Source organism: Leptidea sinapis, chromosome 14 (genome assembly GCF_905404315.1).
Source record: "Leptidea sinapis chromosome 14, ilLepSina1.1, whole genome shotgun sequence".
NCBI classification, from domain to species: domain Eukaryota; kingdom Metazoa; phylum Arthropoda; class Insecta; order Lepidoptera; family Pieridae; genus Leptidea; species Leptidea sinapis.
In genome coordinates this window covers 637,295-768,841 of record NC_066278.1, presented here as the reverse complement: position 1 = coordinate 768,841, position 131,547 = coordinate 637,295, and the positions used below count along the sequence as shown (strand labels likewise).

Genomic DNA, 131,547 nt, shown 5'->3' with positions numbered 1-131,547 from the left:
CATAAACTGAGGCCGTATAGTACTGTAAGCCTTCTTGAGATCTCTCTTTTAAGTACAATATAATGATCCTGTGCTATTCTTTGGATGTTCACCCCGTTCGCAAATAAGGTATATATACAAATGGATTTGATTTATTTTACGAATACATCGACAAGTCTGATGAACTATAGTATTTATTCAATAAAATACATAAATTAAAATAACGACTAAATAATTACATTTCTAGAAACTAGATTGAAGACAGATTGGACAACATCCAAAATTTTATAAATATAACATGTAAGTAATTAAAAATTCATAAATATTTTACATATTTAAAATATTTGAATTAGTTATATTATGTTGTTTATATATAATGGTTTTAATGTTCTTTAGTAAGTTTTACGTGAAGATGGTGTTCGGTATATTTAACTGCCTATTAAGCATTCTGATTATCCGTTATTCCTATTTTCAATAATATTACTGAAATTAGAATTTAATGATTAATCGATTCATGCACATCCCTAGCTTTCATGTTTCATTGTCGACAGTGGAAATTTCCATCCAAAAGTATGTAACTGTTCTCTCAACTACTCTTACCCATTGTTCGACAGTATCTGCATCTCCCTCCCACTTAACCAACGCAGACGCTCTGACCTAACCTGTTTAGACTGCTCACACTTGTAGACCGTCGTATATGTATGTCTCTCTCACTCCCCGCTTAGCAACGTTCTATTTTACGAATAGCTCTCAGCTATGTATACTTCTCGTTCATCAGGCAAATAATTTTTGTTAGCTGTCTTTCTCTAGAGCTTGAATGAAGTAAATTTTGTTTTCTTGGTTCAGAGCTACAGCTTCAAATCTAACAAAATACGATACATTACTACAAGCACGTGCTCGAAAGGTCAATGGCTGATAAAAATGACAACAATTAATGTAAATATAGGATATTATGAATCGATTTGTCGATGTTAATTGTATATTTATTGCTAACTATGTTTGCTAATGATAATTTTCATAAATTAATTCTACCGTGGAATTGCATTGGTCACATTGTATTAATAGCCTTTCTTGTCTGGTCGATATACAAAAAACTATTTAGGGACCTACACACTTACAAGCTACGCTCAAGATTAATGTTTTTTATCCGGCAATTACAGTTTTTGTATAAAATAAAATAGAATGGATTTCTCTATGTAGTTTTTAGTTTTAGGACTACCTCCATTGGGTTCTTATATCGTCGTATTATAGGTACGTATTAGTAATATCATTGTTAATGTCCTTGAAAACTACATATTCAGGCACTTAACATAGCTGCTTAATTTGTAAATTTTACACACAACGAATTCTTATGAAAGTTCGTTTCATGTCCGAATTAATTAATTAATTAATAATAAACATTCATATTTTAAACAATTATGATGAAAAAATTTTTTGCATGCACCCTCGGGACTCGAACCTAATCTAAATCATGGTATGTAGGTAGGTATGTACCGAATGAATTGTATCTACGACATACGGTCCTCGTTTATTATTATGTCGCGTCATTCAATTGGTAAGTTGTGAAACGAATCTAAATTGATAAAATTGCGTTCGTCGAATCCTCCCAGAACTGACAGCCAAGAACGAGTTGGGTAAATATTTTCAGCAGTGTTTATAAACTTGACGTAGGTCTATCTGTCTGATCGCCTTTCTTCTGTTATTCGTCGTTTTTATAACAATATTCAATAAATACTTCTACATTTATTCACAGATTAGCTTACAAAACTATTCTTAGTATCATAAGATTTAAAAAATCAAATCTTTTAAATTTGGTGGCATTATATCCAGCCCGTACAAACACGTTGTTGACTAAAGCTTTTTTTTACAAAATAAATCTCCTGTTCACCCCCTGAAAACATGATCCTACAAAAGGTACGAAACGTCGGATTAAAAAATATTAAAAATAAAACTTTTTCGCTACAACATTTAGTAATGTGTAAAATAATATACCTACGTTTAATAAACATTTTATTTCAATAAATATTACAATTTTGTAACAAAACTATGTCAAATTATTTATTCATCATTCATGTAGAAATATATAGTTTATCTATTAATTAAAAACTAGATAATATTATATAAATAGATAAAACCAATAATAATATAGGGAATGTTAAGTAGGTATTTATTAATTATTGATAAGTGAACTTGTATTTTAGTATAATTATCTCTTAATTATTATTTCTTCTGAGTTTGCAATACAAAAATTCAGTACAGTTTCAGTATTTATTATGCAATAATACCTATATAATATTAAATACACACGTTATCTGCAAGTAATCAAATATAAACTATAACATAGAGAACCTAAGCACTCACCTACTAGATAAGTTAACGAAAAATTATCATGCAAGTCTGAATGTATTCTGGGTTTTTTCCGTCAAGCTAAGTACGTGCTGTTCGAAATATGAGCCGGCTGTTGGTACTGTAATAGTTAATGGAATGGAAAAGTTCCAGCCTGCCTTTTCTCCTTACAATGATGTTATTGTATTATAAGTTTGAGTCCAAGGATATCATACATTTGTATTTTGAAGCAATGTTGTAAAAATTTTGCCTACCAGCGATATAGTGCTTTTTTGTAAGTACCTACCTAGGTACCTATATTTGTTAAAGTGATTAAAATTATTAAAGGAATCTGCTTGCTAGATAGTTTTTACCAAGATCCTAGCAGAGGTAGAACCCGCGACTGCTTTATAAACAGATATTTAAATAATTGTAAATTTAAAGTTGAAAAGTTTTAAAAACAAATAACAGACACTTCACTAAGTATTGGTTATCCTGCGTATTATGGTGTTATAGTAAAAATATGACTTAAATAATAATTATGTTAAAATATATTAATAATCTTTTTTTTTCCTATACAAAAAAATTAATTTTTGTCTCTGTTTTAGAGAACAGTTACCATAGTAATTGTATTTTCTTTAATATTCAGAAACATTATGGGTGAAAACTATAATGTCTGAAGTATTTGTCAATATGATCAAAAATCAAAATAGTGGGCGACAAAAAGGCAATTAGTATATAAAAGAAAAACTATTTTTATTACTTATAGGTAGTAAGTAAGGTAGTTAAAGCGTATATTTTCTTATGTAGATTAATACTTTACAAAGAAGATGATTTAAATTCAATATTGGATTCAACCTTATACCGCACGTTATTCTTTGGGTAAGACTTTAGTTCGAGCTATTTCAGTCCCTTTTTAAATTAAGGACACGACATACGATTGAATAAACACAGTTGACAATGTCGTATTGTGGCCAAACGGCGTCGTCGTGTGTCGGAGCGTCAACCAACCTCTTGGCGCTTTATATTTATACAGGAATTTATTGACGACCCAGAATTTGTTTCCATAATAATATGGTATCAGATAAAATATATTATAACATATATTCTGCAATTATTTAGGTAACTAAGATACTTTCACTTTGAATATATTAATTATTTTACATAATTACCAGTCGTATATGTACTTACATAAATAATATATCTTATCAGCATTTGGGTCAAGGATTCGATTAACTAGTAGGTAATCCTAGTTTTACTTTTACAACAAACTTCACTTAAGCACCATAGTCTTACACAGGCCATAGGTACTTCAAATTCAGTACATTATAATATACAATAATAATTGTATTTCATACAAATTCCAACGAAATCTTATATTTTATTCAAACATGGGAGTGGTTATAAAATGGAAACGTGTAATTTTATGAAAATAGTACCGCGTGACGTCAAAACGTGCTGTAATTGCAAAAACTTGGCATTTGGCACGGATTGTGTTTATCCCGAATCTCCCGGCCATGAATCTTGGCATGCTTCATGAAGTTCACAGTCATGTTTATTTATTTACTTCGAAGCTATTTATTAACTATCCTCACTTTCATAAGAATAATTACCTAACTCTCATTACCACATGGAATGTGTATGAATAGTTTTGAAGTTAGTGAAATATTTTACTAAGAGTTCAGAGGAAAATTTATGAAATACACATCCAATGTACAGTGCACTTATTAATCACTATTAATGCAGTGGCAGTGCTTGCAATTGCTATTGCAAAAACATGTTATATATATATTGACGGCTAACGCCATCTTGTATCGAATAGAAGCGAAAATCGTTGAAGGTTGAAAGATATGATTTGCACTATAGTGAACACACTATATTTTATAGTGCTGTTGCTTAGTCGGGATAGATGGCGCTGTTAAAGCCATTTTTAAACTAGATTCAAGAAATACGCTATATTTTTTGCAGATGGCGTTCGTAAACTAATTCTAGAAGTTGTTATCCTTAATAATTAAAAAAATATTACTACTTCGTCCCAGAATTTCAGCAAATGTCACAACAATATTATGTTGAAATAATATTATAGTTAAAAAAAACTAATAAATATTAATATTAGTATCGTAATAATAATAAGATTTATATCGTATTTGTGTAAATAGCTCTTACATTACCACTTTATAATTGCCAATTTTTTGAAGGATTAAAATGGATATAGAATGTTATCCTTAAGAGATAGACATATGCCTTTGGGGACTTTTCTGTAGACCTATATAAGATACACAATCCCACCGTACAATTATTTTGTTATCTCAAAGGGCTTAGACAGCGTTTTTGTTGAAAGCTCTTTCTATTATTTTCCGACACTTCCAACAAATATCGTTAATGTATACACAGCTGTAGATAAAAACTTAACAAATAATATACTTACATCTTCCTCGAGAACCACGCTATTCATTGGTGACCATAAAAATGGATGCAGTAGTTTTTGAGTTTGTCTTAATAGTGATATAGTATCGCCACAACGCCATCCTCAGGACCTTGGAAATTAGCGCTGACAAACGGGAAAGGGGAAGGCGAACATTTTTAAGGTTGGGGGAGATTGATCGAGCCAAACCTTACCCAATCCCATACGAAGGAGAGTGGACCTCGGCAAATATCACGCAATTTTTTCCGCAATGAAAGAGTCCGCTGAGAAGAAGAAAAAACTGAGTTAAATATGAACATTGCATTTTTTCTGACACGTGAAGAACTCTGTTAAACTTCTTTGGCAATATTGATTAGGAAAAGTATTCTTCCTGGCCATTTTATGCCACCGCCATACCCTGAAGGTGAAGAGTATGACTGAAGATCATTTACTCATCAAGTGTACATGACGTGATACAGGGGTGTGAGTACAGGTGATCTGGAATACAGATGCTGCAGTACCTGCGGTATATTTCCATCTATCTAGCAAGCATGGAAGTGATTTGCTCAGCCAAACATAGGCAAATAACTAAATTGTAATTCTAGATAGTAAAATAAAATTGTATTAATGTTGTGCTGGGTTTTTCTTTGCAGTTCTTTTCCTAGTATACATTAAGTTTTGCCATGAACTGCAATAGGTAATCTCATTAGATATAAGTTTCGATTTTTGTTTGTTATTGAAGATCCCCAGTGGCATATTGTGTCCTACGAGTAAAATAAATATCTTTTTTTTTTTTCGAGTGGAGTAAAATACTTTTACGTATTGAAGACCCCGAAACGGGGCCCATATGTCGGGCTCGGGTGTAAACACCCTCTACCGACTAAAAACCTCCTCTGTGCTGATAGCCCTGAAGGCTTTTACAGCGAAGCCGGGCGGGGGCCTTGGAGGCCGAAAATGTAGCTCACAGGCGCGGGGCGTCTCGGAAGGAGACTCGAACCTCGGACCGCCTGCTCACTAGGCTGGATGGAGAGAAGATCACTAACGATCTAATATATCTGTTAGTCCAGTGGACTCTAGGTTTGAAGAGATTTCGCACTCGCCGGCGAGTGCGGTGATATATCTATGTAAGTATGTGTGAGTGTATGTAAGTGTGTGACTATTTGTGTGTAGTGTTATTGTAGGTGTGTGATTTGTGATGTGAGTGTGAGTGGTGTTAAACGATTACAGGATGAGGACTATCTCGTCGGGCTTCTATCAAAGTGTGTGAATCGTATTATATTAGGTTGTGGCCGCTGGAAATCGTCAAAGTGACTAGTGGCAGCGGTTTGATGTACACGGCCGCGCCTACGTCTTCGAGGGCGGTGTGGTTGGTTTGGTGTCGGTGTTGGTGATGGTGTTGGTGTCGCGTTCGCGATCGTAATATAGTCGTCCGGGTCGACTAGTACGTGTCGAGGTCGCCTCTGTTTGTTCAGGCTGTGGTCTATAGGGGTGTAAGCACATGCCTCCCTCACCAAGATATTAGGGTGCTCGGCCACCTTATCAAAGTAGCGTCGCGATATCTCCTTGAAATGTTGAGCGATGGTCGGCAGCTCAAGATCGCGATGGAGATCTACGTTACGAACGAACCACGGCGCTCCGGTGGCCGTGTGCGTGAATCTATTCTGAACCACTTGCAAACGTCGCAAGTGGCTCGGCGGCGCGTGGGCAAACACGATGCTTGCGTACGACATAATGGGACGTACGATGGTCTTGTACAATGTCACCTTGTGTCTGAGCGGTAGTTTGCTTCGCTTGCACACAAGTGGATACAGGCGGCTAAGGACAAACCGAGCTCTATTGCAAACCGTGCTGATATGTTTTGCGAAGTTCATGTTACTGTTAAACGTAACACCTAAATATTTATAATGTTGGGCCCACGGAATAGGGGTCCCATATAATTTAACAATAGGTATAGGGGCCAAAGATTTTATTTTATTTGTATTACCAAAGAGTACCGCTGCCCTCTTTGAGGGATTGACTTCAATCCGCCATTTTCTGAACCAGTCTCCTAGTTCATTAACGGCGGCCTGAAGGACTCTTATATGAGTCGCGAGGCGCCCCCGAGTGGCGCCATAATAAAGAGCCGTGTCGTCCGCATATTGTGCAATTTGCACTTTCTGAGGCTTCGGGAGGTCACTCGTGAAGAGTGAGAAGAGGGTCGGGGACAGAACTGAGCCCTGAGGCACTCCCGACCTGATGGGTCGGGGCGTGGATAACGTGCCTTCTACTCGATAGCGGAAGCTTCGATCAGTAAGGTAGGCTCGTATGATGCGCACGAGCCTGTCTGGCATACTCAGTTCATACAGCTTAAAGATTAAGCCGTTATGCCATACCTTGTCGAAAGCTTTCGCGACATCGAGAAATACGGCCGCTGTAACTGTACGGTATTGGATTCGTTTGAGAATATACTCAGTGAGTCGGTGGGCTTGTTGGGGACACGAGTGAGCAGTCCTGAAACCAAACTGATGGTCGGGTATCATGTTCTGCTCCGCGATATAATATTTGAGGCGCGCGAGAATCAGACGTTCGTATAGTTTACCTAAAGAGTTAATTAAACTAATGGGTCTATAACTACTGGGACAAGTTTTACGTTTACCAGGCTTGGGAATACCGATAACAATGGATTCCTTCCATTGTTCGGGGAACGCTCAATGTAATAGCAGTATATTAAAAACGGTTACTAATAAATTAATGAGTGTGGGAGGCAGGATTTTAAGAACCCTGTTGTTTATAGAGTCGGGCCCCGGGGCCTTTTTGGAGTGAAGCTCCTTAATAATTCCTTTCACCTCTAAACTAGAGGTGGGTTGTATTGGCTCGCCTGATGGGCTAAGAGAGATGCGACGTTCAACTTCACAGTTTACTTCATTAACATGGGCTGGGTCGGTAGCTGCGTTCGGGGTGCACTGACTCTCGAGACTGTCGGCAAGGCACTCCGCCTTGTCCTCGTCATCGAGGGCCGGCAGCAGTCCCGGTCTGTCCAAAGGAGGCATTTCTGCAGGCGGTTCCTGTTTGAACGCGCGAGGCAGCTTCCCGAACGCCACGTGCGTCGGCTTCAGGTCGCTGAGCAAGCGCTCCCAACGATCGCCGCGGAGTTCCGCAATCCGTTCCTTTACCACTCGCTGTAGATAGCGGAGGTGACGCCTATTCTCGAGTGTTGGATACCTATCATATGCTCTAGTGGCTCTGCGCTTCTCAGTGAGCAGCTCTCTGACTTCTGGTGGCAGTATTAGCCGATGCGGTTGCATTGTAGGCACCTGCTTGGTGCAGGCATCCATGTTGTTGTGGATGTGGGATGTCACACAGGAGATAGCACTCTGGGCTACGTTAACCGAGTCAATGACGTCAGGTATTGAATCCAGGTGCTCGGACGTTGTGGTCTCGAGTTCCTTCTCCAACCGTTGCCAGTCGATCACTGTGTTAGTGGGTGGCTGGTAGTTAACGGGCAGGCCTAGGTTTACAATGACCGGCCGGTGGTCTGAGTCTAGATCGTCAACTACTTGTATTGAATTTACATTAAGTGTTACATTTTTAAATAAAGCAACATCAAGTATGTCGGGTCTGTGTTCTACGTTATGTGGGTATCGAGTTGGCTCGGAGGGAGCCATTACCGAGAAGTGTAGTGTGTCTGTCAGTGAGTCTAGCAGTCTGCCGTTTCTGTTAGGGAATCTGCTGTTCCAGCTGCCGTGTTTGGCGTTAAGATCGCCACCTACAATAACAGCAGCCCCGTGGCTGAGTAGAAAATTGATATCTGATTCTAGAATTAATTTACTAGGTGGTAAGTAAGCTGATATCACAGTGATCGGCTGGTAATTCGCCATACTGACTCGGATGGTGGACGCCTCAATGTTGGTGAGCGCTGGAGGGTCAATAGGAATACAGTGAAGGGTAAGGGTATGTGAAGTATATGAGGGTGCCACCACCGCGCTGCGTGGCACGATCATTCCTAACTAGTGTAATTTGCGATTCGCGGATCGCGAACGTTCGGTTTCAGGAGCGTCTCCTGAATCAAGAAAAGGTCTAACTGATGTTCGATAACGAAATCCCTGACCAAGTCTAGTTGCGGTTTGAGTCCGTAAGCATTAAAGTACGCTATACGGAGCGTGTGAGGTTTAAGCCGTCCGCTGTAATAAATATCTTTGAATCTCTCTATCATAAAAGCTGCAAAGTAAATGACCAGGACCAAATAATATATAATTGTGCAGAGACGCACGGACAAGGATAAGGGTAGATTAAGTAGATGCAACAACATATCAGATTGTTAAGATGTAAATCTTATGTTAACTATAGTAATTAGTCCGTAACTAACTACATTCTAGCTACCACTTCCCCTAAAAGGGGTCTGGCGCACCCCAGTATTGGCTCTATCCAATTGACCGCGCAGCAACGCAGAGCAGATCGAATTGTCGGGGACCCAGTCCTCTTTTTTTTTTTTTATGGAATAGGAGGACAAACGAGCGTACGGGTCTCTTGCAACACCAGAGGAATCACAGGAGCGTTGCCGGCCTTTAAGGAAGGTTTTTTGAAGGTACCCATGTCGTATCGTCCCGGAAACACCGCACAAAAAAGTTCATTCCACAGCTTAGTAGTATTCCTCTGTGAACGGCTGGATCACGTGGCGTTGTGTAACGATTTTATTGTGTGTCTTCTACCACATTTATCACCAGTGTGTTCCGAAGAGCTGTTTCACCTAATTCCTGCCGCTGAATTCCCCTTTCGCACGACAAGCCACAAATTAGGATATCATCCCCACCATCTGGATGTGTGGCGGTCCTCCACAGTGCGCTTTTCAAGGAGCTTTCTTCCACGTACTAAAAAGCTGTGGAATGAGCTTCTTTGTGCGGTGTTTCCGGGACGATACGACACGGGTACCTTCAAAAAAAGTACGCCTTCCTTAAAGGCCGCCAACGCTCCTGTGATTCCTCTGGTGTTGCAGGCGCTGTTACGTACTCTACTATTGCATCGTTGCCGCTCCTCGCTTTTACAAAATATACTTTGAAAATTTCACTTTTTAATTTACGGTTTTAAATTAAATAATTGTTATACTGTACGTCTGTGGATAAGTATTGCTTGTATTTTTATTAGTTGAATATAATAGAATTACGGTATATTTTTGTCTATGAAATTCAAGTAGGGGTATATTTTTTTTCTATAAATACGAAATGGCAATACAAAATCCCACGAATTCTCACCAAGCGAAAAAATTAAAATTGAACATTAATACTTATTTAATTGAAATCACCAGGCGATGTAATAATTTCCGCACTTCACACCAAATAAAATTACAATTATCACCACAGTAATATGCACCCCCTCAATGCTATCAGATACGCCACTTACATGCAATGTAAATTTCCCCAGACATCAATTTGAAGGCAATCTGTTATCGGCACACGTGACTAGTCTTACGCTGACAGTAACGCAGCTGTTAATTCTTGTTCAGGAGTTCTATAAGTAACTACTAATTAATATTATTATCTTTACGTGACTCTTCAAATTCGTGGAAATGAAACAACGCTATTTGTCTCGTAACTAGGAGAAAAAGATGAAGCCTTAAAATGTTTATAAATTAATATTCCGGTGTAAAACTAGTTACTATTAACTTTTTATATAATATATAGGTACTTAGATTAAGGATTGGTCTCAGCTGCGCTCCAACTAGATACCGCAGGTGTAGTTGCAAAGTTCGGCAACAAATACTACGCCCAACCGGGCGTACTCGAACAATGTGTGACGTCGACGTGCCACATGTTCTGTTAAACGTTGCTAATAATTGAAACTAACCGGGTTGCGTAGTAAAACTTTGTAAATATAATACTACAAGAAATAAGTAAGACACTGGGATCACATATCATTAGTATTTTGTATTTTATTAATTTCAATGGAAGCGTATGCTAGAAAATTTGAAAGAAGCCATTGAGTGTCAAGATGCCACGCACACAAGCATCTAATGCCCTAATAAAAAAGCTATTGTTCTTAGGAAGTGCGGTATCTAGTTGGAGCGCAGCAGAGACCAATCCTTTATCTAAGATTATATATATTATATTTAGATAATATTATATGCCGTAAATATTGCAACAACATAAAACCTTTAAAATTTTTTCGAATTCAAATTTCTATACCACATCTAATTCCTTAATAATTCTCATTTTATATTAAACGTGTATAGTTTTCGTGATCTTATGTTACGCAGTAACCTTATAGTATATAACGGTAAACTCTTTGAATTGCGTAGATGTGAGTAGGTTGTTAAGTTGCCTATTTTGCTGTTATACATTGCGCAAGTTAATTGCACGTCAAGGAATAACTCTAATATATATTCCAGAAAGTTCTACACTATCTAATCTATTATAGGCTATCAAAATCACCCATAAATCGCTCTATACGCTCATTCCTGGAAATCCGTCTGAGATATATATATATACTAGCTGACCCAGCAAACGTTATATTGCTGATATTAAAATTGCGATACAAAAGTAACTGTTGATCGTAGATGGGTGAAAATTTGAAGTTGTATGTATTTTTAATGCTGACTCATAATCAAACAAATTTAAAAAAAAAATTCGTGGGACCACCCTGAACATTTAGGGGCATGAAAAATAGTTGTTGTCCGATTCTCAGACCTACCCAATATGCACTCAAAATTTCATGAGAATCGGTCAGGCCGTTTCGGAGGAGTTCAAAGTTTAACACCATGACACGAGAATTTTATATATTAGATCATATACATAGTATATATATAATATATGAAATTATTAAGGTAGGTACATTAGCAATGATTGCGACTTGAAATCATTATCGAATTCAATCTACAACATCTCCAATTATCAAACCCCAAGACAATGATGTAATATTGTAACACGCCACTATATTAAGTCCACGCTTACGAAGTAGCGGGCACAACTAGTATTTACTAATGCGGTCTGGTTAACATTACAGTGTCCATTTATCTACAGTTAATCACGGTTTTATCATAATTTCACATTGATTTTGATAAAATACTTTGTAATATCGGCACCTGCACTGAATAACTTTTAATATCTTATCACACGAATTCTATTTTAGAGTTATTTGTAATTGTATAATGAATTAGTTACCATCCGTCCGAATACAAAAGTGACGTCTCTTATAATGAGACAAATATTCCAGTGAATTTTATTAGTTATTATTTAAATATTTGTTATAATGAAGCTTTTACTGATATCAGTGATCTGCTTGTGGCTGCTATGTGCTGTGAAAGCAAAGTGCTTATTTCGGGGCACTTGTGCTGTTGTAAATGGACATCCAAAACCATGCCCCGTCAATGAAGATCCAACGCCGATATTTGAAAATTTGTCAGAAGATGAGTATGAAGAAATATTTGGGCATGTATATCGTAGATGTCCTCATTTATTATTTGATGAAAATGGAGAAAGAATACCTGATAGTAATATTCTAACATGTTGCGACCCAGACCAAATTATATCATTTTCTGAAACTTTAAATATGGCCGACGGGGTTCTAGGACGCTGCCCAGTTTGTATAAGAAACTTCGCTCGACAGATTTGTGAGATGAATTGCTCACCTGAACAAAGCCGTTTCACAAATGTAACTATAGACGAAACTCCGGATGGAACAAACTACGTTAATGAAATCAATTACAGGCTAACTAATAATTTTATGGACTCTGCTTTTAAGTCTTGTTCTGAAGTTAAAGTGCCCCAAACTGGATTACCCGCCGTTAATTTGATGTGTGGCAATGCGGCAGTTTGTGACGCGGATGCATGGTTTGGATTTACAGGGGACATGTCTAATAATCCTATTGCGCCAGTGCAGGTTAATTTTATTCGGTCAAACACTGAAGAGGATTCAATGAATCCACCGTCTAATTTATGTCATGAAACGTTTGAGAACGATATACCATGCAGTTGTCTCGATTGCTCAGAAAATTGTCCATTTAGTGAAGTTCCTGTCGTTCCTCCTATATGTACAGTGCTATCAGTAAATTGTTATGGATTTTCTGTTGGAATAGTTTTCTTTGTCTTAAGTGTTACATTGTTCATAATTATTGCATTATTTGAATACAGACGCCAAAGAAGTCCTCCACAAGTTAGTAATCAAGAGACAACAGACAATACCAACAAGATTACTAAATTGTTTCAATGTGTTTTTGAAAAGATTGGAATATTTAGTGCTAGTAATCCTATTTTAATGATTATGTTAACTACTTGGGTTATTTTTGCAATGTCATTTGGAGCATTAAATGTTAATTTGACATCAAACCCGTTGGAGTTGTGGTCATCCCCAGATTCGAGGTCACGTCAAGAATTGAACTACTTTAATTCTAGATTTGAACCGTTTTATCGGGCTGCTCAGATTTTTTTGACAATGAAAGGATTGGATTCTTTTAATGTTGACAACATTACATATGGTCCTGCTTTTAGAATAGAAGCCTTTCATGAATTAATAAAGCTGGAAGATGCAATAATAAATATTAATCAGGAGGGCGATTCAGTTAAATTACAAGATGTCTGTTTTGCACCTCTTCGACTTCCTGACAGCGAGAAAAAATTGGATCAGTGCGTAATAATGTCCGCTTCTGCTTACCTTCCAAATAGAAACGATATAGATAACAGCACATATTTAGGTAGCATACAAAACTGTCTGAACAATTACTTATCTTTAACATGTCAACAATCATGGGGTGGAGGCTCCGATCCTGAAATAACATTTGGAGGATACGAAGGTGACAATATTTTGGGTGCTGATACACTTCTCATTAATTTTCCAATAACAAATTATTTAAACGATGATGATCTGGTACCAGTTTTGGAATGGGAACAAAAATTCATCGACTTGATGCATGATTACCAACAAAATTGGAAGGCAGATTTTGTTGATGTTTCATTTGGGTCAGAAAGATCTATCCAAGATGAATTGGAAAGAGTATCTAGAGCAGAAGTGTTTCCTATAGCAATAAGTTACTTGTTAATGTTTGTATATGTAATCCTTGCTCTGGGTCATATAAGGAAACTCAAAACATTTTTTGTTGATAGTAAAATAATGGTTGCATTGGGTAGTATTTTTGTTGTGCTCGCAGCTATTGTTTGCTCATTAGGAGCCTTAGGTTTTTTAAATGTTACGGTCACACTTTTAGCAATTAACGTTATTCCATTTTTTGTTTTGTCTATCGGAATTGACAACGTTTTTTTGATGGTAAACTCCATACGTCAAATACAATCTAATCTAAAGACCGACCTTGATTTTAAAGAGGGATGGAGCTTTGAAAAGAAAAAGCAATATGTATTTGGTAAAATGATGCGAATCGAGGGACCCTCAATGTTTATATCATCTGCTACACAAGTTACGTGTTTTGCAATTGGCAGCATAACCAACATTCCAGCTGTTAAAACTTTTGCCATATTCGCTTCATTTGCGTTAGGGATTCTTTTCGTATTTCAAATAACTACTGTTGTTGCTATTTTGTCTCTTGACTATAAAAGGTCTTCTCAAAACCGTTTGGACATTTTCTGTTGTGTTAGAAAGAAAATATTAAGCGATGAGGAACCTTTGCACGCTGAGGTGCCTTATGAGAGTGTTATTGAGAAACTAATGACACCTTATTCAAACGCTCTCTTGAACTGGCGTGTTAAAATCGTTGTAATGATATTATTCTTTGGCTTTGTGTCAATTAGTGCAATATTAATACCTCAACTTGATATAGGCTTAGAACAAAATCTGGCTCTACCACCAGATTCGTATGTTTATAAATACTTAAACGCTGTTAACGATCTTATGAAACTTGGTCCCCCTGTATATTTTGTTCTTAAAGGTGGATTGAATTTTTCCAATGTTGAGCATCAAAACGTAGTGTGTGGTGGACAATTATGTAGTAACACCTCATTAACTATGCAATTGTTTTTAGCTTCGCAACATAGTAACGTTACTTACATAGCGAGAATGTCTAATTCATGGATAGATGATTTTTTCGATTGGTCTGGATTAACAGGTGTCTGCTGTAGGTATAATATTACAGATGGAAGTTTCTGTCCAAGTTTATCTACTGACCCAATGTGTCAATCATGTAGTGTTCCAAGAAGTGATTTTGCAAATGGCCTAAGACCAGCCAGAGAGGCATTCGAAACATATATACCATTTTTTTTGCAAGATACTCCTACAGAAACCTGTAACAAAGGAGGACTCGCTAGTTATTTTTCTAATGTGAACTATATCCTCGATTCAGAAGGTCGGGCTATAGTTGGTGACTCTAATTTTATGACATACCATAGCACACTAAGTACTTCAAAAGATTATATAACAGCAGTAAAATATGGTTATGAAATCAGTGAAAACATCACTACTGCTATTCAGGCTGCTACAGGCTTAGATGTTGAAGTATTTCCTTATTCAGTTTTTTATGTATTTTACGAACAATATTTAACTACGTGGAGAGATACATTTGTATCGCTCAGTTTATGTGTCGTAGGAGCATTCGTAACTAATTTAATTGTAACAGGGTTTAATTTTGTGACTACCTGTGCTATGACGTTGACTATTCTGATGGTGTTGGTAGACATGATGGGAATAATGTATATTTCGAATATACAGTTGAATGCAGTCTCCTGCATAAATCTCGTAGTATCAATTGGAATCACTGTGGAATTCTGCACCCATATAGCATATTCCTATGCCATAAGTACTCGACCTCCAAATGACAGAGTTCAAGATGCAATAAGAAAAGTTGGTGCGACTATCATAACAGGAATAACATTTACAAATATCCCAATAGTAGTGTTAGCGTTTTCTTACACAGAAATCATTGAAATATTCTTTTTTAGAATGTTGTTAAGCTTGGTTATATTAGGTTTCTTGCATGGAATGATTTTCTTCCCCGTATTACTTAGCTATCTTAATAACATAATACACAAAGTCTAAATTGTCGATGTAAATTTTACTCCCTTCATGTTTTATATATAAAGTCTTGCATTCAAATTTGTGTGTACATTTTACTCAGATTGCGCTGCTTCAAAGTCCTGAATTCACATTGTATATTGTATTTACGTTTTCTGTATTTTTGAGATTCAAATGTAAATAAAAGGGCTTGCTTTAATTTATGATCTGAAACAGTTTAGATAAGTGTTTAAAAGTTGTATTCAAAATTTTTCTTTATCGCACAAATTCACGACGTTTGTATGTATTTCGATTAAGTGTTGCATTATTTTTTATTAATCATTTCTTCTATTTATTTCGGATAAATTTTCGTTGCGACTTTGTTTCGTTTCTGTTTATTTAGAAGCAATTATATTAATTAAAATATCATTCAGTTCCATATTTTTGTACTCTAGTTAAAAATTCATCACCATTTTGTTTTTCTTGTATATTACTTACAAGTAAGTATTGTATATAAATAAGTACATAATATTAATGTTAGCAATAATTATAATAATTATTAGGCAGACGTTATTGTTAAGTCTACTAATATATTGTATTTGTGCTAATTAAACAATAATATGACCAATTATGGTATTTTCCTAATTATTTTTGATAGCTTTTTAGATGCTGTGTAAAAGTAGAATCTTGGTGACTGGTAACACAGGTATTTTATTATCTACTGCAGGTACCAGCGATCCACAACCCTAACTTTTAAATGTCCCCAGTTTTTAATCTTACATTGTATGTAATTTTGGTTGTCGGGGAGAAATAAAGATATTATTAAATTTATTCTGTGCCTGCTCATCGCATCCTTATCCATCAAAGCCAGTAATAATATAATATATATATATATAATATAACCCATCCATAAGGCAAAAAACGTAAGAATCACGAAGAGGACACGTTTTTCCAATGATAAATTGATAAGATTATAAACATTTTTCATTGATAAAGAGTGTTAATTATTTAGACAGATATATAACTACGTTGTTAATATGTTTTTGCTACTTGATACTTTATCATTATTTTTAATGGTTAAAAAGGTATTTATTTATTACGACTTACTTTCAGAAGATATTTTTTTTGCTTTAAATTCAAACTAAATCAAGATCGTACAATAATTATTGTAAATGATTTCTTATCTATATAAATTTTAAACAAACATTACCTATGTTTGTGAGGTTGTAGGGGGTAATCTCTGGATCTACTAAACCGATTTTGAAAGTTCTGTTACTAATAGAATGTCCCATTATTTGTGAGTGTCATACAGAGCTATAATATTTATTAACCCCAAAAATGAGAAGACTTTTTCATGGTAGTCGGATTTGCAAAGTACGGCCTGGTATCCACAAATGTGGAAAGGAGAGGAGATATATTTTGATAACCAATCAGATTTCGTTATTTCCACATCTCCTCTCCGATTAGCTTCGGTGGAAATGGATCAAGCTGAGAGGAGAGGAGATATCTCATTTTTCTATAGAATTTTGTGCCGGGTCGAGCGATTTAGCGGCGCGACAGAGCGGAGATGCGTGTAGGCGGGCCTTTCATAGATATCACTTGACTGATTTCGAGCTCTTACAGCCCACGTCTCCGCTATACACTATTGGTGGAAATAACCTGACAGCTCCGCAGTTTATCTCCTCTCCGCTTTGGTGGATACCGGGCCTCGGTCAGAGAAAACAGTGGAAGGAAAACGGTTCTTACGAACGCTACCTAAACGATGTGTGATCTATGATTGTTTAGATATATTCATGTGGCATCATTGAAACAACAACTTATATGGTTAATCTTGTAAATGTGGGCGAAATTGCGGGTAACAGATAGATATTTGGTGCAATTGCCGTATGCGCTTGACAATTTTTTTAATTTCAACTATAACCTCCGTACCATAAAACAAATGCAGATTGCGATAGTTATGTGAGAGAATCTGTACATTATTTTAAAAGCATTGCTTATTGGTAGGCTTACCATTATATATTTCAAGGTAGTTATTATTTATTATTAGGGTCTGAAAGAGCCTCTTAAAAAGAAAAGGTTTTGATAAACAAGCAAATACAGTCAACAAAAAATAAGTTCCAGCTGTAGTATATTTTTAATAAATAACATTGACACTAAATATAAATGTTAAAACATAATTAACATTAAAAAATACTTAATTTATGACTAGAAAACTGTATTTACAATAGTAGTAATGAAACATAACATATATAACATTTGTGGTTTTGATTTTCTGGGGTTTTCGACTTGGTGGTATAACATCAGTAGGTAAGTACTATAGATACTTAATTATATGTAATTTAATATTATAAAGAAGAAAGATTTTATTATTTGTTTGTTTGCATTGAATAGTTTCCGAAACTACTGAACCGAATCGAATAATTATTTTACTGTTGGGAAGCTACACTATCTCCGGGTGACGTTTCCTATATTATATTTTCGAAAAATTAAGAATCCTTACTAAAACTCCAATAATGTAACCCAAGGTGTAAAAAATTACCTTAAATATTCTTTAAATCGCATGCGCGGCGAAAAGTATTGGTGGTAGAATAAAATAATGTACTACGACTTTGCGGAACACATCATTATTAACTAAATGTGTTACCATATCATAGTTCTTTTACTTTTAAAAAAAATATTGAAATATAGATACCACGTGCTCAGTCGTGTGTGTAGTGGTTCACCTGATTAGTAAGTAATTACCTCAGCCCATATTTTACTCGTGTATCAACAGAGGTATGACAAGCACTTTCAGATCTTTTGGAACGTTGTCTGCGCACGTCGATGACTGACTCAATCGTAAATTTTTATAAATAAGTATATATAAGCAACTAGGTGACCCAGTTAACGTTGTATTGCCATATAACGTAATTAAAAAAATTAATAATATAAAAATAAAAAATGTATTAAAAATAAATAAATAAATATTTAGGGGTAGGGGTAACCCTTATCGAATAATATGCAAAATAGATGTTAGCCGATTTTCAGACCTACCCGATATCCACACAAAATTTCATACAAATCGGTGTAGCAGTTTCGGAGGAGTTTGGTAACAAACACCGCGACACGAGAACTTTATATGTAAGAGATAAATACAGAAAATTCATTAAATTAATTAAGCGTAATTTTACGGAAACCCATAATAGTCCAAATATGAGTTTTCTTGAGTGCTAATTCTGGTTAGATTTGTCTTTAACCTCATTCTCGTTCAGAATTCACCGAATTCTCGTGCCAGAATTTGGCGAGTCAACACCCCCTGAGGATGCCTCGTACAGAGAATTGGTGAGGAAAATTCTTAGCGTAATTAGTACTCAGGAAAACTCATAATATTTTTATAATTTGAATAGAATAATAAGAAATTACAACAAATGAGAGAAGTTGTTAATTCTAATAATTTAAGTTATGAATTAACTTAGGCGTCAAGCACATGGTTCAAGTAAGCAATATAACAGATGGCCAATCGTAGAATTTCTATCTTGGATAACTTCTTATCAGGTGGAAGTGTTGGGAGTAACCTTCGTAGAGACCCGAAGGCTGCGTTAAAGGCTTCCACGCGGATTCTCTCCCTGGTGGCGTGCGCTGTTCTGTATTTAAGAGTAGCTCGTCTTCTTCTGCGACGTTCTTCTCTAGAGAGACCAGCGTATGGTGATCCATCTCCGCTTGAAAGGTATGCTTCTTCAGACATTGCGCAGGGCTCTAGAGATCTATCCCTGGTGAACAAATGTTTGTTGGTAAAATATACAAAATTTATCAACATTATCAAAATATACAAGAAAACCTAGTCTAGACATAGTTGTATAACAAATAAACTATATTTATTTTTATGTTAATATTTATATACATTCATTTTGAAATCTCAGCTAAAAAAATAGAAATATTTGTATTCGTAATGACTTCGTTCATAAAATGAAGCAATCTTAAAAAAATCTTTTCTTTCAGCGCTATATGTATATCTAAGTCGAGGCATAAAGAAAATATATTCTTCCATCTACACAGACAACCCCTTAAAAGAGGCGATAAGAAAAGAGTCTAAAAGACATAAAAAGAAATTAAAAAAGTAAAGGAAAATCTAAACAATTTTGAGGGTAAACAGAAGAAAATTAAGCGTAATTGTACAAAAAACACACACAAAATGTTAAAGAAGAAGACGACGAAGTAAACAAGAAGAATACTTTTGCATAGTATGTACAGTCTTACAGTACCAGTAGACCAAAAAGGTAACAAATTCAGTGCACTGAAGAACGCACAGAACAAGAGAGATCTGCATATTATGTAATTGCGAATTTGGCTGATATTTTGGACTGTACAATTTTATTGCAAAGTTTCAATTAAATATCATTCGTGCTATTTGCCTGAGCACGGCGTATAAGGCAAAAGGATAGTGTGTGGGATGTTGACCGTAATCATAATTATGGTAATACTTCGTTGTCCAGAAGCCTACGCAGGATCTATTTTTTTATCGTATAATATGGTACTTTAAGATAATCCTAAAATATGTTGACAATTCATAATAAAGATTAGGATCAGTTTTGAACGTAGAGTTTTTCAAGAATGCAACACAAACAGTGTTTCTTCAGTAATATAACAATTACACAAATATTAAATACTAGCTGACCCGACAGACGTTGTTCTGAATATAATAAATAAAATAATGTTTTTATATGATTTTGTCAATAATATATCATAACATCAAAAATTACTTCGTAAAACATGCACCCTGCTGTCATAATGAAATTGTTTCACAGCAGAACTGTCAAACTGTGCGTCAATAAATTCTCTCATATAAATTATGTATGGACACATCAAAGGAAGAACAATTTTTTTGTTTTTATTTAATTTAGCATCATTTTCCTATTTATTCACCTTTTAAACCTTCTCTGGACCTCCAAAAATAATTCAAGACCAAAATTAGCCAAGTCGGTCCAGCCGTTCTCGAGTTTTAGCGAGACTAACGAACAGCAATTCATTTTTATATAAATAGATTATTAATTTTTAAATATTTCTCTCAGTGTACATCTTTGTGAGGCGCGGAGAATGTACAAAGTACTATCTTCGCGCCTCAATAAGGCTATTCGAAACCCAAGCGCTGGCAGCTATTTCGGTCAACTGATCTGCCTATCTATCCAACGTGGAATTGCTTCCAGTATCCTTGTTACGATTCCCCGTAATAATAGTTTTAATTTTATGTAATCATAGTATTGTAAATATAGTTATTAGATTTGTTTTGTTTGAGTAAGTTATATACCGTTTTATATTTCAGAATTATGTTTTTTGTTGGATTTTTCCGAAAAAATGAACTGTTAACATTATGTATTAATTTTGTTAATAATTTACACAATATTCTAGGAGTGCCTTATAAAGTGTGGCTTTTGTTAAAGAAAAAAACAGTTTTATCATTATTCACCGTTTTATTTTGAATTCAATATGTGTTACAAATGAACCTCTGTTGGGGTCAATAAATGTAAAACTGTTCAGTGTTCACTTTAATATTAAAATTTATCATGTTTTAGTACATATTGATTTATTGATATCTATCAAAGACTGTAGGACAAATAAAATCGATAGAAGGGTTACGAACTCCTGGAAAAGATATTGGTCGCTCAGCGAACTGATGAAGAACAAGCATATTCTCATTAAGGACAAAAGAAAGGTTTTTAATGCTTGAATACTACCATGTTTAACTTATGGATCACAAACATGGGCCCTAACCGAGAAAAATCTCACAACTCTAAGAACTTGGGAGTGGGAGTGCTTACCAGTGGGAGGTTCCTTTGCACAGGATGCCGGCTAGATTATGGGTACCACAACGGCGCCTATTTCTGCCGTGAAGCAGTAATGTGTAAGCATTACTGTGTTTCGGTCTAAAGGGCGCCGTAGCTAGTGAAATTGCTGGGCAAATGAGACTGAACATCTTATGTCTCAAGGTGACGAGCGCAATTGTAGTGCCGCTCAGAATTTTTGAGTTTTTCAAGAATCCTGAGCGGCACTGTAATGGGCAGGGCGTATCATTTAGCATCAGCTGAACGTCCTGTTCGTCTCGTCCCTTATTATCATAAAAAAAAATAGCAAAATCATTAAACAGCAAAAATGGCGATGGACAGGCCATATGTTCAGAGACAATTCTGGAAAATGGACGAAAAAAGTGACGGAGTGGTACCCCAGAAACGGAAAAAGAAAAAGAGGCAGGCAATCCAAATGATGGGAGGACGACATCCGAAACTTGGTCGGAAGCATCTGGACTCGTCTAGCCAGTGATAGAACGACTTGGAAAAATTTAGAGGAGACCTATGTCGGGGGACACGCAGCAAGAAAAGTTTTTTAATAATTAAGTTATGCAATATATTTAAATGTAATGTAACTGCTGCAATAAAGGCTATTTTTATTTATTTATTTAGTACATATTGACACCTAAATCCTATAGATAAGGAAATTAAGTTTCTTAAATTGTGACCTCCTAATCAAAGTTTAATTAAAATTATTACTATTGTCCGCCATCTACCCTACTATGATTGAATACCCAAAAATCTTAAAATAATTATACAGATTGCTTAAAATACTGATTTAAGTATTAACCTTTTCCTTGGCGCCAAATTTTCTTGTCCAGTAATTGGAAGTAGCGCTTCTCTGGGTTCAGTCAGTAGGCTGCACGAGAATGATCCATCTTCAGAACCGCTAGCTTCAAGCCAGCTCTTCATACTGTAACCCTAAATTCAAATACATATTACTCTCCTATCATGTTTAATGTAAAAATAACAATAAGTAATTACATACATTTCAAAAATCATCATTTTGATGCCTCGAGGAAACTGTTTTACAATACTTCACACAAGCTAAATACTGCTTCTATTCGAAGCCACTCTTATAAGGAGCATTAAAAGTCATTAATACTTCAATGTTTTTCAAAAAAAGTAGAGCTCGTGACAAGAACATACAAGAAACTCAACGGGCGCTCTTTTCAATCAATAGTATTTTACAATGGCTGTAATAAACAAAACAAATTAGTTTATAAGATGCTGCATCCAAAATGTGAATCATGTTCAAAGTTAAAAGCGTTTTAAATATCAAATATTTCATCAAAACTAATAATTTACAGCAGATGAAAGAAGGAGAAAAATTTGGAAGGATTTTTTCCTAAAAGGCAAACACAATTTTGTTTTCGTTCACAACTTGCCACAGAAGTCTTGTATCAATACGTAAACCAAATTACCGAACATCACAAGAAACCCTTTGCCTCAAGCATGTTTTGATTTCCGATCAAATAGAGTTTGCAGACCGCAGGGGTGAGAGTACTTCGTATAAATAATACATTGCGCGTTCGCACCTAGCGCTAAGCGAGCTCTTTAGGGGATAATAAATCCGTATTTATTCTTTTTATATTATCGTCGTGCAACCCTCTGGTAATCGAATCATGCTCGCTAACCGTATCCAATCGATCGCTTCGGAGCAACTCTGTGTAGATATTTCTCGGGTTAAGACATTGGTACGAGTAGACATGAACAGAATCACAAAATTTCTTAACCTGACTCAAAACAATGCATATGATTATATGCACTGTTTTGAGTTTGCCTCTTCTGTCAATAGAAAAAACAATATGATGTAAGTAGGTACCTATTCGGGAATAATTTTTGAATGATCATACCCTTCGGTTGAAGGGTGGGAGGAATGGTGGTTACCATTCCTTGTTTGATTCATATTATATTTTTTCAAATTTGTATAACAGCTTTTATATTACATGAGTTTTGATGTCAAACTCAAATTCAAATAAAGGCCCGGTATCCACCAAAGCGGAGAGGAGAGGAGTTATCTTTCTATAGAATTTTATGCAGCGCCCAGCGATCAAGCAGCGTGCCAGAGCGGAGATGTGTGTAGGTGGGCGAGATGACGGCTTCCTTTCGTAGACATCACTTAACCGATTTCGAGCTCTCACAGTTCACATCTCCTCTCCGCTTTGGTAGAAATAACCTGACAGCTTTGCGGCTTATCTCCATTCGTCTCCTCTCCTCTCCGCTTTAGTGTATACCGGGCCTTAAATGCCAACAACGCTACTGTGATTCCACTGGTGTTACAAGAGATATTGGGCGGCGGTAATTATTTAACACCAGGTGTTACGCGCGCTTGTTTATTCTCCTTTTTCCATAAAAAAAATCTATTTCACATGTACACGGCCTACGAACAGTCACCCGGCGGCGGCGAGGGATGGTCGCAGTATTATCGAGGTACTAGCCTGAATACTGAGTTGTTTTGCGCCCATTTTCATATGAACGAGGCTATACAAGTCAATACATTACTGCATACATGGTTGCTGCGTCAAATCCGTGTTTATTACGTGATTAGCACGGGCAACACACGGTCACAGCACGGTCATGGCACGCTTGCCGCGCCATGTGGAAGCTGTCATTGTAGCTCATACATTTCTACTCAGCACGGCACGTTCCGTATCCGCATGTGTAACACACTGAGACATACAAAATATTGTATTGATAGTGTTTATATCAAAATAGTTGAATGTATTAATTATTCATATTCTTGGCCCGTGGGGCCCAGAGGCGCGGAGAATGTACAAAGTACTATCTTCGCGCCTCAATAAGGCTATAACTGGAAACCCAAGCGCTGGCAGTTATTTCGGTCGACGGATCAGCCTACCTATTATGTATTCATTCATTCTATTAAACATTATCAATATATTAATATGATAAATGAATTTGGATGCTACTATAAGAATACCTATGTGTTTAAAATGATTTCTAAGGGATTCTTTAGCATTCAGATTATAGATGGCATTCGCTCAAAGATCACTTCGATCTGGTCGATCTGTTACGGATAAAATAGACGCCATTTTGAAAAATGTGGGGCAATTAGTAAAGACATAGCTGAAGAACTGGGAATCCACCAGAGAATAGTTTTGACCCATTTGAAAAAGTTAAGTACACATACTATATTTGTGCCACATCAGCTCATTGAAATAAACCTAATGAATCGTGTACTCATTTGCAATTCTTTGAATTGATTGAGACGTATTGAAACCGAATGTTCTTCTCACGAGCTCAAATTTTACGAACATATGGTTAATTCAGTAATTTCGAAGAAACAGTGATTATTTTAAGCCTGGTTGAATAAAGTTTGGTTGGATTGAAAGGTATTGTTCATTATGAGCTTTTACCATCGGATAGAACCATCGATTTGGATCTGTAATTTTTTTTTATTGAAAAGGAGGACAAACGAGCTAATGGGTCAACTGGTGTTAAGTGATCATCGCCACTTACATTGTCTTGCAACACCAGAGGAATCACAAGAGCGTTGCCGGCATTTAAGGAAGGTGTACGTGTTTTTTTGATTTAACAGCTTTGCAGTACGGTGAAAAAAGCTCCTTGAAAAACTGCACTGTGGAGGATCGGCACACATCCATATCAATGGTGGGGATGATATCCTAATTTGTGGCGTGTCGAGCAAAGGTGGAATTGGGTGGCAGGAATCAGTTGAAACGGCTCTTCGGAATACTCCCCGTGATAAATACGGTAGAAGACACACAATGAAGCGACGTCTCTAATAATCGTCATTTTCATATAAAATGCGAAGAAACTTTTTCCCCAAACTATTATATGAGATAACAGATGTACCTATTCAGTAATCTGTTAAATACAATTTGGAATATCCAATTTGTCTCCAGATCGGATTACAATTAAATTACAAGAAACAGTTTCTAGTTGACCATTACAGGGGGAAGAGTCGTAAGGGAGAGCTATCCTCTTCATAAAATATCGTAATGTATTCAATTTAATGACGATTAACAAATGAAAAAAAGTTAAAGTTATAAAATAACAAATGGTTGGGTATCGGATCTCCTAATACTATGTACTATAGAAGTCTCTAACGTGTGTCAGCTGTCTGTAATTTTATTCTTTTTTAATTTTGTGATAAATATACGTTTTATGACTGACTGACACATATTCTACGATTTGTGTGTCTGCGTGTTTATAGTTCGGGAATGTCACGCAGAATCTTAATGAAAGTTGGTGTTTAATAAGGTCGTGTGATTGGTTAGTGGATAGTATAAGTATAATAAAATGACTATATTCTGTCCGCAAATTTTTCCGGATTTTTCTTGTTTATAATTTTGAAAATGTTAAAATTTGAGGTACTATTTTATTTATGGAAGAGAGCAGACAAGCGTATGGGTCACCTGATGTTAAGTCATCACCGCCGCCCACATTCTCTTGCAACACCAGAGGAGTTACAGAAGCGATATCTGCCTTTTAGAAAGGTGTACGCGTTTTTTTGAAGGTACCAATGTCGTAACGAACTGGAATAACGCACAGAAAAGCTAATTCCACAGCTTGGTTGTAATTGGAAAAAAGTGCCTTAAAACCGCACTGTGGAGGACCGCCATTTGTGGCATGTCGTGCGAAGGAGCGAAGGTGAACCGGCTCCTCGGAATACTTCCTGCGATATATGCAACGTCAAGTGATCTAGCCTTTTACAAGGCACTTGGTACCTGACAATTCGAGCAGCTCTGCGTTGCACGCGGTGAGTTGGTTCGAGCTGATACGTGCGCCAGACCAGGGAAGACAACAATACTCCGTATGTGGCGGGAACTGCGCTTTGTAGAGCTCAAGAATGTGGGCCGGCTTGAAGTATTGCCGTACTCAATTTATTACACCCAGCAAATTTGGTTTTGCCTTCCAGACGACCGCGGAATTGGCAATCGCTCGAGATTTTGAGACGCAGTATTCCGGTACTAGGCGAGGCAATAAGGGAATTAATGGTTCTCGAAGAGCAGTGACATGACAAATGGGTTTATTTTTGTGGACAACACTTGTGTCTTCTGAGGGTTAAATTCGACAAGGTTCATTTTACCTCATTCCGCGACCTTCTCGAGAGAGGACTCGATAGAAGACACAAGTTTCTTCCAGCACTGTTCAACGATTGCCCGAGAAAGACCTGCATGAACCTTGTATACGGCATCACCAGTACTGTCGTCTGCGTAGCAATGCATGTTGGAGGCGTACAACATATCATTGATATGCATAAGAAACAGTGTGGGAGATAGCAAACAGCCTTGGGGAACTCCAGCGTTCACGGGCTTCGGGTTCGAGCAATAACCGACGACAACGATCTATAAGCTGCATTAAGTGGGGAAGCTGGTGGTCCACTTACATAAACTCAAATAAAGTAGAAACATAAACTCATAACTCTTCGGGAAGTTTGGGCTTTGATGGAAGTTTTGAGAGAAGGGCCTTGTGCCATACACGTCAAAAATCTTCGCTATATCCAGGCTAACTGCCAGGAGCAAGCATGGGAGAAGATCCCTTGCTTTCGGTAGCCGCCGCCCATCTATGTGTTAGGTATACCAGAAGATCACCCACCGACCTACCATGGCAAAAGCCGTACTGCCGGTCTTTTTCAAATAAGATCAATATCATCATTGTCTGGTTTGCTTTTTTTGTTTTTGTCTAGATCGGAGTCTTATCGCACTAATTTTCGACACGTCCGCTTTAGCTCGAGAGAAAATTTATTTAGTATCTGAGAAAGGCCTTATTATTTTATTTTATTTTATTAAGACTAATGTTACCTTTTAACATTGCATTGTACAGGAACACATCCACATAATGTGGATGATATAAATGTTTGTGCGATGGTTTATTTCTTCACATAAAAATGTCACAGAAATACGTCGTCGCTCCGCAACACCAATCGAGCAGTTCAGAGAATATTGAAAATTTCAAGACAAATATTGCAATACTACGCTATAATAGAGCAGTGAACAAATGGGGTTTTCTCAATAGACAGGGAGCATTATTGAGTCTGATGGGGATTTGAAGGTTTGTTTTATATCATTCCACCACCGTAGCTAAACAGAAAAAGCAAGTATTTCCCGGCACTGATCGCTAAATTTCATTTGAAAAACTGGCACGCACCCTAATTATGGGGATGATATTTAAGTAAGAAAGATGATTTTTTTTATGAAAATAAGGGACGAGACGAGTTGAACGTTCTGCTGATGGTAATTGATACCCCCTACCATACAATGCAGTGCCGCTCAGGATTCTTGATAAACCAAAAATTCTGAGAATCTGGCACTACAATTGCGCTCGTCACCTTGAGATATAAGATGTTAAGTCTCATTTGCACAGTAATTTCACTAGCTACGGCGCCCTTCAGACCGAAACACAGTAATGTTTATACATTACTCCTTCTCGGCAGAAATAGGCGCCGTTGTGGTACCCATAAACTAGCCGGCATCCTGTGCAAAGGAGCCAAGGAATCAGGTCAAACAGCTCTTGACAAATAACGAAGCGACGTCGCCACAGCGCTAAATGAATACTGGTTCTGACAACTCGAGCAGCTCTGTGTTACACGCAGTCAAATGGTTCGAGCTGATCCTGGGGTGAACCGGACCCGAGATGAGAACCAAACTCCATGTCAGGCCGGACTTGTTCTTTGTAGAGCGCTAGAATGTGGGCCGGCTTGTAGTATTGTGGCCCTCTAATGATTTCTCTCAGAAGCCTTTTAGCCTTCGCCTTCCACACTCCCGCGGAGTTGGCAATCGAGTTATATACGCTCTGTCAAAATTTCATGTGTCTTACTATTGTAGTTTATGACTGATGGACAGAGAAAAGGCATAGATCTTATAAAGCGTACTTAGACGTTGCTCAGACTTTACTTAGATGACTTAAAGCTTAGCATAATCTTTGATTGCGATTTTATAGCCATTTGACAGCTGAAAATAATCTAAAGTCATGTAAAAGTCAAGTTCGCGATTTATCACACTCAGCTAAGTTTTACTTAAGGTCTCAGCCAAGTATAGATCTCACCCTCATTTACAGGATTCCCATTGTTTTAGTAATTAATTAGAATTTTAACTTACTTTTTTCGATGATTAACCCCAATTGAACATATTCACTACAGCCTATCCTTCACAACTTAAACTGATACACAAAGAGGTCTTAACGAGTACTGGTCCAGAACGCAGCATCCCTCTCCTTATATGACCTCCGATACAGGGGTTGTCCTCTCACCCTTCAGAGGGCGGTGCTAATATTTTGGATTCCGCATGTTATGTTCAAAGGTTCCGCATATATCTAAAGCGCTGAAGAAATTTAGAGAGTGATGAATGATGATACAAGTGTTGGAGAATGTAGACAGAGGCGGTCCACGTTCAGGTAAGGGTTCATTCTCATTGAAGATGATGTCACGCTATTGAACCGACTTCGAATAAGGACGATGTAACCCGATGACTGCGCCAGTTACGAATCAAATCTAATAAGATTCATAAAGTATATTGTAAGGGTGGCGTTAATAAATTTGATTTGAGACAAGGATCAAAAAAGGGGATTTTTATATATTTCGGTAATTTGTCCAGTTTTGAACGTAGTTATGTTACCTTATCAAAAATATATTAACAACAAAACAATGCTTATAAATGAATACAATTAATTGTATCCCACTATCACTACGTAGAAGCGTACCAAGAATACTGGCAGCATTTCCGCGTTGGATAGCTAGGCTGATCCGTTGAAGTTTTTTTCTTTGAAAAAATGTGATTTGATGTTATTTAATTATAATATATCCCCTCTAATATAAGAGAGAGAGCGAAAATAATAAATGTTACTCAAATCTATACTATAAGTAAAACTTGAATTCCGCTGGAGTTGGACGGGGCACTTCCTGGTACGACTTCGAATTCGACCAAATCAGTCCCAGAAACCTAAAAAGTCAACAAGGAGGAGTTTACAAATGATGGTCAGAAGAAATTAAAACGATAGCAGGCAAGACATGCTATAGAATAGCTTAAGGTAGAAAAGAGTGGAAGATATTGGGAGAGGCCCTGATCAATTGACAAACAGATAGAGTGGTAGATATTTAGATAATATTATTAATTTTATATATAATCTGAAGAAGGGCTTACATTATTTCTAATTATTTGTTGAATTTCTATTTACAAAAACAATATCAACAATATTGAATTAGCCATGAAGGCAATGAAAAGATCATCTTTAATAGGTACCTCTATTCAGTAGACTGCTGGGAAATCTAATATTATGCGATTTTTCTCTGAAATTTACCCAACTTTACTCCAACTTATGTCTTAAATTTTATCATGTCCGATCATATAGTACTAATGTTAGCCCCGATATAATATAAAATCATGTTCGTGATTATTACTTACTTAGATAAAATTAAATCATTGAATTAGAAATTTCCGAATTCCACCTTCGCACGACACGCCAGAAGTTAGGATATCATCCTCACCATCTGGATGTGTGGCGGTCCTCCACAGTGCGGTTTTCAAGGAGCTTTCTTCCACGTACTAGAAACCTCTGGAATGAGCTTCCTTGTGCGGTGTTTCCGGGACGATACGACATGGGTACCTTCAAAAAAAGCGCGTACACCTTCCGTAAAGGCCGGCAACGCTCCTGTGATTCCTCTGGTATTGCGGGAGATTGTGGGCGGCAGTGATCACTTAACAACAGGTGACCCGTACGCTCGTTTGTCCTCCTATTCCATAAAAAAAAAAACTGGAATATACAATATTCAATGATATTCTTGTTTAAATAAAACATATGTGAAAAGTAATAAAGCATTGATATTAGATTAGCTATTGTAGCAAAATTATTAAAATAATTTTAATACGTATTCTGTTCTGGTGCGAAAAAATAGATATCTTTATCATATACAGAGAGTTTGCAACAAAGAATCTGTTGAGAGCACAGCTGCTGTCTCCATCAGAGAGTCCCCGCCCAGTGGTGAGTTCTCCAATCCCATGCGACCCCGCCTATCGATTCCGGTCACAGGTGCCTTAAGATAATTTACATCAGCCTTTAACTAAATACAGCCTCGAACGATCAATACATTTACGAATTTACCACCACCTCTATCTACATCGTATTTCTTGTGGATTTTTTTACTAAAACGCTATTCTTGTTGAAACGTTTGTTAAGGACATAATAATACTATGATGTTTCAAATATATTTACTAAAATTGGATTTTAGAATCACCTTCCAAAATACCAGCCATTTGGAGAAGAAATAACTTAGGACTGTCAAGGACGAGCGCAAGAAACACAGCAGAACTTTCAATTGATTCACGATATACTTATAAGAAAATAAAGCAATATCGTGGATATGATATTGGTTTATTTTCATTAGTGAAAATGCGCTCGCACGGAACGCGAGAGGCCGCGGTTCCAGTTTCGTATCGTTCATAAATTTTGTTTTCAAATTTAATCTGTGTAATTTATTCCAGAAGTGAGGGTTATCACATTTAAAACAACAAATTATCTACTGGTGAGCAAATAAAGAAATAATTATACTCATACAATATTTTCATTAATCATACATGCAAAATTTTAGTAGTTAACCATCCATCGCAGTTTCTATTTCCAGAGTTCTCAATTATCATGTCGTCAATTGTCATTCCGATACCGGCCCGTGACGGTCTCCGTTTAATTTCATTCGTGTTCCAGCATTAACATTAGCAAGCATAAGGGAGCTCTCACACTTGTCAGCGATCACCAACAGTCGAAATTTGCAAAATTATCTACAAATTAATTTATTACCAAAGGTATTATTAAAATGGATACAATTACTGTTATATTATAAAATCAACGCAACCGAAGCATATAAAATTACAAATGGGCAATGAATGACATTAAAGTTAAAGTCAAAGTTAAATATTTTTATTCAAAACGGTTGTTAAGATTAAACGTCGGTTTTAAGAAAAATGGATAAATGTAAAACAATTTATTTATTTAAGAATCGGCAGGAAACTGAATTCCTAAATCATATTCGTTGTATATAATACAAATACTATTATTATCAATAATAATCACGTTTACATAAAGTAAAGGTATAAAACAATAAACAACGAAATAACTGCTCAGAATATACTAATTAAAGCCATGTATTAAATAATAAAAAAGCATGGAAAATGAGCTATTATTAGGTATTTCCCAGTTTCAACATGACGTGAACTCATTTACAGAATCACAATTAATATGCTTTTTCAGTACAATTCTCTTGATATCTGGTACTATAAAACTTACTTTCGGAAAACAGGACAAAGTCTATTTCGTTTGATATGGTAGCCTAAGGCTAGGGTTACTATGGATGCGATTTCTGACGAAAATTTGTTCTGACGAGTTCTGACGGATTCGTCAGAAGAAACAAACGCCTGGTATCCAATGACAGTGTTTACACTAGCAATGACGAACGCGTCAGAACATGCACGACGTCGTCAGAACCACTCGAGCGTTCAAACGAGTTTGATTTTTTCGCACGACCTGCGTCTGCGAATTTCCAGTGATTTGGTTTCCACCATGGATTGGAAATTGATCAGTCTCATAGATCAATCGTGTACGAGAACAGGTGTTTGTGGGATATGAGAGACTAAAATTATCACAACAGATATATTTCTCGGCAAAAGTGGGAGAAAGTTGCTACAGAACTCAACACTCTACATTTGGAACTCTCCTTTGTCGTATCTTATAGAAAATAACTCGTTGACATGTTCTGTCTTTCCACCATTTAACAATAATAATTTAAATAATGGACTTTCAAGAAAATCAGATTCATCAAATTCGTCCATATTCGCTGGACGGCAGAAACGAACTGACTATCAGAATAACAGAAAACGCGCACAGTGTAAACGCCTTGTTCTGACGAGGATTACGGACGTACTCGTCACAACAAATTTTCGTCAGAAAACGCGTCCATAGTAACCCTAGCCTTAATATCTTAAGGCATACTACGGGCTACTTACGGCATAATCAGGGTATCCCCCGATTATGCCGTCAGTCAGATTTTTTAATGAAACACAGCCCTTATATTTATAAAGTGATTTAAGCATAAGGTCATGGTAACGTTAATTTAAGTTATTGTGACATAGCTGCTTAACACGCAATGTCGGCTAGAAACAAGATACCTTTATCTTTTACATTTGTTGGGACATAGATTATTATTGCTTGAAACTTTGGAGGTTAATCGCTAATTATTATTTTATTATAAGATTACTGTTTTAAGATAAAGAAAAATGTATTTCTTCAAAAAATACTTGGTATATAAAAGTCTAATTTAGGTATTCAAAATCTATTGTTTTATATTTAAACAGCCCAATGTAAGTATAAATTGTCATACGAGTAAATAGACTAAATCAATGCATGTACATACCTTTCTACTAATGATGCTGATAGACTTTGTTGACATATTTTAGTTTAAATTTAAATTCTTGTATCTTATGATTGGATTTATTCAGAAAGTTGCCGAGCTGCAAGAGACCGCAGAAGCGTATTTGACGTGATTCCAATATTATCAAAAAAAAGGTGTCTGTATCCGAACACATGACAGTTGATTTAAACTGAAATATCTATATCAGGGAGTCGCTTCTAGTGTAAAATATTGCAAACATATAGATTACTAGCTGACCCGACAGACGTTGTTCAGTATTTATTAAATAAAATACAATTTTTATGAATTTGTCAATAATATTTCCTAATATCAAGAATTATTTCGTAAAATATGCTGCCTGTTGTTATAATGAAATTGTTTCACAACAGAACTGTCAATGCGTACGTCAATAAATTCTTTCATAGAAAGTATGTCCATACAAAACAAATATTGGATATAAAAATATTTATGGGTCCCGAAATCGAAATAAAAACTATCCTATTGCTCAAGTTGGACTTCACACCATGAAGTAATCCCCATTAAAATAAAATGTGATAACCACTGCTAACTATACTCACTGCAAAGATTGATTCTTTTCATGAATTTTATTATATCTTTTTCATTGAGCTGACGTATCTCAAGTGGTGAAGAATTGGACTTCCCAAAGACATGTTACGTTTAAACGTAATGCTTAAGCATTAGAGGACCTCATTCAGAGAGACAAATGTAACGGGGTTTCATTTGCACTATTGTAGAATCTACACGCTCTGCAATCTCTTAGGCCTAGGATTGAGAGGTGTTTGTTTAATCTTCAGTGCCCCGTTAGAGTCCTGGTTAGAGTGTGTAATTTTTCCCTACTTAAGTAGGGAAAAAGGGTTAACCCTAGAGTGCCTCATGCGCTGCCTTATTCATGGGTTTCGGAATGGGTTAAAAAGCCCTCGAGTGTTGCTCCAGAGTTTATTACAATCTTATGAAATGGGTTGATTTAACAAGACTCCTTGGGTAACCATAGCAGAGTCAAGGCCCATTTTAGTGCTTTTAGCACCAATTCTTGCAAGTTCGTCGGCGCATTCATAGCCTTCAATGCCTGTATGTCCTGGAACCCAAGGAAGTGTAACTCTGTTTATTTCTCCCAGAGTATTAAATATAGTCCGGCTGCTGTATACAAGTTGGTACTCACCTAGCCTACCAATGGTTTTCATTTGTCATTTCCACTGTTATAAATAAATACAGCAGCCGTAGAAGAGTTAGATTCGCCAGCTTTAAGACGCTTCTGAAAACGCAACACTCATTCCGCATTTGTCGTTAGTTTTTGGGGCACCAATGATTGGTCCGGATACATTGAAACCACAGGCATCTGAAGAGGATGTGGTGCGACTCTGGCGGTATCAGAACTATTGAAAAGTCAACAGTTTTGCCGGTGGCTCAAGAAGCACGGCCCCGCTGACTGGGTGCGGTAGCCGTAGAGAACTCCGGTTTATCTGATGCAAAATAAAGCCCAGTGCATAAAAGGGTAATGAAGCTGCTCATTTAATGATGCGTTCTCCAAAACTCTCCGTGATTTAGAATGTCCGATTCCTTGATTTATATTTTGATTGGGTTCACTATCCGAGAACCGAGAACTTGAATATTCTGAAATTATATAAAAGAGAATGTATGTGTGTATACATGTTCTACTTAAACTCGAGAACCGTTAGCCCAATGAAATTAAACTATACACACGTATAAAGGATGATATTATGATATAGTTACGTTAGTGTCGGATAAGTGGCGTGGTGGCAGTGATTTTATCTTTTAAACCAAAAATTTTGTATGTTATAAAGCATTTTTTCAGAAGAATCGAAGCGCACCGCGCACCAACAAGTTTTTAATATGTTCCCAGTTAACTTATAATATAATTTAATAGGTAAATAAATTTGATAAGCACACAATACAATCATCACACTGTCATAATGGCATACAATGCAGGGAGAGCGCCGATTTCAGTCCTTCGGTGCAGTGCCATTCCACTGCCACCAACCCCAGTCCTGCCGTAAAGTTAAGTTCAAAACTTTGCCAATAATTATAACCTAATATAAGACACTAGCCCCCTTATTCATAATGGTCCGCTAATTTTAAACAGCCGCTAAGAAGTCTTTTTTCTCATTCTGACTTAGGTCAACAGAAGAAGACAGAGTGCGAATTAGCAATGCTTTAAGTTAGCAGACTATTATGAATACGGGGGTAGATATTTATGTTGCTCAGTTTCATTGTTTTGTAATTATAAAGGTAAAGATGTACATTCTTTTATTAGGCTCCACATGTGTCGTTGTCATTTTAAAACGTTTCACGTGAAAAATTTTTTGACAGACAGACAAACGAAATAAAAGTGAGCGGAGCCTTAATAAAAAGTAAAAATGTTTGAAACCATAACCATGAGTTCTTATTTGGTCAACTTGAAGCGCACTGTCTAGTTTATTAGCTTCACCTGTGTGTATGTTTGTTTGTAACCGACTCATTTGGGCGCGATTTTGACCCACTCTAAACGGCCAGATTTCGTTTATACGTCTAGATTACTATATTTATCGAGGACCGATGACAATACAAAAATTTTATAAAATTATTCCATTTTTCAAATTGCAACATAAGATTTTTGTTAATTTATATATTTTTCATCTATCGTCTATAAGGCAAGGAATTGATGTTTATTTTTAATTTCAACCATTAACTGATTAATCTAATATTAGGAAATTTTCGAACTCCAAAGAGAATTTTTAATTTAATAAGTAATGCAAATAATAATTTTAAAAGATTAAAAAAAACACGCTTTTATAAATGAATCAAACTAAAAAGTAGGAAATATTTTCTAATTTTTCGTTCGGTTTTCCATAAAAAATGTTTTTTTTTTTTAACTTCTATTTATATAAAAAATAGACCTACAGCAAACCTACACGATGTCAAATAACTTCCTCAAAAGACTTTCTTATACTGGGCGCGTGTGCAAAGAAAATAGTTCCCATGACAACAGCGTCGTTAGGCCGATAAGGCTTTTCCTCGGAAAATGTCTTAAAATATAGCGAACTGGCTTGAGTATTAAATATAATAACAATGACACTTTTTGACAAATAATTTACAAAAAATTTTGACGTTTTTCGGTGATACAGATGTTGTGATAATTTTTTTTATATTTCAAGTTATATCAAGAACCAAGACTGAGTATGGCTTTTAACTTCGATAGCGGACAGGTATGTTATTTTGTTTTAAATATAGTTTAATTAATTAACATAGCATTATTATTTTCAAGTTCCTGCCGCTAAATGTCAACAATTGCGCCACATAGCACTGTGTTGATCCTCTACTGAGCAGATGCTCCTGGTACCATCGCGTATTGAATGAACCTTCTTTCGCGGTGTTTCTAGGACGATACGTCGTACTTTCAGCAAACAAACAAAAAAAGGTACAAATAAATACCTACTTAAGAAAATGGCAACGCTTGTGATTTTTTGTAAATGAAAATACGGGACGAGACGAGCAGGACGTTCAGCTTATGGTAATTGATGCCCTGCCCATTACAATGCATTGCCGTTCAGGATTCTTGAAAAGCCCAAAAATTCTGAACGACACTACAATTGCGCTCGTCACCTTGTGACATAAGATGTTAAGTCCTTCAGACCGAATCACAATAATATAACTGCTTCACGGCAGAAATAGGCGCCGTTGTGGTTACCATAATCTAGCCGGCATCCTGTGCAAAGGAGCCTCCCATTGGTAATTCCTCTAGCGCTTCAGTTCGTTAGCTTCAAATAATAAAAGAAAGTCATTTCATACCAAACTTACCAACAAAACCGTGACGCTAGCCCATAAAGATTCTAACTTTGTATTAATTATGAGAACATATTTATTCATTCCTATTATTATTCTATGGGTGAAAGTTGGTAAAACGAACAGATGGTCTTTTACCTTAGTGGTACAGGTATCAGTAAGATGTGAGATGTAATCATATCACCAAGCAACGCGAAGTGGTGCGTGGTTTATACCTATCACGTCACACTGAAACTTCGAAATGGAATATCTCCTGATTATAATCATCCCAAGTATTCCCCTTAAAAAAAACATCGGTAGGTACAGTTTTACTTACAGATTATTTACGACAGTAATGTCAGTAGGTATGAGCTGAACGAATACTGCATATTACAGCTAGTTTTAAGCCGTGGTCGGTCGGCAGGCAATCTTCTTGTTTATTGATTGTTTTCTTTTCTTTTAACGAGTTCTATATTAACGATAAAAAGACTGTCTTAACAAGAGCACGTAAGGACATGATGTATTACTCTATCAAGTCTGATATCTCCTCCACTCTAGGATCTGGTCAAATCACAGGACCACAAACAACAAAGAGTAATACGAGTAGGCTCTGTGGTCGGCAGTATCTAAATCTTATATCAAACATTAGAGGGTGACATAACGTATGTGTTAGAGCACTTTCGCAATACGTCCGATACGTATCCGTGAAAACACGGTCCGGTATAGTCGTAGAACTATTTCTATGGTAGTTTACGAACTAGGTTCGGCTTCCGTCATCCGATTTCTTTCCGTCAACAGTTAGAAATAGTTCTACGACCACACCAGATCGTGTTTTCACGGACACGGATCGGATCCGGAGCGGACGTGGTGCGAAAGCGCTCTTAGTAATTACCTTCTTGCATTTTGGGTTATCATGTATTCTATAATTAGGTACTTACATCTTTGGAGTCGATTTTTCGTTTTCCACAGGTCTTTTTACTTTATATATTTTTTTTCCAAGAGAACTTATTGCTGCTTTGCAATCGAGCATTCTTCTTAGGGAATCATCACCATTTGTAACGTTTCAATATGAATTAATTCATTTTAACTCACCAATATCAGGTTCCTTACGGAAAAATCCACCATTGTACCACACACGAAAAGCCTTAAAACCATCCCAATACCACAGATGTGTCATGTGTGGCGTTTCTCCCCATGCGGTTTTTCGAGGAACTTCCGTCTACCTAAATCGACACATAAATGTGAAAGTATGTTTGTTTGTTACGCTTTTACGCCGGAGCTCCGGCCGAATTCGATGAAATTTGGTACAGCGATAGACATTTTATCCTGGAAAAATCTATAGTTCCCGCGGGATTTGTGAAAAATTGAAATTCACATCGATGAACTATAACTATAATAACAGTAGGTTAAGTTTGCCATAGCAATCTTCCTCGAAATAAGATTCATATAATATGTTTGAACGGGAGCGAAAACGGAAACCGGAACTGGATTAGGACATGAGATAATCTTCAATTTCAAACTTGCTTATTATTTAAAAAAACTTTTTATCTACGCGGACGAAGTCGCGGACATCAGCCAGTAATGTATAAATTACTGTTTTCTGAGGGAGCATTCTCATCTATCCGGATATCTTCAACAGATTACTACCATTTTTATGTTTTATTTTTAATTAATTCAATTACTTAACTCACCATTATAATATCATTACCAGTGGGAGGCTCCTTTGCACAGGACGCCGGCTAGATTATGGGTACCACAATGGCGCCTATTTCTGCCGTGAAGCAGTAATGTGTAAACATTACTGTGTTTCGGTCTGCGCCGTAGCTAGTGAAGTTCCTGGGCAATTTAGACTTAACATCTTATGTCTCAATGTGACGAGCGCAATTGTAGGCCGCTCAGAATTTTTGGGCTTTTTACGAATCCTGAGCGGCACTGCATTGTAATGGACAGGGCGTATCAATTACCATCATCTGAACGTCCTGCTCGTCTCGTCTCGTATTTTCATAAAAAAAATCATCTTCGAGTTTTGATATATATTTGTGGACCTGAACGCACGAAGACTATAATAATATTCTTTTTATAAAATCAATTAACTAAACACCACTGACAGATCAACTAGGGATTAGCATCGCACACAAACCGTGAAATATTATCATTCAACTGCAAATAGAATCACTCCCTTTCAATGACCGAATGTATCTTAACGGTCTATCAACAAAAGTAGACTTAGCGTCTATACATTTAAGGTAGATTATTGCATATTCAACAGATAAAAAGTTGTTTACTATGTAATTGGATGTATCTAACTTGGATTAGCGGCATTACAATTTGTTGGCAAATAAAAAATGATCGCAAAAAACGTGAAGGGGAGTATAATGGCCGATGCAGGTGCAGTAGTGTTAAAATATAGATGGGATTAGTATACTTGGATTAACTAGGTTGAATGTTTTGAGGATAGCACTACGATCTCTAATGTTTTACATACATTCTTACATACAGAACTGAGCTTTGGACCACATTTAGAACCGCGTGTTGCCCACAGAAACATCCCATTTAAAGTCATCCTCATCTCAAAGATTTGTTAATAATATCTGGACGACCGAGCCTTGATCGGATTTTTAAGAATGTACAAAACTTGAAAAAAACTAGTAGGACATCTCGATTCGAACCGCGGTCTTCTGCTTCCCGGATCACCCAATGTTCCATCTGAGCTATTATAGTCTTATATATAGTGGCAAATTTACTATTGTATTCTAATGTTATTGTAGCTTTTTCTCAATAAAACATGGATAAAACTATTTTTTTTAAATTGAAACCTTCAACCTTGAAATCGATTTGTCGCCCCCGAAACTACCTGTATACTAAATTTCATTAACATCGTTGGAGCCGTTCGAGCCGAGGTTCAGTTTATATATATACAAGAATTGCTCGTTTAAAAGATATATAAGATTTTATAGAACTACAGAAAGTCGTAACATACCATAAGTACTTATAATGTAAAACAAAATATCCACTTGCCTTGAACTACATTCATTCGTTCTTGCCATTATATTTCACTGGCTTGCGTGATTTAAATTCAGGAAGCAATGTCATGACAATCATAACGTGACTCGAGGAAGTAGATACGTATTATCTATGTTATAAACCTTCCTGAAAGTTATGTTACTCAAAGAGAATAGCATTTTGAAAAGCTAATACTGTGCAATTAATTAGTCGAAACATGATTGGATGTACATGCTGAAGTTTAGTCATGCCAAGGAAACTGTTTAAAATAGATAATCGAAGGCCATAAGGCTTAGGCCGCAGCTAAGCTAATTGGTTTTGACTGTGTGTTTTGGGAGTCAACGAAACTAATACAAGCTGCCACACTTGGGGAATTTTCCTGCGACTGATTTAACACCAAGAAGTGTTACAGGCCAAAATCTGTAGCCCATTAAACAGTCTGCGCGCTCGCATTAGGCTTTTTATTTCAAATTTATTTATTCAAAAAGTCTGGCGAACGAAAGCTAGTGAAAGGTTTCCTTTCTTTTCCATTCCTTAGCTTTCTTGGTCTTTCTTTCTCTTTCGTTCGTTAACTTTCATAGTCTTCGTTTCTCTTTCCTTCGTTAGCTACGTTAGTCTACCTTTCTCATTCGCTCGTTAGGGTTCATAGTGTCCCTTCCTCTTTCATTCGTTAGCTTTCTTAGTCTCCCTTGCTCTTTCGCCGTTGTACGTGGACCTAGCGTTACGTCTAATCTGCTGGCGATTTTTCTCAGGAGGTTTTGTAAAACTTTCCTTAAGCCTTTAAGGATATTTCTTATAAAAGATACCTAAGATCGTCTCGTGAGGGTGCACCCAATATTTGTGATTTCGAAACGATACTTATTATTGTTTTCTTTAATTCTATTTTCACTATGAAAATGCGGATTTTTTGTGGTTTTTAATCGAAGTGTGCGTAATAACAAATACATTTGTGTAAATCATGTTAGATTAATTGATTGAATTTGTGCATTAATATTTTTGTCTATTCCACGGCCTCAATATAAACGGCTAAGCTGTGAGTTACATGCTGGGAATATCGCATAATTTTTCCACGAAGGCTATATATGTTATTGGAGTATTGGTCTCAAGTGTAAGACAACTGTGAAATTCAGATTGCCTATTTCTTTTGTGAATCGTTGCGATAAAGATAAAGAAATTTAGTCTCCAGAACAGAATTCCCAAGTCAGCTTCATGCTAGACTTACTTACTAAAGAAATGGACGGAGAAACTTTTTACTAAGAAACTTGCTATCTACGAAGTGAGGGCTTTTTCATAGTTTTGTAATTGTCAAGAGGGTTGGACAGAATGATGCTAAATTATGGCTTGTATTTAAATGTAGGCAAATAGGCGTGTGACGTGTTAGGGGTAAATATTGTTTGGGTGCCAGAACCCTTTGTTAGAAGGGGGATGATTATTATGACTTCAGAGAAGAGCGCATAACACCTGCTCAGTGGGATTAATAAATAATAAATTATTTAGGCTGAGAATAATGCAACGTTTAGCTGAGTATTATTTTTTCTTTAATATAAAAAACGAGAACATAACCTGAATTTCTTATGACAAACTTGATAGAATATTTGTCATTTTGGGTTATGTTATGGTTAAAACGGATTTCAAAAAGGCTCGCTATTGTTAGTTTCTATAAATTTTTAAAAGAGTTTGAACGTTCACCAGATCACCAGCTCTTCTCAATCACAACACAGTTTTAAACACGGGTAACTTATTAATAAAATTCACAAGCAATAGTACAATATGTTCTGAGAATATTTGACAACATCCTAATTGAGTAGCAATAATATGAGTCATTTACTTCACCCAACAGTGTATGTTTCAGATCTCAGAGACGAGTGCACATCAGCAGTTACTAAAAAACGATCGCCAAAATCTATTTCAACCGTCCTCGTACTAAACAATAACAATATGTCCAAATAAGAAATAGAAATACATATTATTAAAACTTGTCACACGCGTGTTATTTATACACTCTGTTATTATTTTGTGTTTTATTGGTTTATTTAAAATTCATACATTCGCGGTTGCTTGGTGTGATTAAACTTTAATTTGACGACATCCGGGCACGTGGCCTGCACAGTGATGGAGTCACCCTTCGTCACGTTACAAGATATTATTGTATTGCTATGCTCTTTATCTCCGTCTAGGGTTGCACACATTGTATGAAACCTATGAATAGAAATTCGGCTACTAATAAAATTCTACTATCAGTTAATATTACAATACAGTTTTCTGTGGTTAATACTTAATATAGATCTAAATTAACGATTCTTCTTAAAAAGAAAACAAATCTTTTAACTATATATACAATACTATGATTACATTAAATTAAAACTATCATTACGGTGAAGCGTACCAAGAATACTGGCAGCATTTCCGCGTTGCATAGCTAGGCAGATCCATTGATCGAAATACCTGCCAGCCCTTGGGTTTCCAGTAGCCCTATTGAGGTGCGTAGACAGTACTTTGAACACCAAACGGCACAAAGGACTGTAGGACTCACTGAGACCGACATATTTGCGACTTTTTCTGTCTTAGGCATTCGAAGCAGCCCCAGCACCAACTGACGAAACTTGGACATGAGAAGGAGCCAGAGTGTCGACGCTAGTCGCGTCCCACACTAGCGCCCTAAATATACAATTCTCATTTAATTAGATTTTAATATAGATTTAGTAATTAAATAGTTTTTAATAGATGACGTGACGCGGCTAGTAGGTAATATCAACAGGTAAAGGCATTCACAACAAATAGGTAATATCAATCATCCTGTCAACAAAGCTAATCTTTCGATTCATAACATATTCCCGTAATTTGCTCCAAAGTCGTAAGCAAGATCGTCCAAGTATTAAGCGCCCTTTACCTTATAACAAAGAGAAAAGTATACGAAGTTGTTTTTTTAAATTCGAAATTTCGTACGTAGGCAAATTAAAAAGTTTGCAATTTTATGCCTGATTGTAAATTAAGGTCAAAATTCACAAGTTCTATTCATAGCAAAAGTGCTTGATGACAACCCTGTTTACGGCACCTATATTATTTACATGAAGATTTTACGGTTGCAATTCACAAAATATAATGTTTTACGCCTTTCTGTCGACATTCGTATGTATTGTTGAGAAGTTAACGTTTTATTTTTATTCAATAGATATACACAATTACACATCTATAGTTACTACACTGGCCTTCAAAAGTAAGTATCACACTTTTAAAATTGGGATAACGTTTTAAGTTCACAAGATATACTTTGGAAATAAAAAGGACTCCAAAGAGAATTTAATTTTGTACATAAAAGTCGTCGTACTTTATAGTCGGTAACCTTCTTTTAAGAATTGGCTGAAAAAAAACTTCAAAAACAAAACCAATCCTTTTTCAAAGTGGACGTTTCCGAATTACAATTTTACCATTCACATTTTTCTTTCTATTATAAATTTTTTTCAAGATCGATGGGTCTTGTTTTAAAAATTTATGCTAAAAAGCACATAACATTTATTTATCTTGCCTCTTTCAGTTGAAGAATGTGCTAGGATCATGGCTTTTCTGGAACTAGGCATCAGTATGCGTCGCACTGCAAGAATGGTGGGTGTGACGGTACGAACGGTCCAGAAGGTAAAGCGAAGGTACGAAGAGACTGGACACCATCTGAGGAGACCTTGTAATGGTAGACCCAGGTGTACCAGTGCCCGAGAAGATCGTTGTATTATTTCCACTGTGTTAAGAAATCGCCACCAAAATGCAGTTGAAGTCCAGCAACAGCTACTTCAGACCCGGACGGACTACATTAGTGACAGTACAGTGAGAAGAAGACTTCCTGAAGCAAATTTGAAACCCCGAAGACCAGCGAGTGGCCCAAAACTCGAGAGACAGCATCGAGTAGCGAGACTGCGATACACCCGTGAACACATGCAGTGGGATGAAGAAGAATGGTCAAGAATTTTGTTTGCAGATGAGTCTCGATTCTCCCCTTACACTTCTGATGGAAGCCGAAGTGTTTACAGGCGACCTGGTGAGCGATACCTTCAAGCCTGCATCTCAGAAAGAGTCCAATACGGTGGAGGCAGTGTACATGTATGGGCTGGCATATCTTCAGAAGGTCGCACATAGCTAGTAGCCATAGAAAATGGCACCCTCACTGGGCAAAGATATGCTCAAGAGATTTTCAATGAGTATACAGGGCCGTATTTAGCAAATATGGGTGATGGATCGATGCTGATGCATGATAATGCCCGGCCGCACACGGCTCATATCGTACAAGAGTAAATTCAGGAGGTCGGTATCAGCGTGATGGCTTGGCCATCAAGAAGTCCTGATCTCAACCCGATTGAACACGCCTGGAATGAGCTTGGGAGGCTAGTCAGAAATCGTAGACCACTACCTACTACCCTCAGGGCACTAAAGCAGGCCCTGGTAGAAGAATGGGAGAATATTCCCCAACATCGGCTCCAAAACCTAGTGTTCAGTATGCCAAACCGGCTCGAAGCTGTAATTAGAGCTCGAGGAGGCAATACCAGTTATTAAAAATTAAATAACATGTAATACATTTTAGTTGAATTTTTTTACACTAAATCAAAAAGTCTATTTTCATTGTTCTATCTTTTTTAAGTTAAAAATGTTACTAATGTATAATTTTAGTTTCTAAGAATTAAAACCTATAAATTTTGCAACAAAACGTTTTTAATCTTAAGTCTCTACCTTCTATAGTTAAGAAAAAAATATAATTTGAAAAGTGTGATACTTACTTCTGCAGGCCAGTGTATATAAATGTGTAGCATCTGTCTGCAATTATATTTTTAGTGAAATATTTTGATAACGTTTTATAACTGACTGACACCAATTCTACCATTTTTGTTCGTTTGTACTATGTATAACTTGAGAGTTTTACCAGTGGGAGGCTCCTTTGCACAGGAAGCCGGCTAGATTATGGGTACCACAACGGCGCCTATTTCTGCCATGGAGCAGTAATGTGTAAACATTACTGTGTTTAGGTCTGAAAGGCGCCGTAGCTAGTGAAATTACTGGGCAAATGATACTTAACATATTTTGTTTAAAAGTGACGAGCGCAATTGTAGTGCCGCTCAGAATATTACGGTTTTCCAAGAATTCTGAGCGGTACTGCATTGTAATGGTAGGGCGTATCGATTTCTGTCAGCTGAACGTCCTGCTCGTCTCATCCCTTATTTTCATAAAAAAAAAGAGAACGGCTTGCACGATCCTAATGAAAATTGGTGTGTAGTTAGATCAAGTGGCGACTATTTTCTGCCCTAAGATTTGTCCACTTATATTCGTATTGGGGCATCTTCGGGAAATTTCAAATATTACGGGATTTATTAATTATAATAAAATTAATTATAATTAATTTTTTTCATTGAACAGATTAATTTCTTGCTCTAACCAAAGAATATATATAAGTATAAGTACCTCCAACCTCTTCGTGCTTTGTATTAATAAAAAAATTGCAGTTCAACAGAGAATCAACGCCAAAGCGCCTGGGCAACTGGCAGGTGCCGCGCTATTCCCCAACAAAGGCTCGGCCCCTCGAAATGCGCCCGAATCCAAAACCAATTTGCGACATAAATGGGCACTTCTTGCCCGGCGCTCCCCGGGGAACATCTAGGTGTTTTGGCCATTTCACTGGCACCTGGGACTTGCCAAGGAAAATTACGAGAAAAGTGGGTGAGTTTACTACTTTTTTTATAAGTGTTATCGTTGGTATCTATCATAGTCTTGACTTCACTTACTTCACAGATTAGCTGTGAATGTTTAGAAGTTGCATAAGATGAGGATAACTAGAAGGCTTGATTAAATGTGGTGACGTGATCGATTTAGCCGCCCGTGTTCACGCTGATGTGAAAATCAATAATAACGTTTTAATGTTCTAGTAATGGGGAATACCAAAAGTAATCGTAAAATCTATCCAACTACCACCGTTCTATGCGAAATTTATCCTAGATGGTTCTTGGCTACTTATTTTATGGCTCAAATTCCAATGAAGGATCATTATTTTATTTCATTTTAAAATTCGCCCAGCAGAGCGGGCGGGTTCGTCTAGTTTTATTATGTACCTACCCACAAAGCCTTACCTTAGTGGTAAAACCAGAATGTCACAGTGACGCAGGGACACCTAACTTCTACCTTCTTCCAACTTATCCGTAGGTAGTAACCATAGATTATAACCACTATGATATAACCAGGCCAGTACTAAGTCGTTTCAATGTTCATTTTATCGAATTAATGTTAAAATCCGATTGGTACACTTGTTTTAATCGTTAAAATTTCTTTTTTCTAATTTATTTATAAATTACATTTTTTTTAAAGTTATGAATGACTCGAAACCGCAAAGTTGAGAAAATAGATCAATTTCAGCAAAAATACAACGATCGTTTCGATTCACGCATCGTTCATATATTTTGATATCAATAAATATCTTTTATTTAGTAGATAGTTCTAGAACTATACATACAAACCTTGATTTTACACTACTGGTAGTGAAGGAAATCACTTAAAAAATAATTTCGAGCATCTCAAGTAATTTTCCTATTATGCAAAAATAGGGAAGGGACAGTGGAATTCAAATATAATAAAGCCTATATAATCTACGGAAAATTCCACATCGCATGGCTATAGTCTCTTTTCATAGTTTTCTTTCATCTAGAAACACATGAATTAATTATTAATTACGTGCAATACGACATGGAAATATTACCAACAAATGACCTATGGAATAATATGGTATCTATAAATACACTGCAGAAGTACAATTTCAATTGATTTTATGTCATGTCACCGCGTAGTTTGCGTTTCGTGTTTATATTTGGCGATACGACAATAACGGAACCAATGTTTGATTCATGCACGCAAAACATTTAAAGTTGCGATCTGATTTTTATTAGCCGAGGAACTTGCTCAAGAACCGCCAGCGGGAAGGTTTTCTGACTGGATACACCTGAGGGTTCAGAGGCCTAAGATCGTGCCGCCGCGCCTGCGTGCCAAACTAGGCAAGACGAAGGAGGCAGAGGTAGCGACGAGTGAAGATGTGCAGTCTTTCAAAGTAAGTTCGTGCTGGCAGTTGCCGGCTTTGATAGTGAATTCATTTATCCTTTACTTTTTTAAAGTTGTTGACTTACGGCCGTTAGGTTCTCCGTATCTACAGATAAATAAATTACTACCGTCTACTGTCAGTAATTAGCTGTCAATAATCTGACGCTGTCCCAATATACCCGATAAGTCATTCTTATCGCCTTATACAAACTTCTATAGTGACAGCCAGTGTGTACGGATAAGGTAAGTTACCGTCCATAAGTTTATTGGAACAGAGAAGTCAACGATAGTTACCATTTTTATCTCAAGTAGGCCACAACCGGAGATAGACTGAATATTGGGAACGGCCGTAAGCCATCCCGTAAATACAAGTAAACTTCTTTTTTTAACCGACTTAAGAAAAGTAGACGTTTCTCAATTTGTCTGCTACTCAAGTTTTTGGCCAATAATTTTGAATAGATTTATGTCCTAAGGTACTTTTACTTACGGTTTTAATGCAATATAATTATTTAATTAAATACATTAAAAATTAATAAAATTCAGGTAGACCATACTAGCCAAGTAACAGTAAATTGTATAAATTTAGCAAAAAAAGTTCTGAATTTTCCAAACATGTTTAAAATCAGAAATTCGTTATTGTCCAGGAATAGCTCACGTCGCGGTAGAGACACGTATCATTTTGAAATTTTTCTCATTCAAACATGGTTTCCTTAACAAGAGTCTGTGTTATAAATGCATCTTCAATGATGTTCGTTTGAAGTTTGTTTTTAGAGGCTTAGATATTTATCAAAAAATAAGTGTAAAACCGGTTCAAAATACAACTGTGAGAGACTGAGAGTGCGTATGGCGAGACAACTGAAAGATAACATTAATTCGCCATTGTTCTTGCTATGTGGAAAAGGCCTAAGGCGTTTAAAGGCCGCAACGCAGCTGTGATTCCGAGTTGCAAGAGAACATGGGCGATGGAAATCATTAAACAACAGGTTTTTTATGGAAGAGGAGGACAAACGGGCGTACGGGTGTCCTGATGTTAAGTGATCACCGCGGCCCACATTCTATTGCAACACCAGAGGAATCACATGAGCGTTGCTAGCCTCTTAGGAAAGTGTAGGTATGCTCTCTTGGAAACCGCGTAAGCAATCTCATTCCGCAGCTAGGTTGTACGTGGAAGAACAGATTTCCTTGAACAGAGCACTAGACCCCCGATAATTCGAGGAGCTCTGCGTTGCACGCTGTCAAATGGCTCTAGCGGATACTGGGGTGCGCCAGACCGGAGATGACAGCAATACTTTAATGTAGGCTTGAAGTATTGCCGTGCTATTTTATGGACGCTTAGCTTGTTTGTAGCAAATTTGGCTTTGCTTATTGGCAATCGCTCAAGATTTCGAGACAAATTATTCCGAGTTGACCCGCATGTGCGTTCATAATCCCCATTCCATAAAAATTAAAATATATAATGCTCTGAGATAGTAGATAGATACATTTATAGCTAATAATACTGAAATTACTTATTCATAAGACTCACTGCTCACACCTGCAGAAGTTACGAAATCCTTAAATGTTGATAAGATGTCGCCGATTTTATCTGTAATTTGTTACGACTTACGAGTATTATGTATTTTTATTTTATCAATATCCTTCCCAACTGTATGGTCATTAAATCTAATTATTATTATACTTCGAGTCGAGAATTAGCAAAAGTATCTATAAAATCTGAGTCTATGGATAACTACAATGCGAATAAATTAAATAGTCTTTAGTGTCCATCATGGTTTTTCACGGTAATCCAAGTTTCAAATCTGTTTCCATTTAATTCTTAGTCTAGGGATATCACTAAAATTAGAATAAATTTAGAAGAGTCTTCACAGTAGACATATGTTTCAGTATGGAAACTTAGCCTAGTTCATAAAATACTTACCTACATGTGCGTACACTCCATTGAAGCAACAGGGTTGTCAGGTCTAACCGACTTTAAAAAAGGAGAGAGTTTTGGAACGAAGTTCCTTATGGGGCGTTGCGGAGAGCAAAATAGTAAAAAGCGTAAGATTTTTATGTATAGTGCATGTATGATAGCTATACAGTGTATAATGTAATATGATGTTGACTATATATATGTTATGTAATATTTTTAAACAACATTTTATTGAATGTTTTTCTTGGAAATAATTTTTTTGAATATTTTTTTTAATTTATATTGAAATATTTTATTTGAAATATTGACGGGAAACTTTAAAATATGTATTTTTAAACTATGACCGTTGAAGTTTCAATTCTACCACAGCCTTAAGAAACTCTTCCCTGCAGTCATCCCACGAACATGTCTAGACGGGGCAATCATTGTTTTCGTGAGTGTGAATTAAGAACAATTAACATCTATTTAGAGATACAAATTGGTGGATATGACTTTTTTAATAAAATCAATATAGGTATTATTTTCGAGCTTTTCGGGAATGTCAATAACGAATATGACATCTATTTTGAGATCCAAGATGGCTGATGTGACTTACAATAAAAACAAATTGGGTATTTTTTTTCGAGATTTAGGGGAGTGTCAATTACAAATATGTAATCCAAGTTTCAAATCTGCTTCCATTTAATTCAAAGTCTAGGGATATCACTAAAATGAGAATAAATTAAGAATAGTCTTTAGTTTTCATCATGTTTTTCCACGGTAATCTAAGTTACAAATAATACAATTTATGAAAGGGCTCTTATCCAAACAAAGAAACTACGGCTACTACTACTATTATAACTATGAATTTGAATGTGAGGATGGTGTTCCTTGCATTGCATAATTAATACTTACTTTAAATACCTTACTTATTTTTTCTTTTTCCAGCGAAAAGAGTGCCCGTTTCACCGCCAGCATTTCACTAAACAAGCACACCACAAATGATTTGGATGTATGGGTTTGTAACAATTGTATCTCAATCTAAACTGGATAAATTTTTTACATGTCTGTACTAAGGATGGGGAAATTCCCTTAGACAACCCGGTAAATGGTAAGCCTAAAGAAATCGAGGATTCACACCGTTCAAGGGATATATTGGCCTTAAATGTAGATCTCGTAAACGATAAATTTAAAGAAAGTGATAATTTGCAGCATATAAAGGATCCTTTAGGGTTATATAAAGAAAAGCAACCCGTTGATGATGATGGTAATGGTCCATATGTACCAGGTTCAGCAACGGAATCAGACAAACGACATGATAGCTATGACTTATTAGTCAAAGGTGCTGTCGAACAATTGCATGGTCCACAAGAAAATCTGACTGATAAGTTTTGGAGAAAAGTTGCTGAAAATGCAAAAGAAGATAAACAAGAGGTCGATATGAAATTGATTAAAAATAGCAAAACACCAAAATTACCCGTCGTGACTGTATCACAGAACTTTCATTTCGCTAAGAATATGCATGCAGGAAACTTAGAACACCAGCCTCTTCCAGATACATTGGGATATCGTCATTTAACTAAAGTTGGGGAGCATAGGGATTCTGATATTGTAGTCAAACCTTATGCTATTGGTTGGAAAGGTTACGGTGCATCCGGACCTACTTGTTGCACAAAAATGCGTGTCCATCGACCAAAAACTAGTGATCCTAAGAAAACTGAAATCCAGCATGGCGATCGTAAACAGCGCCCATCTACCTCCGCTGGTGATTTAGGCGGGCAGTATAAAAAGCCTTTATCGCTTATGGACTTAGCAATTTGTTGGGACTTCCAATCTGATAACCCGCAAAAGGAACCTAAGCCCCCGAAACACATTAATGGGTCTAATGGATCTTTAGCTCCAGCTGTGTTCACGATGGTTCGGACACCCAAAGAAGAGGTGCAAGATAATATCGCAACTAGCCACTCACAGTCCATTTTTAATCAAAATCGTGATGTACAAAATGTTGGTCGTCACACTGTACCATATTTTGAAAAGGATATGTCAAAAGAGAGAAGGAATGATGCGTGTGATGTTCAATACTGTCCACAACATACGGGAAAGAATGAAGGTGCAAATACATCGAACCATTCAAGTAGAAAAAATTCTAGTCGCTCCTCCAAAAATTTATGCGATGGTATTAATGGTTGTGGTACTCCCGTGGAATCAAAATATGAAACAAGACATGGGAATTGTGTGAAAGACAAACAAATTAATAGCAGGCGCCATGATAGTTTGGAGTCGTATAGTAAAACTCTACTAGCTCAAGGGCAATTACATCAAAGTACCCCAGACCAATCAGAAACATCTCGATCGCCCAAAAATAGTGGGACTTCAAATAACAACAACAAACACAAAAATTGTTTCTCATGCAGCGGAAAAAAGCTTCCTTCAGAGAAGAAAGAAAAAGAGGACTATAAATTTGCATTCAAAGCGGGTAATCCTAATTCTGTCCAAAGCGTCAGTTCTAATGACTCTAAAGGTGTTAAGATACCAAAAATGCGCCACCCGTATACCAAGAAGTCATATACAATACCTACTTTAGCTCCACCGTTCAGTATATGGCGAGACGCTAACGCAACAGGCTACCCAGAACATTGGAGATTGGCCAGTGTTTATCAACACGCGTATAAACCTCCAGAGCAAAGGCGTAAGCCGCTCATTAGCAGCGTATATCAATAACTTTTATGAATATTATTTATTAACAGAACGTTGTTATTTAAAAAAGTATTCCCGAGCTTTCAATCTAGTAGGAATCACTTTAATTATTAGTCCGGTCAATTTAGACATACGAAGTTACATAAAGTCCCAACAAGCTGAAAATCACTGAAATTGTTCAAAACATAATTATAAACAATGTTTAAAAGTTCCCCATCATTCCCGTGTATGGATTTTTTTTTATTCAAGGTCAAAGATCCGAAAAAGGGGTTTTTCACTATTTCGCGAAAAACGCATGCAATATGCGCACGTTTCCACGCCACCTATGATACAACTACGATAACAAATTTTATTACTTTTTGAATCGTTATATCTCAGAAACGGTGGCTCGTAAGAAAAAAAGTATGGATACATTTTTTATAGATAATTTTATGATCTACAATTTTTGTCTTTGATACTTTAATGGTAAACTTATCGTTTTGCTGAAAATCGCGAAAAACCTCATTTTTTTTTAACTTTGACCTTGAATTAAAAAATTTCCATACACGGGACTGATGGGGAACTTTTTAAACATTGTTTATACTTATGTTTTGAACAATTTCACTGATTTTCAGCTTGTTGGGACTTTATGTAACTTCACTCTCATTTTTTGGTCTAAATTGACCGGACTATATCGCTTATTTTTAAATACTTTTCGATTTTTCTTGCATTTGTCTTTTTGCTCAATTTTATGTGAACGTTGTATAAGAGGAAATTAAAATTGTTTTCATGGACCCAATAAAATATTACTATAATCTTGCTAAGTACCTTAGTTGAGTAAAGAGCTGAGAGTATAGTATTTTGCTCACGTCCAGCGTTGGATAGTTACTTCAACATCTATTGGAGGTCGCGAATAATTTTAATTCGTATCCTATTTGGCGATATCCTTAGATAGTTTATACGTCTTGATAGTCTCTTGCTATTAGATAAGTTTAGTGTGCATGACAAGCTATGTCTAACACTCGCGATTTGTATGACACTTTGTGTTAGTGTGCGTGAATTGCTCAAAATAGACGTAAGCTCTAAGCTCAATATAATTTTGATGTTTTCACAGCTTTCATAGTCTATCTAGCCGTATAAAATGGTCTAAGGGCATATCCAAAGATGTGTGAATGACATAAGCCGTCAAAATTCAGGTTCACATGTCGCTGTCAACTGTCAGTGTCATAGACAAAGGCTATATCATTATGTATAACACTTTTTGAAATTGTCGTATTTAGTAATTACTTCTGTGAAAAAAATCTTGATCTAAGGTTGAATTTCAACATTTCACTTTATACAGCTATATTGTACCTACTTACGATTTCAGACATACTCTGCACATAAAAATATATTTCGTGCTCAAAACTTGACTCAATTTATTATAGCTAAACTTGACATTGGTGTTATTTGTCAGGATTTGTAATAAAAACAACACTCCATGGCATAGAATTTTTATTTATCTTAATCCTATCCATATCTACATACATTGTTGTTATCACGGCAAAAACCTTTCGTATTCCAAGAAGAATGTACACTTTCTGATGGTCTCCCAAGCTTTATTACAAAAGTGGTACCAGCCTCTCTCAGATAGGTTTGGAACATTGGTTATTTGATGTCTGTTTACCCCCATCAGCATCCACCTTAAGCGCTTTGCTAACTCTTCGAACGATGGATGTCCACGGTATATTTCTTTGTTATCTAAAACATTACATAGGTAACTATAATTTTTAAGGTATCTAAGCACACGAAGTGAGGGAGATCATTAAAATATAACATTTCTTAAGGTACAAGTACTCCAATTTGGGCCGTAAGCCTCATTTTCCGACTATAAAAGCCATAAAAGGCATTTATTTTCTGAAAATTGATTCCTTTAGAATTCTTTTTGATGTCATTTCTTATATACTAGACACTACTACTGCTTCGGAAACTAATGGCGCTCTGAGAGAGAAGAAGCGGCGCAAAAAACACTCCCAGCGTTCTTTATTTTGCGCACTTTTTAATGAAATATACAATTATTGTACTGTCATTGCTATAAAATAATAATCTAGTCCCAGACTGTCGGATGTACGACAGAGCCATTTTTTAATAAAGCATTTAAATTTATTTATGTAAACATAATATATAAATAAATTTGAATGCTGATAATATATAGATAATGCCTGAACAGTGGCTGGGACTTTATTATAGAAGTGCATACATTTACCCTTAAAGCTATTATTATGTATCTTTTGAAGCCTACTAGAATTAGTTACAAGCAATCCTTTATTTCTAGTGTTATAATAATGAAAATCACTAAATACAAAGTCAATTAATCGCCCTATAGTATCTATTGAAATAATACTACGTAAGTGTAGCATAGTTTATAATGTTTTTGAAGAGGTTAATTAAATTAACTTAAAAATTAAAATAAAATTAATCGTATGACAACATTCTACTTTTGGAACGAAGTTCCTTATCGCGCGTTGCAAAAGGGGGCTAGACGGAAAAAATTAAGACCAAAAGTTGTAACGACACTTTTTGCTATAGTTGTAAGCCGTGCGGCGTGCGCGTGGTTTTCAGTCTCTCTCTCTCTCTCATAGAAAGCAAGCCAGTTATTATTTATTTAGAGGATTGGTAACAAGGCCAAACCAATCCAAAATACAATAAACGAATATTTATATCATACATCCCACATATTTACAAAGATAAATTTCTTTGACTATTACATTGACTAGTCCATTATTATGACAGGCAAAGGGTTCAAGTCAATACAGCCGTATTCGTTAATATTCAATAATTTATTTCACGGTTTTTTCAATATTGTTATTTCTACAAACGTAGAATAGCACGACTGTGCATACATAAGTATACACACACTTTTTTTTTAGATCGTGGAATTCCCATTTTTTTTAGTAAATCTAAAAAATCAATATTTTTATTATAAGGTACTTCGTTCCTATCCGGTGTTCCACGACATCACACGGTTTTTTTTCAGTGATGTGTAATTCACAATCTGACTGAATTATAATTTTTGAAAATGTTTATAAAAATATCTGTTCAAATGAAATAAATATAACACAAATCGGATCTACACTAAAAGAATCGTTGGGCCAAATGATCTTGAGTCTTTATTAAAGAAATAATAAAAATCCTTGCGTAAATGACGCAATTGTATTCTGTAGGTATAAAAAGTATAATAAATTCTACCACACCTATCACGGGGAGTGTTCCGAAGAGCTGTTTGACCTGATTCCTGCCGCCGAATTCCACCTTCGCACGACATGCCACAAATTAGGATATCATCCCCACCATCTGGATGTGTGGCGGTCCTCCACAGTTCAAGCAGCTTTCTTCCACGTACTATAAGGCTGTGGAATGAGCTTCCTCGTGCGGTGTTTCCAGGACGATACTATATGGGTACCTTCAAAAAAAGCGCATACACCTTCTTTAAAGGCCGGAGACGCTACTGTGATTCCTCTGGTGTTGGAAGAGAATGTGAATGGCGGTGATCACTTAACACCTGGTGTACGCCCGTTTGTCCTTTTTCCATTAAAAAAAAAAATATAAATAATATGATATCATCCCCACCAATTGGATGTGTGGCGGTCCTCCACAGTGCGGTTTTCAAGGAGCTTTCTTCCTCGTACCACGAAGCTGTGGAATGAGCTTCCTTGTGCGGTGTTTCCGGGACGATACGACATGGGTACCTTCAAGAAAAGCGTGTACACCTTCCTTAAAGACCGGCAACGCTCTTGTGATTCCTCTGGTGTTGCAGGAGAGTGTGGGCGGCGGTGATCACTTAACACCAGGTGACCCGTACGCTCGTTTGTCCTCCTATTCTATAAAAAAAAAAAAAAATATAAATAAATAATAAATTTTTAATTACAATTCTACTGTAGGTACTTTAAGTGACACATGCTATTTTATGTTCATGCCACGGACGACTTATAAATAACCTAATATATAATTACCTGGTTTTTAAAATTATAAGTACACTCATTCGTTTAGCACATGCTTAGACACCACATCGAAATTATATTTTACCAGTGGGAGGTTCCTTTGCACAGGATGCCGGCTAGATTATGGGTACCACAACGGCACCTATCTCTGCCGTGAAGCAGTTATGTCTAAGCATTTCCGTGTTTCGGTCAGCAAATGAGATTTAACATCTTATGTCTCAAGGTGACGAGCGCAATTGTAGTGCCACTCAGAATTTTTGCGTCTGTCAAGAATCCTGATCGGCACTGCATTGTATTGGTCAGAGCGTATCAATTACCATCAGCTGAACGTCCTACTCGTCTAGACCCTTATTTTCATAAAAAAAATATTGTGAAGTGATATCTGTCGAGCTGTCAGAATTTATTAAATATTCCTACCATCTGGACGCCATATTTGTGAACGGAAGTGGTTCGCCAACCCGTCAGAATTAATTAATATATGATATTTATTAACATAAATTTATCATCCGATCATCGGACTTATAATAAAATAAAATTAGTTAATCGTATATATGTTGGGCCGAATGATTTTGGGTCCTAATCAAAGAAATAACCTCCTTACCTAACACAATTTTATTCTGTGGGTGTGGTGATATAAAAAAAACTATAATAAATAACAATTTACAAGTAAGATAATATGATTTTTAATTAGAATTCTTATTTATTCCAAAGTTTACGGACGAATGATAAATTACCTATGTTATTTATATATACATTATTCGAAATTTATATTTATTGTAAACTTACCATAATCACTGTAGATCTCCGGTAATAAAAACAAATTGATTGGAGACCCGCATTTGCCTATATCATATGATTTACAAACACTATCGACGTTCAATCCATTTTTGTTCGAATCACTGTACAAATACATTCCGGACTTCAACTGCAAGTTAGATCTCTGGAAAGATTTTCTGTTGGAATAAATAGATACCAATTAACTTTTTTTTCGCACCTGGATGAAAAGGTCCAAAGCCGTCTTGCCCGGAGAGAATCGGCCACTTTTGTCCCTCGTACCGGGGACTAAAAATCGTATATGCACCACGTGAGATAAGTAGGGCATTTCCAACCGCGATTGTCAATATTCCGCGAGTGGGAATGACCTACTTTTCTCCCTAGTTGCGTAATATACAATTTTGTTACTTAGATTCTTAGATAATTTATACGTCTAGATGGACTATGACAGCTGTGAAAACGTCGAAATTAATAGCGGTGAACTGTTAGCCTCTGTTTCCAGCAACACACGCACACTAAATCAAAGTGACTAACATATCGCGAGTGTAAGGCGTAGCTGTCATAGACATTAAAATAATAAACCCGGACTGTTGTCATGCATTGCCTAACAACAAGAGGTATAAATTTAGACCGTGTATAAATTATCTAATTAACATCTAAAGTCTCATCTCTCTAGAATTTTCGGGGTTTTTCAAGAATCGTGAGCGGCACTGCATTGTAAATAAATAGCGGCGAACAGTTAGCCTTTATTTCCAGCAACACACGCACACTAACACAGCATATTGAGCAGCAGTTGTCATGCATTGCCATCTAGTCGTAGAAATTACTCAAGTTTAGAATACCATGAAATGCATTTTCTGCTTTTGTGGTAGATGGTCACTATCAACGAATATGTACGCTTGTACCAAAGAAAACATTAATTGGTTTGCATTTGGTGGTGCGCTGCAGTGAACTGATTAAAACAGGGATTTCAACAAGATGAACGGAACATCTGACTAGGATGGATGAGAGCAGCGCTTGACCGATGCAGATGGTTGTGGAGATCTTTGGGTAAGGGAAGTCCAGCAGTGGACGTCTTTCGGGTAATATTATGATGATGAAAAGGGATTTCCAAAGTAGTCGATATCGGTTGCCCTGGGGTCGACATAAACGAAATTTGACATTGTGGATCGACTAGGGTTAAAAATCGACGAATACTAATGTTGAGTAAAATAAGTCCATAAAAATAATTATCGTCTTTTTATGTAATTTGTATTAATAATTATTAATTGTACTTGATATTAACTGAATTTTATATCTATTTAATTAATACTAATGAGAGAATATCATGATTATATGAACGGGAAGAAACCAGAGATAGGGTATTTTAAATGTAATTTTATTATGGGGGTCTGAGGTTAGTTCATTTTGGGAAAGGGGTCTCTTAAAAATTTTGGGAATACCTGATTTAAAACAATGTAGACTGAAGTACTCATCACAGAATATTTACAAAGACAATGGTGAGAACTCCCATTACTTAACAAGACACATTATAGATGTCAAGTCTCAGCCAGGTTGTATCAGCCAGTCAGTTGTAGCCATCTGGTATAATCCCCCAGTCAGCCCATTCGTTAAATGCCACAATTAATTGCCATTTCGGTCGTTATTGGAACGTTTAGCTAGATAGTTAAGAGCCGTTTAGCTATTTCGTTACAGTCAGTTGGTCGAATTTGGTTAAGTTGGGTTAATATACATTTTTCAAATATATTTTAGTGCCACAATTATTTACATTTTGGTTATTGGAACGTTTAGCTAGATGTTTAAGAGCCGTTTAGCTATTTCGTTACAGTCAGTTGGTCGAATTTGGTTAAGTAGGGTTAATATACATTTTTCAAATATATTTTAGTGCCACAATTATTTACATTTTGGTTATTGGAACGTTTAGCTAGATGGTTAAGAGCCGTTTAGCTATTTCGTTACAGTCAGTTGGTCGAATTTGGTTAAGTTGGGTTAATATACATTTTTCAAATATATTTTAGTGCCACAATTATTTACATTTTGGTTATTGGAACGTTTAGCTAGATGGTTAAGAGCCGTTTAGCTATTTCGTTACAGTCAGTTGGTCGATTTGGTTAAGTTGGGGTTAACATACATTTTTCAAATGTATTTTAGTGCCACAATTATTAACATTTTGATTATTGGAACGTTTAGCTAGATGGTTAAGAGCCGTTTAGCTATTTCGTTACAGTCAGTTGGTAGAATTTGGTTAAGTTGGGGTTAATATACATTTTTCAAATATATTTTAGTGCCACAATTATTAACATTTTGGTTATTGGAACGTTTAGCTAGATGTTTAAGAGCCGTTTAGCTATTTCGTTACAGTCAGTTGATCGAATTTGGTTAAGTTGGGGTTAACATACATTTTTCAAATGTATTTTAGTGCCACAATTATTAACATTTTGGTTATTGGAACGTTTAGCTAGATGGTTAAGAGCCGTTTAGCTATTTCGTTACAGTCAGTTTGTCGAATTTGGTTAAGTTGGGGTTAATTTACATTTTTCAAATGTATTTTAGTGCCACAATTATTAACATTTTGGTTATTGGAACGTTTAGCTAGATGTTTAAGAGCCGTTTAGCTATTTCGTTACAGTCAGTTGGTCGAATTTGGTTAAGTTGGGGTTAACATACATTTTTCAAATGTATTTTAGTGCCACAATTATTAACATTTTGGTTATTGGAACGTTTAGCTAGATGGTTAAGAGCCGTTTAGCTATTTCGTTACAGTCAGTTTGTCGAATTTGGTTAAGTTGGGGTTAATATACATTTTTCAAATGTATTTTAGTGCCACAATTATTTACATTTTTACTCATAAATGTCAGTTCAGTTCCAAACATCACACAATGGGGTCACTGAAAATCAGTGTTGCGCTCATTAAAGTATGGACACAATAGTAATTGAGTAGAATCCAGTTTTGGAAGACCAGGGCCACATAGATCAATAAGTATTGTTTTTTTTTTTATTTGAGATTATATTGCTAATATTTGTTTTCATTACTAACTTATTTTGTTTCAAAGTCTGGAAATGTTTTTCTTCTGAAATTGATTTGCATTTCAAATGCCGGCCATTTTATCAACGGGGCTCACATTAGGGCTTCCTATCTCGGTATTGCGGGAACCCGCGTCATTTTCAAGTCCCACGTAATACGGTATTACGAGTCCGGGATCCCGCGGGATTTGCGGGATTACAGAGAAGCAGAAGAAGTAGTTTGGCGAACGAAACCCTGGACATTTTATTTTTTCAACGTAAACATTTTCAGTTACATGTTGGTCATGAAACTGATTGTTTTAATTCCACTTTTTGTTGTCTTACATTAATTTAATTTGATCTCTAAGTAACTGGATCTCGTAATAACTTTACAATTTTCATAAAAGTTTTTCATTACTTTTTTTTGTTATATTTACGTTCGAATTCATTACAGGGGAATGCAGAGACTACCATATCTCACCTAAAAATGCCTTAGATAAGATTATATTGGTTATTAATTGCGGGATCCCGCGAATTCCGAGTAAACGCGGGATCGACAATTTTCACTCCCGCAAATACCGATATTGGAAATAGGCTGTGGGATTGGGAGCCTTAGTTCTCATCCAATTGGCTGGCTGCTTCAACCAGATGGCTGCGACTTAACGTCGTTTAGCAAAAATACTAGATTATAAATTAACCTGATTCCTGCCGCCGAATTCCACCTTCGCACGACACGCCACAAGTTAGGTTATCATCCTCACCATCTGGATGTGTGGCGGTCCTCCACAGTGCGGTATTCAAGGAGTTTTCTTCCACGTACTACAAAGCTGTGGAATGAACTTCCTTGTGCGGTGTTTCCGGGACGAAACGACATGGGTCACACACACGTACACCTTCCTTAAAGGCCGGTCGCAACGCTCCTGTGATTCCTCTGGTGTTGCAAGAGATTGTGGGCGGCGGTGATCACTTAACAACAGGCGACCCGTACGCTCGTTTGTCCTCCTATTCCATAAAAAAAGTATACATAAGCTAATTGGCTGTGCCATAGTGTATTTTGTTATAACTATACCTATAAAGATCCTGCATATTCCTGACGGAACTAGGTGTGAAATCTTCCAGTTGGCATCTATTGTGAAGGAGCAGTAGATGTGGATGAGATTCTCCAACAGATGTGGTCTCGGATGCTTCCTGACTCACACTGGATGAAGTGGATGCTGATAGGGACGGCTTCAACATCTCTGCGGTTTGAATATATCTACAAAATAATGCTGTATTGGAATATTTATTATCAGATATAAATATATATATATATATATATATATATATATATATAATAATATGGGTCTTAAATTAATTGTGGAAGTCCAGGGAAGGTTTAAAAGGTGAATAAATATGAAAATGCTCGGAATTAAATAAAAACAACGATTTCGATTTTTATTTGATGTGTCCCAGAAATCAAATAAAAATAATAGTTTAAAATGAATAACTAATTATAATTTTTATATCTTTCTAACTTTATCATGAGGTAAAAATAAACCTAATTTTATGTAACTATAGTTGGTTCACAAACTTTCTTTTATTTATTTTTTTCTTCTCATAACTATGCATGTATCTTACTTTTTGTTTGAAATAAAATGCTTATTATTATTATAGTTGGTAGATTACTTACAATTATTGACTATCTATCAAATTATTTTTATGTAAATTGATAAAATATGGCGATGTCTTCATTTAATATATAGTTAATAAAGTTTTATGAAATAAATATATTTATAAGTACTACGTGCTTATTCATGTGTGTACGCGGATGAAGTTGCGGGTATCAGCTAGTTATCAGATATATATTTAATTTGAATCCAAAAAGTAACCATTGTGAATTATTTAAATAAAATTGTAGCCTATTATAAATTACACATACATTGCACCTTAATTTTGCAGCCCAATCCATACATTTAACCAGTGGGAGGCTATATTATTACCACAACGGCACCTATTTCTGCCGTGAAGCAGTAATGTGTAAACATTATTGTGTATCGGTCTGAAGCGCGCCGTAGCTAGTGAAATTACTGGGCAAATGAGACTTAACATCTTATGTCTCAAGGTGACGAGCGCAATTGTAGTAACGCTCAGAATTTTTGCGGTTTTTCAAGAATCCTGAGCGGCACTGCATTGTAATGGGCAGGGCTTAACAATTATTAGCTGAACCACCTGCTCGTCTCGTCCCTTATTTTCATTAAAAAAAAAAACATTGAAGTCCAGGTTACTGTCATCTCTGTATCTATCACCTCTGCCTAGGATGATTAATAGTCAAGTTACTTACGTACATAATCTCACTCTCTATCTCTCTTGTATTTTTGATACACATTGAACTGTGGGTGTTAGGCAGGGCGGACTGACTTCTCCGATCCTATTCAATCTGTATGTCGACACACTGATCGAGGAGCTGAGTTCAGCCCATGTCGGATGCCATATTGGTGGATTTAATGTCAAAATAGCATAAGTTACGCGGATACCATGTCCTCCTTAGCCCCTCGTTCAAGGGTCTCACAGGACTGGTAAATATCTTTCAAAATTTAAATAAAACACTTTTAAAGGATTAAAACGCGTGTAATTGTAACGGTTTTACATTAGATGTTTGCGTAAAAAGTTACATTTTTATTTTAGTTAACAATTTGCAGATGAATTCATCTGCAGTCCCCCTGAAAACGAGATCTGGAAAGGTCTTGAAACGTCTTTTTACGCAAACATCTAATGTAAAACCGTAACAATTACACGCGTTTTAATCCTTTAAAAGTGTTTTATTTAATTGTGTAACACTCGCGTCAATCAAAGAAAAAACTATCTGTAAAAAAATTGTTGGCGAACACGGGTTACTGTATAACGAAAAGAAAAGTAATGACATGGTATTTCGCTCAGGAAAGGGCCCGGATAACATACCGCCTATTTATTTGAACGGAACGAAACTAGCAATAGTAGAAAAAATTTAATATTTAGGTAATTTTCTCACCAGTACTCTAAGCGACGACGTTGACATAGAGAGAGAAAGGCGATGTTTAGCCGTAAGATCTAATATGATTATAAGAAGATTTAAGCAGTGTAGTTTTTTTTTATGGAATAGGAGGACAAACGAGAGTACGGGTCACCTGTTGTTAAGTGATCACCGCGGCCCACAATCTCTTGCAACATCAGAGGAATCACAGGAGCGTTGCCGGCCTTTAAGGAAGGTGTACGCGCTTTTTTTGAAGGTACCCATGTCGTATCGTCCCGGAAACACCGCACAAGGAGTTCATTCCACAGTTTTGCAGTACGTGGGAGAAAGCTCTTTGAAAACCGCACTGTGGAGGACCGCCACACATCCAGATGGTGGGGATGATATCCTAACTTGTGGCGTGTCGTGCGAAGGTGGAATTCGGCGGCAGGAATCAGGTTAAACAGCTCTTCGGAACACTCCCCGTGATAAATAATAATAAAAAAATGTTAAAAAGCTTCTATTTACCTCATACTGTCAGTCTTTTTATTCAAGCAATCTTTGGGTTAATTATACGCGTAAGGCCATGAACATTTTAAGAGTTCAATATAACAACGCATTTAGAATGTTTATGGGTCTGCCACGTTATTGTAGCGCTTCCTTAATGTTTGCATTGTGTAGGATTAATGATTTTTATGCTATAAATAAATTTAAATGTTTTATTTAAAAAAATGGCTCTGTCGTAAATCCTATTACTCCACTGCTGAATATCTAAATGATCAGACAGCCTGGGACTAGATTGTGATTATTTTATAGCGATAGAAATGACTGTACAATATTGTATATTTTTATTGAAAAGAGCGCAAAAAAAGAATGCTGGGAGAGTTTCTTGCGCCGCTTCTTCTCTCTCAGAGCGCCATTTGTTTCTGAAGCGGTAGTAGTAACTAGTAGGTAGTTATTAGAAATGACATCAAAAAGAATTCTAAAGGAATCAATTTTGAGAAAATAAATGCCTTTTATGCCTTTTAATTAGAAAAAGGATTTTTTCTATTAGAGACCGCATGTTGCAATATTGTTTCAAATGTAATGAATAATTTTGAAAATATAGTGAATAGACATTGGCTGTTAAAATTAAAGTGTTCAAATAAATGTATTTAATGTGTTACCTAACCCTAGAATAAGATTTTACTAACATTATATGGGCTATGGCCTGAAATAAATGATATTATTATTAACAATATGTTATGTTTTTAAAGTGATAACCCTCACTTCTAGGATTAATATAATATAAAATAATATAAGATAAATTTAAAAACATAACATATTGTTTAGATTTACAAGAGCGACATCTCAAGTCAATTTCCTAATATGCAAATATTGGGGTTGAGCAGGTTATCAACTGTAAAGTAGATCCTGTAGATGAAGTCACAACCTGATAGTTGAACAAAGCAAACAGAATTTTATAACGACGCGGTACTCGAACAATTAGCTCAGTTGGTTAGAGCACCGGCACGGAACACCGGAGGTCGTGGGTTCGAATCCCGCATCGTCCATAAGTTTTTTTTTTCAAATTTTATTTGAACATTATATGGGCTATGGCCTGAAATAAATGATATTATTATTATTATTAATTATCCTGTCACGGAGCCATCACAGCTACAATATCAATTAATATACTCCTGTGATTCCTTTGGTGTTGCAAGAGAGTAAGTGATGGTGATCAATTGCCATCAGGTGTCCCCTTACGTGCGTTTGTCTTATAAGAATTCTTTTAATTATTAATTTACATTTAAATAACCTAGCAAAACATTTACGTTGAAGAAGTTGAATTCTTCAAAAAGTATGGCAAATACTATATTAAATACTATACTAGGACCTGCACCAAAAAAAGATTACTTTAAAAAATTATTTAACTTATATTTATAAACCTTATGCACATCAGACTATGGCTAGATAGCTGCTGATAGATAATTAAAAAAATCAAATGGCAAATTATCATAACAAACATTTTACCTGATAAAATTGTAATCGACAAACCAATCCTGAATGGCAACAAGTACATGGCAAATTGCCATCAAATATGATGCCACTTGAAGACAATCCACCGTAACGATATTAGCACTTCTGGAGGTAACTACATTTGCATTGGTCTCTATCAGACATGGAGACCACAGCGGTTGGCAGTCTAGGATGATAACACGATCTTTTGTTATGTACATATCAACACCTGGAAAACAGAAGCCCTTGATTTGGAGCAAATTTATATGGCTACATAAGGTAGTTTATCTAAACCCATGCTTTGAATCCTCTATAATAGATTCTGAAACAGTTAGCATACTGCTAACATAAAAAAAACAGTCCTAGTAACCATTACATCATCCAAACGAGTGTTGTTATGTTGTACTGAATTTTATTACAACAATCGTTTGGATGATGTAATGGTTATTAGGAGTTAGGACATTGGGTGTTTTAATATTATGGGTGTAGATAAAGTCTGGCATGCAACTGCTGATAATTAGGTTACTAATCACCACCCCACCACTATGACAAACCCACATTCGTGTTTTAATACCCCTTATTACACAACAGGTTCATAAATAAATATAATGTAACTAAGTAATATTCAGTAGTAATTTTTTTCTGTGAAGAATTCTTTTGGCACACTGAGCAATTAATTTTGTGAGTAATGAATGAGACTGAGCTGTTACAATTAGCTATGTAACACTTGTTTCGATAAAGTGGGCTCGAGTGGACTACGGGAGAATCTCTTTGTACCATATTTATAGTTTGTATCTGAACTTCGGCTTGTTTACACTTTCAATGTTTGGTCTTGACAAAACTTTTTTTTTATTTGTTTTACAACATGATCTAATTTGGATACAAATTGAACATTTAGTAGTACAATGAATATTTTTAGATGTATGTATGTGTTGTTATTACAATAACTATTATTCCAGATGCTAGGAATGTTTAACGAATAAATTCCCAACGGACAACCATCATACGCAAATTTCACAGTTTGTAAATCTACACACTCACAGTTTAAATAAATCGTCGATTGATGGACTTATAAATGATGTGATGCACTGGAGTAATCACCCACCATCAAAGGAATGCTAGGCTGATCTGTCAATGACTGGTTTAAAATAAAGTAACATTTTCTTTGTTTATATAACATATATATTATAATTTATATATGACCGATCGTTTGGCGATCTTTGGCGGAGGCCTTTGTCCAGCGGTGGACGTCTTCCGGCTGAAATGAAATGAGGGAAAAATGGGCAAGACACTTGCGTAATGGAAAGTAGTGAGGCCACAAGACCAGAGGTCAAGAGATGCGTTGCCGGCCTTTAAAGTGGGAATATGCTGTCTTCTTGAAGATCTATGTAAAATGTTTAATAGTCCTAAATTTGGTAGTTATAAATTTGTATGATACTAATTGTTTTTATTGATTTTGACCTGCAAGACACTACAGTGGTAGTGTTAGAAGTGACATCTTAATGCTAAAGGAATCAATGTTGAGAATATAAATGCATTTTATGCCTTTACACTTGAGGAACCTCTGCAGTTGTAAAGTTTGGTATAATATTTTGAAAAAAATAATTGTTTAGATTTACAAGAGCGACTAGAGTTGAGACGTACTAGGCAAAATGCAATACTAAGTATGACGGTGACTGTGACTCAAAAGTAACAGCGACAAATAACTGTTACAAAATACTAGCTGTTATTTTAATACTATCTGTGATAATATAGGTACTAGCTACTGTAGTGAGGCGTATATTTTTCGTTGTTTGGTGTTACTTGTTAGCGCCATCTATACGTATTACATAGTACTTTCTCTTGTGGTAACTACGAATTTCAAAAGTTCTGTTTAGGTAAAGCTGTACAGACCTATTAATTATTTTTATAGTTTTGATGTAATAAAAATAATCATTATACTTTCGTATTCATTATGTTTCAATACTACCTATGCTTAAACAGTGATCCTTACCTAGTACACAATTAAAATGTGCCCTTATCATACGAATAATTCAACAATAAAGTAGAAATAAACATCATAAAAATATATTATTCAGTAGGTACTATCAAATTACCAATATAGGTTTTTTCTTTCGAAGAGGTGAGCCGTATAATCCTGCTCGTAGGCACAATATAACTGTGAATAAATACGATTACGAAAAATGATATCAGAGACAGGGTCTTCCATTTGAAATTTACTTCAATATTTTAATTAGGTACCTAAGTACCTATCTTATCTTAACAATTGTAGGTATGTTAAATAAATGTATGAAATTGATGTATCTATTATTTATAAATGTGTCTAAAAGAAAAATATTCAGTAAACAATAAAAGTAAACAGGGCTTTTCTTATCCCATGTATTTTAAAAGAATAGTTGAACCATAACTATTTTATTACCTATTGAATTAAAAATAATATAACAGACCTACAAATCACACAAATAAAGCTGTATCAAAATACTGTTAAAAAAATACCTACTAAATCCTCCTAATTATTTGTTCAATAACAGGTATTACTCAAATATCAGTTGCTACTAAAATACTAGCTGTTATTAAGTACTTGTTCAGTAACAGTTGTTACTAAAATACTAGTTGTTATCAAATACTTGTTCAGTAACAGGTGTTACTCAAATAACAGTCGTTACTAAAATACTAGGTGTTATAAAATACTAGTTGTTACAAAATACTCCTAATACTTGTCACTGTTATTTTTGATATCTTGTCACAGTGACAACCGGTGATATTTTAATACCTGTTACAAATACCTGTGACGATAAATACGTCTCACGAAGAGCGACCTTTAAGTCAATTTCCTAATATGCCAATATTGGGGTTGAGCAGGTTATCAACTGTAAAGTAGATCCTGTAGATGAAGCCACAACCTGAGAGTTGAACAAAGAATACAAGATTTTATGATGATACGTGACTCGAACGGTTGGTTCACTGCATTGTTCATAAAATTTTGTTTTCAAATTTTATCTGTGTATTAATCCTAGAAGTGAGGTTTATCACTTTTAAAACAACAAATTGTTTAAAAATAAATTCTATACGTTTTTTTTTATTTTTTTTAGGATTGACAGAATTTTACCTCTAGTGCAATGTACACCCCTTTCAATTTGCTCCATGTTTTGCATTTTGAATTTGAATACAGGATCAGTGTGTGGGTCTTCTTTTATATTGGATGGATCTTGAACATTCAGACTTTCCAATTGACTTTCTAAGCCTGACATGTCACTTATGAATTCTGTAGTTTGATCAGTAAATTCATGTGATTTCTGTATTTTCTCACAGATGTCGGAGGATGTGTTTTGACTGATAAGATTTGAAACTAATGATTTACCGACACCTTGGGTACCTGAAAGATAATTAAAAAGTTAATTACTAAGTGTGAATTCGAGTTGAAATAAAATTAATTTATGCTTGAATCTTTATAACACAGTTCTTAACAATTGGTAGATGCACAGGCAGCACAATTCTTCAATATGTCGGCATACAAATATTTGATTGTCAATATTGGAATTGTAATTTTTTTTTCTTTGTTATGCTTTCACACCTATCAAATCAAATCAAAATCACTTTATTCATGTAGGTCAAGGAAATGACACCTAAGAATGTCAAATTGGAAAAGGCTGAGCTTTAATGAGAAGAAGTGCCAAAAGTAATTGGCACTCTCTTAAATCAACATTTTTACAGCTGTGAAAACGTTGAAAAAATTGAGGTTGACAGTTAACCTCTGTTTTATTTTTAGCATTTTTTTTGGCCTGTTTTCATCTGTTGTGTAGCAGCAGTAGGCTCTATCTAGACATTTAATTATCGGAGCCTTGACACAACAACAGAGAAAGATTTACTCCTTACTTATTGTAATTGAGAGAAATAAATTATAATTAATAACCAAAGTGAAATAATTCATATCAGTAAAAGCACTATCTTAAGAAAGAAAGAAATTGACACTTTAAATAATGCCGGATACATTACTATTATTCTTTAGATCACTTATTTCCAGTAGATTTTCTTAATTTCAATGTGGCACAGTTCTTTCTTCATAGTTTTGTAGTTTGCTTCAGTAAAATTGAATAATACGTAAAATTACAGGAAGTTCTATCGCATTTTCATGAATTCCTTTCTTTGAAATCAAATATCTTGTTTTAAAGAATCTATGATTGTCATTTATCTTTCAATCAAACCTTTTGCCCTATATGGTGTACAAAATGAAAAAAATAAGAAACTGGAAAGAATCGGACAAACAACTTTTCAAATCTGATTTAATATAAAACATACGGATGAAAAAAACTTAACAGTATTTAATACTTTTATTTTAAGCTTAGTATATTAACTTTATCTTAACATGTCTTACTTGATGTGATTATAACAATAATAAGAAACTGTAACAGTGGGAGGATCCTTTGCACAGGATGACACAACGGCTTTACGGATTATGATGATATGATTATTATAGATTATGGGTACCACAACGGCTCCTATTTCTGCCATGAAGCAGTAATGTGTAAGCAATTAGTAAGTGTGAAGTGGTGAAGGTATGAAGGGTGCTGTAGCTAATAAATTTCCTGGGCGGATGAGTCTTTACATCTAATGTGTCAAGGTGTCGAGCACAATTGTAGTGCAACTCGGAATTTATGGGTTTTTCAAGAATCCTGAGTGGCACTGCAATGAAATGGGCAGGGATGATTAATTACCATCAGCTGAACATCCTGCTGGTCTTGGCCCTTCTTATCATAAAAAAAAACATATATATATTGCTGCTGTCACATAATAACATTAATGCATCAATAAATGGCTTAATTACTCTGAGGCAGCAGATCTGAAGTAGTTTTCTAGTCAATTTCTACCTTACTATTGCACGAACACAAATAGCATCTAACAGTTGGCTGTTAATCAAGATTTTATTTGCACAGTCTGAAAAACATCAAAATTGGCCACATTTGTCACACTTTGGAATTATCTAATGCTAGTAACCAGGGGTGTGCATTCCATATAAGCGATCGGGCAATGCCTACCTTAATAAAATCTTCTATCGAACACCCACCCAGTTATGTTTACCCTACGCTAATTACCTAGTAAAAACCAATGTCTCATGAGGTAATGTCAACCTCGTTACATTATGTGTGCAACATCTAAATATTTTTAATTACATTATTAGGTACCTACTTGTACCCAGAATGACACAAACCAATTAGGTTAACCAAATGGTCCGGAAATTATATACGAAGCACAAACAATTTCAATACTTTGACCTCAAACCCAAATGCTGTCTGACTTAAGTGCAAATACAACTAGTTAGTTAGATGTACTGCACTGCTAGTAACACCCATTTGCACTATCCCCAAAATATCATTTTTAATATCAATTTACACATACAAATATATGAATTAAGTACAAACCTATAATGCCAATAACCAAATAGTGGCTATTGTTATCATTTAGAAATTCAAGAGCTGCATTATTAAATTCAAAGTTTTCATCTAATAATTTAATAGGTTCACTCATCATTTTCAAAGGAGGACTCGGTTTTTGCTCTGAAATAAAAATAAAAAGAAAGTAATGTTAAATATAAATGAATGTATAAAAGTATGTCATTCAAAATTGCATTGACACTGTTTTATTTACCACAAAAAGATTTAACAGAGCTTCCCGTAAACTGCACATTGGACTTGGATTTGACTAGCGACCTCTGTTGCGAAATCGGAACTTCCTAACTTGATTTTTTGCCCTTTTGGAAGGACAGTGTCGCTATACTTCTGTGCCATGCTTTTTGCCATCTAGGATGACGGAATTTAATAGTGTTCCATGGCAACCACAACAAGGCCCACAGGGGACTAGGGGCTGGGGCCTTGTATGTAGGTGGTGTTTGCCATAATCTCCAATCTTGGAAGACAGATTGGCGATCACTGTAAATGGTGATTCTTTCTTGGAAAGATGTTTTTGCCGAACCTCAGGTATTGAACACTGAACGAGAAGAAGCAGCGCAAGAAACTCTCCCAGAATTCTGTAGCAGTTTTATTTATTATTAGTTGCCTACAAGACCGGGTGCTATTTTTGATGTTACACACCACAAATCCTGTTTTATAACATTTATATTTTTTTGTATATAAAATTAATATAAATGTATTAAGAAAATTAATATATATATTTTTAGGGTCAACACACTTAGCTATTGACAGGCCATCAAATGATCCACAGAACCTAACAAAGTGGAGAAAAATTCTAAACAATTGGTGCCATAGACACATAATGGATAGCAAACTAAAACAAACAGAGGAACTATTTTAGAGACAATCAATTACATAAGTTGATGAAATTTACAAAAGAAACTTTCACCCAGTATATTTATATAGTGCAGGTCAACTGATAATAAATTACCAGCATGACTAAGGCTAGATGAGTTTATAGGAGCAATTTAGGGTGTAAAGGTGTTTGCAAATATTTAAATGAATAAACTCAGATAAAAACACATATAACCATACATAAAAATTAATTAAATATGAAATGTTTGCTTGTTAGGCAAACATGCTTATGTTATAGTGGCTTCACTAGGCCAATAGGCCAAATACTTTGGATAAGAAAGTTAAAGAGTAAATATTTTCTGCAAAATTTTGATATATTAATTGTCAGTTACCCTTCTTCTCTTTGGACTCATTTTGTGCAATTTTAGATATGTTTTGCCCTTCCTCAGCAGCTGGTGTTTTTGGACTCACAGGTCTCTCATCCTTGGGTGCACTCTGTTCACGGGTTTTCAATATAATAGTAGGCTGTTTTTCCTTATCTTTCCCTGTATCTTTTGTATCCCTCTCCGACTTTAATATAACTGGTCTCTTATGGGCTAATGTGGTGTTATCCTAAAATTATAGCTTGATACTCAACAAACTATATTGTATATTTGAACATTAAATTTTAAGTACAAGAAATAATAAATGAAAGGTGATGGTTATCTTTAAACAAACTATTTCCAAAGGGAATATTTTTATTTACCTTAATTGACAATACTTTCTTTTTCTTTTCAGCCATATTTAGTATGTTAGCAAGGATCAAAAATTTATTTTTATTATGAATATATCATGTATTGATTTTCTTATATCTTAAATATTACTAAAGTACCTAACAAATAATATTATCGAAATTCGAAATGTTATTTGACTTTGAGAATTGAGAATAACAAAAACAAATAAGAAAGACTGTCAAGTGTCAAGTTCTTCAAAATTATTTATTTAATTTGTCACGCCCAGACAAGGCAAGAGTTACAGCTCATAAAGTCTCATCGAATGTTAATATATTTTCACTCTATTTTTAGAATTTTTGTGATTTTATTGTTTTAAAAAATATTGTTTGGTGTGATATACAGATTCATTTAAAGTTATAAAAATTAACACTATAGTTGGGTGTAGTGAGTCTGGCTGCCAAAGCCGTAGTGAATATAAAAATCGAAGAGTTAGCTTCCACGCCTAAGTATTACTTTTCACCTAAAGTTTTCAATTTAATGTGCAACAAGATTGTCTCTAAAATATTATCTGAAAATAACATAAATTTTATATGAAAGATCCTTTCCAAAAGCATTGATTTTTGATCCATACTTACCTATTAATTTATCGTGTTTAAAATAAGCAATAAAGCAGTGGCAACGAGAATGTTGCCATAAAATAGGTGTAGGTTTACAAGCTCTAGCTGCTTTTGTTTAAGTCATGTATTAATTCAATTATATTAAAATTACATACATCAGGTATTTATTTACGGTAGGTATTTTGTATGGAGTAAGGAAAGCAGAACTACATTTCTACTTTTTCCTTTAATTGACGGTAAAACAAGTACAAGATAACCAAAGAACAGAAAAAACTAGTAGAAGTGGCATCATGTCATTTTACTATGGAAACAGATGTCGCCAAACTCACACATTTATCTATTAAGTAAGACACACACTTAATTACTGCTTTATAATAGGGCTAAATTCACAATCACGAAAAGACATCAATATCGAACTTAATACAATTACACTAATGTCAAGTATTTATGACAACCTCAGAACTTTTTTGTTAAATTGCGAAAAAGAACTTATAGAAACTTGAAGTAATAGGAACTCCGTACCTAACCATAGATTTGACTTCTGTCAAAATAGCTAGTGTTGTACGAGAATGAATAAAGAAAAAAAGCGCGGGAAACGTTGAATCGATTGGTCGTTTTATCTTTCGCTGAATTTTCATTTTTTATTTTATCAGTATTATTATAGTTAATTAGTGTAAATTATATTTATATTTAGTGTATAGGTTAGTGTTTAGCTAGAGTCCAGGTAAGTTTTTATGTATAATATCACAATATGAACAAGCCGCCTAACTTGACCGCCCCGGGGGCTGAGATAGTTCCCCCGGCGGCAAATTTTATTACTGTATGTACGGAAATGGACACGGATAGTTCTGTTTCCAAGCGTACAAGTCGCAAAAGATCTCATTTACATAAAATTTGCAAAACCTGTAATATGAAAAAGAGGAAGCACGCTTAGGCGGTGGGTGGTAAGACTGGATGTCGTTGTGGAGGCAGTGAAATTAGTGACACTTCAATAGAAGTTACTAATAAACCTTTAGAAACATCTAATATCACTAATGAAAATAATCCAATAATTCCAACAATACCTTCTATTGGTTCAGATCCCAAAGCTTACACTTCTATTGGAAGGATAAAGTACAACGAAAATGACATAGCTCCATTTATTGTGCACGTACAAAGAGAAATAAATTAATAAATTCACTAAATGACAGTACCACTCTAATATAGGGTATATTCGAAATATTATTAATGGTTCATTAAATAAAATAGGTAGGAACAGAATGTCTTTATCTATCTCAAGTTTTACTGATGCTAACACCTTCATTGATAATTCCAACTTAGAAAAGATGAACTTGAAAGCTTTAATTTCATCATTCCAAATAATGCGCATGGGCTTTGTACGAGGTGTGCCCTCGGACTGGTCAATTGAGAATGTTATTGAAAATGTGTCAGTGCCTAGTGGTTGTGGTAAGGTTCTCAAGGTTAGACGAATAAATTATAAGACTATAGTGGAGGGTTCTCCTGTCTGGGAACCTACTCAAAATGTTGTTCTAACATTCGATGGCCAGGTCCTGCCGGAACGTATATTCGTTTGTTTTAATTCCTTACCAGTAGAGCTATACCTACACATACCCAACTATACAATGTTTCAATTGTTGTCGATTTGGACATACGAAATTGCAATGCCGATCAAAATGTAAATGTTACAAATTATTCTGAACACAGGTGACTCTTGTATTGTAAATGAAGAGAATGTTACTTGTTGCTATTCCTCAGGTAATCATTTTACTATCAGTAGATCTTGTCCAGAGTATGACCGTCAAAAACAAATTAAAATTTCTATGGCACAAAAATGCATCTCATATGAGGAAGGAAGCAGCAAAATTTATTCCCCTTATTAATAAATCCTATGCTTATATAGCAGGAAGAACATCAGTTTCTTATAATACTCCAGTCCATCTATCTACTCACCCTCATTCATCTCATCAGTCACAGCCAAATAGTTCATATAGGAAAATAATCTTTAGAAATCGTCGTATACCCCCTAAATCAAATAATTAATGGTTATGATCAAGAGGCTTATCAAAATATAATCAAAGAATTTCACACTCCTGCAACCCAACATCTTGGCAACACAGCCATCGCTGTGCATTGAAAAATTCTTCCAAATTGACTACATCAGATATCATTCAAATTCTGATTCAGACATTAACCCAGTCTAATATTAAAATACCGTACAACGTTGCATCTATAATCGATATTTTCAATAATCCAGAAATATGACGGCTCGCTTCGCCTCTACTGTGAAAACCAGGAGGCGGTGCAGTGGACCGTCGGGGTATGTTCGGAGCTGGATCTGCCGGGGGTGGGCAAACTCACGCTCACAGATGCAAAAGACATACCGAAGATGGTACGCTGCGGCATCCGTCTACCACACGAGCACGATGGAGACCAAGTGCTTATTGGTATGTGCCTAAGACTGGGGAACCTATGGGCACAAGTGGAGCGATGGCGTGTCCACACCATTATCCCGCAGGATAAGGCGATGTTTGTGGTGGTGAGTATCCCCAACGACAAGGTATAAACAGTACTGGAGAGGAAGCGCCGTCTCGGCTATCAGCTGGGTCCGCTGTACCTAAAATTCCAGGATACCAAGGGGAGGTTCGTGGACACCCCTATGGATTCTCCGAACGAGTCAAGGGGGATGCGGGTCGCGGCAGCTGCTGCAAAACCTGAAGTCCCACCGTCCTCAAGCAAGGAGACCTCACAGGCTGGGTCGAGCTGTCGAAGCATCAAGCGACGATGAGCTCCTTGACCTAACCAAACTTGGGCTGGGGGAGGAAGAGGATCCCACTGGAACTCCTTTCCCCCAATAAGCAAATATTAATACTACAATGCAACCTCCATCATAGCATTACTGCGACGGCTCAACTTCGAAGATTGTTGGAGGTTGCATCTACTACACCAGCCATTGCACTGATCCAAGAGCCTTGGATTAGGGGCGGCAACGTATGCAGACTCTCCAATATTGCTGGTAAGCTCTTCCTAAGCAATTTCGAAGAGGTGAGAGCCTGCATGTACGTCAAAGGGAATATAAATATACAGCCTCTTGTGGATTTCTGTTCCAGAGATCTGTGTGCCATAAGGCTGAAATCTAATCAAGACATAAACAACCTCAACATCGTTATTGCATCAGCCTACATGCATGAGGCGGATGCGGTACCACCTGAAGGACTCAACACACTCGTCAGATTCTGCGAACATAATGGATGGGAATGGAAGCAAGCAACAATAGAGGTAATCTAGTTGAATACCTATTTATTACTAATTAAGATATATTAAACAAAGGCAACGAGCCCTCATTTGTGGGTAGGCGGTGCAAAACAATAACTGACTTGATACTGGCAACCCCCAGAGCTGCTGATCTAATAGCGTGTTAGCATGTCTCAGCAGAGGCATCATGCTCTGATCACAGGTGGATTCGCTACGATTTAAAAATTACCAGTAACCCCGAACAACCTAAAAGGTACCCGAGGAAGACTGACCAGAGGCTCTACAGATCTCTAGTAGAACTAGAGCTGGGAAAACAGCCGCCTACCACTAGGTTAGACAGCATAGAAACAATTGATCAACAGGTAAGTAACTTAAACAACACCATAATAATCTGCATCCATAAAGCCTGTCCTCTAGTAACTCCGGTTACTGGGGTCATATCCAAGGGCTGGTGGGGCACAGAACTTAAAAATCTACGAACAAAAGTAAGAAAAGCCTTCAATAAAGCAATGAATATAGGTGCTGATGTAGACTGGGATTCCTACAAGGAGAACAAAAGTCTATATAAAAAACGCATTAGATTTTGGAAGTCTAACTCATGGAGAAAATTCTGTCAAGACATTAATTCTACTCCACAAGCAAACCGGATTAGAAAGGTACTGGCCAAACAGGGTCCTTGTGTTGTCGGAAATCTGAGGAAAGCCGATGGTACAATGACACTGAGCCAGGAGGAGACTAACACGGTACTGCTACAAACACACTTTTCAGACTGTAAAATAATACGAGAACCCAATTGGAAGATACCTAACCTAACAGTTTGGTTACAGAAAACTGCTGGCAAACCGCCTATGAGATCGTCACCTACAACAAGGTGAAATGGGCGGTGGATAGCTTGCAGCCTTTGAAATCAGCGGGCACAGATGGTGTCTTTCCTGCACTGCTACAGTGGGGAGGAGATAAGTTGATCTACATAACTGACATATATCTATCAGGCCAGTGGGGAGGAGATGATGTCTTTCCTGCACTGCTACAGTGGGGAGGAGATAAGTTGATCTACATAACTGACATATATCTATCAGGCCAGTGGGGAGGAGATAAGTTGATCTACATAACTGACATATATCTATCAGGCTTGTCTGGCCTTTAAATACACTCCCCTTGCCTGGAGGGAAGTTAGGGTCATCTTCATACCCAAGCAAGATAAGAGTAATTACACTAATCCTTTAGACCTATCAGTCTGTTGTCTTTTCTCCTCACGACTTTAGAGAGAAATACGACAGACACCTGAGAGATAATGAGCTACGTAATACACCTATTCACAGGCATCAGCATGCCTACTGCCAAGGCAGATCAACGGAATCCGCTCATCACCAGGTAGTAGGAAAAATTGAACATGCCTTGCAAAATGTTTTGTGTGTCAGGAGTGGTAGTGCCATGATGGGTCCTCACGGACACAACCGAATTGGGACGGCACGCCCGGAGAAATACCACTCCCCCACTCGAAACCGGCGTGAAATAGCCGGTGAAGTCGGCCCTGCTCTTTTTAACCGAGACACAGATATCCACCCTGGCTGATTCATCTTACCTTTCCTACCCGGGGTATAATTTGGAACACTCCTTTATACCACGGGCTGGCGTGTGCGTTTACGTCAGGGAGGATGCCTGTTCTCGACGCCTGAGTTTTCTTGAAGGACAGGACCTATCCATCATCTGGCTGCGTGTAGACTGCGATGACCATCCGCGAATCTACGCATGCCTGTATAGGTCCCATAGCGGTAACGCAGAGACTGACCGGCTCCCCGAACACATCCAAATCGCTACAGATTCCGTGTTGGAGCAGATCCCCACTGCAGAGATCGTGTTTCTTGGCGATTTTTACGCCCACCACGCCGAATGGCTAGGCTCACGTACCGGTGGTATCATGCAGGGAGACCCGTTCACGACTTCGCCTTAGCATATGGTCTGACGCAACTGGTTATTGTGCCAACGCTAATCCCAGATGTGCAAGATCATACACCTTCACTGTTGGACCTTCTGTTGACCTCACATCCGGACGGCTACCTAGTTTCCGTTGACCCTCCTCTGGGATCGTCGGACCCCTGCCTGATCCGGAGCACCGTGCCGATCATGTGCCTAACACGGCCCCGCTTCTTAGGCTGTCGCCGCGTGTGGCACTATAGGTCAGCAGAGTGGGACGAGATGCGGTGCTTTTTTGCATCCTACAGAGATCCAGATGCCGCTGCTGACGCTGTTGCTGATGTGGTACTGCAAGGTATGGAACTCTTCATTCCATCCTCCTCTGTGCCTATCAGTGGCAGGTCCCAACCATGGTTTGACCGCTCCTGCAAAATGGCCTTTTGCTTCATAGATATAGAGGGATTGATAAAACCAACTTTACCAGTATCAACATAGCACTTCGTAGACACGGAGTACAGACCCTGCTTATTGACTGGATAATTAATATGCTGAGCAATAGAATTATAAGGGTAACAGGGGAAGACATGAAAGGCGCACTTGTAGCCCGCGGCTGTCCGCAGGGAGGTGTTCTCTCTCCGTTTCTGTGGAACTTAGTAGTGAACGATCTGATCTCCAAACTGAATAATCAATACTTTTACACAGCAGGGTATGCCGATGACATCACCATATTAAACACAGTCAATAATGCCAGCATGGTACGTCGTGCTAACTTATGGCTGTATAGTGTGGTGGACCAGGATCAGGCTTATAACTTGCATCGCCAAATTACAAAAATTTCAAAGGCAAGCATGCTGTGCGGTGACGGGATGCATGAGAACAACTCCTACCGCCGCCTTGAAAATAGCCCTGAGCATCCCTCCGCTCCACCTATTCATATATCAAGAAGCGGCAATGGCTGCGCTAAGATTAAAACACCTGAAAACACAGAATTGACAAAGTAAGACATCTTAGCATACTTTCAGAAGCATGGTCAGATATGCCACTTATGGAAGCAGCTAGTGATAAAATAGAGCGGACATTCATTTTTGACAAAAAATACAGAATAGAGCTCGAGGAAAGGAACGACAGTGTCTTTACACATCATGAGCTCGACCTCTACACAGATGGTTCGAAGACGTATTCAGGCACAGGTACGGGAGTCTTCTCGGAAGATCTAAATATCAGCATATCCGAGTCCTTTCGTAAGCTTAAGACTGTATACCAGGCTGAATGCATGGGGATTCTGCTAGCTGCCAATGCTATCTTGGTCTGAGAGGTTCAAGATCACACCATTAGAATACTCTCTGATAGCAAATCGGTACTACAATCCCTTCAAGGTAAGATAATCAATTCCAGCCTATTACTTGAATGACACTCAGCATTAAATAAGGTGGCTGGCAAAAACAGCAACTTAACACTTCAGTGGGTTCAACGGTCACAGTGGGGTCAGGGGCAACGAGGCGGTAGACCAACTAGCTAGAAGGGGTTCTGAGACCCAACCGGTTGGACCAGAGCCTTTCCTGCCTCTGCCACATAGTTAGTTCAGGAACCACTTAAATCAAAAGATAAAAGCACTACATCAACAATACTGGGATAGCCTTGAGGAGTGCAGGCAAGCCAAAGCAGCTTTACCTTGCGCCGACTTGCGTTTTACCATGGAAATCTTACAAGGCATCTTTTTAATATAGGTGTCACGGACAGCCCTATATGCAGAGGTTGCCTGGGGGCAGAGGAAACGTTCACGTTCTGCTGGAATGCAGTGAGGTGGCAAACTACAGGGCGAAGCACCTGGGATCACCAGGCGCTCTTCGGGAAGTCTTCCGAGACGTTAAGAAGTTGGGAGACTTCTTGGAGGAGCTTGGCTGGTTGGAGTAGCCTCTACCACCCTCGTACGCACAATAGGCGCATATGACGTCGAGTTGCGGAAAGCGCCCGTATGAAGCAGTAGAAGAATACAAGCCGACAGGCGGCCATTATAAGAATTGTCATCGTCTGTGACAGATCAGTTTGCATCTCAATAAATTATTTTAAAAAAGCCGTCGCGCGTTGTGAAGACGTGTAAAAACAATACTACGGAACATAAAAAGTGCCAAGGAATTACATTTCACAGATATAATAGTAGTAATCACACTTTTTTTGTTCTTTTCATAATACAAATAATTCTATGTTTGGAACACAAAACCTCCACAACGCGTGATAGTAACATCCAGTATGACCGGAATAAACAGGGACATTACCCAAAAAATTGGGTAATCCATATTTTAATGGTGTCCTAAGTAGATAATTTTTTTTTATGAAAATAAGGGTCGAGACGAGCAGGACGTTCAGCTGATTATAATTGATACGTCCTGCCCCTTAGAATACAGTGCCACTCAGGATTCTTGAAACACCCAAAAATTCTGAGCGGCACTACAACTGCGCTCGTCACCTTGAGACATAATATGTCAAGTCTCATTTGTCCAGTAATTTATTTTAGTCTTTACCAACAATGTTTTAAAAGTAGTGTGGAACAGTACTTCAAACCGGCCCATATTTGCGTGCTTTATAAGGTGCGGTTCTGGCAAATCGGAGTTAGAAGTAACGTGGCTGTATAATACTATGACTAATAACGGGAAAATATTTTGTTTTCTGGTATTCCCCGCAACTGCACACACACTAGCGTAATGTTGCTTCACTTCTTAATATCATGGCGCGGAGTCCTTCTTTTTTTATTCGTCTGTGTTATCATATTACATATTTTGATATAAAAAGTAGGTCAACTTAGCATCTACAAAAACCACAAACGTTAACAACTAATGCTAATAATACGTCACAACTTAACAACAGTGAAAATATTTTTAATGACATAAAAACGAATAAATATAACTTAGCAGGTTCAAATTCTCTTGTCTGATATAGTTTTTTTAATAGATAATCTTTTAGTCTGTGTATAATGTTTTTAGTGTTTAAATTTTGCCGCTCAATGAGGGGCAGCTCGTTAAGCAAGCATTTATCGTTATTCTGTATAAACCCAGGGGCCAGTAAGAGATTTTATAAACCATACTGCTTCCATACGTAATGCGCGTGCGGAAAGAAAATTTCCAAAAGAAGCAGTAACGAATGATTAATAAAAAGAGAACTTATAAGTACAGATGTAGAATTATTAATCTTGTTAGTATTATGATATATGATATTTTATATTATGATGTAGAGGTACATATGCTACAATCATGACAATTCCCAGAATTCATGGTTTCCGATTTATTTAGTTTCGGATCTTTACAATCTATTTTATTTTTATTTTATTTATTTAATAGGTACACACAACAGAATTACAACAAATACATAATAAAAAAAATAAACTATCAGCTAAATACAAGATAGGCTGCAACTCCACGAGGGTGTGTACTCAGCATGTTTAGCATAAGTTGATAACTATGCAAATACAACAGAAATAGCGATTTTAAAACTAACTTTAGGTAATGTAGTATTATAAAAGAAAAAGATAGAGAGAATATATATTTGGACAAATATTTATGGAAATAATTATGGAAGTTAAATTAAGATGCTTTTTTAAAAATTTAAACTAATTAAGGAATTTATATAAACTAGATTTCCATTTACAAACAGATGAACTGTGGATGTCAGGTACTTCACTGATTTCGAGTAGTAGTGCATTGTATTGACGACAAATTCTATAGATGGGGTTTTGGAAGGACACGTTATTATTGCAGAACGGAATGATAAAAGGCTGTTCATGTCTTGAAGACCGATTGGGAACTCTTAGATGGATATTCGACAAGAGGGAAGTAGAAATTGTGCCATCCAGTATTTTGTATAAAGTCGTTAGGCCATGCAATTTGCGACGACTCTCGAGGCTCAGTAACTTGAAGTGAGATAGCCTTTCCTCATATGTAGTCAGCTCCCTTTTTAGACCAAACCTAATCGTCAATACGCGAAGAAGACGTCTTTGAATAGACTCAATCATATCAGTATATGTATTATATTGAGGTGACCAGACAATGGAGGCGTACTCGATTTGGCTCAGGATTAGCGACTTATAGAGTAACAGTAAACTATTTGGTGACTTGAATTCTTTAGTAGCTCTGCATATGAAGCCAGATAGCTTATTACATTTCTTGGCTATTTCTTCATAGTGATATTTAAAAGTTAGTTTCGAGTCAAAAGCAATACCTAGATCCCGTAAAACAAACTTCCGCTCAAGTGGTATATTATCAATTTTATAGTCAAATAAAATTGGGTTTTTAATACGAGTGAAAGATATAATGGAGCATTTTTTTATACTCAAACTCATACTGTTAGCACTACACCAATCGAGTAGAGTATCAAGATCCAATTGTAGATTAATACAATCACTAACAGTTTTAATTCGACTAAAAATTTTAAGGTCATCCGCATAAAGCAGGGAAACATTTCTTAGCCTAGGGATCAGATCATTAATATATATAATAAACATCAATGGGCCGAGATGGGATCCCTGAGGAACGCCGGATATTATAGAGACTCGTCGTGAGTAGAATCCCTTCAGAGCTACTAATTGACTACGATTGGATATATAAGATTTTATCCAACGTAAGAGGCAACCATGCAGACCCATAGTTTCCAATTTACAGGCCAATATTCTATGGTTTACTCTATCAAAAGCCTTTTGGAAGTCAGTATAGATAGAGTCAACTTGACCATGATCGTTGAAAGCTCTACAAATAAAGTCTGTATACTCCATCAAGTTACTGGCGGTTGACCTTCCTTTTAAGAAACCGTGTTGCTTCTGAGTGATATGCGGGATAAAGTGGTGGTATAGGTGGTCGTAAACTAAGGACTCTAATATTTTGGCAAAACTGGATAAGATGCTTATAGGCCTATAATTAGTACAGTCGCTAGGGTCACCCGATTTGTGTATTGGTATGATGTGTGCTTCTTTCCAAGCATGAGGAAAAACACCAGTTTGTATAGATTTGTTAAAAATCAAGTAAAGAGGGTCTATCAGAGCCTCTGAGCAATGCTTAATAAAGTAGGGAGGAATGCCATCTGGCCCAGCTCCTTTGTTAGGATCCAATGCATTGAGTTTCTTTAAAATATCCTCTTTAGATATGTGCACTGAAAATAGAGGATAATTAATAGGCTGACTTGATAAAGAATCGTTCATGTGCCTATCTGGTTCAAAAACTGATGAAAAATACTCGGAGAAGAGTTCGGCTGCGGCTTCACCACCAGTTGCAATTTTGTCACCAAACTTAATGGTCTCGGGGATTGACGGTCCAAGTCTTTTACTTTTAATATAAGAAAAGAATAGTTTGGTTGAATTATTAAGCGACTCTTCCACACTTAAAAGGAATGAGTTATAACAAGCCTTAATCAGAGCCTTGGACCTAGAGCGTAATAACCGAAACTCGTCGAAGTCCCTCGGATTATTGGTTTTTTTATATTTTTTATGGATACGATTTTTCTCTTCTATACAGGCTTTCAAAGATTCTGAAAACCAAATAGGATAGTTCAATCGACCTATTCGCTTATATTTTGTGTTTCTTTTTATTGTGCCGTTAAGTATTTCATAAAAATATTTAACACTCAAGTTGACATCACTATGGCTTAAAATACTGTCCCATGTGTTATTATTAAGTTGTAGTATACAACTTTTTGTGTCACATTTACGAAAGTTAGGCACCATAATAGATTTGTTTTGTATATTTTTAATATTAGATTCAATAGACACATCGATCTCAATGGCTGGGTGGTGTCGGTCGGGCACACACAATGGGGAACTCTCAGATAAAGATACGTCTGTCAGATCTGTCATAAAAAGGTCAAGAGTACGATTATTTGAATTGCGAACATAATTATATTGTGACAGGCCACCCACCTCCAGTAGATCAATAAGTAGCGAAGATTTGGTATCGTAGGCTTTACTAGGGCACAGACGAGGAATGGAAATGTTATCGCATGACCATATAATACCAGGCACATTAAAATCACCGAGAATAATAGTTTTAGAATTGTTTAGATTTAAAAGCCTATTACAACAATTATCATAAAAAGTGCGACATTGAGTGACATTCAGATCGGGAGGTAAGTATACAAGGTATATATTTAAGTTAAATCCACGAGGTCCTCGGTTCTCTCGTACTGTTATCCATATATCCTCTAATGAGCTTTCAAGTTCGGGATGTCTAATTGCAAATAGATTTTTCTTAAGTGCTAACAGAACACCCCCACCGGATTGCTTTGACAAACAAGTAGATTCGCGGTCTCTACGAAATACGGTATACCTGTCATCCACAAATTCACTATTAGAGAAAGAGCTATCTAGGTTTGTTTCGCATAAACAGATAATATCATAATTCTCAATTAGGATATTTTTGTACAATTCCGTTAATTTAGTTCTTATTCGGTTAACATTCTGATAAAATATTTTCATAAAAAAAACTGATATTTAAAAATCCAAATAACGTAATAAACGTATAACCTTAAAACTAAATATTTATACAAAACAATAAGTAATATATATCACAAAATTAGCTTCTCAAGACTCATGATATCTTTAATGTAAATAGCGGGTGAGGTGTCGTCTTTTCTTATATATACTCGGCCGAATTTAACCCATACGTACTTACATCCCTTATCCTTAGCCAGATGTCGCGCGGCTGCATGCAAGTCCTTACATTGCTTTGAAAGGTGTTCACCCACGAAAATAGGTATTTTATCTCCACTAACTCCGATGTGAACGGAATTTAGGTGATCCATCGGATTACCTCTGTTGTATCTCTTGACGCCTGATATAATTGCATCACGGTGACGTTCAGATGGAAGTGTTACAAGTACATTTCGAGGCCTGTCAGATGAGGGGTTAAGTTTGGCAATTCGACGACACGAGCGTATATCACTGTCCGATATGGGCATTTTTATTTGTTCACAAAGCTTCTTAAACAACATGGCTAAGTTCTCATTCCGGCGCTCTGGAATACATTGAACCTCTAAGTTACAGCTCCTTGAAGCTTTTTCGGATTGACAAAGACGATACTCCAACTTAGCCATATCAGATTGTACCTTGGCTTTCTGTGCTTCGAGTTCAGTAATTCTCTTAATAGCCTGATCAAGATTTGTTCTTGTGTCTTTTTGTTCTTTAGATATAAAGTCTGTAGTTTCAGTAAACTCTTGTTTAATTGTTTCCACAACAGCTTTCACTTCAGATTTCACTTTTTCCTGAATTTCAAGGGAGAGTGTAGATCTGATACTATCTAACTTTAAGTCAATAAGCTCACTAAATTGTATCATGTTGATTGTAGCTCTTGAATCAATATTGAGTGGTTCACACCCATTATTCGAATTAATTGATTTAGAAAAAGAGTTATCAAGTGAGTCATTGCTTGAAATTTTGCCATGAGAGGGTTGGGAAGCAGGCAGTGATTGAGCCGAAGCGAGTATCATCATTTCTAGTTCTACGAGTAATATTTGCACATGACTCGCAGCGCCACGATCGATTCAGTTCTCTAATATTTGACTTAAAATATGATGACGAGTAATCAATGCATTGGTAGTGATAGCACGCTTTACATGCAACACATTTAAGTAAGTCAGACTGGCTGACAGCTTTCTTACATCCCAAGCAGTTCATAGCTAATTAGCGGTAAACACAGTATCGTAACTTATGACGTAGACGCGGAATGAACGAAGAGAACAGTACAGTTATATTCACAGTTAATAATAAATTTACAAGTACCGTCTTTATTTTTTCCACATTACCTGTTACACTTATTATTTTCACTTTTTTATAATGTATCACAGTGCACGATCCTCAACCGTGCGATAAACAATTTAATAATTGGTATAAATAACAATTTAGATATAGTTTTTTTTTATTAATTTAAAGTTATATACCTACTGTCACTGTTCTGCTTACTGTATCGTTAACACGGGAGTTCCACTTCAGATTTTGTTTTGTGTTTAAATTGAGTGTCACTGGAAACTATTTGTGGAAAACAATTACTGATAAATTTTGAACACTGCACAACAGAATTATTAATAAGGTAACTTCTACTGATTGCTATTTTTATTGAACAAATTTATTTTTACGGAGGTTGACGAATGAGCTTCTTTAGGCGGTGCTTCCGGGGGCTCTATGACGTATTTCCTCTACGCCATGATGTGATGAGGTTTTTCTTCTACTCCACCTTGACTCAACCTTATCGGTGGAATACCTCAATATATGCCAACTATTAAAGTTTAATTTAAATAAATTGTTCGTCTATATTTAAAAATTAACGCTTTCTTAGTTGAACTCGAATCTTACTCATATTTGTTAAATTATAATTAGCTGTACCTAAGAGACATTAATAGTACATTATTGCAAAGGCCGGGAAATAGGCAATTGCAGGTTAAGTATGAGTTTCAAGGCCGAGCCGTAGGCGACACTAAACACGAGACAGGCAATGGCCAATTCCCGCCGAAACATATATAGTGCTTTTCTCAAAAGAATGCAGGGAAATAAAACACACTTTTTATATTATACATCAAAGTACTTACTTCAATTCCTATAATTTTTCAAGTTAATGCCGTTTTTAACATGAACTGTACATTTCAGCATGGAATAAATTGCCCATAATGTAGATGGCTTTTTAGTTTTCATCTCAATATCATTTCATGCAATCTCATTAAAATACGCCAAAAATACTGTTTCGAAGAAAATGTTCACTTTTTTCTCGTTTTTCCAACTCATAAAATTTTCATATACTTTCATGCATAGAATAATAACGCTCAGAACTATAGTTTCATTCATAGTTCCTGTCAATATAGAAGTAACATTATAATTAATGTGTGCGTGAGCGTAATGTTAGCTAAGTTAAGCTTACATTCACCAACACAGACAGCCAAATAATGTTGCAAGTGAATAGACATTTCCCTAAATCAGTAAATTGTAAGAAATACTAGGTTATATGTAATAAAAAAGAAGAAATAAAATATAATTTAAGAATTTAATAAAAACAGCACGTATTAAATTATTGTTGGATCAATTTTTGAAGTGCAAGTAAAGGAGTTCTTTAAAAAAAACGAGACGATAGAGGCGCCTTTCCCAGCTATATCCGAGGTTCTCGAGGGTGCAGAGAACGAATTTGGGATAATTTTTGAAATCCAAGATAGCCGCCGTGCAAAATTATGATTTCAGCAATATGAATATCGTATCCGAGGTTGTCGAGGGTGCAGAGAACGAATTTGGGATCATTTTTGAAATCCAAGTTGGCTGCGGTGAAAAATTATTTTGGGGCTATACATATGCGTGGTGGTTATAATGATAGCACTAATGCCAAACAACTTACAGGCACCATTCCGAAATTGTTGTGTCACATGGAACTAAAATCGTTGAAATCGTAAAATAGCGCGGCGGCCATCGTGAATTTGAAAAATGATGCCAAATTCGTTCTAGGCATCCTCGAGAACCTTGGATACGATATCAATATTTTTGAAATCATATTTGCGCGGCGGCTATCTCGTTTTGCTATAAAATTTCTCTCATACGTCGATAAAGAAGTTTGACTTCAAAAATATACCGACGAACCTCCTCCTTTTTTGAAGTCGTTAAAAAGAGTGGCCGTTAATGTTCTCACGAGCTCAACTTTTTCCGAACATATGGTAAATTCAGTAATATTTAAAAGAAATATTTATAGTGATTATTCAAAGCGCTTAGTATAAGCCTAATTTAATTAAGATTATTTGACTTTGAATACTTATAACATCATATGGTGTCGTACATTATAGCCCCCAATCAATATCTACCAATAAACACAAAAAGCTATCCCAGCGGTTAAACTCGGGGTATATAGTACTTTCATAGCTGGCAATATATTTTCTTAATGGCGTCTGTTTTGTTTACAAAATGTATTGCTGTTTTGATGAACGAATGAGCTTAAATTAAAAGTGGTGAAATAATAGTATTTAGGTGTGAAATGTGATTTTCTTATCATAATTTTTATTATAAGAGGCTTTGTGACTCCCTTTCAATGCACAGTAAGTCATTTTTTAATTAAATTTCGAGCACTGGTTGTCCTGAACCACATTGAAACCTGGTAGCGACATTTCTCTTACCAATCATCACGTTTCCCAGGCCATGAAATCTTAAAAAAATATCATTTATGACATGTTTGTACTTTGTATTGTTTGACTTTTGATTTCGATTACATTTATTTTTGAATTTATTGTGGGTGAATTATTTAACTATATAAATTATAGGAAATAGGAGAATTAATAATAACTATTGCGACTTAGTTTCACGATCACTGTTTGTCGTTAACATTTTTAATGACATCAAACTAATTGCATCTTTACGGAATAATGGAATCAAAACTGTGTATCTTTGGCATTGTGCTATTTTGTATAACGTTTAATACAAATATTGTGAGCGCACAAGATGTGTGTGTCAAAAAAGGTCCTTGTTCTTGCGAATTCTCAAATGGTACAGGCATTAATTTATCACCGTTAGCTAATGCAGCATTCTACTCAACTAATACATTTGACTTAAAGTCGGAGGGAACACAGTATGAACTTAGTACCTACTATTATCATCCTTGTATAGACGCAAAGCCAGTTGTAAATAGTACTAAAACGACTGATAGTTGTGGAATCCCTTTAGCAGTAAGTGATCAATCTCTTTCTTGTTTTATTTTAAAATTCAAATTCATACAAAAAATGTAAACTATTTTCACATTTGCATAACTGCAATTTAGTGCGAACTATGAAGTTGGTATTATTTATTTTTTAAGTCACTTAAATACATCTTTCTTAGTTGTGGAAAAGATATAATAGTACATGTACTGAAGTCTCACTCCGCAAAAAAGTTATAGAAATAGGGACCTTTGCGGCCACACAAAAGGTGTAATAGTATATAGGAAATAAATAGGAAGTTATCATGAATGGTCATTTCATTAAAATAATAACCACTTTAAATAAGATTGTTTTACCATCTTTAGGAAGCTCAAAAAAATTTAATTTTGATTGCAATGACCTTTAATATGCATTGATTTTTTTATTTTTCTTTATTTTTAAAATATATAAATAAAGCACATATGTGTGCTTGCTGGTGAGTCCCGACTGGCTGCCTTACTCTGTAGAGGCCGCCACATGTACATACGATTTCAATAACTATACAGGGAGTGAGACAGGCCTCGTGCTATAATTGTTATTAGCCATGCTACTGTCATTTTCTTGGATGGTTGGGTGGTGTTCATAGACCACACAAGTAAGCAAGTGTCACAAATATGTTGGTCTCATTGAGTCATACATCTTTGTGCCGTTTGGTGGCGAGACACTTGGCCAGTGGGGCCCAGAGGCGTGTTCAAAATACTATCTTCGCGCCTCAATAAGGCTACTGGAAACCCAAGCGCTGGCAGTTATTTTGGTCAATGGATCAGCCTTGCTATACAACATGGTAATGCTGCCATTATTCTTGGTACACTTCCACATAATGATAGTTTTAATTTTATGTAGTCGTTGTATGGTATGGTATAAGGGCTCCTGTTTCCGCAATTAGACCACTAGCATGGGTCCATTCTGTGTGTGTCATAGTATTGTAAATATAGTTATAAGATTTGTTTTGTTTAAATAATAAATATTAATCAAGTACAATATTTTATTATAAATGCTACAATTACTATTAATTTATTTTATTTAGATAGTTTTCAGTTGAAATAACTTATATATATAAAACCAAATGATTGGTACCTACCAAATATAAATTTTTCTCTTTTATTCTTTAGATCTGTCGTCAAGTGGACACATTTAATTTCAACAAAATTATAAGTGGATATGTTACTGATGGTGGAATTTATGAATACATGGGAAGCTCAAACTTTTCTCAATTCAGTTCAGATGGAAAATCTATTATCTATATGAATCCTCCTTCGTGAGTTATTTCATTTACTTTATTATTAGCTTGTATAGGGAACAGAGGATTGAGATTTGAAAAAAAAAATTTTACTTATTACTACCCTCATCACCCTGAACATCAAGTAAATTATTTGTACCAGTCTATGTTCATGGAATTCTTGGAGTGATATATTTTCATTGTCTTTGTGCACATTAATTGCATGGCGCAAATAGAGTCCACTATCAAATAAACCTGCTTCAGTGGTTATTATATAGAACATATTAGGATTGAAATTAGTAAACTGTTTTTATGCAAGATGTATTTTTAATTATAACTTAACAAGAGTTTTGTGATCTTCGTGTAGCTTCCATTACGATGAAGGGCAAAGAGAGAACAGACTCTATAAAGTATGCATTGTCTATACTCTGACAAAGACTAAAGGAATGATGTAGATTAAACAGTATGCGTACATAGATTTTATAGACATATTTTAACAGAATGATATCTGGTTTCTTAGTAAGAAAAAAAGGATTGTTAAGAATAGTTTGCTTTTAAGATGATTTATTTGTAGCAACACTATTTTGATATCAATTTCATATATTTGTAATATTCTATGTGAATGATTTTTAAGATAGAACAATGTATTAATAATAATAATATTGCCACAATTTTACACCAATTATCTTGTCCCAAACTAGGCATACCCTGTACTATGGGTGATAATGATATATTTAATACAATACACTTACTATATATAGATACCAGTGGGAGGTTCCTTTGAACAGGATGCCAGCTAGATTATGGGTACCACAACGGCGACTATTTATGTCTGTATGTGAAGTAGTAATGTGTAAACATTACTGTGTTTTGGTCTAAAGGGAGCCATAGCTAGTGAAATTACTGGGCAAATGAGATTTAACACAGCTTAGCGTAATTGTGGTGCCGCTCAGAAATTTTGGGTTCTTCAAGAATCCTGAGCGGCATTGCGTTGTAATGGGCAGCTGAACGTCCTGCTCATCTCGTGTCTTATTTTCATTAAAAAAAACTTAAACATACATAAATACTTATAAACATCCATGACTCTGAACAAAACATTAGCCAGCCAATTAAAAAAACATTATAGCCCCACAATTTACTTGGCTTATTATGCTACTTAATTAAAAAATCTATAAAAATCTTGTTTCCACATTTCAGGTCCACAATAGTTGTGTTAGTATGTGCTCAAACTGATGGAGAGTTAAATGTTATTTAGTGACATACATTTTGTAATTTTATTTCATTATATAAACAAATAATGAATATCCTTAACATTAAGCTAAAAATTTATTACTTACCAGAGTTAGGGTTCACACTGGATTCCAGCTAGTTCTGCTACTTAATTAAAAAATCTATAAAAATCTTGTTTCCACATTTCAGGTCCACAATAGTTATGTTAGTATGTGCTCAAACTGATGGAGAGTTAAATGTTATTTCACTGAGTGATCCACAAAAAATTGTAAGTATGCTAAACTATATTTAGGTCATTTCATGTGAGTCTCTTAAGAATAATATCGGCATGGAGAATTATGATGTTATCTTGAAAGTATAAAGGCATCTGTTTTATCAAAATGATTCCCTTGGAATTCTTCTAATCTAAGTCAACATTACCATTGCTTCGGGAACAAATGGAGCTGTGAGAGAGAGAGACGGGTTGTGAAACTCTCCGAGTACAAATTTATACTATTATAAAATTAAATGATGTAATATCTTAATAGGATGACAACTAGTTTTGTGTGATTAATAGTGCATAAAATTTGTAAAGGAAAAGCTCTAAATGACATGGCTGCCTTAGTAATAGAGAAAACTTAATACTGTGTCCTAAATAGAAATGTCTTCCAAGTTAAACTCTGTTCAAACTGTGGCTATTATCGCGAGGGACGCGGGACGGAAGTCGCTCGCGCCGATTGTGTCAAATTGTATGGACGTGTTCAAATCGACGCGAGTAGTCGCTCAAGTTGAAGCGAAACAAGAGTCACACAATGCCGTTAAATATGGAACTGTTGCTTGTGATACTTCTTCTGCTACTGCTAACAACAGTGAAACTTCATCTTCGAAATCAATAGACAATAGTTTCTCCACTGAAGAAGCAGAAACTACACGCGGGAAGTAGCGTCAGTTTGAGAGGCTAAATGAGCGAGCGAATTGCTCTAAAACGTGTCCTGCGCGTTATCGCCTCAGTTTGAACAGACCTTCAACTTATTGCTTCTTCCAGGTATTATCATTCTACTCAAGATATGCATGTTTGACTCAGATAGAAGAGTTATCCAGATCACTCGGTTCAACTCTATTGATAATATTCTTCTCGTGTGTTATATTCTACATAGTCCTGGGTGTGTGCGTCAATAAATTATTGAGAGGAGCGACAGGACTTGAAGTTGTTCCCAATTTAGCATTTTGGACAGATTTGCCAAATCTAGTTAAGGTGAGCATCACCCTGATTTATAATTCTTAATATTTGCTATAATAGGAACATATTGCAACATAAAATTGTGTGAGAATAAGTATTTTCCCTACAATATCGAATCAGAAATGAGGAGATCCGTAGGAGAACCAAAGATGGATCGACAATCTGGTCAAGATCGCCGGAATAGGTTTGATGAAGGCAGCTCAAGACCGATCGTCATGGTGATCTTTGGGGGAGGCCTTTGTCCAGCAGTAGACGTCTTCCGGCTGAAATTATGATGATGATGAGGTATTTGACCTACAAAGTAGTCCCTAGTCAAGGATCTCATTGTAGCCATTCACGATGAAGCACTTGTGTCTGTATATTTTGATATTCATTTACAGAATGTTGATAATTATTAAATTTATATTTGTAACAATTGAGATTATTGTTATTATTGATTTAAGAATTGTCTTCTTTATTAGTGTCACATATTTTTATTGCAAAACAGTATGATGTCACTGATAGGGACAGTGACATACATTTTGTAATTTTATTTCATTATATAAACAAATAATGAATATCCTTAACATTAAGCTAAAAATTTATTACTTACCAGAGTTAGGGTTCACACTGGATTCCAGCTAGTTCTGCCATAGAACATTAAAGCGTAAAAGTTATTGATTTGGTCATAAGGGTGCCATAGCTTTTTTTTTTATGAAAATAAGGGATGAGACGAGCAGGACGTTCAGCTGATGGTTATTGATACACCCTACCCATTACAATGCTGTGCCACTCAGGATTCTTGAAAAACCCAAAAATTATGAGTACAATTACTACAATTGCGCTCGTCACCTTGAGACATAAGATGTTAAGTCTCATTTGCCCAATAATTTCACTAGCTACGGCGCTCTCCAGATCGTAACTTAGTAATGTTTACACATTACTGCTTCACGGCAGAAATAGGCGCCGTTGTGGTATCCATAGTCTAGCCGGCTTCCTGTGCAAAGGAGTGGTAAGCTAGTGAATTTACTGGGTTAATAAAGTTTACCATAACAATTATTAAGTCTCGAAGTGACGAGCGCAGTAATGATGCTGGCAGGGCAAAGCAGGGGTTATCACTTACAATATTCATGTACTTCATTTGTGGATGATTTTACTGAATACTTCAAGCTTTTTAGAGGCCAATTACGCCTTCTCTTCCAAGTGATCACTGAACTGAATGTTGCACAATAGATCAATACATGTACATCTAATACATAAAACTCTCGTGTCACGGTGTGCGGGACCGAACTCCTCCGAAACGGCTTGACCGATTCTCATGAAATTTTGAGTGCATATTGGGTAGGTCTGAGAATCGGACAACATCTATTTTTCATCCCCCTAAATGTAAGGGTGGTCCACACGATTTTTTTTTTAAATTTTTTTGACATTTTTTTTTAAATTTGTTTGATTATGAGACAGCATTAAAAAGTACATACAACTTCAAATTTTCACCCATCTACGATTAACAGTTACTTTTGTATCGCGATTTTAATATCGGCAATACAACGTTTGCTGGGTCAGCTAGTAATATTTATATATTCACAAAATTATAATATGGAGGCTGACAAAATATGATCTCTCCAGTATTGTTTATGGTTCATAAAATATTTACTAACAGATGAAAGACTAGCTGATGGTTATTGGCATATATTAGGCTGATCTTACCCATTTACTAAATATAGAACTTGTTCGTCGTCACCATTATTTGTTTCATTTTATTTTACATTTACCACCACTTTGCAAAAGGTTGAGCTTTAATGAGAAGAAGTAGCAAGAAACATTTGCAGCTTAATCATTTGTCAAATCAATTGAAAATCAATTTGAAAGATGCCATTGAGTATTGCATCTGGATGTGTGGTGATCCTCCACAGTGCGGTTTTTAAGGAGCTTCTTTCCACGTACTACAAAAATGTGGAATGAGCTTCCTTGTGCGGTGTTTCCGGGACTATACGACATGGGTACTTTCAAAAAAAGCCCGTACACCCTCCTTAAAGGCCGGCAACGCTCCTGCGATTCCTCTGGTGTTGCAAGAGATTCTGGACGGCGGTGTTCACTTAACAAACAGGTGTAAAACCCGTACGCTCGTTTGTCTTCCTTTTCCATAAAAAAATGAGTGTCATGTTGCCACGCATACAAGCATCTAATAGTAGCCGTAATAAAGAATCTATTGTTCTTAGGTAGTGCGGTATCTAGTTGGAGCGCAGCACCAATCCATAATCTAAGAATATATCGTTGCCCAAATGACATGTGGTACTTGTGGTTCGCTTGATCCAGTGATTTGTACCCAACTTGACATGATTTATTTGTGTCTTGTTTATATAGTATAAGATGTTGCGTTTTTTTATATAGCTTGACTCAGGTTAATCGGACTGTCACTGCGATGTTAGTACAAACTGAAATTCAAATATTTCTATTCAAAATAGGATATGATATCACTTTGATATGAGGATATGATTGAAAGTCAAAATCTATTCGAAAAAGTACTAAGCCTCAGACCTGAGAAGAACGGGTGCAAGAAAACTCAGCGGGCTTTTTTTTATAAAAATAATATGGTTACAATGATTACATTGTATCGTACAATAAAAGTTATTATTTAACAACCTGGGGGCGGTCGCTCCATTCCCAATCTGTGGTATCATTAATAATAATAATAATAATAAATCATTTAATTCAGGCTACAAGGCCCATAAGAAATACCTTATAGTCAAAGTAATTAATAAATAAAGTATTAAGAAAGTCATTACAATAAATAACCATATCAATAAATAAATTTAAATCTTTTATTAAACGCAGACTTACGTCGACGGCTTATTACAGTATTGAAGATTACGTAAACGGTATTATGGACACCTGGACGCCAGGCAGCATGTGCTAGTTGTTCTGGTAGATTTCAGTAAGGCATTCGAGACGATTAGACATAATATTTTATATGAGAAGCTAAATCAAAATGGTATACAAGGTCCGCTTTTAAAGTGGTTTCAGCACTATCATACCAACTGATATCCATCCGTCAAAATAGGTGACGTAGTTAGTGAAAAAATATTAACCGAAGAGGGCACAGCTCAAGGCTCAAATCTAGGACCGACTGAGTACTTAATTTTTGTAAATGACATGTGCAATATTTTCGAGGGAATATCTGTATACCAGTTTGCGGCGATACTTGTTTATAAGCTGCTCATAAAAGTCCAGATAAACTACAACAAATAATGCAACGTAACTTCGATTCGTTAAGGAAATGGGCGCATGATGTTGGACTTGTTATAAATGCAACAAAAACTAAAATGCTGCACATACACAGTTCACATAACAAGTCAACATTCCGTCCAATCATTGTTGCTCATGACCACCACTGTCTCCATCATGCGCGTACACATTGCCAGTGCAGTAGTAGTAGATAAGCATACGTATTTGGGACTATAGATAATCGTCATCAATAATCTCATATTGACAGTGTCTGCGCTAGGCTAAGATCAGTACTCGGCAAGTTGTATATTTTAAAATATAAGTCACCCTATAGAACTCTTAGGCTTATCTATATGGAACTAGCAGAGTCGATAATTAATTATTGCTTGAGTAGTTACGGTCGAACTTATAACAGTTACATTGAGAACATTTACAAATTACAACTTAAAATATTAAAAACTATAGTACCGCAACACATTAGAAAGAAATATAAAAATAGCGAAATGGGTTTGTTTAAATTTTGCAGAATTGTAAATGTCTACGATAAGATAAAAACCTCTGTTATAATGGAAGAAATCTCAAACATTAAAGCTTTAATAAGACGGTCACGGCAACCACACCTCCGTATTCTGTCCTACCTAAACACATACATATTACCTAAATGTAACAATGCATATGGTAGGCGGAAATGGGAGTATTTATTGCCAGACACACTAAATGGTTTGCCAGCAAACGTTGTACAAAGTATTGAGAAAAAAACCGAAAAAGGCAAAGTATTTCTTAACCAAACAATTTTTAATGTAATTATATATATATAAGGCGTGTTAATATAATTAGTATAAGAATTTAATATAATAATGTTAGTAATTAAGAGCGATCTCGTCCCCACGGATAAACCTTACATGGTTTCTTGTGGGTGACTTTATATGTATTTTCTCTGTAATACTTAAAAACAATGTGGTTTTGAATAGTTTTATAGTTAATTTTTTTTATGGGTCAGCCTCGTATTGTTTTACTTGATTGCATTATTTTTAAAATATATACGTTAAAACTTTTGTATAATTAACATGTACTTATTTGAATTATATTTTTGGTGATTGACGTTGACGGGCAATCTTTTGATTTTATCTCAATAAAATATTTTTGACATTGAATTTAATGTGCTGGGAGTGTAAAATTCTGTGCTTTATTTCAGGATGGTTGGGTGTTCACACTGAACGGGTTCAAGCTGCCGGCACGTGGAGCTGGCCCTGTTACGTCACCGGACCCCAACAGCTACGACAGCATATAACACCAGACTGACGACCCAATTTCTGAAGGTCACCTCGTTCTAATTATGTAGAACCTGTAGCTTCTAAGTCAGTTCTTCTAGACTGTATGAAAATGTAAAAGTAAATGTTTCCCTAAAGATAATAACGTGTCTTTCTTACTTGTTTAAAACAAAGCTCGATTCGAATTAATAATAAACTACACTTTTATCTCCAACCCTTTTAATATCTATATTTTATCAAAAACTATATCTACAAAAAAACTTAAGATATCTTTTAGTTGAAAAAATTAATAACTGTTTGTCTAGAAAAATTGACTATTGCCTAAATTTATATATAAGCAATTTTTTCAATATTAAACTTCTATATCTCTGTCTATATATAAGCTCTATTTTTTTTATTTCGAGCTAACTTTGGAACAAATACCTGTTGCAGGCTTTACGGTGGCAAGTCGGATATTTTCATATTTTGCGGATTTAATATATCAATTGATATTTTGTAATGACTCTATTTTATTTTACTTTTTTATAACACAATGAGACATAAGTTTAAAGACATTAGAATAAACATTAAATTAGTTACATATAAATATAATAAACATCTTGTAAGCACGCTAATATTTTCTAATTTTACCTTATCGTTTTGAAAGTTTGAACAGATTGGAAAAATTGCCTCTTTTTTTCTTTTTGTTGATATATATCCGAATTTATTATCGGCTGTTAGCACACCCTGCTTGCTAACGTGATGCATTAGCCACTATGAAGTTTATTTCACTGTATAACTACTTTGTAGTGACTCCTTCATACAAAAATCTTGAAACGGAAAAATCACAGAGCATATGATTTTTGTAGACCATAGACAAAGAATTTACTAGCGGGATGATGACTGACCAATTTTGAATTGTCAGTGTGTGCGTTAGCTCCTCCTACTCGCGACGTTTTCCTCATTACTGGGGGTCGTGACTCCCCCGCTGCATCAGTTTCTCCCGTACGATTCCCCTCCATCTGCTGCGATCCTTGGCCTTATGAAGGGCATCATGGAAGTTGATGTTTAGAGCAGATCGTATTTGGTCCGACCATCTCGTGGGACTGCGTCCTCTGGAACGCCTGCCATCTACCTTGCCTGTCACCATCAGCTGTTCCAGATTATGACCCTCTTTACGAGCAATATGTCCAAAGAATTTCAGCATCCTACGATTGCATATTGTGGAAAGTCTAGTTTTGACGTTAAGTGCTCTTAGAATAGACACGTTGGTGCGAAAGGCGGTACCACATTTCAAAGTCGTCTATTCGGTCTCTGTCGGCCTTTTTCAGTGTCCAGGTCACCGCTCCATACCTAAATATGGAGAAAACCAGCGAAGTCACCAATTTGGTTTTAGTTTTTCGCGTGATGTTACGGTCTCTCCATATCTTGTGCATCTGGGACATTGCATTTTTGGCCATCCCTATACGTCTCCTTATTTCTTTTTCGCATGATCCTGTATTACTAATGTTAGACCCTAAATAGACGAAGTCACTCACGATTTCAAGGTTTAGTGTTCCCGTAAGTTCAAGGCTGTTGGTACGATCCACTATCATTACTTTGGTTTTTCTATGATTGATTTTTAGACCCAACAGTAAACGGATGTTCTCAATCCGGGCCAGGAGGTTCACCATCTCAGTTTCACTTGCAGCAAGGAGTGTGGTATCATTTGCGTAGCGGAGGTTTGTTATTTTAGTGCCACCAATTGTGACTCCACCCTCCCAACCTTCATATGCCTGCCTGATTATGTACTCACCATAGGCGTTAAAGAGAATTGGAGACAGGATGCATCCCTGTCTTACCCCTTTACCGAAACTGAAATGCTCTGATGTGCAGTTCTCGACCTTGACCATTCCTTGATTGTCCAGGTATAGAGAGCGGATAAGGGCAACGAGGTGTTGAGGTACTCCCAGTTCACTAAGTACCTTCCATAGGTCTGACCATACAACACAGTCAAAGGCTTTACTGTAGTCGATAAAGCAAAAGATGGTGGGTGTGTTGAACTCGTAGGCCTTTTCGACCAGTTGGCGAATGCTTAGAATTTGCTCGCGGGTTCCTTTGCCGTTTACAAAACCCGCCTGTTCCTGTGGAATTTGCCAATTAAGAAAGTGTCGAATCCTGTTATTTATGATATGTAACATCACTTTGCTGGCATGTGATGTCAATGCAAGGGTTCTATAATTATCGCACTTAGAAGTGGATCCCTTTTTATGGAGTGGTAATATGATCGACTTAGTCCATCTTCCAGTTCGCCAGATGTTGTCGCAAATTCTGTGTAGGACTTTTACAGCTGTAGGAACCATGACTTTTATTATTTCCGATGTAACACGATCTAGACCGGGGGCCTTCCTGTATTTGAGCGCGTCTATAGCGGCCGTGATCTCTGATTCAAGGATGGGTGGTTCCAGCGTTAACTCGCACCAATTTGTTGTATCTTGTGGTGAGCTATATTCATGTGAGTTTCTATAAAGATTCTCACAGTAGTTACGCCATCTCCTCGTCACAGCCTCTAAGCCTGCACTCTATTGTCAGCAGTTTTACCTTCTTGAAGAGGTCCGAGCTTTGTGATCTGAACGCATATGCTCCTCTACTTCTTTACAGATGCGCTCAACAAAATTGTTTTTTTCATGCCGACATTGTCTTTGGATAATTCTAGAAAGCTTCGAGTACTTTACTCTGTCTGCTGGATCTGATAACCCACGGCTTTAAAGCTCCTTCCTATCTTGTATGAGTTTCCAGGTCTTACCTGATATCCAGGTACGAGGGGAGGCTGATAAGTAATCTACCTAACTATGAAAGAAAAGACTTTGATGGCTAGTTTTTTTTTTATTTTTCTATATAGTCTCCTGCAAGTGAAATACACTTATGACATTTGCAAATAAGTGACATCATGCCGTTATAATAGTAATTTTTATTTTGCTCGACAAAATGGTCAGTCACAGCCTCCTCATTTCTTCGTCCGTCGAAAATCTGCGACCCCTCAATTTTTTCTTTAAATCTTTGAATAAGAAATAGTCACAGGGAGCCAGATCTGGACTATAAGGTGGATGGTTAATTTCTGTGAAGCCGTTTTTGCTCAGGGCTGACCTCGCCGTTAAGGCTGTGTGTACAGGAGCATTGTCTTGTAAAATCAGAACACCTTTGCTGAGTTTGCCTCTCCGCTTTTCTTTGATTTGTTCACGAAGCTGGTCAAGCAAGTTTGCATAATATTCAGCATTCATTGTTGTATTTTTAGGCAAATAATCTATCATCAAAATCCCTTCGACATCCCAAAATACGGTGGCCATTAGTTTTCCAGCCGACGCCCGAACCTTGAACTTCCTTGGCGGCTTTTCTCCTTTAAATTCCCTTTGCATTGATTCTTGTTTGCTTTCCGGATCCCACTGGCGAATCCAAGTTTCATCACAGGTCACAATTCGAGAGATAGTCTCTTCTTCTTTACCTTTGACCAGGTCTAGAAATGCCTGACAACATTCTACTCGCCTTTGTTTGTCAAAGGGGATCAACATTCTAGGGACCCAACGCGCGCTCACCTTGGACATGCCCAAATGTTCGTGAATAATTTCATGAACTCGTTCCTTGCTAATGCCCACATCTCTGGCTATCTCCCACTGCTTGATTCGCCGATCTGCAAGAATCAGGTTCTTCACCTTTTCAACATTATCTGCGGTAACAGCAGAAATTGGCCTTCCACTACGTGGGTCGTCTTCCAGGCTCTCACGGCCATGTTTAAATTGCTTCGACCAAAACTTTATGACGAATTCAGAAGGACTTGAATCACCAAACACCTTTAACATGCGCTCTCTGATCTGCGTAGGCGTATTTCCTTCTTTACTTAGGAATTTAATCACTGCTCGATGCTCAAATTTCATCATTTTACAATTTTCTTTCGACATGGTGAAATCAAAGCCGCGCAAAAAAAACAAAAGCAAGCGAAAAAAAATAAGCGTCATACATAATTTTGAAAAAGGAATAAATATAGAATATGATTTTGCAGTGGCCAGTTCGATTTTCAAAACTTTCTTTAACAAAGTAGATTTTATATCAGCCACCCCTCGTATGTTTAGGGCAGGGTGTAAGAGGGTGCTTGTTGCTAACCTTTTCGAATGTCTCATTCACATGCCACTTTTTTTTTAAACAAGCTACATACTAGAATCCAAACTTAAGTAACTAGGGTAAATGCAGAAGATATCATTTATGACTTACTGGCTAACTAATCCATATGGCAGATCTTTAATCACCTATCCTTATCCGTAGAGTATTATAATACAGATTGTTTACACAGTGTTGTTAGACCGTAAGAATTGTGAATACGATCTCGTACTCTTATGATTTGTATCGTCTGATCGATCTAGAGTAGAAGCTATTATGTCGCAGCTTGGTGCAGAGGCATTGTCGTTGTTGAGAGCTGGATAAAGAGACTTGGGCTTATGAGTCACAACAACTGTCTCTACATCGTCATCAGGGTCTTGTTCTTTAGGCTTTTGGGCACGAGATACTCTTACAGGTGACAACAAGTACGTTGTAGCTGCATCCCAAATGGAGGCTATTATGTGCCAGCTACAACCATAAACCTCGTATAACCCCCTCGAGTGTACTACGGTGTCAAATAGCCATTTATTGACTTTAAGTAGAAACATTATCCCAAATATCCCAGAAAATAAACTACCAAACGAGACAAATTGGTTCCATGTATAATGCATGAATTCCTTGAATGAAACCTCTACAGCCTCTTTATTCAACAACTTACTGAAGATGGATGTATTAGAAATGTATGAGTCCTGGTTGATCATCGAAGAGACAGTTTGGGTAATAGCACGTCTCTCTGAAGGGTACATTAGTTGTGCTCGTAAGGTATCAAGATCTTTAGATGAGTAGATTCCCTTCGTTGCCAGTGCTCCTGCATCTGTGTATATCCGAGTAGTTTCGGATACAGGAGACAGTAGTGATGGTTCAGACGACTTTGAGAGTCTGCTTTGTGATGAAAACCAAATGCCAGAGAGTTTATATGCTGGTTTCATCAACACCGAGCATGATATTGGAGTTCCTGTTTTCTGAATTATATGAGACCTAGGTGACATGAACATCGATGACCCAGTATAGTTGATTGGAAGTTCTTTAAAACATCCTTGAGTCTCTCGAGCTGACACATACACTGGTCTACATTTGATTAGATGGACTTGCTCACCCATCACTACTGCAGAATATCCTGGCTCTTGTTTATAGGTATACGCGAACTTGACTGGGTCTATTGTTGCAATAGAGAGCTGTGTATGCAACAATGATCTCCGTGTTTCACATTGCTCCTTAACTAAGGTCTTGCTCATCTCTCAGCGCATATGATTTTCTATGTGTGTGAATTTCGCGTTTACGTATAAGAAGATGTCCATATTCTTGGCAGATATCGGGTCCTGACGGAAGTAATAAAGACCGTTATGGACCTCTTGTACTGAGAGTTTAGAATGATCAGTGACAGACATAGTGATGCCACAAATAGTCTTTGTCCCTTTGTCTAGTAGAGTGGCTAGAAACTTTCCGTCCTTGACCGAGTACATAGTGTAGGCATCACGGTGTCTATCTGTAGATTTAATCGTCACCTTAGCAGCCCTCCCTCTGTAGAGTACTATATATGAGTCTTTGGAGCATTGTTCTTCAGACAACACATCCCAGGTGATAAGACCATCATAAGCATCCATACAATATCCTGTACTTACAAGTAAGACCAGTTGAAGATACAGCCTTATCATCTGCGATACGGTAAGTACCTACGAAGTCACTTAGCCTAATCGTGACTTTTGCAACTCTCACTACACCAGACCAATGGTATGCGCCTAGGTTCAGGTCGCCTCCTGTACATCTATCATCTCCATCTGCCGATCCAGCTAAGTTGATGGTTGTTGTGAGAGTCGAGTTTCTCTTTAGACCCTGAACCTTTGTCCCAAATATGTTAGCGATTTGCTCTGTATGCATCCTTTACATTCGCCAGGTGACAGTTCCTGGAGAATGGTTCCCCATCTCATTCTTGACTTCTGAAGAATGAGAGTGCATACCACAATAAGTGACATGGTAGTCGAGGTCAACAATAAATGTGTGCGTTAGCTAGTAGTTTATTATTTCAATTACCAACAAATTAATTCCAAGCGTTGCTGACTGTTTACGATTTTTCTATCAAAATCGGTTACAGTAACAAGAAAGCTTTCCTTTGCTATCTTGATATATCTCCGTTCGAGATGTTTTTTTCTCTCGCATGCTTTTGTCTCATGTTCTGTCTACGTTATTCTATGGTGTAGACCTAGATATGTTTTAACCTGGGCATCTTCGTGTCACTATTTTTAATGTATCTTTAGCATTATACTATGGTCAAAGTGCCAATAATATTGATATTATATATATTATGTATTATTAATAAATCTTTATGTGTATAGTAGGCCTCTTAGACTACTTATATATTATGTGAACTGATAAATTACTACATCATACTCTAAACGGTACATAAACTATTTTTATAAGCTAAGTAAATAAACTTAAAAATACATCTACAATATTTCATATCACAATTTTAACTACCTTTATTATTCCGTGAAATCGCAAACATTTTTCTATAATTTGGTAATTTTGTTATATTAAATAAATTACTATTTATCAAAATAAAGTATAAATACAATTCTATGTAATTAAGTAATGGAGACAATTTTTTGTAATTGTGTTTTAATTATTTTTGTTGATAGACATTTGAATGTCATCGAAATTAAGTTAATCAGATTACTTAATTAACTTATTTTCCCATAATTTAATAAGTATTCTTCAAGTACAGCTAGTCTTGACGGGCATAACATAATTTATAAAATACTTATAAGATCTTAATGATAATGATTAGGTGATGGTAAAAGCTCCAATGGTAAAGTAATTCTTTGCAGATAAACTGTCTGATGTGTAATTATTAATTGTAACAGATGTGAACTTATAAACCAGCGATATTTCGGCTCTGTTGCATGTGCCGTGGAAGCAGGTTGACTGTTAAATACATTTTATCTACAACCCATGCTTTAAATCCTTTATTAAGGATTCTGAAACAGTTAGCTTATTGCCAACAATAAAACACCCAATGTCCTAATAACCATAAGGTACATCATCCAAACCAGTGTTGTAATGAAATTCAGTACAACATTACAACACTCGTTTGGATGATCACTACCACTTCCGGCTACTTATTCGATGTTTTTACCACCTTTGCACAGGATGGCGGTACCACAACGGTGCCTATTTCTGCCGTGAAGCAGTAATGTGTAAGCATTACTGTGTTTCAGGCAAATTACTCGGCAAATGAGACTTAACATCTTATGTCTCAAGGTGACGAGCGCAATCGTAGTGCCGCTCAGAATTTTTCAAGAATCCTGAGCGGCACTGCATTGTAATGGGTAGGGCGTATTAATTACCATCAGTTGAACGTCCTGCTCGTCTCGTTCCTTATTTTCATTAAAAAAAGATGTCGGTGACGTTCTCCGTCAGATATATCACAAAAATATATTTTTCGCTGGAAATTGTTTTTCGCATTTGGTATTTTGGCGCCCCTTGGTATCTGGCGGTTAAAACAAACGCACCGCCTGCTTTAACCTTAGGGCTATATTTCACCGGTAGATCATGGTGACGCAAACAGTCGCACTACCATGGTGTCCGTAAACTACCAAACTAGACACCAGAGTCATAACGAACTGGTCGCGCCACCCAATAAAAGGTCAGTAACTCTATAATATGCAGCCCTCGATTTATAAGAAACCAACAACTACATATTTAGTTTTTTAAAATTTCTTAAACTTTTGACGGAAATCGACCCAAATTATTTTTCAAACAAAAATACACCCTGTATTATTGAACCAATGGACTCTGTTGAAATGAAATGAAATGATGTATTTGTATGAATCGTTGTAACATAGTTGTTAACAATTAATTGGTGTACAGCACAATTCGCCAATATATCGGCATACAAATATTTGATTGTCAATATTGGAATTTTTATATTTATACGTCACTAATAAACATTACATAGTTCCAATTATAATATAATATTAAATAAACATTAGTTTGTAGGTACCTCTCAAAAAATTACATTTAATACTATTATTTTTGGTTAAAGAATTATTTTAAACTATAAAAGCATTTATCTATTAGCCATAATTTAATTTTTTTATGCATTAATGTTTTAGGCGCCTCTCTAATATTCTTTGGAAGGTGGTTAAAGACCCTAATACACAATGCTGTTTTAGTAATACATATATTTGCAAAGATTGATCCTTATCACCATTCATTCATAAATATGCAGTTGTTTGTTTCTTATAATTCGAGGGCATGACTCCTTTCACGACTTTTCTCTAAGTTTCGTAGTTTCCGGCTTCCAGTAGCCAGCACCGCCCTTCTCAAAAAACCAACCTGTATGTATTTTATTGGTAGCGGTACACGGCCGAGGCGCCACCGTCCTGCTGAAATATAGCCATTAGGGTTGCCGCTGTATACGTGGCATTTTATTATTATTATCCGATTTTATATTCATAATATTAAATGGTATCGTAGAAATAATGAATAATGTAACTTAGACTGTTTTGTTCACCTCATTGTATGTAATCATTAGTTTATATTTAGCACGTGTTAAAATAGCGTAAGTCATATTATTGTTTTCATTGAATTGTTTTGTTTTTAAAATGTTTATCTTTAGTTCCAAATCCTTCCCGTCCGATATTAGTTAGTTTGTGATATATTCTGTTGCTCAAAACCTGGTTTTGTATTCCATTTGGAGTATTGTTTTAGATTTTTGTGTTCTTGCCATTTTATTAAAAATTGAATTGTATTTGTATAAACAAAATGTTTAAAATTATAACAAAATTTTTCCAATAGGTCTTTTCGTAAAAGTTACAATTACATCTATTATTTATACAAATTAATTTAGTTTTCAAGTTTAATTTGTGTAATTAATCCCAGAAGTGAGGGTTATCACTTTAAAGAAATAACAAATTATTTATATCACATTAACAACAACAGTGGGTTAAGTAAACAAATAATAAAATCGTAACCTTCACGCCAAGACTAAATATGAAAATTCAGTTATCACACGCGTTTTAATCAGTTAAAAGTATTAAATGCTAAAACACATCGTGTGTGTTTATACATACAATACAACAGTGCTGTTAAATACTCCATGCGTGTTTAAAATCATCTAAACGTTTTTATATAGTGTTATTGATCGCACAGGTATATTAGACCTTTCTAGGGCTAGTAGCGTTGAACGTAATGTGTAATACTCGCCCTGATCAAAGAAATTACTGTAATTTATTTTTGATGTATTAAACATATCGTACAGACATATGTTATTACTGATTAATGATTTGTATTTCGATAAAATGTACTGAATAATATCTATTTTCGTATTTTTTGTAATCTCATTTAAAATAAAAGTGGATTTTATCATACTTTTGACTTTTATGTGCAAATTGTAAAATCTTATAACTTATAAATAAAGTGAATGTGTTGATATTAATTGATGTTTTATTTGAGACATTTAAAGAGAATTACTACTTTATTGTTTATATTAATGTGGAGGGAAGTGTTGATGGACACCTGGGCGAACATTCCGCGATCTAATCGAGATGTACTGGCATGAGGTCACGTCATAGAAATCTAGAAAAGAAGGTAATAAAATTTTCATCAGTGTCTCGTTCCTAGTGCTTAATAAAGTGTGTATTTACGCACCCAATAAGTTATTTCTTTGGCGTAATTAAACAAAAATCCTTAAATAATTTATTCCTCGTCCTATTACGTATGTAGGAGAAACAATATTGTATTAAAGAATGTATTAAATACAGCCAATGAAAATATTTTTGTGCCACATAATTTACTGAAATAACGTTTAATTAATTATCATTAAATTATTTTTAAACAATTGGAGAGATTTTTTTTTAAATTTGTATTAGAATTGAAATTGGTTCAGTTGACATGTGAGTTGCAAGAGGCTTGGTAGCTGAAGTATTATACAAATGGTGTGTTTGACCAGCTTATGTCCGTGTGTCGAATTTGCGTGACGGTGTGCGCTTGCATCCTAAAACTGCAATAAATTGAGGAACGTTGACTTCCACCCAAGCTTAGGTAGTTTGAGCCTTGTGACCAGTTACAGAGTCATGCTGGAAAGTTCAAAGTATATTTCTCAACACGATCTAGACTCTCTCTTGATACACTTTGGCTTCAGTATTCAACCCTTCTTAAAAAAACAAAAGGCATAAAAGGCATTCATTTTCTCAAAATTGATTACTTTAGAATTCTTTTTTATGTCATTTCTAACATACTAGATACTGATACATTTCGGAAACAAATCTTCAATTGTGAACCAGTTTTTCGCCAGTGAAAAGGGCTGTAGTTTTCACTCGCGTAACAGGATACCAATCATTCTGATCGAGTCACTCTCTTTAACTGGAATTTTTTACGGACTTGTCCTATAGGTATATCGACTAGCAGTTCTAACAGCACGTGAATGACCTGATCTTTTATGAGCAAAAGGTGTTTTGGTACCTATTTATAGTATTCAAACTAAAGGAGGATGGCGAGAATGCATGTATTTTGGGACCCACTGAAAGAAGTGGCATGCATCATGGAAACTAATTAATAATTCTAGAACGTAGCAAAACTAAGAAAAAATCAAATCGTAAGTAAGTAAGTCTAAAAAGTGCATGAAAAAGATAAACATAGAAGTAAAATATAACCTAAAATAATCAATATCTATTGTTCAATGAATAATTTGTATCTTATGTCTATGCCTAATTACTGTCTGCTAAAAGATAACATAATAGTTATATATGTGGAATGTTGGCCAGCAGCTAATAATTGAGGATTCACAATTCATTCTTTTTACAAGCAGGTATCGAATCTATTAAAGATACTTAGCTACCTACTGATTTTAATATCAAGAAACGATAATAATCTTATTGAATCTTATTGTGAATTACTACTGAATTACTGATTTGAGTAGGTATATATAGTTTGATGGTGTCTGAATATTCATATAAAAAATGACAGTCATTGCAAAAAATGTAGATGTCAATAATCAATTGCGCAAAAAAAGGATTGGCGAATAGGCTTAGTTCTGCAGTATATGCGGTTAAAAAAATTAGACGGTTAACTGACATAGATACGGCGCGACTAGTATACTTTAGTATTTTCATAGTAGTATGTCCTATGGCATATTGTTATGGGGCAGTGCGGCTGACATCAATACCATCTTTATGAAGAGGGCTATTCGCGCGATTCTAGGACCCAGGTCCTAAAGAATCATTAAGAAAATTTTTTTTTTTTTTTTTTTTTTTTTTACTGTTGCTTCTCAATACATTTTTGATAATATTCTGTATGCACATGGAGGAATTTTCTAGAAACTGTGACATTCATAATGTTAACACGAGGAACAAACATAAACTTGTTATGCCTACTACTCGGTTGGGCCGAGTTAGTAAGTCTTGTTGGGCGATGTATATGCTTCTACAATATGATCCCAGAAAATGTACAAAACAAATGTGTTACGAAATTTAAAAGAATTGTTAAAAACGTTTGTGTGGGAAAGGTTACTATAGCATAACGAATTTCTTAATGACACCACGGACTGGGAATAAAGCGAACACCCTCAGGATCTTTAATTATAAATGTTTATTGTACGATATCACATTGTAATCCAATTTTTTATATAAAGAAAAGCCCACTGAGTTTCTTGCGCCCATTCTTCTCAGGTCTGAGGCAGTTTCTTTTGAAGGGGTGGCAGTTTTTGACGTTCAATAAGTGATTTTGAATAAAAATATTTGAATTTGAATAAAAAGTGAAAAAAAAATAATAGTAAGATGAAACCCATTGGAAACGGAAGAGGATATAACAAAGATGAAAGGAAAATTAATTGCGGGCGATCTGAGGTCGGGAAGTGAAAAAGGGGGGGTGTAGATAAAAATAAAATTAAAACCAAAATTTTCAAAATTCATTTTTTTTAATTTTTCACAAATTTTGAGGTTATGTGAAGAAATTGTAAGAACAAAAGTTGTAGATCTTTTTATTACCTACAACTTTTGGCATTTGACTTATTTTCATAGGACTTGCAGTTTTGCCGGAAATTAAGATAAACCGTTTTTTACCCTTAATGACCCCACTTCCCGACCTCAGATCGCCCGTAATTTATTATTCCTTTCATTTTTGTTATATTCTCTTCCATTTCCAATGGTACTATTATTTTTTTTGGTTTCAAAAATTATCGACTCAATTTTTTTTGTATAAACATCGTATAAACTTATCTTTATAATTAATATAAACTTGTACTTGTACGATGCTTCCTTATTTTTTAAATTATGTGGGTCCATTCTCGCCATCCTCCTTCGTAACCAAAATTTATGAACGATGCGGTACATATGAACATAAGACGACGCGGAATTCAAACCCGCACGTCTCGATTACGTCCCATCGCTGTTACCAACTAAGCCAACCATTCAAAATCAAAAGCAAGACCCTGTTTTATGATATTACAAATGTATAGTTTCAGTCTTCCTTCCTTAGTTCCTTATAGTAGCATAAGACGGAATTACTTCTTTCTTTCTTCAACGAAAAATTATATATAAATTTTGATTCCCTTGAGTGGGTCGAAATATAGATTTTGGCGGCATACACGCCCGTATCTTCGAATTCAACAGTAATATCTATTTACGTTAACTTATTCGATTGTTCATAGCTTCAAGATACTGGAGACTTGTGTATAAAGTTTTAATTTCAACTCGATTGTCATGCTTTCCCGAGATAAAGGGTTTTGACGGATAGACAGTTGGAGGGATAGACTGGCAATAAAGTGATCCTAAAAGGGTTCCGTTAGTTCCTATTGAGGTATGAAACCCTAAAACTAAGATTTGATAATAGAATTCACGAGGAGTTGAGGATATTCCTAAAAATATATGTCGGAGAATTAGAATATAAAAGTTATATGGCCTGTATGATTATATTCTACTCTGTGTATTGGGCTGAACTGATGGAGAACGTCATCTTTCAAAGTGTGTTTGAAGTTGTCACTGTGTACGTCACTGTCGGTGACGTGATTGAAGTTAGTTATTATGGTCCATCAGTAGTGCGCTCATTGAGAAGTCGCATTCGTCTTCAAGCTAGCGCCCGCGCCGGCTGTGCGCACTGATCGACTTAAAACAACATGGAGGATACCAACACCGTGACGCCCGATTTTAAATACAAATTAATCTCCGAGATATATATTGGCAACAATATGCTAAAAGAAAATTTATAGGTGATACACAGAAAGCATCATGGTGAATTGGATGATGAAGACCACAATACGACTACCAGAACTTTTAAAAGTACATAATTATCGTTGGTGGTAATTATTAATCACTACCAAAGACCGATATATTCGATATTGACATTACATTAGGTATATTCAAATCATGCGCCTCTTAAAAGAACTACGAATAAAAATATCATATAATAAATAAATAAAACAATTTTAATCAGCAAAAAATATATAAATATAACAATATAAAAACTTCTTCGTTGTAGTGTCAGCGTTATCTACAAGTGGAAGCCCATCTGCAAAAGAATATTAGATTTATTGAATAATGGACGATCTCAAACGAAAATATTCAGCCTTATTCTTAACTTCATAACAACACTTGCTACTTAAACCCACGGAATACCCTCCGAAATCGCAGTGCCCCAGTGCAATAGATTTTTCAGATACACCAAAACCGAGAGTGCCGTACGGCACACTATTCCCTCACCAAGTTCTGATATATTAGCGTATAGGTGTTGGGACTGCTACGACGTCTCAGAGTGGCTCAAGCGGAAGATCGGCGCTGGACATACTTAATATGTGTGTCAGCATATGCCGAGCTTGTGCCTATTTGCAGCTGATGTTAATGTAGTTTTAAGTTTATTTGTAAGTATTATTGTATTTTGTAAGTTTTTAGCTGCCAATAAAATATTTTATTATTATTATATTGTTAATAAGATGGTTTATTTTGCATCATCTTATAGCTTGATTCAATAGATTTCAGATACATTCACTCAAATCATCCTAATTATAAGCAATCTATTAATACACGTAAAATAATACGCTTTGACCGAACGCTGCGCGTGCGTCAAAATCACGCCGATCTGTAGCACACCGTACGCGATCAGTTTCCCGGATCGGAAAGGCAATCTCACCAAAACTCACACAATTGCGAATTAAAATGTATTTGTAATACACAGAAAATAATGATATAAAATTTTATTAATTGGCTTCAAATTATAAATGCGAGATTGTTCGCACTAATCAGAGCGAATCTCTCCGCTGCGACACAGATGTATCGCGGCAAATGGGGTATAAACGAGTGAAGTCATTCGACTACATTTACTCATTAATATAAGTTACATGAATATTATTCGTGTGAATTTCCTTCATGCCATGGTAGAAAGTTACTACTTAGGTAGAAACCATGGTGGTTTAATCATATCGTGCTTGGGTGACATAAGTAGGTACAACGCTTATAAATTGTTTTTTTAATACATATTACTAGGTACTTACCTACGCAAACGGCACTTATGATATGATTAATATGAATACATTATTTATACCCTATTACACAAAAAATATATAAACCCTGCGAGATTGAATCAGAAATGAGGAGATCCGTAGGAGAACCAAAGTAACCGACATAGTCCAAACGATTGCGAAACTGAAGTGGCATTGGGCAGGGCGACATAGTTCGACGGACAGATGGCCGGTGGGGCAGTAAAGTCCTCGAATGGCGACCACGTACCGGAAGACGCAGTGTTGGTAGGCCCCCTACAAGATGGACCGACGATCTGGTCAAGATCGCCGGAATACGTTGGATGAGGGCAGCGCAGTACCGATCGTCGTGGAAATTTTTGGGGGAGGTCCTTGTCCAGCAGTGGACGTTTTCCGGCTGATGATGATGAACACAAAAAATTGAGATAGTCTTAAGTCTTGTTACGAAAAAATAAACACGGCGCACTTATGACTAATTATGACTGTATTTTTTTTCATGAAAATGACGGACGAGACGAGCAGTACGTTCAGCTGATGGTAATTGATACGCTCTGCCGATTACAATGCCTACTGCATTACCGTTCAGGATACTTGAAAAACCTCAAAAATTCTGAGTGGCACCACAATTGCGCTCGTCACCTTGAGACGTAAGATGTTAAGTCTCATTTGCCCATAAATTTCACAAGCCCTTCAGACCGAAACACAATAATGCTTACATATTACTGATTCACGGCAGAAATAGGCACCGTGGTGGTACTCATTATCCGGCATTCGTGCAAAGTAGCCTCCCACTGGTATGACTGTGTAAGTAAGTACCTACAGAATTATTCCCTATTATAAAACATTGAGTCAAAAAATTATATAAAAGTACTACCTCAGCTGCGTTGTTCAATAGACATGTTGCTAACAAGGAAGATCTTTCGCAGCCCTTTTCACCATCACCGACTGTCTCCTCGTTCACTAGAAATGAATGTTTTGTTAAAGGAATTTCTTCTTAACAAGGTGACGAGCGCAGTTGTAATGCCGCTCAGAATTCTTGAGGTATTTCAAGAATCCGCTATAGGTATCGGTCGTCAACATTAAATGGATATCGAATTTAGTGCATAATTAAATCTATCTGCCAATTATTGTGAGCTGTGGCCAACCATGAGTGAATAATAATTGAGATTGTTATGTTCACAAATTCACATATTAAATCCAGCACAATTGAGCAATTATTGTTATTAATTCGTACGTGCATCACATAATAATATGTGCTGCGTGAGCAGTTTCACTCGCTTTCTCGGCGACTGTGTTAATCTTTGCTGTTTTTTTATCGTAGATTAATGTGGTGTTTTTATTAAGGCGACACTAAATGCCAGTGACCTTGAGCGATATGAGTTCACGGCTGCCGGCCCGCCATCTATGTAACAAAGCCAATATTTTCAAAATTCTTGCGTGGAAAACAGTTTATATGCTCACAATCCCCGTTATTCATAACTAATCTGAATAAATATACCTACACAAAAAAGTACAAGCTACAAGAATAACATTTCTGAGAGTTGTACTAAAATAATGCGTCATGCCATGCCAAAAAAACTTGTTTAACTGCAAGGAAAAGTGGTAGTTCAAAAAGGCTCTGGAGTGTTAACTATAACCAACAGCAAGCATTAGCAACCTACAAATAAGACTTAAGGATATGTGTAACAGGATTAAGTAGTGTTCATAGCTCGAAATGCGATATTCTCACCAAAAAACTTGTCTAAAAACACCTTGTTTGTGTGTTTTCTGCTTACTCTTCGCCTTAACGAGCGCAACAGATTTCGGCCCCAGATAGTCTCATTAAAGTGAGATTTGAACGCCCTCGTCTATTGTTTCAAGTACATCGTCCCGTTTCCGACAACTATATGTCTGCATTGTACCTACGTAAGCATTGCGTGGCCATTGTCTGTGCTTACGTAACTGATATTTTTGGGTAAACACGTCGCTGACTGCAGTAATGATGGCAATTTAAGTTTTTGACTCCGCAGAATGGAAGTTGAGGTAGCCGCAAGTGATTTTGAACGGTGAGCGAAAGTAAAATGCAAGTTTATACTGCTTTTGTATTTGACACCATCACTCGAATAACTGTCAGTTGGGATGTCAATTTCAACATAATTCAGTAAATATTATGTACGAGGGCTTGAAATGGGCACTGAAGGACAGGGCACTGAAAATTTCGGGAATGAAGGAAGTGACACAACATTACTATTTAAAAATGTATTTATTGCTTTTCGAAGTATTCTCTGCGAAATTTGACACATTTTTCCATACGATGGAACCAATCATTGAAGCAACCATTCCATTCGAAAGTTGGGGTCTCCAAAATGGCCGTTTTGTCAGGTGATGAAAATCTCTGACCACGCAATTTATTCTTTATTTTAGGGAAAGCATAGAAATCATTAGGATTTAGGTCGGTGCTGTACGGCGGATGGTCTAATAATTTTATGTTTTCTTGCTCTAAAAACTCTTTTGTTATGTGCGCGGTGTGAGAACTCGCATTGTCGTGATGGAGGATGATGCGGCGGTTGCAGTTCTCTTTACGGAGTTCAGAAACGACCGGGGGCAAACAAATGCTAGCATACCATTCTACATTAACCGTTCTTTGTCTCTCCAGAGGAATAGTCGCAACATGGCCGGTTTTGGAGACAAACGTGGCCACCATTTTTTTTGCAACACTCCGTGAACGAACAATTTTTGTTGGCTTTAACTTATTTTCGAACACCCAAACTCGTGACTGGTTTTTTTGCTTCGGGTTCGTACGCGTATATCCAGGATTCGTCACCTGATACGATCTTGTATACAGCATTTGAGGATCCTGCGTGGAATCTTTCGAGAGTTCTGACGCACCAAGTAACGCGAGCCGCTTTTTGCTCTTCACAGAGCAAATGCGGTATCCATCGGGAAAACAACTTTTTTACACCTAATTGTTCATGCAAGATTATTTGTATTTGACTCATGCCAAAAAGTTGCCTGAATTTCGCGTTATGTCACATGTCGATCTTTCTCAATCAGCTTATACACAGCATCAACGTTTTCTTTGGTGACTACAGTTTTTGGACGACCTTGACGGGGATCATCACTGAGCTTGACACTTCCACGTTGAAATTCAGCAAACCAGCGATAAATAGTGGTGTTGGATGGGGCTTCATCACCAAATGCAGAAATCATCCGGTCAACACACTTTTTGTGTTGAACCACTTCGAAAGTCATAATAAATCATCGCTCTAGAATTTTCTCGAGTCAATTCCATTTTCTCAACAACTAAAAAAGTTTGAAAAGACCTTGTGACAAGACCGAGAATCTTTTTTTAAATAAATAAATTGTATTCGATTTTTAAAACCAAGGAGATTTCAATTGAAAAGATTATAATTTGACAGGAACAGTGGAAATATTCCATTCCCGATACTTTTAGTGCAGCCCTCGTACATATACTAGCTGACCCGACAGACGTTGTTCTGTAGATAATAGAAAAAAGCCGTTTTATAGGAATTTGCCAATAATATTTTAAAAAATCAAGAATTATTTCGTAAAATATGCTCCCTGTTGTTATAATGAAATTGTTTCACAGCGGAACTGTAAAACCGTGCGTCAATATATTCTCTCATAGAAAATATGTCCATACAAGACAAAAAATATTGAAAATAAATATAATTATGGGTCTCAAATCGAAATAAAAACTATCCTATCTCTCAAGTTGGACTAAACTGACCTCCATGCAGTAATCCCCATTAAAATCCAATGATTAGTTTAGGAGTCCATCGAGGACAAACAACTCACTCACTAGATACCGATCTCGTAGTAGTGGAAAGTCTACTAAGTCGGACTATAGATTTAATTTTGTTAACATAAAAGTCAGTTATTATTTTATTATTGCATTATTTTCTTAATACTGACATTTTTAAATTAGTTATATCTTTTAGATGGAGGGTTTTTAATGAAAAAAATTACATATAAATATATAAAAATTAATTGCTGTTCGTTAGTCTCGCTAAAACTCGAGAACGGTTTAAAAGGTGAATAAATAGGAAAATGCTGCTAAATTAAATAAAACAACAAATTTGTTTTTTCTTTGATGTGAATGTATGTATGGACATACATGAAATTATGTATGGACATACATAATTTCTATGAGAGAATTTATTGACGCACGGTTTGACAGTTCTGCTGTGAAACAATTTCATTACGACAGCAGGGTGCATATTTTACCAAGTAATTTTTGATGTTATGATATATTATTGACAAATTCATATAAAAACATTATTTTATTTATTATATACAGAACAACGTTTGTCGGGTCAGCTAGTTACATATAAATGTTTATGAACTTATTGAGGACACGATTTTCACTTGTAACTGACATCATTGACAAACTTGTATTGAAATTGTTCAGTGAATACTTGTGTAATTAAAATGTTTTCACTTGATAAGCAGCAAAGCAATTACTGCATGTAGAAAAAGTAAAAATAATATGAAAAAGGTAAAATAAATTCTAAAATTTGACACAGAAAATGGCCTTACTATCTAGATATAGTAGTCCATTGGAATGTTACAATTTATGGACGGAATATTGCAATTTTTAGAGGACGCAATTTTATTTTTGGGACATATGTGGGGGGTCAATACAAGCTTAACCCCAAGTTTGTCAAGTTATCAACCACAAAGAATCTGCTACGTTAATCACCGTTACCACCTTGTATTAAAAGGCATAACAGGCATTTATTTTCTCAAAATTGATTCCTTTAAAATTCTTTGCATCTTAAGGCTTTCCGCTATTTTAATTATCTACTATTTGAAGAAGTTCTAGCACAGAAATAAATATATCAAAAAAGCAAAGCAGAGAGACAAATACATATTGATGATATTAACCACAAATGGTAAGAACTGTTACGTTCCCACGCACTTTTTTATTAACCTTTATATAGAATGTTCGAATCTATCTGTTCAACACTATACCTACATTATTCGCCTTCATTCTTAAGTTCAAAGGGAAATAGCACTTCCTAAAACCAGAAATCGAATGAGGCGCGTGGAATTCGTCATTTCGTCGATCGACTTACTCGGTATGTTGTGCCCTATATCTAACTGAGGCCTGTACCTTAAGTAAGTTGATCTAGGGTTATAGGACCAAGGAGAGAAGAGTCGAGTACGTTTGTAAGAAGTGCTAATAATATTTACTCTTAATATAATTAAATACGAGATAAGGACAATAAATTTGACATATCTAGTACTGGAATAGTTATAAAATTCAGACCTGCCCTTTCTTGGTATCATAAATCAATTCAACCTTCATTTTCGCAGACATTGGTCAATGCACGAAAATTCAGGTAAGACGCCACAGTTGAAGTTTTAGGCTGAGATACTTAGACTATGCTCAGAGTTTACCCACGTAAAACATAGCTAAGTGTAAGCTTAGCATAATCTTTTATTTTCCTTTTCATAGTCATTTAACAGCTAAAATTATACTGAGACAACCGAATACAAAAATCAAGTTCGCATTTTATCACAATCATCAATGTTTTCGTAAGTAAAGTCTGACCAAGGTCCAACTTAGCTCTATAGATCTCAGCCTTAAATTCAGATCTACAATTTTTCGTTTACTCAATTAGATCCTGATTCCGAATTGGAATTTAATAGAATCTCTTCTAACATATATTATTTTTTTTAATAAAATCTTTTGCTTTTAACAACTTCTTAGGCTGGCTAGATGTGGATAAAAATAATAACTTTATTTCCCAAATATTACAATAAATAATAGGTATTGTGTGCAAGTTGCAAAAAAAAAATACAAAATAAATAGCCAACCTTTTTTACACACCGCATACAGCTTTCTTGCACTTTCTTGGCGCTCCTTATCGTCAGGAAATTCTTTCTTAGACATTTTAAGAGCGTTTTCTTCGTCAAACATGCCTTTCTCGTCAAGCTGAAGAGTGAAGTTTTCTTTAGGTCAATTATAATTACAATCGAAGATGTTTAAGAAAATAGACATAGATAAAGATAGAGATAATAGACCGACAATACAACCTATTACTATAAAGTCCGTGTCAACCAATTTTGCGGGGTATATAGGCGTGGCGTCCATGACCGGATCAAAATTAACCAATCACATCGCTTCCCGCCAAACGTATGATAAAACTGTATATTGTATGTATCTTATTGTTCGTGAAAAAAAATATTTTCTAAGAGATAAAAAAAAAAACAAAAACTTGGTTATTTAAATTTTTCACATAGACTTTGAGGTTATGTGAAAGAAGTATGAAAACGTAAGTTGTAGATTTTTATATTACCTTTAACTTTTTTCCATAGGACTTGTAGTTTCGCCGGAAATCGAGATAAGCCGTTTTTTACCCTTGAACACCCCCTTTTTCCACATACCGACCTCAGATCACCCGTAATTTATTTTTCCTTTAATTTTTGTTATATTCTCTTCCTTTTTCATCCTACAATTTTTTTTTAGTTCAATAAATTATTGACCCTGGTCTATGATAATATAGTGAGCGTTGGTTTCAACTACTGTTCGATTTTCACAACACGAAATGGAACAATTCAGAATTTTTGTCGCTTTTCGTTCCGCGTTTCGTTCGTCAAACGTCATTCAGTTAGTAGAGGTCACTTGACCGCTGCGCCGCGGCCTTTCAAGGGGAAAACTTAGCGGACGAGTAATTTGTTGGTCTATACACATATACGTGTACTTACCTTTCATGTTGTTTATAAAACAGCGATGTGTGTTAAAGACCGCATGACTTTTTCAAAGAGTTTATTTACCCAAATGAGCGTTACGAAGCCGAGGGTAACGGCTCAGTCTCACAAATTTTTTTTCTTTCATTCTTTCAATTTAATTCAACACACTAAATGTGCTCAGGGGTGCCAGAAGATGTTATTAAGTAAAATAAATTATAGTTTAATAATTTACGATTTAAAATGGAGAGTTCGTTCTGTAGTGTTATAAAATCCACTAGAATTGAAAAAAATCTTTGTGAAATTTTAAATATTTTAAACTAAAATTAAAAATAGGGCACTTACCACTTGTTCTGTGAAGTAACACCAAATACAAAATAAATACTAACCCATTCAACTTTTCTAAAAATGCACGCCAGTAGACATTTGGCCGAGTCACTTTCTGGCACTTTATTGTGGTTCTTCATATGGTGGAGCTCCTCACTCGTGACCGAGTGATCTGTTCTACATTCCATAGCCTTCTCTATGAAAAACAGTTTTATATCCGATACTGATCGTGCCTGAAATTAAATATCATTTGTGGCTTTTATTAATTTAATGTTGACTTGCCGCTGCCGATCTATGTGTTAGGTATACCAGACGATCGCCTGCCAACCGACCATGGCTAAAGCCGTACTGTCGGTTGTTGATCAACTGGTGACCCTCTAAGTATACCAAGAACTTGCAGTTAATTATGCTCTCCATGATTTTTTAGATCAGGAACGTAATAGCTATAGATAGAATAGGCCTGTAGATTGCCGGATCCGAACTTTCTCCTTTTTTTGGATCGGATGGACAAGGACTGACTTCCAAGTCATGGATTACGTCTTTTGATATTAGTGCCGCATTGAACGCTTCAGTACCGGCGGCAACTCAGGGGCACACGTTCTAAGCACGATTGGAGAAATGCCATCCGGCTACTGAATTGTACTTCAGGTATAGAGGCTTCTACATCGCGGGATAGTCGATGGTGTTTTTCCGTTGTTGTCAATAGTCGAGTTGGAGGCAAAAAGAGTGCACAGAAGATACGCTTCCTCTTTCTGCCACCGATCGGTACTTCAGAGCTTGGTATAATAATATCCATGCCCTATAGTATCACATCGGCACAGGCACTGGGATATGAAGAGAACAAATTTTGCCCCAAGGGTACGATGCAAAAAAAGCACTACACTCAATGCTTTGCACCAGGCAATGGTCGGACGTTCTGAGAGGAGCGCTGAAAGAGAGCCGGTAACTATCGGAATGTGTAGTTAGCAGAAGATCTAATGGATGGCATGTGGTTATCTACATCTGGGAGCCGCGTTGGCGACTCAACCAATTGGGACAGACATTACGCCAATGAAAAATTATGCACAGGTCGCTCTGCGTAGTATGTGGTGCGTGACCCAAGCCATTGTGCCCACCAAAGACTACCGTTTCTGCGGAGAGGATCTGTGAGAGCACGTCGTCAATTGCCGCTTGAACGTAGCCCATGAGATGATCCGTTTCTACGATACTACTATGCGACATGCAGACACGGTCCTCAAAATCTACACAGAGCCAGGGAGTAGACAGGTACAGAGCAGATATCCTCCATAACCTACACATATACCCCGGCATGAGGTAAAAAATTACGGTCAATTTTGTTCCTGGGGTACGTTAAATATGAGTTGAAGATCGAGCAAGTCGAGATAGAAAGGAAATAGAAGGCCGGCTGCGCCGTCTCAAGGTGGTGGTGGACGGCGTTTAAATTGGAGTGGATTCCCCTGTTTTTGTAGTTAATGCATGAACTTAAGACTTCGGGGAATTTGAACAAGGTTCATTGTACCATATATCAAGCGTTCATGAGCATTGATTTCATTCCTTCTGGCGATGTTCTAAGCGAGTATGATATTCTTAATGTATGATCACAGCCCACTTTTTTATTTTATTGTATGGAAAAGGAAGACAAACGAGCGTACGGGTCACCTGGTGTTAAGTGATCACCACCGCCCACATTCTCTTGCAACACCAGAGACATCATAGGAGCGTTTCCGGCTTTTAAGGAAGGTGTACGCGCTTTTTTTGAAGGTACCCATGTCGTATCGTCAAGGAAACACCGCACAAGGAAGTTCATTCCACAGCTTTGTAGTACATGGAAAAAAGCTCCAGATGGTGGGGATGAAATCCTAACTTGTGGCGTGTCGTGGGAAGGTAGAATTCTGCCGCAGGAATCAGGTGAAACAGCTCCTCGGAACACTCCCCGTGATAAATGCCGACTATCCTGTTATTCCTGTGGCATCTTGCAATAGAAAATTGATTTCAGTGATTATTTCTCCTTATGCCAGAAAAAGTAATATCCTACGCCAAAATAAATTTTGAATTAGACTTACTAAACATGCGCTGACCAAACAACACCACAGGAACACATAATAAACAGCCATTGTCACTTACAAGATTTAAAATAACTGCCGAAATAATAAATAAAAATCCATTATATATCTCTACATGGACATATTATAGATAATTTGAACTTTTAATGTACTTTAGATTAGGATGATTTGTACATAATTATGATTGTGATATAATACCTGGTAGTGTTTTTTCAGTTTAATTTCCGATGTCATTTGTGCCGCTATCATCATTAGGTACATAAGCATAATTAGACTTCTGGGGCGACTTTAGTTTGACGTGGTGTTTAAAACATTTATTAACTAGCTGACCTGGCAAACGTTGTTTTGCCATATAAATTATATATGTAAACCTTCCTTGAGCTTCAACGAATCTATTACAAAAGATTTCATTGAGATCGGTCGAATACATAGGCTACACTATCGGGAATGGAAAATTCCACTGTTCCTGTCATATTAAAATCTTTTTAATTGTAAACTTTTGAAAATCGAATACCATTTATTTATTTAAAAAAAGATTCTCGGTCTTGTCACAAGGTCTTGTCAAACTTGTGTAGTCGTTGAGAAAATGGAATTATAATATAAATCTTATTATATATATTTCTTGTGTGCGTGTGTATGTCACTGAACTCCTCCTAGACGGCTGGACTGATTTTGATGAAACTTTCTGTGTGTCTTCAGGTGGATTCGAGGATGGTTTAGATTGATAATTGAACTACCTCCTAAACGGTTGGACCGATTTTGATGATATTTTTGTGTGTTCCACTGAATTTGAGATTGGTGTGTGTCTTCAGCTGGATTCGAGAATGGTTTAGATTCACAATTAAACTACCTCCTAAACGGTTGGACCGATTTTGATGATTTTTTTGTTTGTTTAGTGAATTTGAGATTGGTTTAGATTCTCAATTCCGTCCATATTATATAATTCTCCTGCTCATGTGTATATTAGTGAACGACTCGAGTACTCCTAACGACTGGCCCGATTTTTCAAATTTAAGACGTTTGTACAGGACAACGTCTGTCGGGTCCACTAGTCTTTATATATAAAAATGAAATGCTGTTCGTTAGTCTCGCTAAAACTCGGGAACGGCTGGACCGATTTGGCTAATTTTGGTCTTGAATTATTTGTGGATGTCCAGAGAAGGTTTAAAAGGTGAATAAATAGGAAAATGCTGCTAAATTAAATAAAAACAACAAATTTGTTTTTCCTTTGATGTGTCCATACATAATTTCTATGAGAGAATTTGACGCACGTTTTGACAGTTCTGCTGTGAAACAATTTCATTACGACAGCTGGGTGCATATTTTTCAAAGTAATTTTTGATGTTATGATATATTATTGACAAATTCATATAAAAACATTATTTTATTTATTATATACAGAACAACGTCTGTCGGGTCAGCTAATAAAATATAAAAAAATCTAGAGCGATGATTTATTATGACTTTCGAAGTGGCTTAACACAAAACGAGTGTGTTGACCGGATGATTTCTGCATTTGGTGATGAAGCCCCATCCAAAACCACAATTTATCGCTGGTTTGCTGAATATCAACGTGGACGTGTCAAGCTCAGTGATGATCCCCGTCAAGGTCGTCCAAAAACTGCAGTCACCAAAGAAAACGTTGATGCTGTGCGTAAGCTGATTGAGGAAGATCATGTGACATACCGCGAAATTCAGGCAACTTAAGACATTGGCATAAGTGAAATATAAATAATCTTGCATGAACAATTAGGTGTAAAAAAGTTGTTTTCCCGATGGATACCGCATTTGCTCTGTGAAGAGCAAAAAGCGGCTCGCGTTACTTGGTGCGTCACAACTCTCGAAAGATTCCACGCAGGATCCTCAAATGCTGTAGACAACATCGTATCAGGTGGCGAATCCTGGATATACGCGTACGAGTTTGGGTGTTCGAAAATGAGGTAAAGCCAACAAAAATTGTGCGTTCACGGAGTGTTGCCAAACAAAAGGGAGGCCACATTTGTCTCCAAAACCAGCCATGTTGCGACTATTCCTCTTGAGGGACAAAGAACGGTTAATGCAGAATGGTATGCTAGCATTTGTTTGCCACAGGTCGTTTCTGAACTCCGTAAAGAGAACTGCAACCGCCGCATCGTCCTCCATCACGACAATGCGAGTTCTCACACCGCGCACAGAACAAAAGAGTTTTTAGAGCAAGAAAACATAGAATCATTAGACCATCCGCCGTACAGCCTCGACCTAAGCCCTAATGATTTCTATACTTTCCCTAAAATAAAGAATAAATTGCGTGGTCAGAGATTTTCATCACCTGAAGCAGCTGTGGACGCCTACAAAATGGCCATTTTGGAGACCCAACTTCCGAATGGAATGATTGCTTCAATGATTGGTTCCATAGTATGGAAAAATGTGTCAAATTTCGCGGAGAATACTTCGAAAAGCAATAAATACATTTTTAAATAGTAATGTTGTGTCACTTCCTTCATTCCCGAAATTTTCAGTGCCCTGTCCTTCAGTGCCCATTTCAAGCCCTCGTACATAATATTTACTGAATTATGTTGAAATTGACATCCCAACTGACAGTTATTCGAGTGATGGTGTCAAATACAAAAGCAATAAATATATTTTTAAATAGTAATGTTGTGTCACTTCCTTGATTTCCGAAATTTTCAGTGCTGCCCACGTAGTTTAGGAGTTATTAGGGAACATACAAACATACATTCTCTTTTATGTATATAGATGTGTGAAGTTAACAAAAAGTGTTATTTAGGAGCGCTGGCCACTTTATTTTGCGGCTATTTAACCTTGTTATTATTTTTTATGACAAGAAGGAATGAGACGAGCAGAACGTTCAGCGGATGGTAATTGATACGCCCTGCCCATTACAGTGCCTTCAGGACTCTTGAAAAGCCCAAAAATTCTGAGTGGCACTACAATTGCGCTGGTCTCCTTGAAACAAGGTGTTAAGTCTCGTTTGCCCAGTAATTTCTCGCTACGGCGCCCTTCTGATAGAAATACAATAACGCTTACACATTACTGCTTCATGGCCGAAATAGGCGCCGTTGTGGTACCCATAACCTAGCCGGCATCCTGTTCAAAGGAGCCTTCCACACCAGGATAACCCGTGACGCCCAAGAGCATCTACCTGAACGGCACATTGGTCTTCTTCAATCAGTTTTATACCTAGCCGGAGTGATACGAATATTGGCAATGTCATATTGTCAAGTAGCGTTCCAATCGGCGCAGGAAGCAAGGCTTGTAACCAAAAGCCCGACTCATTTTATGTCACGGACAAAAGACGGACAATTGGGGACGTTTTGAGAAAAGGAGAGGTCCGAAGCACCCGCAACCGGCGAGCATGTATGAAAAGAGTAATGAATGTAGAGGAAGCGCGTGAGGTTTGTAAGGATAGAAGCAAACGGCATTCTATTGTTTCTGCCTACCCGGACGAATGATGAATGAATAAATGACAAAAGACGAGCACGCTCTGTTCTGTCAGTAGATGTGATCAAAAGATCGTCAAAGGCTGACTTACAAAGAAGTGCGTCCCATGCTTTTTGACAATTTAAATCGTCTGGAAAATTTTGAATATTTGCAATATTTAGTTACTATTAACTGTAACTAGTTGTACTAAACAGTTATTTTGTTTCTCGAGCCGCGTGTGTTTCCTTGTCACGGTTCCTTGCAATGTCACATAATTGACGCCTGTAACATTTTTCAACAATAAAATTGCATATAATTATGTGGCAAGTATGACAGCCATACATTATTTTTGATGCAGAAAAAAATAATAACATACAGACAGCTCAAACGCCGAGACGAAGTACATCATATAGTAATTTTATGTTATACTAGCTTTTCCCGCAACTTCGTCCGCGGGGGATAGTTACTATGGGCAGCTTTTTTTTTGGTAGTATACTTTGCACATAATACACACATAAACTGCTCTTTCGCTGCCGGCGCGGCGCTCTTCTACGATACAGCGGATATCCCTTGTCATTGTGGACAGTCTCTTTAATAGTATTTCCCTGCGAACTTTAATCTCATATTTCCACCCCATGTAGGTCTTAATTTCAAAAATGTTCGAATAAATATTTCTTATCAATTGCCTAAATACAAAAGTTTCATGGTTTTATCTCCGAAAATGACGAATTTCCATGCAAATTTGCCTTTAATGACAAAAATTGGTAGCTTATGTCCTTTCCCATATTCTAGTCTATTTTTGTACCAAATAATATAATCAAAATCGAATTCAGAGTTAGACGTGAAAGCGTGACGTTGTTTGAATTTCCATACATACGAATTTTCATCCCCTATTTCAACCTCTCCATTAATTTTTTCGCAAAAAAAGGTAGCATATGTCCTTTTCAAGACTCTCTTCTATCTCTGTATTAAATTTCATCGAAATCGTTTGAGTGGTTTAGGCGTGAAAGCGTATATTCACATTTATAATCTTAGTAGGGATGCGCTGGCAACTTGTATTGCTACTATTTTTATACAAATTACTTTTATTGAAGGTACTTTACGTAACAGCGATCTCATAGCCTGAAATATCCTTGCATTTTTGCACTGTTTTCTAAATAATGGAATGAGAAGAACTAACAAGAGGGTTATCTGATCAAAGTAATCACCGTCTCCGATGCTCTTACAACATAAGAGGAATCTCAGGAGCGTTTCCAGCAAGAACTAGTTCATGCAGATAATCATAGGAAAATGGGAATGATGGCTACATAACATTATATTATAACAATATATATATTTTATAGATATATCAAAATAAAACAATATTTAAATGTTACATCACTTTTTATTTTAGTCTTATATAAATTAAATATTAACATTCTTATTATTATTACTCAAATTTCAATCAGGGAAAGAAGAATACGCTTGGGTTTTCCTTATAAATGCATTTAGTGACGTGAAATGATGCCTCGCACAAATCTTTGTAGGAGTCCGCTGGAATATAAATTATGAGTTCTCATGAGATTATAATATAATAGGTATGTTTCTTTTTCTAGAATTCAAATTATCCTAAGTAATTTCGACTTTCGTATTTATATTTAATTTAATATTATATATAAAATTCTCGTTTCCCGGTGTTTGTTGCCAAACTCCTCCCAAACGGCTGAACCGATTTGTATGAAAATTTGTGTGCATCGATATGCACCCTACTCGATGGTAGGTCTGAGAATCGGCCAACATCTATTCGTACCCCTAAATGACAAGGGTGACCCACCCACAACCACAAATTTTTATTTTTTTTTATTTTTTTGACATTTGTTTAAATTTTATTTTATTATGATTCAGTATTGAAAAATACATACAACTTCATTTTTGCCCTTCTACGATCTACAACTATTTTTGTATCGCGATTTATATATTATTCTGTTCCATCCAAAACACCGCTATAGGGTTGCAAGATGGCAATCGAATACAATATTAATTGTAGTACGATACATTTTATAAACGATATATTTGGTAGGTCTGAGAATCGGCCGTCATCTAATTTAATTATTGGGTTTTTTTATTACCTTAATTGGCAACACAACGTTTGCTGGGTCAGCTAGTATTATAATATAATATAATCATCTATTTAATAATATAGTGGGGAAGAGACAAGAGTTGACACTGTTTTATTCACTTCGGATAATAATTTAATAATTCTCGCGTTACCCAATAAAATACATTTTAAATAGATTGAAAGCAAAATATGCAAAACATCCCGATATAAATACCCACAATTGAAAAAGTATTTCATTTATACCTATTACTTTCAACATATGCAAGTTTTTAATTTGAGACAAAATTTATGGAATTTACTCAAGCAAATTTCACCAGGGTCGATCATTTTGGAAACCAAAAAAATAATAGTAGGATGAAAGCCATGGGAAATGAAAGAGAATGTAAGAAAAAAATAATGCCAGATATTAAATAGTATCAGTTTTACTCTTGCGAGTTGAACGGAGTATTTAATAGGTCCGCACCGCTTGCGATGGAAAAGCAGCTTGAGAGAGTTCGTTTCAACTCTTTCGGCTCGCTGAATCCTTTCCGTTCGACTATTTGTTGGTGGATACACAAGTATCAGTTTTACTCTTGCGATTTGAACGGAGTCCTTAATAGGTCCGCTCCGCTCGCGTTGGAAAACCGGCTTTATGCGTGACAAATACTGTGTAAATGTTTAATTCAGACTTTTATTTATATTATTCAATGCGTATATACTCACGAACTTTTCTGCAGGCCGTAATGGCCGCCTTTGTCGGTTCCTTTATTTCGTCTGGAAGAAGCAAGTCAGCCTGCTTCATGGCCGCTTCGTAATTCAGTTTACCGTTCTTAATCTAAAATTATTAAGTGGTTATTTAGTTACAAGCGACACCAAATCCTCACTCTTTTTAATCACGTGGAACATTTGAATGTAAAAATGTCCACCTCATTTATTTCTCTTCACTAAATAACATGCTCCTTAATCGATTGAATTTTTTCATTGAAAATTACTTTTAGTATTATAGAATAGGTATTTTAGAAAGTCATAATTATCATATCGTTTTGTTCATGTAATACTCTCGAAAAAATAAATAAAGGTAGGTATTAACTTGAACGTCAACAACTCGATTTATCGAATTTAACAAATAAACTAAATAAGATCACACAAAACAGTGTCCGTGTACTGATTGATATAGGCACGTATAAGCAGCTATAATTCTTTAGCAAAACAAAAATAACTTCAAAAATTTATATTATAAATGATCTGACCAACATGACGAATTGCTCTTTTGGACTTATCGCACTGTAGATATAAATACCACTGGACAGGCTGTTCAATATGTTTGACAGCAAATTTTTAGTGCCTATTTGTTGCTATTCAAAATCGTTTCCCAAACAAGGCGTAACAGATAAAGCAAGCAAAATAAATCTTACAGTATTTGCCATCTTCATGATACAGGCGATGTAACACATAACTTCCTTTTCTTCTAAAAATACGCCATCTGATATCACATCAATCTTTTCTGAAATATTACACGAGTAAAAAATAAGGACTCCGTGTCATAACAGTGAGGCACCAAAATAAGCTGGTAAACGTGTAAATACATAGCCCCACGCATACACTTACACTAATACAAGCCGATCGGCCGCCATTATTAGATTTGCCATCGTATGTAACAGATCAGTTTGCGTCTCAATAAAATATTTTAAAAATGCCGTTGTGCGTTGTGAAAAAGTGTAAAAACAATAATATTAAAGTATTTATTGATATATGATTATCTAAGGGAGAAAAAATTGTGTAACTAGTATACCAAATATATAAAAAAAAAAAGAATGCTGGGAGAGTTTCTTGTGCCGCTTCTTCTCTCTCAGAGCGCCATTTGTTTCCGAAGCGGTAGTAGTATCTAGTAGTATTAGAAATGACATCAAAAAGAATTCTAAAGGAATCAATTTTGAGAAAATAAATGCCTTTTATGCCTTTTACCCCGTAACCGCACACACACTAGCATAAAGGTGCTTCACTTGCTAATATCACGGCGCAGAGTCCTTCTTTTTTTACTAGTCCGTGATTGGTAAGTAATGAGCATGTCTGAAATATTTGGAGGTTATCTTTCTTCCAATTTGTTATTTTTTTAAAGTACCCCCAACCTAACCTAACTTCTGGGATTAATTACACAAATTAAATTTGAAAACAAAATTTATGAACGATAAGAGGCTCCAACGCGTGACCTCTCACGTTCCGCGCGAGCGTTCTTTCCACTGGGCTTACCGTTCGGGTAGTGACGTATGTTTGATAAATCTTGGTATGCTCTGTTCGGCTCTCAGGTTGTGGCTTCATCTACAGGATCTTCTTTACAATTGATAGCCTGCTCAACCACAATATTTGCATATTAGGAAATTGACTTAAGATGTCGTTCTTTCAAATCTAAACAATTTGTTAGTTTTTTAATGTGATAACCCGCACTTAATCCCAGAAGTGGGGTTCGAGTTCCGCATCGTTCATAAATTTTGTTTTCAAATTTAATTTATGTATCTTTCTTCCCTCTAACGAAGCATTCATTATATCTGTTTGATAGAGAACAGAGTAATTAGATACTTAAACACTTATTAATAATAACGCTTATTCTAAGTTTAAACACACTACTGTAAACAACAAGTATTGAAAACAAGGAAAAAGGTAGTGACTAGATAAGATCTACGAGTGGGAGACTAGACTAGTGCACAGGATGCCTGCTAGATTATGGGTACCACAACGGCGCCTATTTCTGCCTTGAAGCAGTAATATGAAAGCATTATTGTGCTTCGGTCTGAAGGCACTGCATTGTAATGGGCGTATTAATTACCATCAACTCAACGTCCTGCTCATCTTGTCCCTTATATTCTTATAAAAAACTGTTGTTAGGGTGACGCACCCAAAGGGTAAAAACTGTCATCAGGCTATTATACCTCATGGACCGTGATAAATTGAAATTTTCACATATTATGGATGTATTTTTTTATGAAAATGATACGAACTCTGTCAACCTGATGTTAAATGCGATATCTTATCCTCGTTTGAGGATCGTTTGAGTTGTTTAACTATATGATCCAGAATAAGCAATTTTGCAATCGTCATCACCGCAATCAGAAACTTGGATGCCCGTTGTCTTTTCTTTTATAAAATTTCATCGGATGAAAATTCTTAACAGCATGGTATATGCATGTCCATAATACCTTATATTGCTCCGAGAACGCTTTTCGTTACCTCTTTGTTTATGTATAGTCATTTATTTATTGACAACAGAACATTTGTGTATTGTTCTGTTGCGACACTGTTGTGAATTGTTCTGATTTGCCAAAAACAGAAGCGATTATACCCTTACAATTAATGTCAAAAGTCAAAGTCAAACAAACTTTTTTCAATTCGGCTTAAAGTAATCGCTTTTGAATCGTCAATAAATAGATTTCTTTTTAATTACTGAATATACCATATGTTCGGAAATAGTAGAGCTCGTGAGATTAACATACAAGAAACTCAAAGCCACTCTATGAATCTTTGAATTTTCCTTAATATCATGCTTACCCGAATATTTTGGTAGTCTGAAGTTGTTGGGTCGTTTATGTAACTCTTAGCGCAAAGTGCCTTCATCGTGGGAGAAGAATAACTCATGATATCCAGATATAATAGAGTAGGCTGGACTGTGAGTATTCAATCCATGGTTAAGCCAGTTTGGGCGGGTTGATATAATCAGGATAAGTGAACTGGAGGTTCTTCACAGGTCGTAATTCCACCATAATTCATATTTTTTTAAATGTTTCTATGACATTAATGCGGTTTTTTCATACATCGATATCTGACTGACTGAGAATCGACTTATTTTATCGTATTAGTTTTAGTTATGAATTTTGTCATCTGCAATTTATATGACTTTTATTTATTATTGTTAAAAATATTAGTTAATTAAGTATTACATTTTGTTTGTAATGAATGTTACAATGTTTATCGTTTTCACTTACGGTACTTATTCTCTGTGTACCTAAAAAGGGGCATAAAATTACATTAATTTCTCAAAATTGTTTCCTTTAGAATTCATTCTGATGTCATTTCTAATATACTAGACACTACTACCGTTTCGGAAACAAATAACACTCTGAGAGAGAAGAATGGGCCCAAGAAACTCTCCCAGAATTATTTTTTTGCGCTCTTTTTAATACAATATACAATATTGTTATTTGCATGCAATGGTCTTAATATGAAAGCTGAAGTTCTCGCATCACATATTAATTTAAGGATTATTATAAAAACTATTGAGTAAACTTAACATATACTACAATATTATCGAGTGTGTACTCATTTATATTTATCACGAAATATTAAAATCTAAACAAATAGATACTAGTGAGTTACATTACCATCTTCAACATTATTCTTCGGCTGACAAGATTTCCTCATCATTTTCCCTGTAGATTTGATTTGTTTCATCGTCATCTGAAATAATAGTGTTATTAAAAGCATTGAAGTTAAAGATTACAGATTAAGATAATGTATATTTATAATTTAATTCAAAATAGGATTCAAAATCACATATTGAACGTTGTAAACTACACTCATTCAAAATAGACTGCCTCAGACCTGAGAAGAATCGGCTCAAGAAACTCAGCTGGCTTTTTTAGACGCTTTTTATTAGCTTCATCACCTGTATGTATATTAGTTTGTAACCGAAACTTTAAACGGCCAGATTTCGTTCAAACTTCGTAAATTTATCGAGGACCGATGACAATACATTAATTTGATAAAATTATTACATTATTCAATTTGAAAAATAAGATTTTTAAATAAGAGATATTAGTAGCTGACGCTCGCGACTTCGTCCGCGTAGATAAAGGGTTTTTAACCTACTTCAAAAACGGAGGAGGTTCTCAATTTGTCGTTTTTTTTTTATGTACAAACATAAAAAAAAACCTCAAAACTTTCGACTGGGTGAACCGATTTTGATAATTCTTTTTTTATTTGAAAGCTGGTGCTTCCCGTGTGGTCCCATTGTAATTTGGTCCAGATCATATACATACGTATAGCAAATTGGATAATAAATTTACGAATAACTCAATATCACGCCAACCGATTTCGATGGTTCTTTTTTTATTGGAAAGGATATACTTCTTAAAGGATTAAAGTAACGGAACTCTTCAATTAAGCGCTTACGTTCATTGCTGCATTGATAAATTTAGTATATCTGCACATATTTTTGTTGTTAGTTAGTGAACTTCAAATTCACTAAAAATCAGAAAAAAAAAATTAAAAACAAAAACAACCGACTTCAAAAACACTATTCCAAAACAATAGACACAATATGCACCAAAAGTATAAAAATAATTGCGTATTTTTATACGATCTAATTCTAGTTACGATTATTGAAATTTTTGGAGTCGCCGTCATCCAAGATAGGCTTGTAATTACATACATTGTTATACGTGAGATGTGCTTGTGTCGTGAGGAGGCGAGAAGCTAGAGCGGGTCGCGGCGGAAGGACACCGATTCCAAAAATTACAATAATCGTAACTAGAATTATATTGTATAAAAATACGCAATATTTTTATACTTTTTAGTGCATATTATATCCATTGTTTTGGAATAGTGATTTTGAAGTCGGTTGTTTCTTTGTTATTAAAAATAATATGCAAGTTTGGAATTGAAGATTATCTCATGTCCTCTTCTAGTTCCGGTTCCCGTTTTCGCTCCCGTTTCCAACATATTATATGAATCTTATTTCGAGGAAGATTGCTATGGCAAACTAATATTACCTACCTATTGTTATATAGCGCATCGACGTTAATTTCAGTTTTTCACAAATCTCGCAAAACCCATGGATTTTTCCGGGATAAAATGTAGTCTCTTCCCAAGTTCTAGACTATTGCTGTACCAAATTTCATCAAAATCGGTTCAGTAGCTCCAGCGCAGCAAACAAACATTCACATTTATAATATTAATAGGGATTTTTATTAATGTGATTTACTAAATTGCTTATACTTTTGTTGTTACACAAGCATTGGATAACATTGAAAAGCTTAGATAGATTATACGTTTAGATAGAGCGTCTTGGTGTTTGGCAACGCATGATAATAGGCCAGGATTTTAACTTTAGTGTGCACGATAAGCTACGTGTCACACTCGCGATATGTATGTCATTTTGTTATACAGTGCGTGCGTCGCTGAAAATAGAGGTTAACAGTTAACCGCTATTTTTTCCGACGTGTTCGCAGCTTAGTAGCTGTAGCTATGGTATGTAGGTATTATCATAGATTAAAATATATTGTAATGGTAAAGCAGGAAAATGTCTAATACAGCCAAAAAGAGACTCGTGACTACCTTAGTCTTCTTAGTGTTACTCTATGGATCTGAAGCGTGGATGATTCGAGCGGCCGAGAGGAAAACGATTGACGCATTTGAGATGTGAGTTAGAGAAGGATGCTTCGAATACCGTGTACGGCTAAGAGAACAAAAATCACAATCCTGGAGAAACTTCGTATTGGTAGTGCCAATGCTCCTTGATAGCCCAAAGTCTGCTAACAAAAGATATTGGGGTATTTTGGCCACATTGCTCGATGCCTTCCCAGTAATTTAGACAAACTGATAGTCATTGGCAAGGTGGAGAGCAAAAGACTACACGGACGATCACCTAGCCGCTAGTCGGACCAGATCAAGACACTCACTGGTCTACCACTTACGACCACAATAAGGAAAGCCGAGGACCAAAAGAACACGCGGACAATCACCTAGCCGCTAGTCGGACCAGATCAAGACACTCACTGGTCTACCACTTACGACCACAATAAGGAAAGCCGAGGACCAAAAGACCACGCGGACAATCACCTAGCCGCTAGTCGGACCAGATCAAGACA

The 131,547-nt window shown here is 36.2% G+C and overlaps 6 protein-coding genes across 7 annotated transcripts in view; 3 read left to right on the top strand and 3 right to left on the bottom strand.

The window, feature by feature from the left end:
- The first annotated feature begins 11,861 nt into the window (after positions 1 to 11,861).
- Positions 11,862 to 16,444, top strand: LOC126968058 (NPC intracellular cholesterol transporter 1 homolog 1b-like). The gene has a single exon (XM_050812860.1). The coding sequence runs from the start codon at positions 11,930 to 11,932 to the stop codon at positions 15,656 to 15,658; it is 3,729 nt and encodes a 1,242-aa protein (XP_050668817.1). The 5' UTR covers positions 11,862 to 11,929; the 3' UTR covers positions 15,659 to 16,444.
- Positions 16,445 to 49,564: 33,120 nt separating this feature from the next.
- On the top strand, positions 49,565 to 52,693 carry LOC126968068 (uncharacterized). The gene has a single exon (XM_050812877.1). It carries the CDS (start codon positions 49,992 to 49,994, stop codon positions 51,270 to 51,272), a length of 1,281 nt encoding a protein of 426 aa, XP_050668834.1. The 5' UTR covers positions 49,565 to 49,991; the 3' UTR covers positions 51,273 to 52,693.
- Positions 52,694 to 52,704: 11 nt separating this feature from the next.
- LOC126968065 (nonsense-mediated mRNA decay factor SMG9-like) lies at positions 52,705 to 71,142 on the bottom strand. Of its 2 annotated transcripts, none has more exons than XM_050812872.1 (8): positions 70,959 to 71,136; positions 70,606 to 70,825; positions 69,371 to 69,505; positions 67,060 to 67,326; positions 63,966 to 64,179; positions 60,054 to 60,239; positions 55,994 to 56,160; positions 52,705 to 52,967 (listed from the first exon to the last, which is right to left on the bottom strand). In XM_050812872.1, the coding sequence occupies exons 1-8, from the start codon at positions 70,992 to 70,994 to the stop codon at positions 52,765 to 52,767; spliced, it is 1,428 nt and encodes a 475-aa protein (XP_050668829.1). In that variant the 5' UTR covers positions 70,995 to 71,136; the 3' UTR covers positions 52,705 to 52,764. The 2 variants fall into 2 exon arrangements, with proteins under 2 accessions (XP_050668829.1, XP_050668830.1); XM_050812873.1 differs by having other exon boundaries at positions 52,818 to 52,967; positions 55,994 to 56,147; positions 70,959 to 71,142.
- Positions 71,143 to 86,907: 15,765 nt separating this feature from the next.
- LOC126968084 (cation-dependent mannose-6-phosphate receptor-like) lies at positions 86,908 to 105,073 on the top strand. Its single transcript, XM_050812899.1, has 5 exons — positions 86,908 to 87,374; positions 88,496 to 88,641; positions 90,022 to 90,100; positions 90,857 to 91,066; positions 95,451 to 105,073. Exons 1-5 carry the CDS (start codon positions 87,075 to 87,077, stop codon positions 95,544 to 95,546), a joined length of 831 nt encoding a protein of 276 aa, XP_050668856.1. The 5' UTR covers positions 86,908 to 87,074; the 3' UTR covers positions 95,547 to 105,073.
- Positions 105,074 to 109,041: 3,968 nt separating this feature from the next.
- LOC126968099 (general odorant-binding protein 19d) lies at positions 109,042 to 119,464 on the bottom strand. Its single transcript, XM_050812919.1, has 5 exons — positions 119,389 to 119,464; positions 117,190 to 117,360; positions 115,928 to 116,045; positions 110,979 to 111,064; positions 109,042 to 109,140 (listed from the first exon to the last, which is right to left on the bottom strand). Exons 1-5 carry the CDS (start codon positions 119,455 to 119,457, stop codon positions 109,123 to 109,125), a joined length of 462 nt encoding a protein of 153 aa, XP_050668876.1. The 5' UTR covers positions 119,458 to 119,464; the 3' UTR covers positions 109,042 to 109,122.
- A 4,538-nt stretch (positions 119,465 to 124,002) lies between these two features.
- Positions 124,003 to 131,547, bottom strand: part of LOC126968102 (general odorant-binding protein 72) — a 9,295-nt gene continuing 1,750 nt past the window's right edge. Inside the window, exons 2-5 of the mRNA XM_050812922.1 lie at positions 129,061 to 129,136; positions 126,103 to 126,191; positions 125,411 to 125,522; positions 124,003 to 124,143 (exon numbers count right to left, since the gene is read on the bottom strand). Coding sequence (XP_050668879.1) covers positions 124,055 to 124,143; positions 125,411 to 125,522; positions 126,103 to 126,191; positions 129,061 to 129,136 — 366 coding nt within the window. The 3' untranslated portion in view covers positions 124,003 to 124,054. The remainder of the gene's footprint in view (positions 124,144 to 125,410; positions 125,523 to 126,102; positions 126,192 to 129,060; positions 129,137 to 131,547) is intronic.

Excerpts from the sequence above, each read along its gene's own strand:
- LOC126968058 (XM_050812860.1), top strand. The coding sequence starts at position 11,930 with ATGAAGCTTTTACTGATATCAGTGATCTGCTTGTGGCTGCTATGTGCT.
- LOC126968068 (XM_050812877.1), top strand. The coding sequence starts at position 49,992 with ATGAAATTGATTAAAAATAGCAAAACACCAAAATTACCCGTCGTGACT.
- LOC126968065 (XM_050812872.1), bottom strand. The coding sequence starts at position 70,994 with ATGGCTGAAAAGAAAAAGAAAGTATTGTCAATTAAG. Across the intron at positions 70,826-70,958 it reads AGAAAGTATTGTCAATTAAG|GATAACACCACATTAGCCCA; the intron begins GTAAATAAAAAT and ends CTATAATTTTAG. Across the intron at positions 67,327-69,370 it reads TTTGGTTATTGGCATTATAG|GTACCCAAGGTGTCGGTAAA; the intron begins GTTTGTACTTAA and ends ATTATCTTTCAG.
- LOC126968084 (XM_050812899.1), top strand. The coding sequence starts at position 87,075 with ATGGAATCAAAACTGTGTATCTTTGGCATTGTGCTATTTTGTATAACG. Across the intron at positions 90,101-90,856 it reads TGAGTGATCCACAAAAAATT|GTATTATCATTCTACTCAAG; the intron begins GTAAGTATGCTA and ends TGCTTCTTCCAG. Across the intron at positions 91,067-95,450 it reads ATTTGCCAAATCTAGTTAAG|GATGGTTGGGTGTTCACACT; the intron begins GTGAGCATCACC and ends GCTTTATTTCAG.
- LOC126968099 (XM_050812919.1), bottom strand. The coding sequence starts at position 119,457 with ATGCTTATGTACCTAATGATGATAGCGGCACAAATGACATCGGAAATT. Across the intron at positions 116,046-117,189 it reads TTTTTAGAAAAGTTGAATGG|CTTGACGAGAAAGGCATGTT; the intron begins GTTAGTATTTAT and ends TTCACTCTTCAG. Across the intron at positions 111,065-115,927 it reads GTATGCGGTGTGTAAAAAAG|TGAACGAGGAGACAGTCGGT; the intron begins GTTGGCTATTTA and ends ATTCATTTCTAG.